The 144179-nt window shown below is 40.4% G+C and overlaps 1 protein-coding gene and 1 long non-coding RNA gene across 9 annotated transcripts; one reads left to right on the forward strand and one right to left on the reverse strand.

Moving 5' to 3' along the window:
* Window positions 1-17753: 17753 nt before the first annotated feature.
* LOC129327475 (core histone macro-H2A.1) lies at window positions 17754-73238 on the reverse strand. Of its 8 annotated transcripts, none has more exons than XM_054976164.1 (9): window positions 73129-73238; window positions 62387-62587; window positions 40265-40371; window positions 39787-39984; window positions 36804-36911; window positions 31483-31582; window positions 24484-24573; window positions 21241-21415; window positions 17754-18431 (listed from the first exon to the last, which is right to left on the reverse strand). In XM_054976164.1, exons 2-9 carry the CDS (start codon window positions 62556-62558, stop codon window positions 18266-18268), a joined length of 1116 nt encoding a protein of 371 aa, XP_054832139.1. In that variant the 5' UTR covers window positions 62559-62587; window positions 73129-73238; the 3' UTR covers window positions 17754-18265. The 8 variants fall into 8 exon arrangements, 5 of the variants coding, with proteins under 5 accessions (XP_054832139.1, XP_054832138.1, XP_054832140.1 ...); XM_054976163.1 differs by lacking the exon at window positions 73129-73238 and adding an exon at window positions 72491-72532; XM_054976165.1 differs by lacking the exons at window positions 31483-31582; window positions 73129-73238 and adding exons at window positions 29251-29341; window positions 72491-72531.
* LOC129327476 (uncharacterized) lies at window positions 73143-96644 on the forward strand. The gene is made up of 3 exons (XR_008596831.1): window positions 73143-73222; window positions 89866-89937; window positions 96213-96644. It is a non-coding gene; the product is annotated as an uncharacterized LOC129327476 (long non-coding RNA).
* Window positions 96645-144179: the final 47535 nt, after the last annotated feature.

Here is a 144179-nt window from a genome sequence, read left to right on the forward strand (position 1 = left end):
AACATTAAAATTTTAGTTGGCTTTATGGTCTTCTTCTAGGACTGCTTTAAGGATATTATTTTAGGCTGCTAAGTACTTGTTATATGCTGCTTCTATGCCTCTGAATAGTTTGTTTTTAATATGGATAGTTTATCTTGCTGTTTTTATGACATTGTTTTTACTTATGAGCCACCTCTAGTAGGTCTCTAAAGAAGAGGCATACAAATTATCTAAATAAATAAATAACCAAAAGGGAAGATGAAGCAGGGAAAAAAGAAAAAGAAAGTGCCCTTTATAAAGGCAGTCTGAAAGCGCTCCCATAATTGCTCCTTGTCCCCAGATCGATCAGATAATTCTAAATTGCCAAAACAAAAGATAGGCTTTTCCAAATGGCAAGTGCCAGATGTGAGGAAGAGCATATTCATGTGAGCATGTTTTTCATTTCCCCTGATTGGTCAAGAGGCTCTCAGCCTTACCAAGCCCTCTGTGTCAGTGTCTTTATTGTTTTAGAAATGGAGGGCAGGCAAAGGCTTTCACCATGAAGGGCAGGAAGTGATCTTCTTCTGATTATTACTTGCAGATTTTATTGATAGTAGTAGTTCACAGTGATGTGTTAATTAGGTTTCTGTTTCACAAACATCAAATATAGTTAGATCTGTTTGAGGATTAAACTATTTCAAATGTGGGCACACATGATGGAATGCCCCTCAGAAAAACCATACTGAACCCTAGATGACAGAGTGAAGTGTCCCACCTTAGAATTTTCCATGAGTCACTAGTTTTCTGCACTCAGTGATTGTTTTTCTTATGAAGGCGATTTCAGTAATGGGGGCCACAAATGGCATCATTTCATCTGCTGGCATAAGAAGTCTCTGGAACATGGCGCTACAAGCAATCTTGTTTTAATGAGACTACCCTTTTAAAGCAACATAACTAACAGACAATGCCTTCACTTACATAGTGGAGTTAATTAAGTGGTCAGAGAGGACAGGTTTCTTGATCTGGGTATTGTGACATGAGCTCCCTCTTCTGTGGGAAGCTGTAAATTTTCCACCCTTGGGATCATAGGTGGTGGCAATTTGACCAGTGCAAAAACACTTGTTTAGGCTGCAATCTTCTGTGTATACTTTAGAACAGTTTTATTAACGTCAATCTGAAGGACAGCCCCAGGGCCAATAATCTGATTCTGAATCTGTTGTAGCCACAGATATTTGTCTTTCTGCATACAAAATACAGGTAGTAAAAAAATGGAAAAGCTTTCCTTTAGAGGAAAATATTTGTGTGAGAAGTATATCAGATCCTGTCTCAACTGCCATGGAAATCATGGAAAAGCTAGTGATGAATTCAATAGTAGTTAGAGCCAGGCAAGCACATACATGCAGAGGTCCCATTTGTGCAATTTCCCCACTCAACAAACAGACAGATGGACGGATGGATGGACGGACGGAGGGAGGGAAGGAGATGAGAAGATTGCTTGAACTAGGGTTGCCAGCTCCAAGGTGGGAAATTCTTGGAGATCTGGGGGGGGGGGGGTGAAACCTGGAGAAAGGGGTTTAGGGAGGAAAGGACCTTGGCATGGCATAATTCCATAGAGTCCACTCCCCAAATTAGCCATTTTCTCCAGATAAACTGATCTCTATGGCCTGGAGACCAGTTGTAATTCCTGGAGAACTCCAGCCACTACCTGGAGGCTGGCAACCCTAGCTTGAACTGGGTTTGCAGGCATATAGGCCTCCACACATGTGCCTGCCTCACATATTAAGTTATGGTGGAGATAGAGGGCTGTGGAAGGAGCCTGCTCCTCTGCTATATGAACACTGTCTGCAGCAGTGACCAACATCAACATAATCAACTGCACAAATCCTTCTATACCAAGCATCTGGATCAATTGTTACCATTAAGTTGTGTTCTAAAATCTGGATCCTCAGCCAATGATTAACAGTGGTTATTGTCACCAGTCATTTGGTTTTCTTCAAAGACATGACATCCACCAATGCTAGTTAAACAATTAATTTTGCTTCCAAATAAGTAGTCTCAGCACTTCGCATGCTGACAATCATATAGAGTAAGGTTAGTGTAAATATATATAGCTGGCAACATTTTCTTCAGCCACTGTGATCACAGAAATTGCTGCAGGTGCATAAAACTCAGTGCTTGCTAATGTTTCTCTGGTGATCACAAGTAAGCTTGGGGATGTGGTGAAAAATGTATAAAAACAACCCTAAGTTTAATTTCTATCAGGGCCAATTAAAGTCCAGCTCTGATCCTGGTTTTCTGTGCCCATGTCCAGCATTGAAACACCAAAGAATAACATGTTATTAAAATAGTAAAGAGTACAGTAGCACCTTTAAGACTAACCAACTTTACTGTAGCATAAGCTTTCGAGAACCACAGTTCTCTTCGTCAGATGCAACTGTGGTTCTCAAAAGCTTATGCTACAGTAAAGTTGGTTAGTCTTAAAGGTGCTACTGGACTCTTTACTATTTTGCTACTACAGACTAACACGGCTAACTCCTCTGGATCTATAAGTGTTATTATCTGTGTAACCGCTGCTGGTCTTATATAGCTAAGCATAAGATAGGACTTCCGGTCAGGTGTGAACCCAGACACAGACAGTGCAATCCTAAACAGAGTTACTCCAGTCTAAGTCCATTGATTTCAATGGGCTTATATTGGAGTAACTCAGCTTAGCATTGTACTGTTAGTGTCATAGAAATGTATTGTTGCCTTAACAATGTCCTTAAATCACCGAGTTTCACCACTAGAACAGAAATAGAATTAATCCAAGGATGCACCAGTCTGCTTTCTATAGTGGCCAACTATTTTTCTATGGCAGGAGGATGAGAGGAGGAAATTGGGAACATCTGAGCTTGCTGAGTGTTTGGAGGTATTTGATCTAAGCCTGGCTGAAAGTGTGAGCTGAAGCTTCAAACGTTATTTGCAGCCATGGTTCACGTGTGAGCTCTGCTGGCAGCATAGCACGGGATAACTTTGTCACTTATCATCTGCTTCAGGGATGTTCTGGGGACCTCTTGGATTGTCAGTCTTTATTTAAATTTCAATTGTGTGTGTATATGTGGAAGCTGCTTTGCTTCCCCAAGGAAGGAGAACAGCTGTGAATGAATGAATGAAGCAAGCATTTTTCTGTTACTACTACTTAGCCACTGCTTTTTTATTGTAGTGCCTCTAAATATGAATGTTCCCATTTAGTCATCTTGGCTAAAAGCCATTGATTGATGTAATAAGTTGCCAGCATGAGGATGGCAACAAACAGGAGACTGATGTATTGTCGAAGGCTTTCACGGCCGGAGAACGATGGTTGTTGTGGGTTTTCCGGGCTGTATTGCCGTGGTCTTGGCATTGTAGTTCCTGACGTTTCGCCAGCAGCTGTGGCTGGCATCTTCAGAGGTGTAGCACCAAAAGACAGAGATCTCTCAGTGTCACAGTGTGGAAAAGATGTAGGTCATTTGTATCTACTCAGGAGGGGTGGGGTTGAGCTGAGTCATCCTGTAAGAGTTTCCCAGGGTGTGGAATGCTAATGGCGGGAGGCTTCACTGTATCCTGAGGAGGTTCTTTTGCATATGGATTGGTACTTGATGTGCTAATCTTCTCTGCAGGGCTATTGTCGGGGACAGAATGTTTTGTTAGCCTGGTGTTTTTCAGAACTGGAAACCATGCTCTGTTCATTCTTAAGGTTTCTTCTTTCCTGTTGAAGTTTTGCTTATGCTTGTGAATTTCAATGGCTTCCCTGTGCAGTCTAACAAAGTAGTTGGAAGTGTTGTCCAGTATTTTGGTGTCCTGGAATAAGATACTGTGCCCTGTTTGAGTTAGGCTATGTTCAGCCACTGCTGATTTTTCAGGTTGTCCAAGTCTGCAGTGTCTTTCATGTTCTTTTATTCTTGTCTGGATGCTACGCTTTGTGGTCCCGATGTAAACTTGTCCACAGCTGCAGGGTATACGGTATACTCCTGCAGAGGTGAGGGGGTCTCTACTGTCTTTTGCTGATCGTAGCATCTGTTGTATTTTTCGGGTGGGTCTGAATACTGCTTGAAGGTTATGCTTTTTCATAAGCTTTCCCATCTGATCAGTAATTCCTTTGATATATGGCAAAAACACTTTTCCTGTAGGTGACTGTTTTTCCTTGGTTGTTTGATTCATCCTGGGTTTGATTGCTCTTCGGATTTCATTTCTGGAGTAGCCATTTGCCTGAAGTGCGTGGTTTAGATGATTCATTTCCTCATTGAGAAAGTGCGGCTCACATATCCGTCTTGCACGATCCACTAATGTTTTCATTATGCCTCTTTTCTGTCTGGGGTGGTGATTGGAGTTTTTGTGTAAGTACCGATCAGTGTGAGTTGGTTTCCTGTAGACCTTGTGACCTAACTGAAAGTTTGCTTTGCGGATGACCAAGATATCCAGGAATGGGAGTTTTCCCTTGATTTCTTTCTCCATTGTGAATTGTATGTTCAGGTGGATGTTGTTGAGATGATTCAAAAACCCCATCAATTCTTCCTCCCCATGGCTCCAAATGGGGAGGAAGAATTGATGGGGTTTTTGAATCATCTCAACAACATCCACCTGAACATACAATTCACAATGGAGAAAGAAATCAAGGGAAAACTCCCATTCCTGGATACCTTGGTCATCCGCAAAGCAAACTTTCAGTTAGGTCACAAGGTCTACAGGAAACCAACTCACACTGATCGGTACTTACACAAAAACTCCAATCACCACCCCCGACAGAAAAGAGGCATAATGAAAACATTAGTGGATCGTGCAAGACGGATATGTGAGCCGCACTTTCTCAATGAGGAAATGAATCATCTAAACCACGCACTTCAGGCAAATGGTTACTCCAGAAATGAAATCCGAAGAGCAACCAAACCCAGGATGAATCAAACAACCAAGGAAAAACAGTCTCCTACAGGAAAAGTGTTTTTGCCATATATCAAAGGAATTACTGATCAGATGGGAAAGCTTATGAAAAAGCATAACCTTCAAGCAGTATTCAGACCCACCCGAAAAATACAACAGATGCTACGATCAGCAAAAGACAGTAGAGACCCCCTCACCTCTGCAGGAGTATACCGTATACCCTGCAGCTGTGGACAAGTTTACATCGGGACCACAAAGCGTAGCATCCAGACAAGAATAAAAGAACATGAAAGACACTGCAGACTTGGACAACCTGAAAAATCAGCAGTGGCTGAACATAGCCTAACTCAAACAGGGCACAGTATCTTATTCCAGGACACCAAAATACTGGACAACACTTCCAACTACTTTGTCAGACTGCACAGGGAAGCCATTGAAATTCACAAGCATAAGCAAAACTTCAACAGGAAAGAAGAAACCTTAAGAATGAACAGAGCATGGTTTCCAGTTCTGAAAAACACCAGGCTAACAAAACATTCTATCCCCGACAATAGCCCTGCAGAGAAGATTAGCACATCAAGTACCAATCCATATGCAAAAGAACCTCCTCAGGATACAGTGAAGCCTCCCGCCATTAGCATTCCACACCCTGGGAAACTCTTACAGGATGACTCAGCTCAACCCCACCCCTCCTGAGTAGATACAAATGACCTACATCTTTTCCACACTGTGACACTGAGAGATCTCTGTCTTTTGGTGCTACACCTCTGAAGATGCCAGCCACAGCTGCTGGCGAAACGTCAGGAACTACAATGCCAAGACCACGGCAATACAGCCCGGAAAACCCACAACAACCAAACAGGAGACTGATCGGGGGTGGGGGGACTGCCAGTGACGTAATGACATTGCTGGGTGGTGGGAGAAAAATGGAGGGATAAGAGCAACCTGATGTGATGACATCACTTCCTGCTCAACCAGAAATGATGTAACTTCGTCACTGGTGATAGTAAAATTATTTTAATAACTGTGCTTATATGCCACTCTTTTAGACAGATTAGTGTCCCACTCAGAGCAGTGAACAGAGTCAGTGTTATTATTATCCCTACAATACAGCTGGAGAACTGGGGTTGAGAGGAGTGGCTTACCAAGGCTTACCAAGGTAAGCCACTTACCAAGATAAGCCACTGCTGAGCTCATTGCAGTGGTGGGCTTTGAACCAGGAGAGTGCCAATTCACAACCCAACCACTTAACTATTATGCTATAGCAGTTCTAGCATTCAGCCAAAGTCAAGACAGAAGTGATGCCATTATATCAGGATGCAGGCAATGAACCTCCCATTCCCCCATTTTTGTCTCACTACCCAGCTGAGCAGCAGAAGGAAAAGCCAGAGGTCTCCTGCCTGAAGTAGGGACCTAGCAAAACCCGATGATGTAACCGTGACTTTGCCTAACCCATCTAATCTAGTGGTCATCTCTAGTGGAAGTGAATTTCATAAACTATGCATTTTATAGCATTACATTCCATGAATGTGTGAAAAACTCCAAAGTTTTTTAATACCAAGAATTCCTTCTGGTCTCTCCACAAAATCCACCTTTTCTATGAAGTCTTTGACACAACCTTTCTCTTCCCCTTTCATGCTGAAACAAAGCCTAAGCATATGTAACCAGAATGAATGCAGCATATTTTCCGTTATTTCCCCCTCCCCCTCTGTCCCATATGTCAAATTATATATTGTAAGCTCCTTGGGGCAGGGGCTTGTCATCTTGTACTTTCTAAAGCACTGTGTATTTTGGGACCTTATAAACAAACTATCATTGTTGTTATAATACATTATTTATTAATTACATGTTGTTAATAATAAGAAACAATTTAATCTCCAGTGGTATACTTAATATATATAGTTATTTTCTGGACATTCCAACACATCAAATATTGTCATTTTTGCTTAGTTTGCAGCACATGGAAAAGGAAAAGAAGGTGCCAAAGAAGTGAGAAAGATTTTCATGCCTGCAGAATGCAGAGGCAGACAATGGCAAACCACTTCTTTTTATCTTTTGCCGTTAAAATCCTATGGGAGGGGGGTGTCTCACCATAAGTTGGCTGTGACTTGACAGCAGTTTACACACAGAGAATGTCTCTAGGGTAGAACCTGGTGGAAGGCCCACCATTTCTCCCCAGTTGTGTGGATATGCTTGTAATGAAGGCCTGGTAGAGCTGTCAATGTCTGTTGACAAATATATTTACAACAGAGCTACATAAAGTGAAAGTTGCTTCACTTTAATCCCTGCTTTGCCCAATACTCTTCTTTTGCATCAGAAGAATGTGCCAGCAGGGATAAGTACAATTTCTGACAACATTCTGAGAACCACCTCAAGGTGGAAATTTGCAAATAGAGCTACTGTGGTAAGTAATGAGAAGCTGCAGGGCTTTCAATTATCCCACATAGTCTGTCTCTTTGCAACTTGACTGACAGCTAATTATGCTGGTGCCATTTTTTGGCAGTAGAATTTAATCTCCCAGATGGAAAGCAAATCAATCTGCCCATCCACTGCAGCTGAGGCATACTTTGGCTCAACTTTAATTTATTCTCCTAAGCCTAAGAAGCCTAGTCATTTCAAGGTACAGAAATATCAAATTTCCTGTGTTAACCGGGCTGGCGCAAAAACATATGTGGCAGAATTGGGATTTCATAGGCTACAGTCAGAAATGTTGCCACTATTTGTTTGCTATTAGAAAGCAGCAAATATCATCTCCCCTTGATTCCTATTTGTGAGATCCAGCCAGGAGAAAAGTCATTTATGAACTGGTTGCTAGTGATAATGGTTAAACATGAGTTGTGGAGGCATTAAGATGGATTCTATGGAGGAATGAACTAAATCTCTGAAGAACAGAACACAGAAAGGAACTGGTGGCAATTTTCAAGTCTTTTAGCCAATGCACAGTAGCCTAGTTCCCTGTGGGTTTCAGACCAGGGATGTAAATGCAATCCTTCTACTTACCTGCACTCTTCAGGCCTACCAATTATGCTGCTGCCTTTGAGTTGCAGCCACAACTTTAGGTATTATGGCTCTCAGTAAAGGACATATAGAGCAAAGTACAATACTAGTTACTGAAGACACCAGGCCTGATAAAGGATGTGCTGGAGTTGTGGTGTCTGAAAAAGGGGTGCCCATTATCCCCCATGAACCAATGATGTTCTGGAATGTATTATGCATAATTTTCTTGTACGGAGCTTGTTTATGAACTACTGTGTAGCTGTATCTGCCTATTCAGCAATGGTGGTTTATCATGCAAATTCCTTACTTGAAAAGGCAGATTTTGGGATTGCTGGAATCACCCACCAGGATATTCTCCCATATCTCCCAGAGCCAGCCCATGAATTCTCATAATCAGAACCCAGAAGTCTTGATCCCTTTGTATAATCATCTTTAATATTTCTATGAACACTTAAATTATACACCTAAATGATATAGATGCAACTAAACAGGTCCTTGTCCACAAGCTTTTCATCTAAAGATACAAAGGAAGAGGAATACATAGCTCCAACATAAATGAGAGTATTTCCTCATCAATACATTAAATGTCCCACCTCCATCTATTTGAAGAGATCCTTAGAAACAGTCACACCATGCAAATGAGTCCAGGAAAGAGGTGGGCATGGACTGGGGAAACACCATGGACCGCTGGCCCAAGGTCTGTCGATTTTCAGGGACCATGGACCATGAACTTTTCACAGACCAGCCCATTCATGGGCCAGTTCATCACTCTGTGGTCCATCACTTCTGGGGGCCCTAGGACCATTCCGTTTGCACTCAGAGATACCAAACTCACAGCAAGGCTTCAGCAGGTTCTCCTCCAGCCACCCTCCATGTTTGGCCAAGATTGCATTTCGGAGGTCTGTAACTAGGAGTCACAAATGCCAATTGACTTGCATTGGCTTTCAGCACCAAAAAATGGAATGAAGCAAAATCAAACAGAAAAGCGTGGGGGGAAAGCCCGCTCAGTCACCACACAGACGCCTTCCTAGCCATTGCATAGGTAATTAATTCTTGCTCCTTGCTAAGATTGGTGTTCCCATGGCTGCAGTACATCCCCCCTCCATTGCCCAGGGAATTAATTCTTCCACCTTGCTCACATAGAGCAGAATGGGAGCTCTCTGGTTGGCAGGCAGAGATGCCTATCAAGGTGCTGAGGGCTAAGATCGGTGTTCCCATGGCTGCAGAGTATCCACCTCTCTGTTGCCTAGGGAATTAATTCTTGCTCCTTGCATGCATACAGCTGAATGGAAGCTCTCTGATTGGCAGGCAGAGCTTCCTATCAAGGATTTGAGGGCTAAGATTGGTGTTCCCATGGCTGTACAACGTCCACCCTTTCCAGAGCCCGGAAAATCCACAACAACCGTCCACCCCTCTGTTGCCTAGGAAATTACTTCTTGCTCCTTGCTTTCATAGAGCAGAATGAGAGCTCTCTGGTTGGCAGGCAGAGACTTAGGGTTATCATTAATATATGAATGTTCATGCTTCGATAACATGATGTTGCAGCCATCAAGCAATTAACATGAATCTGTGAACTAGACTTTTGAAGATGCTTCACAAGTTCTAAGAAGCAACCAAAAAGGGATTTAGGAGCGAGCTGAATCATGTTGCTACTCTTGCATACAAGTGGAAGCATGCCAGTCTGCACACTAGGCTGGTCAGCAGAGAAACGGACAAAGCTTTATTTGCTTGACTAACCCAACTCACAAATATTTGTATATAGGGGTTGGAAGTTCAAACCTGAAGAAGCATCCTTTCATGTCTCCAGAGGGCAGCATGTTTTTAAAAACCTGCTAGTAGAGTTATTCTGTCTGATAAACGTATCGTATTAGATGACATAGGCTGGAAGTAAGTCAATAGAAATAAATCAGATTAAGGTAAAGCTGAATAATACAGAAGAAGATTCTTGGACCAAGTACCTTTACCTACCTTTACATTAGTAAATGCTATTAATGAGTTAACAAGAGCTTTTGTTTGTTTAAACCATTGGTACAGATCTCATTTTTAAGTTAAACCTTCGTTCTGGGAAGCTGCATTTTTCAGTGTCTTTTTAATGGTGGTATATAAGGACTGCAGCAGTAAAAAAAAATGCAAGTGAGCCACTGGTTCCAAAATCAACATTAAGATGGCCAGAAAACACACTACTTGTATTTTCTTTTCCTTCTTTTTAATTAGGATGTAGCCTGATACACTGCTGTTTGTTCCCTCAAGTGTATGCCTATACCATAAACCATACAGAACACCCAGCCTAAATAATTTAACCTTGCTGACAGAGCATTAACATCTGTATTCTTTGCTGACAATGGAAATCAACTTAGAGGATGTCACAAAAAATTAGTCCCACCTACTCCCTCGCTCATGAAATTTCAGATATTTTAGGGCAGGAAAATTCATATGAGTATGGGGGGAAACCAGACTGAAACATGACTGTGAAGACTTCCCAGTGACTATTCATGGGATTGTCAACTCCACTGGAACAGCTGCAATAGTCTCTACACATTCAGAATGCCATGCATTTCACTGCGCTTCTAAAAGACTTGCTTACCATGTTCAATATATGATGATCAAACTGGTTTGCATCAGTCCCCCCCCCCCCTCAAACCTGCACATCTGCAGAAATGCTGCTGGTCCAAAGAAGTCAGCAGCCATTAATGTTGCCAAGGACTATTAAAATAAACATTGAATGTAGTTTGTTTCAAAACACAGCATTTATGACTAATTGATACTATTTGTGACTGATTTAACTGTTTAAATCATTTCCTGCCAAATGGAACAGTGAGGCAGCAAGGTAGTATGTAGAACTCAATAGTGATGGGTGAGATTGTGCTGTACCGCAGTTAGGAAGGAAAACAGTGGAGCAAATTGCTGAACAAATACTCAGTTGAAAAACTGGTTCTCTGTTTGTGACTGATGAACAGGCCATGCGTAGAATTGGCAGGTGTTTGGACATCCCTAGTATTTATTTATTTATTTAAACCCGCCCTCCCCTCAAGTGGGCTCAGGACGAGGTACAACATTGATTAAAATACAACTTAAAATCAATTATAAAAACAGATAAAATACTGTGCCCCTTTTGGGGTAACCAGCGGGAGTGGACTCTCCATACCCCTTGTAGAGGGAGACCGGAGGAAGGTTTGGCAGTAGAATATAAACACAGCTTTCTAGCTTGTACATCTCTAATGAACAGGAAACTTGTCCTGCCTTGAGAGGTGAAACTGGCACTACGTTGCTCACAACTGGGCCTATAGGAATGCTGCTGCAGTATCCAATCACCTTTCAGAATGGGATGGAGGATGGGAGGGAAGCACAGGGACAGGCAGCTCAGTTCTGCCTCAGGGAGACAGAAGATGTAAGGAACTGCCTCAGCAAGAGAGTAGACTATTTGGTGTAAAGAGTATGAGCTTTTAACACACTTGAAAGCTCATACCCTGGAAATTATAATTAAGGTCCTTGATCTTGCTTTTCTATTACAGACTAGGGTTGCCAGGTCCCACAAACCCCTGGGCAGGAGGTTGGAGGCCCAGCACCTACCTTCTGGTGACCCTCTCTTGTGCACGCTTGTACGCTCTCGGCCTGTGTGATGACATCACTTCCAGGACGTGCCCTGGGAGCATCCCCATGTTCTGCAGGTAATCCAAATCCAACCTGAATCGGGACACTGCAGTGTGCGGGAGAAAGCCGCACCGCCCAGGAGCATACCCCGGGAGGGGCGTTTCCCTGCTGGCCAGGTAATCTGGGGCGGGGGGTGGAGGGTGGGAGCAGGGGATTCCCCATCCCCAGCGGGTTAATGGCAACCCTACTACAGACCAACATTCTCAGCTGAAACTATGTGGTGTGTAGCTCTACCTGGAATTGTGGCAGAGCAGTTTAATTCTACCTTTGGGAAATGACAGAGTTGTGAGAGCTGTCTCTGATGGCAAGGAGCAGACCTGGTATCTTCAAGCATCAAAGAGAATTCATCACATATCCTGTAAATAAATAAATCATCTTTATTGTTTTATTAAACTTTCTGGTTCAGGGATCTCTGTGCTCTTCATGCTCAATTCAGAACTGACCCCACAGCAGCAACCCCAAACCTTTACACTTGCTACCCTAAGAACCTCTTGAAAATGAAGAGAAGGTTTGAATCTCAAAACTTAACAGCATTGTGAGGACCCTCACTTCCGAGAAGGGGCCTGCCATAACATCCCTTTTTTAAAATTATAATTAATAAAATTAGCAATTCAGTCTGCAGTATAAAGATTGGAGATGGGCTCAGTGCCATCAGACTGGGAACGTTTGGAAACCTTTCAGCAGAGCGCACTCTGCCCCAAACATGGTAGCCTCAGAAATATTGTATGGGGTTGCCCTGCAACTAAGAATGGTGGTCAAGTTTGTGTGTGTAGCATTGTGAGAGTTCAACAGCCACTGTAGGATAAAAAGCCATGTGTGCACATTTGTAGACACTGTTGGAAAATAAAATGCTGTTCAGACAGCAATTGGGTTGGTATAGCTATATCAAATAGCACTAAGATGTGGTTTTTTAAAGGGATAAGGGGAGCTGAGTTTAGGAGAAGATGTGGGGTCAAAGCTGAGGGATGGAGATTCAAGAATGGAAATTAGGGGCCAGTAAAAGGAATGAAATGGCCAGAGCAAATGGGAGGAAGGAAGCAGGGACAAGAAGATTGCATTGCGGGGGCGGGGGGGGGAGGAGGAAAGTGAGAAATGGGGTTTCCTCTTCCCTGAGAGTCCTTGTGGGTCCCTCACTTTGCACTCTAGATGTGACCACAGCAATGATTCATATAATTCCATAGCGATATCTTTTATTTTAGATGTTTCCTAACCATTCCTTAATTTACCCTCTTTGACACTTGTATCAATGGCCTCATATAGATAATTCATACTATGTGGATATGAAGGTACTTTTCCATTTCCACAAAGTTTCTGATAGTGGTGATAATAAGTTCTTATTGTAGTCGCAACTGAGACCCACTAAAGGCAGGTGCTGAATTTTTGTTTTATGTTAATAACTTTGCTGCACCCCATGATGGAATTCAGGGAATTTATTTTTCAAAATTGGGGATTGGGCGGGGTGGGTGGGTTCTAACGTAAGTCTTACAAAATATTCATCACACAACCTTTCCCCAGTAGGATGTTCCTTCTTGTCTAGGCTAAAACCAATCCGGTAAAAATGTCTGCTATTAGTGCCATCCTATGCAGAGTTCTACGCTGATTTCAGTGGATTTAGAAATAAGTAACTTTGCTTAGAATGACACTGTAATAGACTTGTGCATGGTTCCCCCCACCCGTTTCTTTCATTTTTATTATTAATTCCTAAAAGATCTGTTTCATTAGTGGGTTATTTCATATGGTTTTCTTTAATTATTGTTTCCTTTTCACAATTCTATTTTATTATTTCTCATTAGTTCAATGGAAGTATCCGCAGGCCTCTTTTCTTGGGTCTGTACCTTTATGGTTTTCTATCTTAACTGGACAAAGCTCGGGATTTGCACTAGGGCATCTTCTTTGCCAGATATCATACAGATAGAATAAAGAGGTCCCCCTTTTTGAGGCTATCTGCTCATGTCTAAAATTAAAGTCAATGGGATAATTGATAGCAAACAATAACACATAAAGCAGCTTGAGGCATTGGCACTGCAGCCACTTAGCTTGAAGAACAGCTTGGGTTGCTGGGGGGATTTCAAGTGCCAGGTAGACTGCTACTACTGTTGGCAGCTGCTGCTTCTTTTTCAAAATCAACCCTTCCTCTCCCTCTGCCAGATCTGCCCCCAACCATCTGCACATTCTTCCCACTAGAACCAGAAGATCCTCTGCCAGTCATAATGTTCTGTGTTTGTGCAAGGATGTCTGATAAGAACAAGTTACACAAGACAGACAAATCCCAAATTAATTGTAATTCCCAAAGAATCACAGCAGCTTGGGTGGGGGCACAGTTAAAAAAAGGGGGGTTGGACACTGAGGCAACACAAAATCACAGTAAGTCACACACTGAAACAAAGAACTAATGAAGAAAATACGACTGAGGTGGGATTAAATTAAAATTTGGTCTCCAAACAGCCAGAAGTGATAAGTAGAAGATGGGCACGAATCGAATTATGACCCAAAAAAACACACGAACCAGGCCGGTTCATGGTTCGTGAACCAGTAGTTCGTGGAAGCCCGTTTTCGGTCTCTTCTGCTGCCCTGTGGGCCCGCACGGCTGTGGCCATTTGAAGGGTGAGAAGGCCATTTTTGGCCTCCTCTGCCACCCTGCGGGCCCACACAGCAGCAGAAGAGACCAAAAACGGCCTTTCTGCCTCTTGCAGGAGGAGGGGGAGGACACTGCGGGCCTGCAGGGCAGCTGGGCAAGGTAAGTGTGGGGCTGGCGCTGGGGTTTGGGCCATTTAAAGGACCATGCTGCTTGCAAGGCAGGAAAGGGCCCTTTAAACTGTCAAATGTTCTTTTCCCTGCTGTTGCTAAGCAGCTGGAAAGGGGCATTTAAACCCCATGAACTGGTTCATAAACTTGCCCCAGTTCGTTGTCCCTGGTTTGTGAAAACCCACGAACTACAAATCTCATGGTTTGGGATTTTTTGTGGTTTGTGCCCATCTCTAATGATAAGAGGAAGCCAGAAGACAAACTACTAATCAAATAATAGCAGAGAAGAAGGGGGTGGGGAATAAAATGATTCATAAAGAAGTAGAGAACACATGCACAAAACAAGCTATATTCAAGAAGAAAGCTAAGAAAGTAATAGGAATAATATAGTTTAAAATACTTCAAGGCACTTTGGCACAAGAAAACTTGCAAACTCTCTCTCTCTCTCTCTCTGAGTTGGTTCACTACAAACAGGCAGCTAGCTCCAGTATGTGAAACCAGCCCTTATCTGATTCATCCCATATGCTTCAGGATTGGACTACCTCACACATATGTATAATCTCAGTGGCTACAGTCACAATCAAGAAAACCCAGAGACACTCCCCCCCCCACAGCTTTGTATGCTCTCATTAGTAAAACACAGCAGAGACTAGAAACAGAAACACCCTTCTGCAATAATGAAAACTCCTAAACAAAACAAATCAAGGGTTTCTTTCATTATAGGCTGTTTAGGTAAGATATTTGTTTTGCTTTTATATTAATTACTATAATTATAAAACACTCTATTTCCATATTGTAATAAGTAATGAAAGGAATGCACAAGTCTACACTATAATATGCCATTATTTGAACCTTCTGTTGAAGAGATTTATAGCCATATGCTTCAAAATCACTACAGTCAGAAGTCTTGCAGCTTGATTTTTTTTTTTTTTGCTCACTAAAGGTGGAAAGCTGCCTGTGGATAAAAGGTTCAGACAGGCTACTTAACTGTACTGTGTTTTACTTTTCATAAAGGAGGAAAGCTGCAACAACCTTTAGCATCACTGGTCAAATCAAAGACCCTTAGGACTGTGTCCCTTTTGGGCATATCCTTTGTTTTCCATTCAGCACTTCTTTGTTTTCATCTTGCTTTCGATTCAACCCCAGTTGTACATGACTGTGCCAGCCAGAAGTAGATTTTTTAAAATGAATCCTGGACAGCTTAGCTCAACAGAGTTGTGCAAACAGCTGCAATGAATATTTACAAACAGTTCACATTCCACGTAAATCCTGAAAGCTGCGGTATATGTCAGATTTGAGGTTAAAAGTAGACTAATTAGTGCACACAAGATATGTACACATATAGCTGAGCATATAGTTCTGTCTACTCTGGTAGATGTTGTCCAAAGCATTAGAAAAAGGTTCTTCCAAGTTCTGCTGAGATTATTTTAACTGGAAATACCAGTGCATGAATCTGGTGCCTGCTCATCATGGATTCCATCACTAAGCCACTATGAAGAGAAACATGAATTGGCCCTGGCCTTCTGATGTGTATAGAATGCAGATAGTTTGGGTGTAATAAATGCATGCATTTGTCATACATAACACTGTATCTATATAAACAATTCCTACACAAAAGCTGTGTCTGTGTAAAAAACCATAATGTATGAAGAAGCCTTGAACCAAAAGCCTACTTATATGCTATGCAATATTCTACTTAATGGAACAAGAAAGCAAGCAAGGATGCGTACAGGGAAATAAGCAAAGCTTGGCATGCAGACTTTTTTTAAAAAAATGGTCCACTAGACAGTTTGAAATCATTAGTTTGTTCCCTTCCTCTCCTGTCCTCTGGATCATCATTGTAGAAATAGAAAAGCTTATATTTGTCAAATCAATTTTGGAGTCTGAGGCACAAAACAAACACCATATTGCCTTTTATGCTATGTGAACTGCAACTACAGAATTCTGGGCTGTATTAGAACATTTGTTTTTCATTTAGTGTGTAAAAATTGTGCATTAGAGAAAAACACATTAAATCATTTCACAATTTTGACACCCGATATTATGATGTAGTTTCAAATTCTAACACCCATAGCATTTTCCTTGCAACATAGGCATCTAATTCTCCATTTTTTGCTAGGAAAATCACAGATATAAAGTCTCTGTGAAAAGTGCTGACAAACAGAAACTTGGTCTTTGGCAGGAAAAATTCTAAACCAGTAAGTGCTGTTTCCTAGTTCTCTCAGTCCTTTTACTGACATCTAGTGGTGTTTGTGGAAAATGCACATATGCAATGCAAAAAAAATCCTATACTTTTCCATTTACCTTTTAAAATGCGTATGACATCAATTAGTATTTGGTATCTATTCCATCCCTTGTAAGAATTTTAGTTCATTGATGACAAGGTTTTTATGTCTAAAAGGTTAAACATGGCAATATTCATATTTAACCAAAGTTATAAGCCGTCAAAGAAAGAATTTGCAGTGAAAATTAATACAAGCAGATGAGAGCCCAGGCCCTTTGATAATTACTTTCCCAGAATTGCATTCAATATTGGAATAAGGCAAAGTCAAAGAGACACAGCAAAACATATCCCCAAATAATCCAAACTCCTCACTAAAAAGTGGGAAAAAGAAAATGCATCTCTTCCTTTTCATTTTTTATAATCCTGATTACTGGCTGCTGAGGACAAACAGGTGATGGCTACTTCCATTAACCCTTATTGCTTGTGATTTTATCTTCAATAGTTTGGATCCTACTGAAAACATATGCAGATGGAAAGCCAGCGGTCTGCAGACAGCAATTTTTACCCATCCTATCGCAGCCTGAAATTCCCAAAAATGCTGCTCCTGAGGAAGAGGGAACCCTCAGAAACAGCACAAAGAGGGAAATTAGTGGAGTGCTGCAAGGGTGGTGGTAGGGGGAGGGGTGAAAACTGCTCCCTTAACTCTGCAGAAATCTTCTGTGGCATTTGACCAATTGCTTGATTGAATTGTGCAAAGCAATCTTCTGTTCCTATCAACGCACTTCAACAAACTCATCAATTAAATTATATTTTGTGCTTAAAATATAATCAACAAATAGTGATGGCTATAAATATTAGTTCAAAATTCTGGACCAAATCTTTGATAAGGAAAAAATATAAAATGAATAGGCTACCATTTTTAGGAATAAATATCCATATTTAATAATACCATTAACCTGGTATCAGATAGGTGTGAGACTGCACTGGAATTTATATATGCATCACTGAGACCGGGAATATAGCCCTCAAAAAGGATGAAGTTAGATTTAAGATGAACACAGAATGAACGGAGCAAGTGAAGCATTTGAAGTGCCATATTCTAATGAAAACTACAGCAAAATGCACCTGAAAAGACTCTGTCAATGTATCAATGCTTAATAAATGAGTACTTCATTAATAATGATAATGCAACACATTTTTGGTTTTTCCAGTCAATATCAGAATGATCGTTGGCCCACATGTCAGAGCTTTAAGAACCATTCATTCAAAACACACCAAGAAGAACATTTCAAACATTTTACTAAATCAATTCACACAAATTCCAAATATAATTAAGGACAAGAGGGTTCTTTTCTTCTGAGATTCATCATTAAGACAAGAAGTAAACACAAATTAGGTGTGTAGCATCTTTCTTTGTTTCTTTAAAAAATGAGAAAGGAACGCCACTTGATAAAAGCACCACAACACAGTTACAAAATAGGGTCTGCCGGTTTCTTTCACGAAAAAAAGACTATGTACTGCTAACAACTTTCTGCATCAATCCGTACTTCATTAAAATAAAACTATAAAATCTCCTAGATTACACTAAATTCAGACAATGCCTGGAATACAGTGCATTAACAGCAGTAATGCCAACTATCAGTGCCAACATAAAAACATTTTAGAAAGTCAAAAAAAGTCCCACTTTTATTCCCCTAAATGAGCAAAATAAGGGGAGCTCTGTTTCACAAGGGATTAAGAATGTGATTGGGGGAGGGGCTAGGCAAAGAGGCTGGTATTGTTTGCTTCCTAGTTTTAGTTGGCATCTAGCTTGGCCATTTCTTGCACATAGATCCCTATACTCTCACTGTCAAAGAGCACAAAATACACTGTCTTGATTGAAGAGGACATCGTTGACACAAAATAGTTGGAAATGGCTTTCAGGATCAGCTGGGCAGCAGTCTGTTTTGGGAAACCATTCCTGTAAGAGAATAAAGGGAGAGAAACAAAAAATGAGAAATTTAGGCAATGCTACAGACAAGGAAGGGCCTTGCCACACCTTCAGACGAATTTACAGGAATCTTCTTAAATGTAACATGTGACACAATTATAATCTGAAGACAGCCTTGAGGCAAACTTCACAGGTGTTAAGTCCCAGGTGAAAACTAGGTGCCTAAAAGGCAAGGAAAACAGAAAATATGATTGCCCATGTCTCATGGATACCTGGGAAAAAGGAATGAGAGATGATCTTATCCACTGGACTGGATATCAGAGTCCAACAGGAACCATTCACAAGCCCAGAATGGGGATATAAGAAGAAACTATTGCTGGTAAGCCATGCTTTTAGAGGACACGGCTGAATCAGTAAAACCTGTGAAAGACTGCTGAAGGGAGAACACATCCCTGTCATAACAGGTGAAGAAAACATGAAAAAACCTGCCTGTAGCCTCAGCCTCCTTGACAGAAGGTTCCCTCTCTAAGAGAGGACAGTAGCTTGCAAAAGACAAGACCCAAATTATGTCAAGACTTTTGCTTAATGTGAAAAATACATAGTCTTTTCTTTCTTAGACTATCTTGTATGATGCCATAAAACAGATAAGCAGGACAGAAATCCACTAAAAGAAAATAAAAATGAACTGATTCTTAGTGCTGAAGAAAACCAGTATATAAAAAGGACCCATCATTGTATGTTGTTTACAACTGACTTAATTTTTAATGTAGTTTCAGATATGTCACCATCAGGAAGTGACTGCTATGCTATAAAAAGGATATCAAGGAATTAAAAGTAATCCTGTCTGAGTAGCAGGAATCTCTCTTCAGTTTGTGTGATGTAGGCCATTTTCACACTGTCTATAAATAGCACGAGACTCACGGTAGGCTGCTGGCTTCCTCGAGCGATTTTTAACACCATCCAATCACAAAATGCCATAAATCACTGTTTGTGGCGTTTTGTAAACAGATGGTGTCAAAAATCGCATGAGAAAGCCGGCAGCCTTCCATGAGTCTCCTGCTATTTATAGAGTGTGTGAAAACGGCCGTAGTTTCATATACATAGTACTATGTCCTATGGGAGGGCGTTATGTACATTTGGTAATGTGTGAATAGTTATACCTGTGTTAATGTGTGATGGGGATACAGGGTTCTGTCTCCCACCCCCAACCTCTGGAGCACCTCAAATGGAAGCCAGATCTCCAGTGCTGAAATTCTGTATTAGGTATAACATTTAGAACTGAGCTATCCATAACCATTGCTTTTAGCACCTAGTATAAAGAACTTGTGGTAACCTTTTCAGGGCCATCCTACACAAATTTGGTTTATAAAAGTTGTTTAGAATAGTATCTGGCACACTAAATGCTATTCCCCCTTCCTGTTGAAAAATATATAAAAAATATTTATTGGAATCACCCCCCCCCCATGTAAACCTATTTCTCAGTCATAAAACTGAACAGAGCTGTTTATGCAAGTTTATTGAGTAGTCTGCTTGACAGATGTCTGTCCTAGAACAGCTGTGCACATGGGATGCTTTGGGAGGAAATGCCAGTCTTAAAATCTTTAATTTTTTTAAATTTCCAAAACTTGCAAACAGAACTGATATAAACAAAGCTTACATTTGAAGAGCCATTCTGATTCAATATTGTTAAATTCCTCTTTCCCACTCACTCCTCCATATAACTCTACTTATGCTAATGCTTGTCTTCATTTTCTACTACTTTATTTACAAATGTTGTGACTTTTCCAGTCTTAAAACTCACCATATTTGAGAAAACTTCACGAATTGTCTCAAGAACATGATCTCTCCCCGTGCTCCGCCACAGCAGCTTCACTCATCTGAACAGGGCCTACTGCAGAGTTTGCCTTGTAAATGGGCAAAATCAACAACTGCTCATGCATGTGCATTTCCTGCTGTGGCCCTAACCTTATGGAATAGCCTGCTTGGTGAAGTTTTCAGGCTCCCACTCTCCTGGCTTTCTGCAAACTGCATTGTTTCAGCTCTGTATTTGTGTGTTTTCAGTTTCTGCAAATTTTGCATTTGCATATCCTATTGCATTGTTTAGTGAATGTCCCAGTTGTTGATCATATTGACTTACTGTGTAATCTGTCTTGAGTGTCAGTGAGAAAGGTGGCCTATAAACAGACAAACAACAGCAGCAGCAGCAACATTCTATTTATATACTGCCCTTCAGGACAACATTCATTCAGAACTGTTTACAAAGTGTGTTATTATCCTCACAACAATCATTCTGTGAGGTGGGTGGAGCTGAGAGAGCTCTGAAAGAGCTCTGAAAGAGCAAGGTCACTCAACTGGCTTCAAGCAGAGGAGTGGGGAATCAAACCTGGCTCTCTAGATTAGAATCCTGCCACTCTTAACACCAAACTGGCAAGTAAGGAAAGATGATTATCTGTTTCCATTGCACATTTTCTTAAAATCCAACAAACAAGAACACCAGCAGCCAGAATGAGGAATGGGATTGGATGTACTTATTTTATTAACTTTATTTACAATCTGCCTTTCTTGCTGAGATTTAGGGGACATTATATGAAATAGAACTATGAAGACAGACTGACTTCCCCACAAGAAACAGGATAGATACCCAGCTACTATTTATTTTGGACTGCTAGAAAAGTCAGCCTAGTGAACTGATTTCGCAAACAAGAAGTTATTGAAGTGAAATAAAGAGAGGATGAAAAAAAGAATAAAGCAGTGGGGTGGCAATGAGAGGAGCATGTATGAATGACAGCAAGATAAAATCTGACAGTGTTTTTGCAAAGGTTTGAGAGGCCAATCTTACCTGCCACTTCCAATGGATGGAAATGCAATTGATTTCAGTTTCTTCTCATCTGCCAGAGCTAAGCAGTTTTTCACTGTCTTCTCCAGTAATTCTTCACACTTATCTGCACCCCAGCTGGGGCTATTGCAATGGATCACAAACTTAGCAGGCAATCCATGGCCTGCACTGACAACAGCTGGTTGGAAACAGAAAGCACATTTTGATTACTTTATTCATTTAAAGATTTTTGTTAAAAGTCCAAAGGAGATGAAACAAATCAAGACTGCTTAATGAGTAAACTGCCTAAAGAAATAACATGACTGCACATGTACACAGTTATAATGATCTTTACATTTTTTGTAGAGATTGTATTTAAGATTATACTTGTCTGATTAGTACGTTAGCAAGTGAAATTTGGCTGCTACCAAAAACTGACCTTCAGGTTGACATAACCCTCACTTTTAATTATGCTGTCTCCTGAGATAGTTATATTTGCTGTGCTGCAATTGTTTGTGATGAATTGCTTTATCTCTATTGTGTCCTTTTTTGCTATCATTCTGCTATTATTTGTGTGCTTGCCTATGTCAGTACAGTAAATTTATCTTTGACTAGCATTGTAGGAAGACATGTGCTATTTGAAAAACTGCTCCTGTTTTCTAGAAAACAGAGAACAGATCCGTTCCAATGACAGCATTATGTAAACGAGTCAATTTCAGCATGAAGGAGGACACCAGCAACTATATCAATGGCTCTGTTCTTGAGCTCTCCCATCAGAGCACATCAACTGTGTGAGATACCCACATTCTTCCACATAAAATGAGAATAATTCAAGAGCTTGTTAGTTCTCACTGTATCCTACTAGATTCCAAAATGCTCAGAGATCTTAGGATTTCAAGCACATATTCTGTTGAGGCTGTGATAGGAACTTGAAAATGAAGCTCCTTGAAGCTATCGACAAGGTTGACCCTCAATGACTTCTTCCATCTTTAGGGCGAACCCAGCCTGCAGGTTACCACAGAGATGGGTGACCTGAAGGAAGTCAGGAGATATCTAGAACAACACTAGTGGAAAACTCGTACTGAATCTGACAGAATGGGCTACAGAGCCCACTAGAAGACCTATGAAGCAGCAGTGACATCAACAAAGAAATGTTACTTCTCTGCTACCATTGCATCAGTGGGGAGGGCGGACTAAAAATCTAATATAACAAATAATAAATAAATAGTTCATGACCATCCCAACTCTTTAAAATATCCTGACATCTGCTGACTCCTAAATCTGAGCCTTTATTGTCTCAGGAATAGACAATTAGTTGTGATACTTTGCAAAGTTTGTTGCTGACAAAATACCATGATCTGGATGCTGGTTGTAGCACAGGTCAGACAGAAGAAATGTTTGGTACATTGGTTGTTGTGGATTTTCTGGGCTGTATAGCCATGGTCTTGGCATTGTAGTTCCAAGACCACGGCTATACAGCCCGGAAAATCCACAACAACCATCATTCTCCGGCTGTGAAAGCCTTCGACAATACATAGTCTAGTACATTGTCTTTTCAATTTATGGACCATTTTGACCCAGTAACTGAGAACACTGAAGCCACTACTTGTGCCCTGGATCCTTTCCATCCTGACTGCTAAAATTACATAAGGACCACATCAACAAGACTTTGGTGTCTATCCTTTAGCCACTCAAAGAGGTGGTTATATGACTATTACTTCAAAACCATCCCCACAGAAAAATGATGTGGCCAGTTATGGCCCAATCTCTAATTTGCCTGGGCAAAGTGATTGAGAAAGCCATAAAGGACAAACTCCAGAACTTCTTGAATAACGTATTTACTCTGGACCCTTTTCAGTCTAGCTTCAGGCCAGGCTATGGAACAGAGACAGGTGGCTTTAGTTTCATCTGAAAATAAACCAAGGCCATGCCTCTTTGTTGCTCTTACTGGACTTATCTACAGCCTTTGATTTAGTGGACCATGCCATCTTGTTGGAGGCAGGAGGCGGTATCAGGGGTTACCTGCTTGGGTCTGGCTCAAATCATTCCTCAGGACAGGTCTCAAAGGGTTGCCATTGGAGACAAGTTGTCAGCAGTGTACAGCCTTTCCTATGGGGTTCCACAGGGTGCAGTTCTATCCTCCCATGCTATTCAATCTCTATGTAATGCTCTTAGGACAAATCAATCATAGTCTGGGGCTGGCTGTCATCAATATGGTGATGACACATAGCTCAATAACTCATTCAAATCTCCTGATGATGTAGCAGAGGTTCTGAATCAATGCCTATCTTCTGAGATTACACGTCTAAGAGTGAACAAATTGAAACAAAATCCTGACAAGACAGTGGCGTTGCTGATTGGGAAGGAGATCTTGAAGGACATTGCGTCTCCCACCTTTGATGGAATTCAGCTGACCCTTGCTGACTAGGTTAATAATTTAGGGGTTATACTGGATCCAACATTATTGGTGGAGAAGTTAATGCAGCTGCAAAAAGCACTTTTTGCCAACTTAGTTTAGCCCAGAAGATGGCCTCTATCTTGACCGGGCCAATCTGGCCACCTTGATCCATGCCATGGATTCATTACAGTAGACTACTGTAATGCAATCTACATAGGTCTCCATTTAAAGTCAACTCAGAGACTCCAGTTGGTAGAGAATGTTGCAGCTCAATTATTATCAAGAGCTAGACAGAGCATGCACATTATTTACTTTCTGCCATCACACCACTGACTGTCCATCAGTTAAGAGGTTTAATTTCAGGTATTGGCTATCACATACAAAGCCCTTCATGGTTTTGGACCCTCATATCTGCAGGACTGCCTCTCCTCCTATGGTTCGCCATGGCAGCTTTTCTTATCTGAATAGGGCCATCTGCAGTTGACACCTTGCAAATGGGCAAGATCAATAACTGTCTGTACACACATATTCTCTATTGTGGCTCCCACTTTATTGAATGGCCTGCATAATGAGGTCAGAAAGGCTTCTACTCTCTTGGCATTCTGCAAACTATGCAAAACTGATTTATTCAGAAAGGCATTTTTACAAAAATAAAAGGGATATGTTGTAAGAGAATAGTTCAGGAAGATACTTTAATAAAAGTGACAGTGGACTATACTACTATGTATATCTTAGTGAGAAAGATAGACTATAAGTAATGTAAATAACAATAACACTTAAAAATTTCAGAATGGATTTCAATCACACTATCTAATATCACTGATACACAGACTTTTGATCTCCCCATTTTTCTGAGATTTAAACTGCACCTCCTGCTGTGTCCAATGGCCCGTTCTTTTTGCGAAGCTCAACAACGGCCTCCATGAATTCTTTTCCGCCTTTCTTCTCCAAAGTGCTTCCTGTGCAAGGACAGAGTTGTGACTGTTCCACATCCGAAAAGTCATCCACTACTTCAGATAATTACACAATAGCTTTCTATAACCAAATTTTTGGGGACTGCAAAGTAAGATCTAAACCTTTGGGGACTAGTTCAGAAGTAACCATTCGTTCTCTCTTTTTAAAAGGTCACCCTCCCACATGATTTTATTCTGTCTGAAAATGTTTCCTGATGCAATGCTCAATGTCAACCAGCAGGGCAGTGACATTTCTAGCTGCTTTCTCTCACCAGGCAGTAGATATTGTTCTAATGCACACCCTAATTAAATGGCATTTGTTTGATGCATGAACTCTTTTCTTTTTCTGTTACAGATTGCTTTAAAGACAAATTTGTCATAAGAAGAACTTGAAACTCACCTCATCTTCATCCCTGACCCCAACAGGTGGCCCCCGGGAGTGAAACAGTCTTGTGAGTGCAGCGGACTGCTTTACTTGACAACTGCCCAGCTTGTTGAACCACCTTTAACCAAGAGGAAGAGCCTCAGAAATAAGTAGATTCTCTAAGGAACATATTCCTCCACTGAATTGCTAACTGCAGCTAAAGAAGCTTAACAATGCTGCTCTGGGAGGACGTGAGCTGCACGGTATAAATTACTGCTTTAAGTTGACACAAAGGCAGTCCACCACTAATGGTTTAGATCTTATTTTGCAGCTTTATCTTAATGCAAAAAGTAGCCCAAAAAAGTTTATTCCTATTTAAGCATCCAAATCACATTGCATTTTGTTTGACAACTACACAAGTAGCAAGGCAAGGGAACAGTGATATTGATTCTGGACAGATTCTGGATTTTAAAAAATGTACTTTACAAGTTGATTCCTGCAGCCAAATCATAAAAACATTTACTTAGAAAGTAAGTCACGCCTATTTCAATATAATTTACCTTCAAAGTAAGTGTGTCCCTATGGCTGCAGTTCTATGCACACAGACCTGGGAATAAGCTTTAGCAAACTCTGTGAGACTTAATTCCAAGTAAACCTGCCGTAGGTATTTAAAATCAGAACATGACCGTATTTTATGCAATGAATTCCTTTTAACAATAAGGAGGGACTGCAGTTTATGATAGAAGTGCACATATTATATGCTCAATTAAATTTCTATTTGATACTTTGTATTTAAATTAAGTATTTAAGAATGACTTCACAGATTAACTTTGGCACAATTCTAATAATATATCCTTCTATGTAAGGGATATGAAATAAATCCTAAGTGGTTTATTACATTCTCTTTAGAGATAATTGGCTGGAAGTGTACATTTTATCTCTGTTCAGAAAATGGGTTGTCATTTGTAGATAAAAGTACTCAAATTGGTACCTCAAACAGCCCAGAGACTGGTCCAAGGGCACACGATAATTATACTGTTAAACATAAACTGCCTGGTCAGTTGCCTGGCAGCCATGAAAGTTTATTGAAGAAAGATCAGTCTAAGTAATACTTTTAAATGTGTCCACATTGTCAAAATATGTAATTATCTCCACAGCAACTGAAGATAATCTCTACAGAGACAGTGCAATTAAGGAATCTGACTAATTCATTTCATTAATCTGACTCCAAGACAGCCAGAAAAGGGGCAACTACATCACCTCAGCAAGGATGTCTCAGTACATTCTGGTAAAATGAATACTGAATTGACCAAGAAAAAGTTTCACAGGAACTAATGCTATGGAACCATTCCAAAATCGTAAAATGATTTAAAGGGATATATTTCTCTTCACTGTGAAGTATATTAAAATTTGGTGTGGTCTTTTAATCTATTTTTCAAGATTTCCTTAATTTTTTTTTGTCCAGCTGGGCTTTGACTCTCAAATTCTGCATTTTTAAATCTCTGATATGCACTTGGCAAAAAAAAAATGGTTAGTCTTTGAGGTGCTACAAGGCTCTTTGTCCTTTTTCATCCCTTAAGTAACACTCCCAGGCATATTTCTATTGTATGTTAGAGATGCCCAAGATGTTTTAGTGCCCTAGGCAGAAAATTCAAAAGGTGTTTCCAAAGTTGGTATATATGTAATAATAAACTAAATAACTGACATTTGCTGCCTCTTCCATTGTACACCAATACTGACTGGCCCTGATTGACGTTTAAATATTGGCATGACTTAAATTCTGCTTGTTTCAAATTGAGAAGTATGGCTTTATAGTGATATATCATAGCTGTGTACAATAGTACTGCTAGCTGCATATAAGAAATGGAACTCAGTTGTTCTACACACTTTATATCACATTAGCAGGAATTTTCATTAATATTCTGCTTCATAACTTCCAGGTTAGTGTCTCCTTGTTCACAGGCATACAAATATATGTTATTCCCACAGAATAAAGTCATTATTTCATGCTGTTAAGCAAGCATTGATATAATGGTGAAACAGCCTAGGTCTGAGCAGTTTTCAAAATATTTCCCCAATATATAGTGCTGTTAGAAAGGCCTTTATATGGAAAAAAAGTTAATCATTTGAAGCTAAGCATGTATGCACTTCTACTCTTTCTTCCAGCAGTCGCAGGCAATCAGAAGGTCAGACTCTACAGAATGGAATAATCCAGGTTTAGTTTCTTTCCCACAATTTAGAGACTTGCTTTAAAAGCATTTCCTCATATGTTAACATAACTTTGCAGATTTTACAAACATTATTTTAAGGGATAGAATATAGTTTGTTCCATGTACAATCCTGCATAAATCAGTTGCAACCACTTTCAATGTAAGTCAGGTTTTTAAAAAACACTTGGGGAACAGTAATGTAGGAAGAGGCTGTAGCAGGCTAATAAAAATGCATGTTTTCTAAAGTTATCATCACTACACTGGCTTTAGGGAAGGCTGCAGTTGAGCAGTAGCAAGGAGTCAGGCCTGGGTGAGTCATGCAAGTCATGTGGTATCCAGTGGTTGTTTCTGGGCCGGGTCCCAATGAGTCCTCTCTTAAAGCCCGAAACAGACATGGAAAGAACCCTGTCCCCTCCCTCTGTCTTTTCCTTACAGAAACCAATCAGGAATACTGACCTGTTCCTTGGTTGCCTAGTAGCAGCCACTGAAAGCATCTAGTTAAAGCTACAGGAGCTCCTTTAATCATTTTGGGTTTTTTAAAACCCCCCAATGTTTTTTTTTTTTTTTTTTAGATTTCAGATTTTTCTACAAATCTGTGGCATTTTTTTTCAGGTGTGTAGGAAGATCTGTCTTGTCTGTTCATGGCTCCAGTTTCTGGATGTAAGTATCCTCAGATCAGGACCATTTTGCTATTAGTAAATAAAATGTGTCTTGTAGTATGTGTTGGTTCATTTTCTTGTGATTTCTGATCTGCTTGTATTTAAGTTTTCCAGCATGGAATCGCTAATGGTTAGGACTAGTTTCTACCTCAGGGATCCTATCTATAAAAATAAGTAAGAGAATGTCTTCTGTGTAGTTTCTGAATAATATGCCGCACATATGTGTTATATATCCTGCCAAGTAATCTGCAGCTGAGCTCACCTGCTTGTTATTTGCTTAGCATGCCTGTTTAATTCTTGTGTTTGTGACACCATCATTGTATGAAATGTGTTCAGTTGGTATTTCATAGATAGCTATTATCTGTGGATGGTTTTACTTGAGAGTTGTGGACTTGGAGGAACATGCAGTAACTGATCAGCGAAGTGTTTTTTATGGTTCTGTCCCTTGGACCACTTAAATGACTGGTACCACCCGCAAGCTGCTAGTTTGTAACTGACTAGCAAAACAATCCTCAACAGATCAAATTATATTGCAATCCACCTACTTCTTCTTTACATGATACAAAGAGCTACGTGAAACTAGACGTAATATATCCAAAGGAAATTGTCTTTGTTTTTCTTTTGGCTTCAAGGCACCATATTTATTATAAAATTTGATCAATTTCATTTGTTACTTTGCCTTACGTTGTATAATCTCTGAGACTCAACACCCATGAAATGATCATGTATAGTTGTCGCTATAGGTATAAATGTGGAGTTCAGACAAGGAGCCTGGAAACTCCAGCTATGCAGTCCGTGAGCATAAATTTTTAAACAGGCAAATTCACAACAAAACTGGCCAGTCCTTATTGCCATTGAATTAACTAAATAAGCCATCAAGGAAGCAGTGTTTTCTTTTAGTGGCAAGCAGCCTAAGCATGACAAAAAATTAGAATATGAGTTTGTTGCAGAATTTCTAGGGCTTAAAAATAAGGACTTTGTACGCCTCCACAGACGATGAGGGGTGTCATGTCACATAGTTGTGTATTACACCAATGTAACTGTCTTGTGTTCCCCAAAGAATTCTGGGAATTATAGTTTAGAATGGGTATTGAACATTCTGTTAAGAGATTTGCCCCCAGGCCCACAACTCTGGTTCCCACAGTGTTCCCTGGAAACAGGGAACTCTGTGGCATAGCTTAGGGAACCAACAGTTCTTTGATTTCTTCTAATCAAGACATGCATTCCCTCTGTCCCCCTGGCCCAGTAAATTGAATTGCTTGTTCAGTAAAGATCCTGATTACAGACACATTTTACATTTATTCAATTTGGCACTTTAGTATGTTTAACATTGGACAGGACTGCTGGAAGTGAGAAAAGAATGCAAAATCTGCAGAGCAGGGACAAGCTTGTTGTTGCTGATTGGTCATGCATACACATACAAACTCTGCAGCACTGAACTCTCCATTACCTACTTCACCACCGGTGTAGAAGTCAGAGTTTGTCGGGTGAACGACAGCATCACTGTCGATTGTGGCAATGTCAGCCTGAACAACTTGCAACTACAACAGGTAAACAAATGTGTATCAACCATGTTGGTTAGAGACCCAGAACAGGATCTACATTTTTGTATGTACCAACATTCTTGTTATCCTACCTTTTGGCTCCAAACTGTGTGCCGTAAACAATAACAACATCAACAAAAATTCATAAGCTGTGTAAAGGTGTGTGTTGGGAAGGGGATACAGGGGTGGAGAAGCAGGAAGTATGTTAATTCTAGTTTTTGACCAACAGATCAAAGAAGTCATGTGGCAAACTTTTTGAAAAGCATTATTAGCAGCTAGCACTTTCTCGACTTTGAAGTAACCTGTAAAAGTGTAATCTCACAGAGAAGGATGACAACATCCACTGTCCTTTACAAAGGCATTCCAAGTCCAACAAAATAAGCAGTTTCTCTATTTTGATAATTCATTGACAGCCCTTATGTGACTTTTGTCTTGACTATATTCTTTTAAGAAGTATTTACCAATATTGGGAATTAAAGCAAATGTTAGCTTACTGCACTTTTAATGTCCTACTGAAAGCAGTGTGTTGCTTAAATCTTCCCTTCAAACAAACAGGATTTAAAAGTACTTAATGTTGGCTTTGCTATTAGTAGCTTTGTCTATAAGTATGTATTGATTTTAATAACAACAACAATGTTTGATTTATGATTCAGGACAACTTAACACCCACTCACAGTGGTTTACAAAGTGTGTTATTATTATCCTCACAACAATTACCCTGTGAGGTGGGTGGGGCTAAGAAGCTGTGACTGACCCAAAGTCACCCAGCTGGCATCAAGTGGAGGAGTGGGGAATCAAAGCCAGTTCTCCAAATTAGAGCCCTGCCGCTCTTAACCACTACACCAAACTGGATCTCCACATTTGTACTTTAAGCCATGCTATTCTATATTTTTTTTCTTGGTGGTTTATCACTTTAACTGAAAGATTAGGATAAAGAAAATAAAGATTATTTAATCTTTTAAGATATCTCATCAATGCTAAAAATTTCAGATGGGTGACTGTGTTGATCTGCAGTAGAACAGCAAGATTCAAGTCCAGTGACACCATAAGGACCAACAAGATTTTCAGAGTATGAGCTTTTGAGAGTCAAAGCTCCCTTCTTCAGTTACTCAGATCTTGCTGGTCATCTATGGAAAGATTTATTATGACTACCTCTCTCTGATGTAAATGAACCCATTAAATTCACTGTTCCCTTAAGAAAATATGAAAAAATTTAAATGTGAAATAACAAGCTACTGCATGCAATTATCTACAAATAGGTAAGATTGAGATCTGTTCATTCACATGCATTCTCCTATAATGGCCCCCACACTTCTATCATTTTGTAGAATGTACAAAACAGAAATGATCAGGAGGGCATTAGAAATGTAATATAATGTGGCCACTCAGGAGATCATATTTATGAGGGAAAAGGTTTGTAATCTGTTGCAATGCTTATTTTACAGATTTATCTTCTATATTTATAATCCCCTTTCAGTGTTATGGTATATTATGCTTTAGATGAGGTTTCCTTTTTGCTTGTTTATCTGCATTGTTTTCCAAGTCTGTAATCCCTGTCCTACTACATCGTTTCCATAATGCCTTATGCAGTCTGTTTGAACAGTTTTTGTTTTCTATTTTGTAATCTGACTTGAGTCTGAGTGAAAAAGGTGGGCTATAAATAAAATAAAATAAAATAGATTAATATTGTTACATATGCGTGTTAAGCAAAATATGACTAAAATATAGATACTTTCTATTGCAGCTTTTAACACTTTTTATCTCTATGACTACCTTAATGTTAATGAAAACAGAATTATGTTCCAGAATAGAGAAACTGCTTATTTTGAAAATAATTTGATGATTTATCTATATACATATAGATATATATGTATGTTTTCTAAGACTCCACAAGAAACAACCCCCCCACAAAGAACTAACAATCACATTTGATTATTATGGAAAAATATTTCAGAGACTCTGAAATTTGTGATAGCCAATCTGCAACTATAATGTATGGAAATTTGCATATATATAATACAACTGTCTCATAATATGATTTTATGAATTCAAAAATTTCATGAAAATCCCATAATTTCCCACAATTTCCCCATAATTTTCATGTGACTGTTAGTTGTGACAGCCCAATCCCCATTTACCTAGATCATCTTTAAGGTCAATGTCAGCATTGGTGGGATTGATAATGGCCTCCACTTCGAAGCCGGCTAAATTACTGATTTCACTGTGAATAAGGTTCAGCTGAAAAGAAAAGCATGAGGTGGGAAATAACAACAGGACAGTTGGGAAAATCACATAGAGAAGCTGCAGAAAAGTAAGATTTGCAACACAGATGGGGATAGCATCACTGCAAACAAATGTGCAAAATAAAAGGCGGGTCATAAAGGAAGTTATTGGTAAAAGGACACACCGAACAGAATTATGTTGCAAACGCAAGACTCAAACATGATTTTGGATTCTGAGTACTGGAAGGAAACACCTGTTAAACTGAAGCTTTAGCTTACTAAGCTTAAATACCTGATAAGGCTGAATGGGCTATTTAGTCTCTAGCACACATACTATGGCTTCCTGTCATGGCTGGTCAGAGATGGCCATTTTATCACATATGTACATCTTATCTCTTTATACTGAATTATTTTGTTTGTGGTTGGTGAAGGAAGAAGCTAATTTGTTTTTCTGTTTAAACACATTTAGGTATATGTATATACACTCTGTTGGGAAATCTGTTCTGCCTCTTGTTTGTACGAAAAAGTTCACAAGAAATTAATATATTTCTGAATTGCTTCTTTCAGTGACAGTAGCTGAAATTGGTATTTTCATGTCGTTTGTGTAACAAAGCTCAAGTTCTAGCACTACATGAAACCTCTTTCGTTGAGATACAAAAAAACCCTCAAAGTATTTCCCCCTTTGATTACCAGGGACTGCAATGTACTTAGCATTACCATCTCAATTACTTTTGCAAAAACATGGTCTCAAGTCTAGAGAAAACCAGTTGAAGGCATTGGATCTAAGGTTAATCACAAAATACTAACCTAAGTCTTTTTGATTTTAATGGTATTAAGTGTCATTAGGTTTCTCTGGAGTGGTGTAATTTTTGCTTTATTGGTTATTTTGACGGTAAGTTGGATCCAACACAAAGACAACAGGCCTTCCTGGCATTCTTCTCCACTCAAACAGTCCTTTCCAATTTATTCCCAGGGTTTCAGGATCCACATGGAATAAAAGCCACACAGGTCAGGAGGCCACAGTCGTGAGGTGGAAAATTGCTCCCTTCTTCTGTCAGTGGAGCTCCACTGACAGAACAAAGGATCTTCCCCTCCCAGTATCCTAATCCACATAACTATTAGATCATGTGGGTCCTGTGAACCCATGAATAAACTGGGATCAGAAATGGGGGAAGGGAACGTGGAAAAAATCTGCAACCATCAGTGGCTTTACCTGATGCATTGTGGGATCAAACCTGTTATTTAATTAAATAACATTAAAAGGAAAAACTGGACATATAGCAGTTTTTGTAAATTAAAACAAAAGTGCCAAGAAAGCAGCTCAGTCCTCAAAGTAGAAGCACAGTTCTCACTGAAATGAAGGGAGCTGTGTAGGAATGAGAGGGCTGGTCCGAAAACCAAAAATATGCAAAAAAAAAAAAAAAAAGCTTCCTTTAGTGCTTCCACAGCAAGTACCACAATAAAAAAACATGGGCATGTCTATTGTTCTGAATGAACTACACAAAGACCTGCAGTTAAACATCCCCTGGAACATGGCAATTATTTCATGCACCTCAAGTGCTCTTTATGCATTTTTACAACAAAACAGTTTGAGCCTTGTGTTTGGCTACAAGGAACTAATGTTTCCCAAAACAAACAAACAAACAAATAAATAATCAGGTCCAACTAACATCGAAGAAAAAACATGCATGGAGGGACTCATGACTTACTATAAATTTGAGAAAATGTAAATGTCAAATGTTAACCATCCTTTTTGTTTTCTGTGTCCCACGATTGTCAATATTCTATAGGATCATGTAGCAAGTGCAGACCATTGTGGTTATTTAGTGTTGCAAATTCAAATTATCCATCAGGGGATTACTCCTGCAAGAGTCTCCATGTCTGGACACAAATTTATGTGTAAGAGTTTCCTAGGCTACAAATGTAGCTTACTTTCCAGTTTGCTGTGGGGTGGTGGTAGGTTTTTTTGCTATATGTTAATAGAAGTGAGGAGCCTTTATTTAAAAGATGCAGCTTCATGTAATATTGATTCTGTCTGCAATACATGGACTTATTCAGATCTCATAATAGTGATAAAATATAAAGAGTGGGACACAGAACTGCATGCTTCCTCCTCATTGCCTTCCTTGGGCATCTTAATTGTCTTTTAGGGGTTAACTCTATGTTACAGACAAATGTCTGTAACTGTTTATTCTTTAAAATGAGAAGCCAGCCCTGGATGACCCTAGAGTGCAGACGGTTCAGGGAAGCGAGAGAAAAATATTTTCCCTGCATATCATTTTTGTACTTGAAATACCTTCCCCCCATGTAGCGGGGTCACAGGTACACAGTAACTCTTACAGACAAATGGCTGGAATTCTGTGGGGAGAAAATCCATTTGGGGGAAAATATTTGGAGCAGAGAAATAAGAACAAAAGGGCAGGTATGCTCAATCAGAGCAATGGTTCATCTAGTCCAGTATCCCGTTTCACACACTGGCCAATCCAATGTCCCCAGAAGGCCTATAACCAGGACATGGAGGACAGTCATGGAGGCCAAAGGCTTCCTTCCACAGTTACCCCCCTTCCATATTCAGAGGGTTACTGCTGGAAGAGCTGGTAGAAAAGGGGCTGAGTACTCTTCCCCAATGATTCTATCCTTCTCCTACAATGCTTCTCTTTTATAAAAAAATAGCATCACGGGTGTTGTGCATAATATATAATTAGCAATTAAGGTTCCTGCTTAAACAGGATATAAGGAACCTGAGTACATCAGCACCTTTGGTTCTGAAATAACCATTAGTCATTGTTAGGGCAAGTGGGGGGCATTAATCTAAATTGGAAAGGGCATGGGGATGCTGTTGTGTGATCATTACTCCAATGGGCCACTTATGATTCAGTTCAATGATGATCCAAATTATATCTGAACCAGTCCATAGCTGCATCTATTTAAGCTCCTGATTTCAATGGAAATGTAAGCATGACTAAGTAGACACACAACTGAAACATATGAGTACAGTTTTCTCCTTGTGGGTCCATGCAAAAAAGGAAGGAAGCCTGTGCTCCTATGGGTCTGTATGCACACATGGTGATTATACACTGTTCACTCAACAAGTGAACAGTGCTGCTAACACATGCAAGTGTTTATTTCTTCTCTGTGATTTCACAGGTAACCTTCATTGCAAAATGGAGCATGTCCCTGTTCACAGAAGGGGACAAAGAAACCCTGCCTGCCTGATTGTGGCCATGGCAATCTGCTAGAAGGCAAAATAGTTGGTTTTAAACATAGAAATTTTTTTTAAAACCCACTATTGTGGAGATACTTAGAGTAAGTCTGTACAGACAAGCTGATGGTTCTCCACAGGCACTTGAAAGCAGCTCTGTGCTGTCAGCAGCTGGAGGGAGCAATTAGAAGTGGGACACCAATGTGTGGGTGACAAAAAGGACAATAAGGTAGTTAAGAGGCTGCTTCAAATTCAGCATGGAGTATTTCAGTTCCATGTAGGAAAATCACATTTATACCAATAGATATATTAAGTACATCTGTGATTATTTTGCCACATGTCAATCTACTAGTAAGCTGCAGCAGGTTCACAATATATTATCTCTTGTCTTCACTGCTGAACAGATTCTAATTTAATTTCACCCAACATTAAATAAGGTTAAAGAGCCAGATAAAAATACTCAAATGCATCTTATAATGCTGAAAATACCTAAGAAGCAACTCATTATCAGTCAATTCAGAAATCCATTCAATCAAATATGTATAAGTCAAGATCCAAAGCTACATATCAATAGACCTTCATTCCACATTGCAATCTGTTTTGAAAGCCCCCTCAGTTTCAAAAGAGATGTGTTAGTGGCTTGGGAAGGTATGTGCAAGAAACACAAGCCCATGTTGAAGTACATTTTTTCTATATCTTTATTCATCCATTGGCATGTTACTTCCTAACAAGAACTAGAATCAAATGTAGCTTTTAATATTTAATGGATGTATGTTGACACCATGTCTGCATCATTTTCACATCACCAGATTAAGACAGATGTCATATTAACATATATTTTAAAAGGCCACTAATTAAAATAAATATTTTCTAGTGCACATATTCAAGCCTTCTGTATCCCCAAGAGAAAGTAAGACTCTTGAATATAAAATGTATGTATAACAACAACTTTTTCAAGCAATTTTGGGTCACAACATGAATTCAATATGAAGTAATTAACCAAAGAAAACAAACATATCAAGACAGCAAAGAGACCGATTATTTGTGATTTATATAATGCAATGTTGTATGTACATTCCAAATTTAAACATTTTTCTCTCTGTAATACTGACATGATTGTTTGTGACAATAGGTGACTAATATAATCTTTTGGGGCATGCTGTGAGAGCTGAACCACGTTTCCAAATACACTTTCAGCTTATAACATGCATACAAGGACAGGGATATGAAACTGGCGAGCAGGAAAGGGACATTTAAACCTCCCTTCACTCCCAATTCTCCCTTGCAAATCCTCCTGCCAGGTTTAGCGTTCCCACCCAACCCAAGAGACTTATTTCCAATCTCATAGTTGTCTTGAAGTGGTGGAGTGTGTATGAAGGAATTTCCAGGGGGGACAGATAATGGCTATAGTGACCTTTCTGGAGATTTTCTCTTGCAAGTGCCTCCTAACCCTATATTACCTTCTGGACTTTATTTCCTGTTATTCCCCTTCCCATGACACATTCATCCATCTACCACCACCGGTTGCCTGAAGACCTCTTATTCTCCATCACAATTCTGTCCACCCCACCCCTTGCTGCCTCATATCCATGGCTCCCTGAAGTTGTACATTATACCCATTCTCCCTTCTCCTTTGCATTTATCTCCAAAATCCACCTTTTCCTTTCATTTTCATCTTCAACTGTAAGCAGATTTTATGTATAAGTAAACTGTCTCTGCCTAGATTCATCACCCACCCACTTGTTTTTCTCTTCCCCTTGCTTTCCTGTTGTTTATTTTAGATTGTAAGGTTCTTGGAGATAGAGGCTTCTCTGCTTCAGCCTATGGAACTCTGTAAGAAGCCATTTATGCTGATGGCACTGTATCGATAATAATTACTTATCTAGAGAGAAAATGTGCTTAATGGCCAAGGAGATGTACTCAGTATGGCATATGGAGAAGAATTTCATAGATAGGTGAACTTCAATTAAGTATAGAGGCAGGAACATACCTCCAAAGTAAAATAAGAATATTTAAATCATATGCACAAACCTACCTTCTGCCCAAGAAATAGACTTTTAGTGGATAGGACAGTGAAGCCATCTGTTGGTGTGCCTTCTGTTGTGCTGTCAGCACTTGCTGATTTGCTGACTTCTCCCTGTTTCTTCTCATACAAACAAACAAACAAACAAACAAACAAACAAACAAACAAACAAACAAACAAACAAAACTTTAAATTGATAGATACAACCATCCTAGGTATATGTGGAGGGACAGCTTGTATACTGCAGATACCCCATGGGTCAGAGAAACTGCCAAGGGCCGCTTATAGGGCTTTTGTCTCTGTAGAACAGACCATCAGCTCACTATGGGCAGGTGTGACCTTCAGGTGTGACCCTTCTAAAGCATTATAATACCCTTTCCTGCTGCAGAAATAGAGCATATTCCTCCACGAAGCCAGCTGGATGACCTTGGGCACAGCTTCTAGGAGCTCTCTCAGCCCCACCCACCTCACAGGGTGTTTTGTTGTGGGGATAATAATAACATACTTTCTGAACCGCTCTGAGTGGGCATTAAGTTGTCCTGAAGGGCGGTATATAAATCGAATGTTGTTGTTGTTGTTATTATTAAATGTTTATGCAATAGCCCAAAACTGTAGTGAAGTTGCTATGCTCCTTTTATAGTTGGTGATGATCAGTTAGACAAAATGAAGGCAATCTTGAAAAAACTGCTGAGAATTATGAGAATTTGAATCAAGAGGAAGATTTAAGAGAACAATCCTAAGTAGGTCTATTCAGTCCCAAGAAAGTATTTGTAAGGCTGCACTGTAAGCCTCCATGTATAGTCTGTACATTTTGCATTTGTATAATGTTATTTTTCATGGTGTAACTTTCCACTGCTGCTTGGAAGCATTCCCATACCTGAAACAGCTTAGGGAGCTAATAAAATTGTGTCCTGCCTCCCAACCCACCAGCACAGTGATTGATGCCCTTCTACCCAGCTACTGTGGCCCGGTACTGGTGCAGGACCCAGACTGAGTGCACCAGGCTATTGCATTGGCATAGAGGGGTTATGCTGGTGTAACTCCTAGTTGGCTCCCAGGGCACTTTCAGCGCCCCCCCCCCCCAACCTGAATTTCAATGTAAAATTGCTACCTCCTCCAGAGACACAAGATTGCAATCTACGAAATGGAAATCTTTCTGCCACAGACATAATAGTTCTTGAAACTAACTCTAACACCATAACCCAAGTTCTACATTTTGACCAGCTGGAGAATTGGTTTTTTTCAGTACAGAGAACAGGCTAAAAGGGACATCTGAGGAGGGAGAACACTAAAAATAAATAAATAAAATCTATGGGTAACTACCATACTAATGAATGACCAACACAAACTGAATAAGGTAGTACTTCTGCCAGTTGAACCTGAAACAAAGGAAACCATCTTAAAGAGAAAAAAATATCTTGCTATCTCCACAGCAGCAGAATATATATATATATCTGAAATGCGCTGGCCAAGCAGGGAACATAGCTTCTATCAAAGCTTCCCTTGCATTCAGAGCTGTGTGCACATACTCCCAAATATGGGACTGTCCAAGCAGAATATTTAGTTCATGTTGTACAAGTTGACTGAGCCTCTTGTGAAGCTGCCTCAACAGGTGAAGTAGCTGTAAATAAGTGGAAAACATTTCCATGGATCCCCCACCCCCTCCACAGAGATGGTTTCACAAACAGGACTTTGACTATATAGGGATTTTCCTATTTAATAAGAAACCAGAGAGAAGGGCTGAATAGGCATTGACATCTGAGTACAAGAACCTTGAAGGCTGATCTTGATTGCAATGGAAAAACATGGAGGTGAGCAGTATATGATCCACTGCCCTTCCTAGAAGGTAGTTTATATAGATAAGCTTTCTTCTAACAGAACAGGATTAAGACATTTATATAATCATATATATAATTCTCAACATGGCCCCAACTGTGGATACTTAAATTCAGACATAAGAGCCATGAACAGTCAAGACAGATCTTTCAACAGACCTGAAAAAGCCTAAGGTTGAAGAAAAATCTGGAAAAAAATACACTGGGTGTGCGTTAAACCTCCTCAATGACAGAAGCATCACATGTAGCTTTAAGAAACTGATGCCCTCTAAGATTGCAGTGGCTACTGTGGAGATTCCTAAGCAACCACAACAATATTGCTAGCCTTCAATCCTTGGAGATAAGATCAAGACGGGTAGCCATGTTAGTCTGTCTGTAGCAGTAGAAAAGAGCAAGAGTCCAGTAGCTCCTATAAGACTAATAAAATTCATGGTAGGGTACAAGCTTTCGTGAGTCAAAGCTCCATACCCTACCACAAACTCATGAAAGCTAATACCCTACCACAAATATTGTTAGTTTTATAAGTGCTAATGGACTCTTGCTCTTTTCTACTTCAATCCTTGGTTTCTGTTAGTAAAAATCAGAGGGAGGGGGCTGTTTTGGCCATGCCTGCCCTCCTCTTCCTGCCCTAGAGGGAGGACTCATCAGGGCCAGACCAAGTAGCAATGAATAGGTGACTCACTACTACATGACTTGCATGAATCACCCAGGCCCAGTGGGGACCACTGTTTAGCAGCCACACAAAAGCCAATGTGATGTAGTGGCAGGAGTATCAGATTAGGATCTGGCGGACCCACGTTTGAATTCCCACTCTGTCATGAATGGGTGTACTTGGGCCAGTTACTCACTCTTGGTGTAATCTACCTCACAAGGTTGTTGTGAGGATAAAATGGAGGACAGGGGCATAATCTAAGGTGCTTTGGGTCCCCACCGGAGAGAAAGGCAAAATATAAATAAATAATAAAGCTGAATACTATGGAACTGGGGAGGTTGATGAGTAAGGAGAGAAGGAAGCAGGGAAAAAGAAGAGAATATGTGGGCTGCCAAGACAAGAGAAAAAGGAAGTCGTGTAGGGAGGAGATACAGGGGAAATGAAGTGACTCTTGCGCATCCTTGCAAGGTTCCCTTTCATATGCTCTAAATATTAAACATCAGAATACCTTTGATTTCCTTGCTCCTTTCTTGCCACCTGTTTTCTTTGCTGTGGTTTTCTTCTGTGATGGAGATTTTGCCTTTTTAGCAGGGGGCGGAGTGATAATAGCTTCCAGTTTTCCTTTTGAACCTCGCTTCTTTGCCAGCAGCTCTGGGTGAATGTTTGGTAATACACCACCACTAGCTATGGTGACACCTTTCAACAACTTAAATAAAATAAGAAAAAAGTACTTTTAAAACTGGAAGGCCCCTTGCAACTGAAGACACAGAAAAGCATTGCTTTAATTTTTCAGTTCCTCGCAAAGCAACATGGTTACATCGTGGTTTTTTCAGTCATAACAGTTGCAGATAGTTTCCCATTCCTGTAATTACGCTGGGCCAACTACAAACTTCTTCAGAGATCGTTATTTACAAATCTGGATTTATGAAAGAATTTTTTAAAAGGACTAAAGGAAATCCTAGCCATTTAATAGAATCGTTTCTTACCTGATTTAACTCTTCATCGTTTGCTACAGCCAACAGGATATGTCTAGGAGTGACACGTCCCTTTTTGTTGTCCCGTGCTGCATTTCCAGCCAATTCAAGAATTTCCGCTGCCAGGGAAGATTTAAAAAAAAAAATCTTAATTAAAACATAACTATATTTGGATGAATAAACCTCCAAAAGCACTGAACAATGTCCCTTGCAACTCATAGGTAAAAATTAAGGCATTATTTGAAAACTGATTGTAATCTCAGACACAGGAAACATTGCTTAAACTTTCAGATCTATAAAAATGACTTAAGAATTTATAACCAGATAAAACATGTCTCATACAACTGCACCATTACCCAGTTTATTCCCATTTAACTTTAGTTTAATAATGATAATTAAGAGGCATGATGTCACTGCCAGGGAAAACCGTAATTCCTAGAGATATCTGAGGAAGAAAGAAGATGCTCTTTGTGGCATTTTGCCATTTATGAGACATGTGTATTGCTGCCTCACTGCTTTTCTTAGCGTTCCCAAGAGATTTTCACTGCCACCAAAGGCAGTTCTATCAGTTTAACTTGTAGTATAGGACATCTTTGTTATATTTGGTAGACTGACAGGATGGTGAGTGTGTGGAGGTGGCTGTGAGGTAAAAGGGGATCTTCCACTCAAGATAAAACAGACTTTTTGTTTCTACAGAAATAAAAATTATTTATAAGTACATATGCATAATGATATCAGAGTAGTTCATAAGTGTAATGGTTTCAAGATTGGTACAGATCTTCAAACATTTCTAAATGGACTCAGTCATAAAGACTTATTTCCTTAGTTGCCACTTTTCCACAAAGAAAAGAACAAACAGACTTCCCTCAGATTATAACACTTCACTCCTCCTCCCTCTTTTCCCAGAACAGCCCTGATCAACATTAGAACACCACACTGAACCCTTTCCCTTACAACAACTCTTACTAAACTGCAGTTTACTCCACCCCCAGGCTACCATGTAATCATAACATACTTCACTCACCCATCCAGCCCCCCTTTCTTCTCTTAGAAGCCTGCATTTTAAACTATAGTAAACATACATTCAACCCCTTACAGTACCTAGCTGAAATAAAACAAACATAAATATTTACATGGCAAATCATGAAAAGGACTGACACAGTGATGTCACAGTGACATTACACCATTGCCAATGGTACCTCCCAGGCTCCTATTCTAAGAATAAAATGGAGTAGGGAGAACTACGTAAGCCACCCCGAGCTCTTTGAAGAAAACTTATTTATCAGTATGCTACTGTATCTTTCAGAAGGTCCATCTTCCAATTCTAGTATATCTTGCAAAATATTCCAGCTTATCAGACTAGTCTTAAACCCCTTCTGCGCCAGGGGACATAAATCCTCATTTTCCCTTAAATCAAGCCAAAAGGTATGGAATTGGCTTGTTTGTGCCCACTTTGACATTCAGTATTAAAATTTTTATCTTTGGTACCCAGATATTTAGCACCCTATACAATATTCCCACCTGTGCCAAAACTCCCACTATACTTTCAAACCAGTGACTCATTGATCCTGCCTGGATGTAAAAAAAAAAAAAAATTAAAAAGAGGAAAGAGGGGAGCTGGGAAGAATTGAAAGGAGGGGAAGGGGAGTGGCTGGCTAGATGAGAATAGCCAATCACAATGCCGTGGGCTGGCAGGGGGCAGGAGAGGGGGGAGAGTATGGAACGGACTAAAGACTATACACGGGAAATAGCCTATTGCAAAGTAGATTTTTAAAAAATGTTGCGGTATAAGCGCTCCCAGGAAAGCCGAGGAAAATTCGCATGGTGGCCAGAGTGACTACTCATGGCAGCAAATCTGGTGCAGAAAGTCATGAAAAAAAAGGCTGCAGTATGGGAACTGAACCAGTGAAACTGATCTGTGTAAACTTTGACTTTGGATGGCTTCCACATGGGCTGCCTGCTCCAAGCCCAATGCTTTTGAAAAGCAAGGTTCTTCTTCTTGCTTCCTCACAACATTGTGGCATATTCATGCACCTTCACAGGTTTCCTCAGTTTTTCTCTGATCTTTCTCAAACCTGCTTTGCTCTACAGTTTTTGGAAATATCGCAGCAATGCCTATATAGCTTGCTTTGTGGGAAAATTTGGATTTTCTGGGGAAATTAGGACTTTCCAACCCAAATGGCAGCCATTTCCTCCCCTTGCCAATGGAGGTGCTTTTAATTGTTTCATTTGTCACTAGAATATTATTTTTAATCAATGTAGTGTTGTAACCATAGGCTTGATATGTTCTCTGAATTCTCAGGTCTCTTTTTTTTAAAAAAAATGTCTCTTTCCCCCTCCTTTACAGGGATATAAGGGGAAAGGGATATCTTTGCAACTGAAGTGGCTAGAGACATTTTTTTAAAAATAGAAAGCTGGGAATTCAGAGAACCTACTACAGTGAAAGTTACAATCGTATATTAATATAACAGTGTTCTAGTTCTATTAAAAGAAATTCAAAAGCCCTGGTGGCCCAGGGGAGATGGGCGGCTGCTGGTGGGGGACTGAGGCAGGGAAACTGTGGAAAAACTTGCTATGTAGAAGCAACAGGGAAAACACAAAACCTCATCCCCATGTGGAAGGCACCCTAGTATACCAAGAACATATGAACAGATTGCAGATATGGCTGAGATTTAATAAATATTATGTGTACCTTGAATGGTCTGTTTTGTATCATTCTCCCACATGCTAATATATATATAAAATATCAAGTGTCATAAATGTTATTTAATAAATTTACCTTTAGAATATAAAATTGCAGGAAGAACACTGTAACTACATTAACTTCATGTATATGTAGGGAGATCAACGATATCAAACAAAACAAAGAAAACAAGCAAACTACAGCTCATATCACATCAAGGATTAGCTTCATGACTAAGCTGACCTTTATATTTCTCTGGCTACTATAATCATGACTACTATGATAAGACTGTGACACTTACTGGAAAACCCTTGACTTTCTAGACGAGCTACAGATTGCATTTTACCAGTAATATTAAATATTTTTTCAATATCCTTGTATTCCTTAAAAATCATACTGAAGAGTATTTTATGGCTTCAGACTGGTGATTTAACATGATTTTATATGACTTAGGATAAAACTTTCTGATAGACAAACTTTTAATTAAAAAACTTAGCAAGTTAATGAAAAGGGTGAATGCAATTTCCATGCACCCCATCACATGCTTACAGAATCCCCATGAGCTGAGTATTCAGGGCCATTTCATTTATTATAATTCCAGCAAGCCAGAGAAATGATTTTGCTATTATCACTTTGTCTGGAATTGTAACATACAAATCAGCCTAAGGCCATGGCATTTTAGAAGCTAACACCTGCTGTGCTCCAGATGCTGTTAATGCTCTATGGAGTCATGTCTTTTCTTGGTTCACCTGAGACTAGTTATCCTTTGCTACTGTAAAACAAATAGTCCTCTAAGTTCTTAGAAAGGAAATACAACTTTGACCTGGAGATGGCTTGAGGGCCAGGCCTGATCTTTCAGAAAGGCACCTTGGATACCCAAATAGGATAGTATTCCAAAAGAGGTCATACAGACTGGTTTACAGGGGATGGCTGATGCTCACAGCTCACTGACTGTAGCCTCAAATGATGACTTGCTCAAGCGAATGAGGCATCAGAAATTAACAGCTACAAATTTACCTTTCATGTCAACTCAAATATTTTCTTTTTTAGTGGAGCCAATGTTCCTTATTCATAATAAAGTGATGAGAGAATATGCAACATACATGTAGAACCAACCTGAAGAGAGATTAACTAAGTAACATTGGTCAGCAAGGGGAGATATACATGAATGTTTGCAAAAGGATTCTATCCATCGCCCCACAAGAAATAATCACATTCAGACATAAGCACAGCATTTTCTCTTCCTGTTTTCTACACTAAACTTAGTTGTAAATCCAATTAAGAATCTATCTATTTAAAAATACCATGGAAGATAATGCAAAAGGGTTCTTGCTACCAAATTGTTCAAGTATTAATTGTGGTTTGACATTTTCTGATGCAGCCCAGGAAGGCACAACAGAAAGATAACTGAGTGAAATAATAATAATAAAGTGAAACATTAAGAATCGCTATAGCCTCTTTAGCCATTAGCTCTTATAAGCTTATCATGTCAAATGAAAATATCTGCCAGGCTAATGAAACATTTGTTCGAATGGGTACAGAAACTTTACAGAATAGAAACAGCCATTTTTAAAGAATATTAATCTTAACTAAAATACTCTAGCCACAATGTCAGTAATAGTGATATGATTTCCAAGGCAAGTTTATAACAGCTGGAACTATCTCACATAATTTTTGGTGGTTTTCTAGCAAAAATGCTGTTAAGGTATTTGGAGGGAACTCTTCCCTCAGAGTAAAATGCTTTGCCTTATCCCATCCCTCCCTATTGGTTTCAATGCGCAATGCCTCAGAACAGAAAACTTCTCAGCAGGAAGTCTTTTCTGCTCTCCCAAGGGAGAGGAGAGGAAAAAATACTCGAACCCTGGACTCCTGCACTTGGAAGGAAAAGGTAAGAGAGAGAGAGATTAGAAATGGATGGAGCACTCAGGAGAGAGAGGTAGGATTTACTGGGTCTAACAATATCACATTTCTTCAGTAGAAACTGAGTCCTTCTGACTACATCTATCATGAACAGCGAGCTTACTGAAGGGGGTAAGAACTTGACCCTGAGGACCCATTCCTATTCTTCCCCTGTGAAGCAAGGTTGAAGCTTAACCTGAGATTCATCTTAATTTTCTGACAAGAGGATGGAGAAGTAAAAATTGCTAGGTATGCAACTTAGAATTTAGTAGTAGTTAACTTGGCATTTACCTGCAAGCCAAATCCTTAGTCAAGTTCACAGCCTTCCCAAAGTGTTTGTGTGGACCTGGCCTAGCATACAGAGCTGGGTATCAGGTAATGTCTGATCTGTAAGCCAGCAGGTTTGCCAGTTCCAGTTTTAGCCATAAGCTTGCTAGGTGGCTTCAGGCAAGCCACTCTCTCTTAGCACACCATCTCCCCATCTCCAGTATGAGGATAAAAAATATTGGTCTACTTTTTGGGGCTGATGTAAGAATCTCTATCAAAACAATTTACATATTCAAACTGCTCCTATCCAGTCCTGTTTATTAGGTAACCTGGACCTAAGGCAGCTCCTATTCTGCAGAAATCAATTTGTTTTCTGAGAAAATGGCAATGCTAGGGCAAGGGGACAACATCAATGTCTGCCCAAGATTGACAAGGCAGAAATGACAGGATGACTCAACCAAATCCTGCCTTGTGCCTGAAACAGGCTGTAACACATACTACAACATACTTTTTTGTCTTCCTCTCTAGCAACACATTCCCTATCACTATCTTGCATTTTCCAGGCATTATGAACAGATTTTCTCTGTTACTCTTGGCATCTGAATTAACTATACTATGCTGTGACCTAAGAGTTCATAAGTGTTGTTCTTTGAAAGCTCAGAGGAACAATTTATTGTCCCTCACCTGCTTCTTGAAGTGGAGAAAGTGCTAAGCTTTCGTCCTTGGAAAGGAAGTGATTTTGAAAGCACAGTTTTTCAAGGATCCTTTAGGGAAGTTTATGCATACTGCTTCCTTTTCAGACACAGAAAAGAAAGTGGTTTAAGGAGGGTAAAAGCTTGTGATACATCAGAAAGAACTCAAATTAAGTTGACTTAAGGAGAAGCTTCACTCTCTCTCACGCACACAGGCATGCAATACTTTAACAGACTTGCAGTGCCATCCTAAACAGAGTTACACCCTTCACAGTCAATGGGCTTAGAAGAATGTAACTGCTGAGGATTGCTGTGCCTGACTAGCACAGCACAACAACTTAGTGCTAGCTTGAGACATTTGTTTTAAAGCTCTGATTTCTAATTAGAAACAAAAATTAAAAAATGGCCAATAGCTGTGTTTAAAAAACAAATGCCCAACCCAGGGATCAAGAACTCCAGTAGTAACTAATCATTAATCTAAGGGAAAGCCCTTTATAATTGCTCCCTGCTTCAGACATCTTCAAAATCTACAACTGTAATTACTTGATTGGATCCCACCAAATAGATTCTCCTTCACAAAGCTTCTGTGCAGATGGAAAGCTATGAAATATGAATTAGAACCAGCAGCACCCCAATTAACTATTTTCCAGTTTATCTACTTTTTAAAAGGCTTGGTTTGTGTGGTATCATAGAAACACAACCCATTTTAAGTGCTTATTTCATAGCAAGTCTTTACAACCAGCTGCTGTATGTTATAGACACCCCAGTATATTAGTATGAATGGTATTTTATCTGTTATGGATTCATTAATTTTAAATACATGTAAAATATAAGATAAAGTGCAAGTAGCTAATGTGCAGGTTCAACATTGTGAAATCACAATGTGAGGCAAATTTCAGATATATTTCTTGCACAAAAATAATGGCTGGCTTGAATGAGAAAATATTAGTCAAATTCCAAATTTGCATGATAGCTTCTTTTTCACCCTTACTCTAACCAAAAATCCTTGTGGTTGATAGGTGCACTGGAATCTCATTATCTGAATGTTAATATACCTGACAGCTCTGACTTCATCAAAAGTCTGATTAGATTTATTTATGACTTTGGAGGTGGAGATTTCACATCTTGAGCAAAACCATCTCTCTCATTTTAAAACACTTTGTCTTTTTTTACTTCACCAAGATGAAGTCATAACTTTGAGAATTCAGTTACTAACAGCTAACAGATGACACATTGAACAACAGCCAGTTTTTTCAACACAAAAACTTTCAACAAAAGAAAAGTAAAGAGTTGCTGGAAAAGTGTAAAAGTCAACCCCTGATCCAAAAGAAATCTAAAAATCATCTCTAGAAACTAAAGAAGCAAGTATGCTGGTATAATCCCAATGAGAAATCCCAGTGCTATGGCTATGAAATTATGGCTAATTTAAGATGAAAGATTTTCTTTTCGTTTAAAAAGGCTTGTTCTACTTATGTTTTACTGAATTATAAAAATGTTACATTATTCTGGAAGGTTTAAATCCAGTATCTATTATTACTGTGAAATTCTAAGCAGAGTATGCCCATTGATTTCAATGGTCTTAGGCTGGAGTAACTGTGTTTAGGATTTCACAGTTAGTTTTATACATTCCTTTCCTTGGACATTCCTTGCAATCCTCATTGGAATTTCTACTCATTAACACTATAGAGAGAGAGAGTTACTTGACATCTCTTTCCCTACGTATACTCCCTTACATTTAGACTTAGACTTTCCTTTCTGGAAATTTGATTCAGTTCAGTCTGAGGATAGTTATTACATTAGTAAATCCTCTTTTTCCTCTGGTTATCTGCCAAAGAACTGTAACCATGCCAGATTGTTGAAAGTTTTACATTTGTGCAATTAAAGATGACCGACTGATGCTTACCCAGAACATATACTGTGGTTAAACAAGCCATTTCCAATTAGGACTTTTTGAAACTACTCAAACTTTAGCTTTGTATTTTCTACCTTTTCACACTTAATCATACAATCCATCATTTTTGTAGGACTCTCCGGTTGTGTGTCTCTCAGATGCTTTGAAGCGCCAAGTTACATCTTGAACCTTACAAAATGATTAATCTAAAGAACGCAGCCTCAAGAATGATCAGAAATTGAAGTCGAATGTAAAGGCAGTCTGTTTTCAGAACAGGAAGTCAAAGCCATCTTGCAATTTTCTTACTTAGCTTTGTCTGTTGTGTGTGTGTGTGTGTAAAATGGTGTTTCCTTTGCCTACCAGTTTACACTTTGCTGTTACTCTTAACAGTTTACACATGCCCTTTTCTTTTAAATACATTTAAACATGATTAGTCTAACTACTGCCAGATGTTGCTTGAGTGAATGCAGCATATATGTTTTGGCTTGTCTGGTTTACAACACTGGACAGACCTAATGCCTTACAATGTTGTCTTGGCTTATTCTCTGACATGTGAAAGCATTCGTTATAAACCTGCATTTACACAAATTAAAATAGAATGAAGCTGTATACTAACCATGTAACACATACACACCTTGTGTGCAATGGGAGCTAGAGAATACCAACAACAATATAAAAGGATGAGATAACCTGTTCTTAATTTGGAGTGCAATGCTGATGATGGCTTTTCATATTTTGTGCTGAAGCAGAGTAATAAGCAAGTGGTACAGAGATATCCAGCACAATCCTAAACATAGTTAGACCAGTCTAATCCCATTGAAATCAATGGGGTTAGATTGGAGTAACTCAATTAAGGATTGCACTGTTAAGCTACATTAGAGACTGACACATGAAAGCGATGTTGCAAATGGCTATGAAATTAGTCCATGAGCTTGAGGAGCTGCACCTGGTAAACCCAGTAATGCAAGTCCTGTGTGCACTGGAGGCGCTTTTGTAGATCAAAGTTGCAAACGAGAGCTTCATGCACATCGTGGATTCTCAGGGCTGACTGGCAGACAAAACAGCCCAAACTCATGGGTCTCTTTTCTTTGCAATTCACACCTCTGAAAGAGTCCTGCTGTGGTGTGTCATGAGCCTCAATATTTCATAGGCCATGCCTTGGATGATTTTACCAATTTTTCAGAAAGGTTATTATGGCTTTATTGCTTCACTGAGCTTTAGTATCATAGAGGATGCCACTACAGATCCTTTTAACACTTTTTGGAACTACCATTATATTTTAAGAAGTGAATAAATATTGGGGTGGAGCCAACCAACCTCTGCATAGCCTTCCTTCACCTTAAGGGGCTCTTCATCCAACAGAAGAACCACATAAGTTAGAGGAAAACTTCAAACTTGAGCCAAAATGTAAGGTGAGTTATAAATATTTTAATAAATTAATGAATAAACAAACTCAGTGGGGTAGAGTAGGATCCACCCCACCAATAACATTTTTATAATACTCCATTAGATACAGACATGCAAGAAATTTACAGCAGTTTGTAAATATACATAATCTCCACTCCAACCAATAAAGTAAGTTTGGTTTTATCAGTACGGTCTGCACTTGTGAGGGAAAAAAGGACAATAAAAGAAAACTTATAATTAATATTCTTATAATATACCATCCCCCAAAGAATTAGGCTTGTGTTATTTCCACTTCTTCAAAAGAAGAGACAAAAAAGAGAGGGTCAAAATTCTTTTCTTTTAATGCTTATGAACTACTAAACATAAAGAAGTTCTGTTTTTCCAAACAGGATATAAAGAAGAGGGTGAATCACAAGCTGTAAGTATGAACACAAAGAACAAATGAGGTAAATAAAATAGTTAACTAATAAGAAAGAAGGATGCCGCATTAAAAAGACAACAGTTGAAGTCTCACCCAATAATCAATACTAATGTACTGCTAAAAGACCCAAGAGTCAAATATTACATTTAGAAACAGTCTTGCTGGGTATCTATCAAGGGAAAAATAAATCAAACCAAAATCAATGGTATAATTTATGTTTTTAACTCTGTTCTTACAAGTCATCCATTAAAAAAAAAGAGAGACATTATACTCTACGGAGACTCCTGAACCTACTGTGAACAGTTCCAGATACCACACAAAAATGTTAACTATTGACCTAGAGGGAAGAGAGTAATACCCCAATCACAAAACATTTACATGTTTACCTATCAACAGTGCTGCAGTTATTGCTATCATCATAATATGATTTCTAAAGATTGAAGAGGTCCTTATTTTCAGGGAAAACAACCCAGCTATTGCTTGTAGCATGCTAACTTCTAGGGAAAAAATGAAGTTACATCAGTTTGTCCAGTATAAAATATGTGACCTGCATCTGAAAGATGGCAAAAGATGGTTCTCCTCTCTCATTCAGCTAAAAAAGAAACACAGAAAACAGCTACACTGGTTACCGAGCATTGGAGGAAAATAAACATCCGTATGATTTTACAAATAATGTTTAAAATATAACCAATAATATCAGCAAATATATTCAAAGAGTTAAGGATAAAAACAAAATAATTCGGACAGAAACCAAAAAAATGATCAACACTTAGAAGATTCAGGACAGTCATAATTGAAATGAACTGAAAACTCTATTCAGTGAATTTACAAGACTGGAACTGAAAACTGACAGACTTTCTAGCGTTGCCAGCCTCCAAGTGTAGGAAAATATAGCAGAGATTGTGCAAAGATTGCGCATTGGAAATAATGAGAATATAATTTTTTAATAATGGCAGTATGAAGGGAAAGCATTATTTGTAGTGTAGTGCTGTTATATGTTGTTGTTGTTTTTTCTTTCCTTCCCCTGCCCCCTTCTTTCCCTTTGTACTGTTAGTTAATGTAAGTAACAAAAAAATAAAAAAAATTCAAAAAAAAAAGGAGGAAATAATGAGAATAGATTCACACACACACACTCCAGTGTAGCTCTGTAAGAATACTTTACTAACGGATAAAAATTAGGGTTACATTTGGAGAAAATAATAAATTGCTAAGCTGACTATATCTTGCTAGTAAAGTGACTTAGAGACAAGAAGTGAAGTGAAGAAGTGAACAAAGAGCAATAAAACTTCAGTACATAGCATCAATTAATTGCCCCCAATAAACAAACTGCCCAATAGAAAATCCTAAGCCTACTTCATTATGCTTAGTGACTCTCCTTTCTATGGCGGGAATCTTATTAGAAGCTCTAATGGTTACATTCAAAGTATGTTTACTAATTAAGTAGGTAACACAAACAGTTTAACTCTTTTATGACTGAAATGAAAACACTTGCTAAATTCCCACACCAAGTGGAGCCTGGTGATCCTCCAGAATTACATCTGATTTCCAGAGTACAGAAATCAGTTCCCATGGAGAAAAAGGCTACTGAACTCCATGACATTATGCCCATTCCCAAACCCTGCCTTCCCCAGGCTCTACCCCCAAATCTCCAGGAATTTCCCATCTCAGAGCTGGCAATACTAACACTTTCACGGGTTTCAACTATGAAGTTTAACAGAGCAAGATTCTTTAAGTAAATGGGTAGCACCCAATCAGTATTTTAAAAGTTTAATTACAAAAATGGAAATTTTATTCATTCGAATTATATTTGCTGGGGTCATCCATGCAACTGGCAATGAGCAGTCCTGAACCCTGTCTCAACAGTCCTGCTTTTCTTGCTGTGTCACTTCTTTTGTAATTCTCTTTTGTAATTTCCTTCCTAACATCTCTGCTTGGTCCATCTCTCTTGATGCCATTGGCTGACCTGCTGTCATAACAGACAATCATTCCTCCAGCAAGAGAGTCCCAAAAGGCTGCCTGGCACTAGACCTACAATCCACTTTGTAACATTAGACGATCTCAAGCAGACCAGAGATGTCATGGCTCCTGTAGCTGGCTCAGCTGTTCCGTGATGTCATAAAGAGACTTGCAAGCCTAGGGCCTACCAACTGCATTTTTAGGAGCAACAGCAAACCCTTAGAAGTAGAATTTCAGGATCCATGATTAACCTTTTCTAAAATCAGTATATATACTATACGAGCTTGATACTCGTGCTTCGCTACGGTATTTAACTACTTTAAATCCAGTTATAATACTTATGGGAATGTAACATTTTTTGTTTGTGTTTTTTTTAGTTGGTTTTGTAGTATAATAGCATAGTACTTAAGCTTTGCAAAGATGTTTGAATAAAGCAAAGCGTGTTGAGGGGATAAGGTGCGGAATGTTGTGAGACCCAATCAGCCCACATATGCAAATGACCTTGAAAGGCTGGCCCAATCAGGGAAGAGTGGCCGAGCTAACAGTGGGCGGGGGTGCAAGCAGGCAGCAGCCTCCTAGCCACACAGGGGAGCTGTATCCCTTTGGGAAAACATATGTTGCCCCCTTTTACCCTCTTAGGGGGCAAATTTCTTTAAATCCCTTCTTAGTGGGTGTTTACATCATGAAAGGACCGTTCTCACCAAATTTCATGTTTCTAGGTCCCGGGGTTTGGGCTGGGCATTGATGAGTCAGTCAGGACACTTGTCTTTATATATATAGATTAATAACACTGACTTTTGAATGATACTATACTGATGAAAACAGGTTGAGTTGTTTTGGAGCTTTTTACTGGAAACCAACAATTTTTGCTGCTTAGATATGAGCCAACCTATGTATGGCCACTTTGGGCCAAAATTGCTGAAAGATAAGCAATCAGGAAGGACATAATATACAATTAAAAAATTACTGCTAGAATAGGCTAGGTACCACAAAGCTTGGCCATGCTCAGGGGGCTTTCTGAACAGCAGGTAACCATAACATGGGACAAAGTGGTATCAAAGGGAGAGGGGTTGATAGACCACAAGCCCAAAGATCCTTTGAACACGCTGAACTAATTGATGGGCCTTTTTTAAAAAAATAATAAATCCCAACCCCAGTCACTAATATGGCCTATTAAATTCCACTTTACTCTGAAGAAATATAGTTCAAGTGAATGTAAAGACTAATGTTTGACTTTTGATCCACATATTTAGTTACAATAAAAATGTCAGAAAAGGTGAAAGAAAATCATTTAAAACGTAAGTGGCTTTATAGTGTAATCCTAGGAAGTGCAATCCTAAATCTTTTTATGATTCTGCCATTAATTACAAGTATTGGACATACACTTCATCAAGCAGAATTGTCTTAAGTGACCTGTGATCTTATTGTTTCAGCTGGATTTTGATTTCTAGGGCTCAGCTGGAAAATAAAAAATTTAGTTTTTATACTCCAGATTTATGGGGCTACAGATGCCTATTTTTGTTTTGCATTGTTACTCACCCTAAACCTTCTATACAGCTCAGGCTACACATTCACATGCATGTGTCGTATAATAGCAAGTACATCAAATATGCCAGAGGTCACTGTAATGAATTTTTCATTGCTTCACACACACACACCCTCTCCCTCCTTACATGCAATCTACAAATAACATTCAAAATCTTGGAACTACATTCTACTTTAAATCTAATTATGTTTTATTGTAAAATGCAATGTCTGCAGCTACTACCTCTTAAAAAGAAAAGTCTGTACTAAAATATGTGTTTTAAGAAACAGGGTCAGTGTGTATAAATTATTACATTTTTTCCTGAGTAGAATAAAAAGAGAACAGAATGGAACAGCAGTTATGTGCTACAAATTCTGGCACCCAACACTTGGGCTGAATGGTTAACCATACCAACTGGAGAGGCTTTTATTATTCAGGCACTCAATGAGTTGGGACAGGCTTCCACATTGAAAACAAATCATGACTAAATGGCAAGAAAATGTTTTGTTGGAGGATCTGAAATTCCGCTGGTGATGTCATAAAGCATGAGAACAAAGCTTAAAAGTCACCAGAACCCAGAGAAGGAGCTGAGGCTCTGGAATTCTAAAAAGTGTTTGTTTTAAATTTTACAAAATGAGTGGACTAGCAATAAAATACAGTTGTAGAAAAATGTTAATGGAAAGAGCAGACATTTTAAAGTTTCTGCCTACCTGGGTTTTGTGAAAGTGTAAAACAATGTAAATCAAAGTAACTTTTTGCAGAAAGAGGGGATACAGTAGATCACCTGCTGTTTTATAAACTTCTCTTTTTCCTCATTTGCCATAGCTATGTTTTCTATGTGAAGCAGCCTACTGATAAAAATTCCCACAAGCTACCTTTGAACTATGCTTATAAATATGCTTATAAATATTCTCTCCAGCATGCATGTTGAAAAGAAGCTTGCAGACCCTTTTGTTTAGTACACAGAGCTACCCCCTGCACACACGCACGCACGCACGCACACACACACGGCCAGACTGAGATGAGCCCTTGAAGCAGTGGCAGAACCACTGGGGCTCAGTTTGCTCCCTATGCACCTGCCTGGTCAAGTACAGCTCTTGTTTCCCCCCACCTCTTTTATTTCCTAGCAGATAAACATCTTTACAGGCAGATAGTGTACTTAGACTACCTCTGGCTTTTCCATTTTTCATATTTTGAACTTAAAGAACCCTTTTTTTAAAATAGAGAAATGACAACCTGCTATATCATTTGGCATCTGAATGATACAGTTCAGACATAACAACAAACCATGGATTATTATTATGTGAATAAGCCTGAGAGACTCAGATATTTTTATTAGTTACCATGCACTGCATCTTTGGATAGAGGCTGTAAAGCTAAGAACACTTTCCTGGATGTCAGCATCACTGAATAAAAGAGGACATACTTCTAAGTAGACCTGCTTAGGATTGCTCTCAAACTTATGAAAGATCTTCGTCAAAATGGTTATCTGTTCAAGCGAAAAAGGACAAGAGAACTACTTTATGAACTGACTGAAAACTGAGAGATTTTCTTAGGTACTGTGTGCTTTACTAGATTTGTACTGAGATGTCAATTGAACAGTGGGAGACTGGATCTGAAACGTCTGCTAGATTATAGGACACTTCTTTATCTGTTTTAATACAGAACCACCACCAATAAGAAAAACTGCAGAAGTGCGCATGACAAATCCACAGGATCATACTGGTACAAAAGTACCAACAGAGTTCAGCCACATATGGAAAACAGAGTTCTACCAGTATACGGTCTGAATTACATTTTGGGCATTTGTGTTGTTAACCTGGGTTAGTAGGTTTCGTTTTTCAGACAGCATCTTCTACCTCTAATAATAGTTGGCATATATGATGTTATTCTTTTTTGCTTTGTGATACCAGCACACTGGATTAGGGCCCCGCAACGGCAATAGGGTGTTTCCATTTGGGTCATTAGCTGGCCCAGTTCTGTTTTCATTTACTAAAAATTAAGTTTTTAACAGTGCAATCCAAAGCAGGAATACAACTAAATCCACTGAAGTCAATTGGCTTAGAAGGGTGCAATTCTACTTAGAACTACACTGTTAAGTCTTATAAGACAGGATTTTCCTGCCCTCCTTTCTAGGACAGAAGGTTTTTGCTATTATGTTATCAAATCCAGTGATTAAATTAAAAGTGTGTGAACCCCTCCTCTCATTACAGAGGTTTCAGAAGATTCCAAGAGGGTCCCCCAATATTCCAAAGCCTGCATCTCTGCATTGCATCTTTCTGTGGTAAGGTGCTGAATTGTGGAAGGAGATCTGGCCTCCAGCGCGGTTTATTTATTTATTTAGAAAAATTTCATGCTTCCTCTCCACAAGTTTGCTTAAGCTGGCTTACAAGTAAAAGTACCATAAAATCATCATAAATTATCATTATAAAAATCAAAACAAGCCATTAAAAACAAGCCAGGAACATAAAACAACATAAAATTCATAATTCAAACCTCAGACCTGATGCAGACCATGAATCAGCTAAAAGATGAAACCCCTCAGATAAAAGCCTGGGTTAAAAAAAATGTTTTGGCCTGGCACCTGATATATATTATGGTAGGCAACAGGCGAGCCAAGGTACATTTGAGCATGTAATCAGACAGAGATGCTTACACCAGAACAAAACTTCAGTCCAGTAGAAATAAGAAAATATCAGAGATGTTCTTTAGGTTAACAGAAATAATCAAGCCAATCAAGGTAACTGGAGGAGTTTGTCCTTGCAAAAATATCAAGTTTACAGTTACTATATTCGTTTTTAGTCTCCATATTGTTTCTCTGTTAAGGAACAGAAACATAACTCATCATAAGAACATTTACTTAGAACTTTGTGAACAGTGAGGTGTGTGTTTATTTATTTATATCAAACATTCATTAGCCGTCTTTCCACCATGCAGGAACTCAAGGCAGCTTACAATATAAATCAAGTAACAAATAATAAAATGAATTAAAAAAAATTAAAAATATAGTTCAGGACTGCCAATGAACACAGACAGATCTTCAGCTTCCTCCAGAAGATCAGCAGCAAGGCGGCTAGATGCACCCCTGTGGGGATGTTGTTCCATACTCATGGGACTGCCACTGTACCAACCAGGTGAGCTTCTTTAGCTGATGGGACACTCCCTGTGATCGTAATTCCTGGCCAGGAACATATGGGAGAAGACAGTCCTTCAAATACTATGGTCCCAAGCCATTAAGGCTTTAAAGTCCCAAACCAATACACTGAATGGTGCCCAAGAGCGGATTGGTAGCCGATGTAATTGCTGTAATATCAGGATCACATATTCCCAATAGCTGGCACCAACCAGCAGTCTAGCAGCAGCATTCTCTTCCAGTTGCAGCTTCTGAATGTTCTTCAAGGATAGCCCCAAGCAGAGTTCATGGCAGCAGTCCAATCTAGATATAACTAAGGCATGGATTACTGTGGCTAAATCTGACTGAGCCAGGAACAGATGAAGCTGACACACCAACTGAAGCGGGGCAAAATCGTTATGAATCACTGCAGCCACCTGGTTTTCTAAGGTGACTGCTAAGTCGAGCAACACTCCCAAGCTGTGAACATGGCTTTTCAAGAGAAGTATAACCCTGTCCAAGGCAGAAGAGATCTCAAGTTCCTGGTCTGCCTTTCTATTAACTTGTAGATGATCCTGAAACATGCTTGAATTGTGGGATTGTTGTGTGCAAGAAATTCATGTCAAGAATTAAGAGCATCTGTTTTAACCACTCTTGACAATTTAAAACTTCTGTCACTGCTGCCTAGACAGACAATATGTTATGGACAAATGTTTCCCAGGCAGTTGCAGTCTACTTTGGTACAGAAGAGGCCTGCACAGAAAACCTTTGTAATCTGTTTATATTATTTTGCCCTACATTAAGGGATCCATTACTTCCCTCTCTAACTACTTTACAGTGGTAAATTATTTAACCAGCTAGGAAACTGTGAGCATTGATTTCTAGAGTTTGCATATTTATTGTGCACTGCAACAATGGCTTTTTATAAATGCTGTGCACATATTAAGAAAAGTAATTCACTATCCAGAATGAAACACAGGACGTATTGTGCAGGCTCCTCTACAGGGTGAGGAGGACACTCTGCTAGGCTTTGGCTATAAGATGGAAGCTACTGCCACTGCGGAAACAGCATTTGGGCAGAGTTCTGCAACAAATAGTCTAGGAACCTTCACAGTATATCCAACGTCCAAATTTCTTAAAAGTTAGAGGACATTCTGTGTCTGGCTTCAGACACACTAGTCTCCCCTCCCTGCAGCCACCTACACTGGCTTCCAAGCTGGTCCTAGAGGCACCACCCACCAATGGAGCACTCCTAACATCTTGGCTACTCCTCCCTGCCCCAGTAGCCAATGGAAAGAGAAGACTCCTCAGGCTGACCCAGTCAATGGAGAGAGTATGAAAGAGGCCCTTGAATGGGCAGAAGGCAGGCAACAGTAACCTGCTGGATGCAGTCAGGATGGGGAGCCAGGGTATATCCTGCTGGCAACACAGAGCCCTAGGAGAGCATTCTACAAGGCCCTGAGGGGATGGGGATGCACTGGGATGAGGAGGACGAGCCCCAGGAATGGGAGGGGCTGGCTGAAACCCTCGGGAAATCCCACTGGCCAGTGGGGCTCTGGGACCACCCATGGAGGAGGCACAGGGGGAGGGGGAAGGGATAAAGGACGCTGAAACCTAGGCCAGGGAGAAAGAAGATCAGATCTCTTATCACCTTCCACCATCCAAGTGTCAGTGCCTGGAAGAGGTTTGCCCTCCAGAGTGCCCTTTCTGCCAGGAACGTTTGGCAGAACGTTTGGCAGGCAGATCTTAGAACAAGGGAGGAAGGGGTTTATGGCATCCTCACAGGAGCAGCCTAGCTTCCTCTCACTCACGCTCACCTAGGCTCCCTTCAGCTTCCTTCATGGTTTGCCCTGCTCACCCCCCTTTTGCAGGGCCACCCTGAGTGGTGGGCCTGCAAGCCTATCCCCCTGCCTCTGGGCCTTCCCCCAGCTGCTCCAGGATTTCCTGCAGGGTGGGACTGGCTTGCCCCTTCCATGCAAGTTGGCCTGGACACGGCACCTGTGCGGTTGCTGGCAGCCACCTCCTGATTCCTTGCTGAATCGGTGTCACTTGGGCCTTCCTGTGGCCTGCCGGGGCTGGCTGTCCCCACTGGGTGGAGTAGCAGGTTTGCTTGTGGCTGTTGCAGATGCTCCACCTGTGGGGATGAGTCACCTGGCACCTAATTTATCCCCACAATCCAGTAGCTGTTGTCATGGGGCGGGTCCCCTTGCTCCTGAGCCATTTGTTGCATCCTCGGCCAGCCCATCTGCTGGATTGCCTCTCAGCCCTGGGCTGACTGGAACTGGGCTGTCTGAAGGAGCTGGTAAGGCCAGGGATGGGGATCTCTCTGACCCTGGGCATCTCTCTTGGTTACTGAGAGGTGCTGAAGGCACCAGGTGAAGCAACCCCCTTTCCTCCTAGTTTGAGGCCTGTGGACCCCCTTGCTGGAGAAACATGGAGGATGCTGAACATGGCCAGGAAGGGCTTAACACTCTGCTGTGCTTCAGTTCCACTCCCCATGCTCCCTGATGGCAGGAAATGGGTTGTTCTTTTTGTATTTAGGGGGAGAAGGAGCCTCCCCCTTCTGTAGCTGTCCAACAGTCCACTACATGTGCCAAAGAAACAGATGCAACATAATCATATGAAACAAACTCACTCAGGGGCATGATCTATCTGCATTGCAGACCAAGTGGCCACACATGACGGATATGTTTATGGTTCAACAGCACCCCATTTACTGCTCCCACATGGTCCCTTCAGCCTGATACTTGTTATGCTTGAACCCCATGTACATCTCCCATATTTTCTGCCATTCTTTGGGCATGCTGGGACATTCAGCAGCTGAGCACCTGCTCAGTGCAGGAACTCCAATTCCCTCCACATGGCAAGACCCCCAAGCAATGGTGCAATGCTTCTTCCCAGTAGGCCACTGCTGATGGACTCTTCCTACTTGCTCTGCCCCCTCAGGACTCATTGCCACAATCAGGTGGCCTTCAGATATAGTCATGAAGGAGTGCCACATAGCTGCACTTGAATGGGCAGAGCCAACTACTGATAATGATTCAATGGGAAGACAACAGAGCTCCTTGTGGTTGTTGTGGGTTTTCCAGGCTGTATTGCCGTGGTCTTGGCATTGTAGTTCCTGATGTTTCGCCAGCAGCTGTGGCTGGCATCTTCAGAGGTGTAGCACCAAAAGACAGAGATCTCTCAGTGTCATCCACCCAGAGCTCCTTGTATTTGCCCCAGGGCTCTTATTGTACACATCAGTCTACCCTACAATGAGGGGGCAGTTGAGTTCCCTATGTGCCTTCCCTGCTGTGTCCTGAATGTCGACAGTACCAGGTTCTTGCCAAGGAAGTGTGCCAGTATCAGCACATGCTGGTTGTCTGTTTCCATAAATGGCTAATATGGGGTATTATCAGCATACTAGTCCATGATTAGTGAGTTGTGGAGGGGTTGCAATTGCTCTACTCTTTGAATCTTGGAACTGGGGCTTTTTGCACATATATCCCATCCGCTGAGTGAGCACAAGATATCAGCCAGCGGTGCCTTGTCAGTGATGCACCAGCTCCTGGGGCTTGGGTTTGAGTTACCAGATTTCTGCAGCTCTTCAGAACATTTCATCAACAGAAATGTTAAGAGTGGACCCAAGTAACTGCTGTATTTTAAGAATCATATGTGCCTACAGGAAAACAAGCAGTTGAACAGATACTATATGGAGACCCTTGAGTGTGAATTCACGTAAAAGAAATTACATATGGGATTAAGCTTCCTTTTTGTCCTTCTATCAGAAGTGTGAACGTGTCACATGTGTGATTTGCCACACCTGCCACAAACACTTCTATAGGCTGGGCTTGGTTGAAACAGTTGAGTTGTCAAGACTCATGACAAAAAATGAGAGCTGAATACCACACATTGCATACAATCAGCTTGAACAGTGCTAGTTTTACTTTCCTATTCAGGACATTTACTATGGGCAATTTTTATCATTTAGGTTCTCATATTATTTAAATTGCCTAACCTGATTTACATATGCAGGAGGGCAAAATGAGAGAAGGTAGTGGAATGGAGAGCCAGTTTGGTGTAGTGGTAAAGAGCGTGGGACTCTGTCTGGAGAACCGGGTTTGATTCCCCACTCCTCCACTTGAAGCCAGCTGGGTGACTTTGGGTCAGTCACAGCTTCTAGGAACATTTCAGCCCTACCCACCTCACAGGGTGAGTATTCTTGTGGGGATAATAATAGCATACTTTGTAAACCACTCTGGGTGGGCGTTAAGTTGTCCTGAAGGGCAGTATATAAAGCGAATGTTATTATTATTATTTTAATTGCTAATGGACAATCACATTCTAGTATACGCTCTTCTATATTAAAAGTTCTTGCAAAGAGAGCCCTAGCGTAGTTCGGAATGAAAAGGGTCAGAAGCGTTCTCCCTGCTTTTTGCATGGAGGAGTTTCTGTGAAGGAGAATTCAAAGCTGTGATCCATTCAAGTGGTGCATTTCATTCTACCATGTCAGTGTTCTACCACATAATTCTTTGGCATGTGTACGCCATGCTTTAATTACCAAGACGATAGACAAGCTACACTTACATCTTAGTGACTCCTCCTCTCCCCCTCCCTGAGAGTTTAGATTTGTGTCTGTATGCTTTAATTTACTCAGCGTCACTTCAGTAACTTTCACCTTTTCTCTACTATGCTTGTTAATATGGATACCACCTGCACGTAGCAGTGATTATTTAACACTGTTTGTCTTCTTTATAAAGATCATGACTGCAGGCCAATGTTAACATTATAGCTCCACTTCTGCATGGAGGCACTTCACACAGTAGCCTTCACACTTTAGTTGGCTCTGTATAGTGCTAGAAAAGAGTGCCAGTGCTAGAGAAGGATTTTTTTTTGGCAGCTTCCACTCAGTGGCTATAAAGATTAAATAGGCTCCCAGACCTCATTTTGTCGAATGCAAGTATACTCCACTTATAATAACTATAGTAAAAAGCATGCAGCTGAATTAAATGCAGAAAATGTAGAAATCAAAACCAAACTTCACAGTTAGACAATTCTTTTAAAATAGAGAGGGAAATCAAAATGTCCCAATTGTACAATATCAGAATTTTCAAAAAGCTGTTCTCTTGGGTTTTTTGATTGATTAATATACTGCCAATTATGCAAAAGTAGCTTCATTGGAGATAATTTTACCCTAATTTAAGGGCTAATTAATGATAGTAGCAATAACCAGATAGTGTATTTTTAATGCACAATGTACTTTAGAACCGCTATTTTGGTTGCCCTTGTAGTGATTTGTTATTTTTTTTTCAAATGCAGATTGCCACATATAGTTCTATCAGAACAGACACAAAAGCATTAAACAACACTTAGGCAGTGACTCTTACTGTCAATACTGCACATGTGTACAACTTATGCATCACAAAAGGCTCAACTGAAAGCCTAATTATCTTAGTGAGAATCCACTGCAAATGGAACTTCGACTAGAGAGTTTAGAACAGTTCAAGCCTATGGTGGTACACTAGTTCCAAGATAAAGAAAATCAAATCTTGATATCAATTATGGATTTTTATACATTATAAATTTAGTTTCACTCAAGGCAGAACTTTTTATATTTTCAGTTATTCTTCTTTTGAATTTTTGTTTAATTATTTTTTACAATGCAACCATTAAGGTAGCAGCTTTAAGTGTGAGACTTGCACAGGCAGAAAGGGGCTGCTGAACCCAATCCTCTTGTGCCCTTTTCCAATGAAAGTCATGAAATGTTTTCTCCCCAACCCCAGCTGTTTTGTATTGTCGAAGGCTTTCACGGCCGGAGAACGATGGTTGTTGGGGGTTTTCCGGGCTGTATTGCCGTGGTCTTGGCATTGTAGTTCCTGATGTTTCGCCAGCAGCTGTGGCTGGCATCTTCAGAGGTGTAGCACCAAAAGACAGAGATCTCTCAGTGAGATCTGAGAGACTGAGAGATCTCTGTCTTTTGGTGCTACACCTCTGAAGATGCCAGCCACAGCTGCTGGCGAAACGTCAGGAACTACAATGCCAAGACCACGGCAATACAGCCCGGAAAACCCCCAACACCCAGCTGTTTTCTTCTACTTCTACTTCCAATTGCAGCTTCAGCAGCTGCCTTGTAGAGAAATAATTCAGAGTTTTAAAAAAATCCAAAAGAGCAATCACTAAACTATATGTAACATGGAGTTCTATTCTCAGATTAAGCATTTTTTTTAATTATTGAGCCACTCTTTTTTGCATATTCTGTAAATCTTCTTTGTTTATATTCTTGGCTCTTGCAAACTTACCAGTAAGGTATTCCAGTACAGCTGCCATATACACTGGAGCACCAACTCCAATTCTGTATTTCGGATGACCTTTCTTAATATAACGTAACATTCGTCCTACAGGGAATATGACCCCAGCTTTTGCTGAGCGAGAGGTCTTGGTTGACTTCTTCTTTCCACCCCTACTGGACATTTTCTTTGTAATAGGTCTGGCTCAGCACACTAGAAACAAAGGAAAAGATTACAAATTAGGTCTATTGTAAGTTACTTTTCAAATAGCTAATGACATTTTCACAGTCTTTTAAAGCATCACTGACAAAATGAGACAAGCAGATATGTGAAGGCACTGTAAGTTCCTCTGTAATGATGCAGTTTTATCTACAGTAGTGGAGCTCTTCATGCTTTGTCAGCAAATAAAATACTAAAACAAAATACTGAAAGGTACCTATGGACAAGGCTGTGTGCATTCCACAGGCTACCAGCTGGCTTTCTCGCTCATTCTTAGCCACTTCCTTTTCTTATTACATTTTTCATCCACATGGTTTTTGTCCATAAAGATCACATGATCCTCAGCAGAGATCAAAGGGGACCCCCCTCCCTTTTTGACCAGCAGAAAAACTGGTTGTATCCAATCTATTGCTCACACTATCATGATTTAAGTGTGAATGGGACAGAATTTAGCACCCTGAAAAAGTCAATACTAATTTTTAGAAAGCAAGTTTCTAGTCCTCATGACAGAAAGAATACCTGGAGAACTTACCAGAGAGCTATAGGAGTCATTGTAATTGGGGAATGAGGCTTCAGCTGTTTGCAGCTGTTTGCCCTTCACCGTAACTAGCAGAAACAAAGTAAATTATGCAAAGCAAATATGAGTAATGTTAATGTGCATATTAAAAACAGGCCTCAGCATTGAATGAATGAATGAATGAATGAATGAATGAATGAATGAATGAATGAATGAATGAATGAATGAATGGTTCAGTGGAGAGCAAAAGGCACTTTGCAGATGGTCAAAGGCTCTCTGGTCATCATTACGGTTCACACATTGCAGAACTAAGTTTGAGCCCTGAAAACAGACTCCATGGCTATACACCAATGAGGCCTGACAACAAGTTAACACTTCATTTATCTCTTTAGGAAAGGGTAAAGAGGTGCAATTAAGCAGCCTACTGGGGTCTGAAACAGTGGAATCTATCTCCCCATCAATCATGCTGTTCAACTTCATTCTTCTACAAGAGTTCCATAAACTTCAGTATGACAACTTCCTTCCTACAAATATAATTGGACTCGACACCCATGACTGATGTCCAACAATCGCATGTTAATTTACTACCCTACCCAGATTTGTTGCTGATAGTTCTGCCAAATGTCTGTCATGTTTTTTGTGTTTTTGCAAGAATATAGGTATTAAATTAAAATGTTCAAAAAGTCCTTGGAGAGTGTGGTTTACAAGCTCACAAACCATAGCTCTTCTGGGGGCTAGCGGTTTAGAAAACTAGTTCAAATTCCTAAACCTTTGATTTCCTGTAAAACAAGCCTGTAGTGGCTTTTCCCTTCACCCTATGGAGAGAGACAGCTTTATAAACAAAGTTTATAAAGGAAAACTCAGTGGTATGTATTAGCCACAGGAAAATCTCCTTCTGACCCCAACCTGGCCTGGTACAAAGGGGAGTCTTCACAGAGCTCCCCCCACCCCATCTTCTCTCAAAGCATTTCCCCCTGCAGCTGTTATTAAATCATCATGTCTGTGTTTTGAATTTTGTGTGCATTTTCTCTGTGTTGGCTATTTGTCCCTTTATTGTCTCGTTCCTCTTGCTTCTATGGTCTCTCTGTGCACAAGAACCTATCAATATTTGTGTCATGCACCTCAGCTGTCACAAAGCAAAGTAAAAGCAAGTTCGCCTAACCCAAACTGACAGTTTGCAATGTGATTTCTGATCTGTGCTGACATGTTAGAGAAGCTTTAAAAACAAATGTTTAACTACTATATACACTCCAGATCAGCAGTCTTTGACTTTTTAAGGCCCAGGAGTCAGACCCACTGAGCTGCAAGCCAATGATAGGAACTGAAGTCAGATGTGTGACAGGAGAATGAGCCATAGATTTATAACCTCACTGAGGTCAAGGGGAGGCAGGGGAGTGCCCGTGGCTCAGTGGTAAGCATCAAGTAGTAGGTGATGTGGAAGACCTTTGACTGAGACTCTGGAGAGCTGCTGCTCATACTGTCCAAGTAGACAATACTGGCCTTGATGGACTAATGGTTTGATTCAATGTAAGATGCCTTTATGTATTCAAGATCAGAATCACAAGCAGCACACCCAGTGAGTCAAAGACAGGAAACACAAACCGAGTACCAGGAGGTAACCTGTAGTGAGCAGCAAGTCAAAGCATGGAGGGATCCTTAAACTACTGATCATACCTATCTATCCTGCTGCTCCTCTGGGCAGGAGGAATGGCACCCATGCTCTCTATGCATGTGTACAAACCACATTTGATCTTACAAAAAATGGGGGGGGGCAGCTCTATAAGGACGCACAACCCACTCCATGTGTTAAGACCACTTGTCTAGGTTGGCAATATTTAATACTGGAATCTTAATTTTTGACCCTTGCATAAAAGAGGAGCTGAAACTCAGAGCATGGAACAGCTCGTATCATGTAAACAAAAGACACATGATCAGTTTTTATACAGATTGCAGAGGCCCAAAGAATCTCATACTGCCAAAAGGAAAAAAGAACATGAAATGATATTTTGAAAAGTTAATCAAATTTTCAGAGCCATTTTATATTTCTTTATTTATAAATATTACATATTTAGACATAATAGGTTTTAAATGTACAATATAAAATTTTAAAAATAAATGTGTCGAATACTTGCACAACCAAGGTGCTCTCCTCAGGGAGCATGGACTGGCTGCAGTTCCCATCTGAGTATAAGCACATGATGGCAAGCGCATGGTTGCCTCTGAGTGAAATGCTCCTCAGTCTATCTTAATGGTGTCATTTTATATATCAGCAGCACTACACCTTTAGTAAGAAATCCAAGCAAAGGTGGCCTTGGTGATGCTGCAGGTAGGAGAATCAAGGTCTAATACAAACTCACCTGTCCTTAAGGCACCCAAGTCACTATCTGAGCTACAGTGCTGGGAGCTCAGGGTCTGGAGGTCGCAGTAATTTTTAAAGCTCAGTTCTCAGGTACCCCATGGTAAGGAAGAGTTTTTTTTAGAAAATCACTGGGAGCTTCAGACCAGAATTCCTGCTACATATCTGGTGCGGTCCTCTCTATTTCACAGTAATGAAATTAGACTGTTATAGTGGGATCCTGTTACATTTCTTATTAAATGCCATGTCCCCTTGATAGCATTGGTTTATATTATGAAATCCACCTTGAGTCTCAGTGAGAAAGGCAGGCTATAAATATAAATAAAGTTGTTTCATTCTTCCTTTTCCAGAATGTGCTAGAACTATAACTTGCACAGTATTAAAAATCTGACAATCTATCTAGCTTTGGTTCTTCTTAAAAGCAAGAAAAGCAATGGAAGGGCTGAAATGATTAAATTAAAAATATAAATAAACCTGCCTACTCAAGATTTACCTGCAATTCTTAGAATTGCTTATCTCAGTGAAGTGTTACACACAATTCACAACTTTTCAGCAACTTTTGAGGAATCATGGTAAAGAAAAACGCACAAAGAGTAAGATGCGAGTCCATCCTCCCTTCGATTTTCTCACAAAGCAAAATACAAAAATCCAACCCAGTAAAACACAACTTTATCCATATAAGTAACAGGTCTCTATTAACCATCCAGCTAATTATGGCTTGAAAGATGGCTGTTACAATAAGTAAGACCACAAAAACCTTCGGGAACAGAGCATTCTAATATACTTCATGTCCAGCTAATGCAAGTCTAGCCCTTTAACTGACATTTTTACATTTGACTTTCAAACCATATCTTTCAATTCCATTACATTAAAAAAGCCCTTTATAAATGAAAAATTATAAGCATCTGTCAGTCACAAAGAATGAGCTGATTTATTAACAAGGGTTATGAACTGGGATGTCCCTTGGGCCAGTCACACTCTCTCAGTCTAACCTACCTCACTGGGGTGTTGTGAGGAAAAAATGTAGAAGAGGAAGGTAGTGTAAACCACCTTGAGTGCCAGTGAGAGAAAAGTGGAGTATAAATGAAGTAAATAAAAAGATAAAGGATTGCCATTACTTAAAATTATAAAAACGGTGGAAAGGGTAAGTTTTGTAATATTTTCTTGTTAATAATCATATGGCAAATCATTCACGAAGCTATCAGCTCTACCATTTTTCTCATAGTACCATAGGGTTGACCTACAGGAAGCAGAAAATTGCTGCAGCAAATCTCCTTGTTCACTGTTCTGAATTTTTCCTTCACGTTCAGAATGGAGATTGTATCAAATATATTTGTTGGTAGCCACTTCTACTTTCTGTAAGCCAACATTTGCTGCTAGCAAAAGCAATAATGTTGAAAAGTTACGCATACATCCTGGAAAAATGTCAGCCCGTGTGTCTCACTCAACCTGTGGGTGAATATATACATGCATGCATACACCCACTATGGTTGCAACGGTATGGCTATTCACATCAATTGGACCTTACAGTTGATGTACTGCTTAAATTCTGATTATTAGTCATGGATGCCTCTGCAGCAGTATCAGTAAAACAGCATCATAACTGACATGCATAACTGACAGTGCACAGTTTATTAGTATTTGCTTTGTAAACTCTCTCATGTAGTGTTCATTAATGAACACTATATTCTGCACACAAAGAGTTTCTTTGTATTCAGACCCTTTCACCAGGCACATGTTATAAGCATGTAATTCAATCGTTTCTGTGCAGATAGTTTCATGTAGGTAGCTATGGTGGTCTGCAGCAAGATTTGAATCCAGTAGCAATTAGTCTTTAAGGTGCTATTGCGGTTTCTGTGCAGCAAACTATGGATTCTGTAACTTTTCAGATGGTGCCATAAGAAGGTGCTGCTGCATCAGAAATCCTGTACAAGGCCTCTATCCACAGAACAATCCTCTCCAGCACTCCTCATACGTTTCTTCTCCACACAGTCTCCAACTCTTCTTTTTCTCATTACTATGCCTTCCTTTCCAACTTACACTACCCATGATGAGAAACACCAATATAATACAACAGATTTAGATATTCTGGATGCCCAGAAAACTGGGATTCAGGATCTAAAAATCCAGGCATACGTACTTGCCAATAGATCAGAAACAGTGAACAAAGTTTAGGGAGATGAGAATGTAATTAAATTCACACAATGTTATGTCTGTAAACTTTTAAAATACTAGCATCTGCTACAGCAGCATCTCAGATCAGATCATATTTCTCCAAAATGGACAGAAGAGTTTAGGCAATTAATGCTGACCTTCTACTTCCTAAGGAGCTGGTGTAGAGATGCCACTGGAAAAAACATGGGCAGTTGAAGACTTTGTGACAGTTTCACAGGGTAAATGTACTATTCTACCATAGCAAAAACAGAAGCTCAGAGCTGACTTCTTCAGATGCTTTGCATCTGACAAAGTGAACTCAGACTCATGATAGTTCATGCTGGAATAAATGTTAATTCTTTAAGATGCCACTGAACTTCTGTTTCATTTTTAACAGTTTCTCAGGGGCATTAATTAGAGATTTCATACCTCAACTGAGCAAGACATCTCCACAATAACTTTCATCCTTGTAGCAATCTCTGACGGGGAGCTCTTGTCTGCTACTTTATTCAAAGCAACCCTGTGACAAGTCCTATGTATCCTAAGATTTTCCTGATTTGGCCTGTATTTACCACTATTCCATTACCACAGTCCTCTTCCTAGTTCAGACACTGAGGCAGTAGGGTAACCTAAACGTTAGTTATTAACTTTTGGAACCTAGCTTGAAGCAAAATGATTGAATATACACATTTCAACATCTTTGAGCAGCACTAAATTGGTCATTAGTGTAGAACCAATCATAATATGTTTTCATCTCAGCTTCTAAGGTTGTGTTTCCAAATGACTTCACCCACGTTCCATTTAATTGCGCAAAGGTTTCTCTTGAAAATGAAACGATATACACAATATATAGTTTCTGCACAGCTTAACACATTTTCTGCAAATTGGAAGGGGTTTTTTTTTCGTTCTGCAGAGCTACAAATAACTCTAATTAGTGTTAAACAGTAACTAGGCACCTACACCAAGAACAAGAAAAATACCTTATGTACAGAGTGTGGTATTCAGACAACTTCCTTCAATAGATTAGCCAGCAAATGCAAAATTATTTAGCATGAGAGAGATGCTAGCACATCTTTGATACAGTTACTTTTCAACAGCCACTTTTGTCACTTTTCAACAGCCAAATTAAGAGCTCAGCCCTACAGATTGGTAGCACTGCACAGTATTATGCCCAGGACTTCCAGCACTGCAGCAAAGGATCTTCTTCCTCTTCATCTCGGCCCCTTCTATTGGGCATTCCAGGGGCGCTGATTCCAAGCAGCATTGATTGGAACTGGTGTTTGGAAAATGGCAAGGAAAGAGTGGAGAGAAGAATGGGTTTTCAGTAGTCCCTGGCACAGAATGCTAAAAGATATGGGTTGCAGCCCCTGGAATGGAGGGCACTAGAGAGGAGCTAAAAGGTAGGCAAAAGCAGGCTGGACTGCTTTGGTTAAGATGCAATCCAGCCTTGGCTTATCCTGCACCATCTACAGACAGGGATAGGGATAGGATCAGGCTGCTCGGGAGTTAGTTTAAAGAGCCCTCAAAAATTCTCATCTTCAATCCACTTCCTAGATGTCTAACTGCTCCATCTCAGGAGCTCAGGAAGGGTACCAGTCCCTATCCCTGACCACCAAAACCACTGCCAGAAAGTTGTATGTGGAGGAGTTCATTGTACTTGTGTCAGTGGATGGGCTGGTTCACACATTTCACAGTGGCCAGGCTAGTTTCAGAATAACATTTGGTAAGAGTAAAGCTAATGCTTGGTAAGAGGGCCAAAGCCAGTAACAGGCTATTAATAGACAATCAGATGTTGACTTTGTTTCAGCAGAGCAATCAGCATTCACACTAATCAGGTATGAGCTAATGGTTTGTTTCTTACAAGATGACTGTACATATGCATGATAACACAGGGACTCCAGCTATATATTCAAATCCCTGTTCTGCCATGGAAGTTTGCTGGGTGATCTTAGGCCAGCCACACTTTCTCAGCCTACCCTACCTTGCAGGGTTATTGTGAGCATAAAATGGAGGAGACGAAAATGATGTAAGCTGCTTTGGATCCCCACTGGAGAGAAAAGCAGGGTACAAACGAAATAAATAAATATAACATTGTATCAATGGGATATTGTCTCTAGATAATGATCTCCTGGGACTTGATAAATGCTGACAAAAACTAGAGCTATTTCTTATTTTTTCATCACCTTCTCCTCCGTACCATTGGACCTGGGGGTTAAGATAGAATAGTCAAGATACCTTTCAAATAAAAGTGTATTTTATTAATTTATTTTAAAAGAACTCAGAGTGGCACACATGGGATTATTTCACTTTGACTTGGGTGAGGGAGTGTCACCAGCCCAAAGTCACTCAATAAGGCTCATGGCTGAGTGGGGATCCAAACCCAGTGTGATGCTGAAGGAGAGGAAATGTGTCTCCCCCAGACTGTTTATCTACTTGAAATTGCCTTTCTAACACATTGGGTTCCTGTCTTTTTTCCCTTCCAGGGCTGAAAGCTGAATGACTGGGGACTATTTTTGATCACGGAATGCTGTGTGTGTGGGGGGGGGGGAGATAAAGCCCCATTCCAATGACATGCAGCCCGTTCATGCCAGGCAACCATATGGCTGGTTTTTTTAGAGCCCAAAACACACATCTGGAGAGCCAATCATGACACTCCAGTGTCACGTGGAGAATTTACAGCAGAGGGCTATGTTCTGGAAGTCACACATCAAACTGTTCTTCTAGCATTTTTATTATGGCATCAGAAAGGGAGAAATCACTCCTTCAAAATATAGCCCCATTTAGCACAAAGCTGCCTTCTTGAAGTTGTTTGTAAACATAGAAAAGAGCTAGTGACCAATGCCCATTCTTTCCTGTCTTCTTGGAGTAGAGAGTAGAGGAATGAACAGAGGAAGCCTAGGGTGGCAGAACAGCACAATGGATTGAGCACAGCAAGGAAACAGGCAGAGGGGGATGGAGCACAGAGAAAAGGACACAAGAGGGCTTAGGTGAGTGGAGGTGGTGCAACACTACCCCTTCTTAGAACAAAGGGGTTGGAGACCAAAAAGTTTATGCTTAAAAATTAAAAGCAAATAAAAATATATGCAGTGTCATCAACCAATGAAAGGAAGCCTTGGGAGGGACTCCAGTAATTGTGAGGGAGGAACTATGGCTCAGTGGCATGGTAAATCTTCCCAGTGGTAATCTGCTTTGCATGCAGAAGGTCCCAGGTTCAATCCACACCATCTCCACTTAAAAGAACAAGGTAGTAGGTGATGAGAAAGGTCTCGGCCTGATATCCTGGAGAGATGCTGCCAGTCACGAGTAGATAATGATTACTCTGACAGACTAAGATTTTAATTCCGTAGAAGGCAGGTCCATGCATTCATGGACAGGACTACTGCACCTAATTATACTATATCTGTCACTTTCTTTTACTGTGGTTTCTCTCAGAAACTCACAGACTGTTAAAAAATGTAATCAGAATTAATTATGCAAACTGAATACATTTCCCCTGATTTCTCCCTACTAATTGTAAGTACCGGTTATAGGTTAGAAGGCATTTTATACTGCAGAACTTTACTTCCTCTGATAAAAAATGCCAATGTAAGATGCCTCTGTAATTTATTACTGGAAATAATACTGTTTCATCTCAAGTAATTTCCCTTTATTCAATACAATTTATTTTATGGCACTGGAAGCATTCCAAAAGTGCACATTATATTCCTATGACTCTATAAAAGTTTGATATATTTTCTAATCAATAGTGTATGCATTACTTTGTGCTAAAGTTAGGAACCCTTGAGCTGTACTTTCCAATGTATAATGTCACTGGTTCAAATTCTGTTCTCAATTACACTAGCATAAATCCAGGGCAGAATTAGGACATGTGTATCAAGCTAAAACGTTTTTAAAGTACATGGAAACAGTGAGCAACTTAAATTCCTTTCTCCCCCCCCCACCTTACATTAAAACAAAACATCCAATCAATGTTTGGACACTAAGTCAAAATACAGTTGTTTTGTTTATGCTTAAATGTAACATCTCATTTATATGTGACCTCAGTTGTTAATTCACTAATTACAGGCTTATTTGTTTTTTGATTGGTTCTTCTCAAACCCTTATGAATTTAGCAATCCCTGTGCACCTGTTGCTAAGTGGCAGCCTCATAATAATCACAGGCAGAAAAAGCAACACTTTGGGCAGACGGACTAATCAAGATAAACTAGTATAACTTGAATACTCTGTGAAACCCCAAGCTCTACAAGTGCTTAAATGGATATATTTCTGATTTGTGCTACAGTCACAATTTGTCCCGGATAGTTACAGATACAAAAGAGAAACATGTTTCCTCCAGCAAAGAAACACTTCATTGCATGGGCCTGTCAGAAACACAGATGCAAAACTGTACACTAGCATGCATTCAAGACAAGACTCAGGCAGCAGTGCAGCAACAGCATTCATGTACTCAACAGCAGTCTGACTAAAATCAACGGGCCACTTGAGAGTAAATGAACTCGTTTCACTGAAGTGAACAAGACTGGGCCTATGGAAGCGGCCTGTATCTTGCAAGACCAGCGATCGGGCGCTGGATGCATTTGCTTTATTCTATTATGCATTACCCACCTACTGCTTTTCAGGACTTCTTCCTTAATTCCCTGCAGCCGTCTACAAGAGACACCCACTGCAGGAGGCGGGCTAAACCAAGAGGCGCAACACCACAAGACCCCGTGTGGTGCCCAAGCTCAGTGTAGCGTTTCATTCCTACAGCGCGCAGTAAAGCAGCAGTCGCCTCTTTGAGTTATGGCTTGAAGGCGCCCTTGAGGTTAAAGCCCTTCCCCATGTGCAAACAAGCAACTTTGGGCCGCGGTCATGTGGAAGTGAAACGTACCAAATATGTCCTCCGCCGCTTCCCAGCTATTCTTTTGGCAGTCTCGGAATATTATCTTCTCGTGCCCAATGACCCGAAGCGGAAAGGGGGTGGAGGGAGGGAAGCGAGGGCTAGAGCAAAAGCAACCCCGGCTTGTGATCTCCTGATGCAACGAGCAGGCATTCTTAGAATCCACTGGCCTCTTTCCAAAGCCAGGACTAGACCTCCTGGTCGAGGCTAACAAAATCAAGGCAAACTGACACCGCGGCTTGAAGGGGGCGGCGGCTTGATCTCCCGCTTTCCTTAAGAGAAGCACTCAGCTTTCCTCCAACCCTCTCGATTCAGCCCCGAGCGCGCGCTCTCCTCTTTTTTGCCCCCACCTCCGTCCCCCGCCCGGCAAGCCCCACAGAGTCGAGCTGAAGCCCTTTCTTTCAGGAGCTGAACTTGACCGCTAGACAGACGTCAGGTGCTACCGCTGCAGCCCGAGGGCCACTTCAAGTCTTGCAGGGGGGAGGAGAGAGGCAATCCAGCCGTTCCCCCACCCCGCCTTCGAAACATGACAAGGCAAAGGCGGCATTGTGCAATGCATAACCGCGGCGCCCGGCCACGCTTCGCGCAGCACGGAGTCCCTGGGGAAGACCAGGATGCCAGTCACTTACACGGTCACTTCCAGCGGCGGCGGCGGCGGCAGCAATATGTCTCCCTACGTCTCTCAGTCCCTGCTTAGCTCAGCCGCTCTGTGAACGGGAACAAGTAAGCAGTGCGTGTGTGTGTGTGTGTGTGTGTGTGATGTCCCACAATGCACAGCGAAGCGCTCGTCACATCCCCTCCTTCTCGGTGCACGGGCCTGCGGCTTGTCACACACCCACCGCTCGGGCGGCGCGAAGCCTGCAGCGTCTTGGCCCCCGCTGTCGCCGAAGACATTTCCCTGGCCCGGCCAAATGGCTCCCCCCGCCGTTCTCTTCATGTGTTCGCGTCTCTTCCGCCTCCTGCTGCCCACAAGCAAAGCACAGCCTTCCCTCACTGCCGGGGGAGTCTTAACTCAAACACTGCCGGGGGAGTCTTAACTCAAACACTGCCGGGGGAGTCTTAACTCAAACAATGCGGCTGCGTTTAGCCACAGCTAGCTCTTGCTGTCTTGTGTCGGACGGGGTTGCGATGAGGGGAGGGAAACAGTACCTTTGCGAATCGGTCCAAAGGCCCGTCTCCCCTGCACGATCTACTTCGGCATTCCGCTTTCGATAATGGCCAGCCAGTTACCTTCAGGTCGTGAACATAGACCTGTGTGTGCTGTACCCCCAGCGAAATAAAACAGAAGTCCAGAGGCATCTTAAAGGCTAACTTTTCTAGCATGAGCTTTCCTGAGTTAGAGTCAGCAGATGCTCTAAACGCAAGGCAGCGCTTCACTCAACCAGAGCCTTTCTAAACAGAGCTACACCCAATCAGGGTTGCCAGCTTCCAGGTGGGGCCTGAAATTTCAGATGACAGAGATCAGTTTCCCTGGATTAAACTGTTGCTTTCAGAGTTGGAGTCTATGACATCATACCCTGCTGGGGTTCCTCCCCTCCTCAACCCTACCCTCAGGCTGTATCCCTAAAATCGCCAGGAATTTTCCACCCCAAAGTTGGCAACCGTGAAGTCAGTGGGTTTAAGATCATACTTTTTGCCACCTAGGCTATCTAGGTATAAGAAGGGCAACTCCGTGTGGTAATTAGGAATGTATAAACGAAAACCCACAGCAGAATGGTGTACAGACCAACAATTCTTAGTGAATTACTCAATACACAATGTTACTCTTGTGACTACAAAGTGCTAAGTGCTTTACATTTTAGCAATTCATAAACAACAAGAATGCACAAACCCAACAACATAAACTCCCCCAAGAGTTTGCAGTCCAAAGAAAGTCTCTCAAGTAGTTTAAAGAGAAATCTCTCTTCTTCTTGTTCTGCAGTGGTCCCTGACGAATAGCGTTCCGGAGACCAACTCCCGGGCAGGAGAATCTGCAGTAGGGATGTTGAGCTTGCAGCCCAACGTCCCGAGAGTTGGTCTCCGGAATGCACTTCGTCAGGGACCACTGCAGAACAAGAAGAAGAGAGATTTCTCTTTAAACTACTTGAGAGACTTTCATACAAAACCTTCCATATGTTCCCACCACCACAGCTCTTATTTGTTTAATCCATATTTTCTTGCCAATGCAAGAGTTACAAAATCAATTTCTTAGTACCGATCAATACAAATCATTGCCTAACCCTGCATTGGCCTTTTGTGAACTCATTGCAGGGATGCACCTGCAAATGTCTGGCACGTGTCTATGTGATAAGAGGAGTATTTAGAAGTTCAGTGTGTTGAGGTCACGGTAAAATTTGCCTCCTTGTGTGGGTGGACGCTGAAGTTGACCAGAACCCCACATATTTTCATCACTCCTTACAGCCCCCATGTGGTAAATGCATTGAATATGTATCATTTAATGTGGCCAATAATTGGTCAGTCTCTAATCTGCCATTTCTCAGCAAAGTGATTGAGAGAGCAGTAGCAGATCAACTCTTGGATAACAGGGAATGTATCTTGGACTGGTTTAAACCATTCCTCATGGAATGGACTCAAAGGGTTGCTGTTGGAGACCAACTATCTTCAAATGTGGGATTGCCTTTCAGGGTTCCACAGGGAACAATCTTATTTCCCATTTTATTCAACCTTTATGTAAAAGCTATGGAATTAGAAATCATCAATATGCAGATGACACCTAGTTCTATATTTTGCTATCCAAATCCCCTGGTGATGCAATAGAGATCTTGAGTCACTGCCTGACAGCTGTGGTCAAACAGTTAAAAGCAAACATACTGAAACTGAACCCAGCCAAGATGGGAGTGATGCTGGTCAGGAAAGCAGAGATCTTGAAGGACAGTGTCCTCCTCACTTTCAATAGGGTTCTGTTGACCCTTGCAGACTTGGTTTAGAGCTTAGGGGATATACTGGATCCAGCATTGCTGTTAGGGAAGCAAGTTAAAGCAGATGCCAAAAAGGTCTTCTTCCAGCAGAGTCAAGCTTGGAAAATGGCCCTATACCTTGACACAGCCAATATGGCCACCTGGATCCATGCCACAGTAGCATTGAGGCTAGACTACTAGAATGCACTCTACATAGGTCTCTCCTCAAAGTCAACCTGGAGACTCCAGTTGGTTCAGAACATTGCTGCTTGATTATTATTGGGATTGAGGCAAAGCATACATATTACTCCCATTCTGTAGTCACTCCATTGGCTTCCCAATTGAGTTACTGGACTCAATTCAAGGTATTGGCTATCACATACAAGGCCCTTCATGACCCTTCATCCCTCATATCTGCAGAACAGCCTCTCTCCCTATGTTCCACCATTGCAGTTTCACTCATCTGGACAAGGCCTTGTAAATGGGCAAAATCAACTTTCTGTACATGCACATTTGCTGTTGTGGCCCTACCTTATGGAATGGCCTGCCTGATGAGATTAGGACAGCTCCCATTCTCCTGGCTTTCCGCAAACTGCAAAACTGAATTATTCAGGTGGGCTTATTTATACAGATAGCAGGGCTATACTGTGAGGAAATGGTTCAAAGAGATGCATTGGTAAAGGGTAACGGACTATAGACTATACTACAGTGTACTGTCTGTTGCTGTAAGTATGTTCCTGCTGAGCAGTTTCTGCACTTTTAATGTTAGGTTTAACTGCTTATTCTCTGTTTCAGCATTGTTTTAGCTCTGTACTGGATTTCTCCTTGTTTTCAGATTGGTGCAAATTTGCATTTGCATAGCCTATTGCATTATTTATTGAATGCCCCAGCTCGTATTGACTTTTATTGTGTAATCCACCTTGAGTCTCAGTGAGAAAGGCAATCAATCAATCAATTGATTGATTGATCAAGGGGAAAGTTTGGAGCCCTTTAAGGACTAATGGATTGAGCATGAACCAGATCAATCAATCGATCGATCATTCAAGGGGAAAGTTACAGAAGATATTCAGAATAAGGACTTGGAAGAAGTCATGTTGAACTGGCTCAAGGAGCAAGGAATACGGATTAAGCAAGATGAAATAGAGAGAGCACACCGGTTAGTTACACCAAGGAGAGGGGCTGGAGCGCCCAGAGACACTATAGTGGCATTTGCAAGAGAGAAGATAAGAGATCAGATTTATAAATCTTTGCGGAAGAAGACAGACCTTCAGTTTAAAGAACGAAAGGTTATAGTGCGACAGGATCTCTCCCAGGAGACGTTACAAGCCAGAAGAAGTATGCAGCAATTTGTGCAAGCTTTGTTTAATGACACAATTCTCTTCTCCTGGGTATACCCAGCAACTCTGTTGGTGTTCAGAGACGGTAGGAAACATTCGGCTCGGGACCCAGAAGAAGCAAGGAAAATGTTGGCAGACTTGGGCGTTGGAGCGCAAGAACAGAGTGAGCAAGAGCTCTCAAGTGTGGAAGAGGACGTACAAAATGAGCAGGGAGAATCTTCAGTGCAAGAGAAGGAGGGAAAAAAAGAAAGGAACTGGGGGGGGTAGTAATAAGTGAGAAGCAAAAGCATACACGGTGATATATAAAACAGGCTTTTTGGTTAAGATAAGGTGTGGTATTTTCAAGGGTTCCAAGAGGAAAGGGGGAGGAATGTGGGCCTCCAAGGTTACCATGAGACAGAGATTGCCGAGATCTCCACCCGAGTCTCAGGTGGGAAGGGGGAGGGGGAAAGTAAGTGTTACAAATCAGTTGAAAACATATGTGCATGGAGGAATTCAAGGAATGAACTTAGAATGGGATGATGGATAGTACTTTAAAAGTTTTGTCTCTCAATGTGAACGGGTTGACTTCAGACACTAAGCATTATAGGGTTTTGGAGCTGGCAAGGAAAATGAAAGTTGATTTATTATGTCTTCAGGAGACGCATAGAGCTAAAGTAAATAATAAACCTTTGCTGACCTCCCAACACTGGGGATTAAAAATAGAGTTGAAAGCAACGAATAAGGCCAGAGGCGTGGCTATATTATGTAATAAAAATCTTAATTTGGAGGTTTTGAAGCAGAAGAAAGATAATGATGGTAGATATGTGTTTCTAAAAATTAAAACAATGCAGAAGATCTTTACAGTGGCTAGCATTTATGGACCAAATAAAGGGCAAAAAAAAATTATAAGGAAGACTTTGGATAAATTACAGGCCTTTGTTGAGGGGGAAAATATAATTGTTACTGGAGATTTTAATTGGAGTCTAAAGACAGATCATTCTCTTTAGTTGAATAAATGGGGATTAAAAGATGCTTTTGAGATGGGTAACACTGGTACTAAACCCGCTTTCTTTTCTAATAGACATAAGACTTATACATATATAGACTATTTGTTAATTACAAACAGGAAGGAAGTTCAGATTAAGAGAGCCCAGACTTTAGGAATATGGATTTCAGATCATGTGCCATTGTTTGTGGAGCTAGGATGTGAAGGGGGAGAACAAAGTAGAAGATGGAGATACAATAACTTAATAATGGGTAAAGATAGGGATAGGGAATATATCAGAAAACAAAGTAGCTGGTACTTTAAAGAGAACAGTGGTACGGGAGAGATCCCGATAGTGTGGGATGCATTTAAAGTGGTTATAAGAGGGCATTGTATAATGACAGAGAAACTTATTAAGAAGGAATGGTATCTGGGAAGGCAGAAGAAAATTAAAGAAATTGAAACACTCCAACAACAGCAGCAAAGCAAATATTTAAGAAGTAGACAGGGGCAGTTAAGAAAATTAAAACAAGAATTGGATGAGTTAGACTGGTTTACAATTTGGAAGAGAGATAATATGATTAAGAATGATTTTCAGAGAACGTCAATAAGATCTACTAAGAGATTAGCAAATTAGTTAAAGAAAAGAAGGGATAAACAGAGAGTAAAAGCTATTAGGACTAAAAGGAAAATACTTACAGAAAGCTCTAAAGAAATAAGGAAGGAATTTGCAGAATTTTACCAAACATTATATAAAGAGGAAAATAAAAGCATTAATAAAGTAAGTTTGGAAACCAAGGTTGAGGAAGATGATAGACTAGTGTTAAATGAAGAAATTTCTTTGGAGGAAATTGAAGAGGCAGTAAGAACATTTAAGAGAAAGAAGTCCCCGGAATTAGATGGGTTTACTATGGATTTTTATAAAGAAACAATTGATATTATTGGCCCAGAAATGAAAAAAAGTATTTAATAATATTTTAGAAGGGCTCCAGAGACGTGGAAATTAGCGGAGATAGTAGTGATAGGAAAACCACAGACGGACCCTACAGAGGTGGGTTCATATAGACCAATCAGCTTACTGAATTCAGACTATAAAATATTTACAAAGATTTTGGCAAAACGCTTGGAAAAGGTTCTGCTGAAAATAATCAAAGAAGACCAATATGGATTCATAAGCGGAAGATATATAGGGCACCCTATACGAAATGTGTTAAACGTATTAACAAAAGGGAAATTGGCTTTACTGAAATTAGATGTATATAAGGCCTTCGATACTATAAGGCATAAGTTTTTATGGAATATTATGACGAAGACAGGAATAGGAGAAAACTTTGTGAGGGCGGTTCAAGAATTATATAGAGGGGAAGGCAGTGGTAAGGGTGAATGATGGAGTCTCTGAACAATTCAATATACAAAGAGGCGTTAAACAAGGTTGCCCACTCTCACCACCACTTTTTGTGATGGGAATGGAGTACCTGGTGGATAGGATAAGAAATTCAGTAAGGATACAAGGATATAAAAAGGGTAAGGAGGAAATTAAAATAAATATGGATGCAGATGATATTTTACTAATACTGGTAAACCCACTGGAGGGAGTAAGAGAACTTTTTATTATCTTGAAGGATTTCAAAGAGGAGTCTGGATTGGGAGTTAATATGGACAAGTCTGAAATTTTATTTTGGGATGTAATCAGAGAGGAAAGGAAGGAAATAGTAAAAAATGACAAGGATGGACTCTAGGAGAAAAAAATTAAATACTTGGGAGTGAATATTATTAAAAATGTTGCCAGGATTCCAGATGTGAATTATAAAGAAGTATGGAGGAAGGTTAAGAAAGATATGAGAGCTTGGAAAAATAAGAACTTGTCTATCTTAAGTAAGGTTAGGGCAGTTAAGATGTTTCTGGTGCCCAAACTATTATATTTATTTCAAGTAATTGCGCTTCCGATAAGGACAAATTGGTTTAAAACCTGGAATAAGGTGCTTAAGAACTGGGTTTTTGGAGGCAAAAGGGCTAGAACTCCAGATATAGTAAATTATGCATCACAGGAGGAGATGGGATGGGGGATACCAAATTTGAAGTTGTATTATGAGGCGTTTCAATTGAAATATTTAATAGAGATTGGGTATAAGGATAGAGTTAAATGGGTTAGGATGGAGAATGAGATAAATAATAGAATAGGAAGAGAGGGGATCTTTAATAGGGATGTTCAGATGGCTTATAAGAAGGCGATTGGCCCAAGGAAAACGACATTAAGTATTTGGAAAAGATGGTATAGGAAATGCATGCCGGGTCTTTCAAAGTGGACTCCATTAAGATATATAAATAAGGATTATACAGACACCGGCGGGTGGAAGAAATTAGAAGAATTTGGATTTAATAGATTAAAAGATATGTTTGAAGGTGGGACTTTAGTGGCAAAAAATAACGTGCTGGAGAAAATAGGAAAACAATACTGGTTGGAGGTGCATGGATTATACGAGTTAATTAAATCTGAAAAAGTGGAGGAGATAATTGGGGTAAAAACAGAAATGGATGATATACTAAGTAAAAGACAAATAAAAGAGAAAGGGCTAGCAGGGGCGTTATATAAATTAATGATAAGAGAAAAGGAAAGGATGATAAGAATAATACAGAATAAATGGTAGCAAGAAGGTTTATCTCATCAGGAAACGATTCAAGAAATAATGGAAGGTATAAATAAAATTAAAAGGGATAAAGATAAAGAATTGGCCAGGAAATGTATATGGAAATGGTATAGAACACTGGCTCAGATGTCGTATATAGTTAAAGGAATGAGCCCTAAATGCTGGCACTGTGGCCAAGAAGTAGGCATATATGCTCATATGTGGTAGGAGTGTAATGTTGTCAAGGAATACTGGCAAAAGATTATAAGGGTAATTTCTGATTTATTTCAAGTGAATATAGAGGTTAATAGGGATTTGCTTGTCTCTGGAATATTGGGAAATAAAAGAGTAGATAGAAATACGCAAGATTTATGTAAAATCATGATTTTAGCCGGAATGGCTGTAATAGCATTGGGATGGAAGGATAAGAACAAATGGACAATGGAAAAATGGAACGATTATGTCTTTGAAGGTGTACAAGCGGATATATTTGTACAGATAACTGCTGATGAGACATGGGAGGATAAACGTCAAAAGATTATAAGTAAATGGACCTGTTATAGGCACTGGGTGGAAAGGGGGGAAGCCAACCCAAGCATTCAAACCCGAATGAAGAATTTGTGCACATGGTTAAAGATATGAAGACATAATGGGGGGTGGGGGGGAAGGGGTAAAAATAGCTGTATACGGTTCAGTGTATGACTATGTATATATGTTACAACAATAAAAGAAAAAATAATAATAAAAAAAGATCAAGGGGAAAGTTTGGAGCCCTTTAAGGACTAATGGATTGAGCATGAACCAGAGCCTGCTTGGTCAGATGCATGTGAGTAGAATGGCAGTGGGTCATCTGAACAGGTGTCTAGACTCCCCAATGGGTTTGTGCTTATTTCTGTCAAATAACATACTTTAGGCAAGATGACAGTAAAATTCCACATAGATATTGGGGTTTTTTTTCATGCATGATCCTGCAGAGCAGAAAGGGTAATGATTTTGCGACACTAACTTTTTATCTTTAATTGTTGCAGATTCAGTATGTTTCTCACATTCATCCATAACTTTCCACTGTGGAAAAAGATGCCTCAGTTGAGGATTTATTTTATAATTGATAAGGGAAGGAATTTTGTGATATGCTGCAAGGAGTCTTGTTTTCACAAAATCAGTGAAACTCGAAGAAATGTAGAGAGAGACCTGCCCTCCTTTTTAGCCTGTTAGCAAATAAAGAGTGGGAAGGAACGTAAAGCAAACACAGTTATAAACCATGCTACTAAACTAAGAGGTCAAATGCACACTTTCTTTTTCGTTTGCTCATTTTAGTTTTATTCTTTTTTGTTTTTCTCCTTTATGATCATAATTATACATGCTCTTTTTCTTTATTCCATTTTTATCCATTTCTATTGGTTTCAAATTCTCAGGGATTGTACTCCTTACTCAAGAAATTCTACTTGACAGATTTTGGGTAAGTGGGTCAGTCCTAAACAAAGTTAGATTCTTCTAAGCCCATTGAAGTCAATGGGTTTAGAAGGGTATAACTTGGTTTATATCATCATTTTATTTGATTTTTAATTGACAGAAGAAGGGCTTTGGCAGCTCAAGGAAGCCAGTGGGCACAAATGATATATGATAAGCGGATCTTCAGTGATGAGTCCATGGATGCATGATACTAAACCATTCCCTATGCTCTATGTATTTGTATGTGTAAAGTGCCATCAAGTCACAACTGATTTGTGATGATCCTAAGAAGTGGCTTTCAAGGCAAGTGAGAAGCAGAGGTGGTTTCCAAGTAACTTCCTCGGCAGAGTCTTCCTTGGTGGTCTCCCATTTGTAAGGATGCTAAGCAGCTCTTGAATACGGACTTCACTTTGAGTGGTAAAAGTTCTCTATTGATAAGCTGCTAGTATCATACACTTACGCCGTCTTTGCCAGGAATAATGGTTATATGAAAATCAAGCAATTATAGGTTCAAAAGCACAGTCTAATGTCATCTAGCAGGCATTGGGAACGCAGTTAGGCAGGAAAGGAATAGGATGGATGAATGAGGGTTTCTAAGGTCATGCCAGTGTCTTTCCCAGGCTAAGGCAAGAGGTTCAAATGAGTAGACAGATAACACCGAGAGTAAACACTCCCCTTGCATACTTTCCCATCACGGGTCCTAGAAGTAAGGTTAACAGCTTTTGACAGGTCAAGCAACTGAGTCATAACATGAAGTACAGAAATCATTAAACCACAATCACAGGCACAGGCAAGACAGAGTATGAGCATGTGATGCCAGGCACCTGACATCCTGCACCCCTGAAACTCAACTCCCCCCAGTTTCTCAGGATATTTTTTATGGAAGGCCAGATACAATTTGCCAGCCCGAGCATCAGTAGATTTAACCCACTCAGCTTGGCTTTTTGAAAAATGTTTCCATTGAATCAGGTAGTATAAACCCCCCTATTCCACTTAGAGTCCAGGATCAATTTGACCTCCTGATGGGGTTGCCCTTCAACCAAAATCAGACGGGGGGTTGCCAGCTCTGGGTGCCACTTGTCTGGTCCAGGATATCTCTTGAGGAGGCTAAAGTGGAACACAGGGTGCACCTTTTTTAGATTTTTAGGCAAATCAAGTTCCACAGTTACATCATTAATCAGACGTGTTACTTTAAAAGGCCTGAGGCATTTCCAACCCGGCTTTTTACTTGACTGCTCTCCCTTCAGGTTTTTTGTGGAGACAGACAGCATCTCCTGGTTTCAGATTCCACAGGGGGGGGGGACACCATTTCTTGTCTGCCTGACTCTTATAATCCAGTTTGGCTTTCTCTAGAATTTGCCTCACCAGTTCTAGAGAATTTGCCTCACCCGTTCCCATTGAGTTACAATTTTAGGTCACCAGTCCTTCAACTCCCCCCCCCTCCACTTTAGACCCAGAATCCACCAATGGCATCGGTTTTCCCCCAAAGTTTGGGATGGGGAGGCTCCAATGGAGCTGTGCACACTGTTGTTGTAGCAATACTCTGCGTATGGCAGGAAATCGACCCAGTCATCTTGTTGATAGTTAATATAGCACCTCAGGAATTGCTCTAATATCTGATTTGTACATTCTGTTTGTCCATCAGTTTCTGGATGATACCCAGAGCTAAGCCCCTGCTCAATCCCTGTCACTTTCATAAGCTCCCTCCAGAAGTTGGCAACGAACTGGCTGCCCCTGCCTAAAATTATTTTATTTGGAAAAAAGTGTAAATGAACCACATTTTGCATGAAGAGATTAGCCAGTTTCTTTGCTGTGGGGAGTTTAGAGCTGTGGGGAGTTTAGAGCTGCTTATAAAATAAATTCACAACCACAAGGATCATAGTTTTGCCCTTGCATAGACCAAGGACGAGGGGGGTGAGTTTCCAATGGCTGTATCAACTCAGGGGTTTCCCCCCACTCTTCTTTTCCATTAAGCAGACTTGGCAAGTGGTCACATATTGGGAAATGTCTTTTCTCTTATCCGGCCACCAAAACTGCCTCTAGGCTAAATGTAAAGTCTTTACAAATCCGAAGTGACCTGCCAATTTGTTATCATGGCATTTCTCCAAGACCTCCACATGAAGGGCTTCTGGAACATACAGTTTACCATTTCTGTACCAACACCTATCCTCCCCCTTCACAACGGATTCATGCAAAGTTCCTTCCCCCTACTTTTCCAGTTCCACTTTAACCTTATCCAGCCAGGGGTTGGATGAGGCAGAGTGGAGCTTGTGTGCTGGCTGTCATGTCATTACTGCCCCTCCCAATAGGGCTGGTGTGAATATAGTGTCAATAACATCTTCCCTCTGACTTTCATGTTGTGGGAGGCAGGACAGAGCGTCAGCAAGAAAGTCTGATTTCCCTGAGAGGTGCTTGAGTGTGAACTGAAACTTTGCGAAGAACGCCACCTACTGCAGCTGCTTCACTCTCAGCTTTAAGGCAACCAAAGAGCCTCTAGTTTTTTATGATCAGTCCACACTTCAGAAGGTACCTTAGCTCCCTCCAACCAGTGATGCCAAGTGGAAAGTGCCAGTTTGATGGCTGCCACTTCCTTGTCCCATACTGACCAGTGTCTCTCAGTCTTTGAAAACTTTCGGGAGACATAAGTGCAGGGGTGCAGTTTCCTTTCTGAGTCCTCTTGTAGGATCACTCCTCCCATCATCACGTGACTGGCATCTACTTTCACAGTGAATTTTTATTCTCATTGGGGTGTCTCAGAATGGGTTCAGAAGTAAATAGAGCTTTTAATCTCTCGAAAGCCTGTTGGCACTCATCAGTCCAGGTATTTTTAGTACTTTGTTTCACCCTTTCAGGTTCTTTTCCTTTAGTTTTCAACAGATCAGTTAATGGCAGTTCAGTCTGGGCAAAATTCTTAATGAACGATCTGTAGAAGTTTGCAAAGCCCAAGAATGATTGTAACTGACACCTCATTTTGGGGGCTTCCCACCCTAATACATCTCAGACTTTAGCGGGTCCATTCCAAGACCCTTCCTGGAGACTCTATAACCCAGAAAGTCCAACTCTTCTTTGTGAAACTCACACTTAGATAATTTAGCATGCAGCCTGTTCTTATAAAGGGTGCTCAAACCTTCCCAGACCAGCTTCACATGTGAGTCATAAATCAACACGTCACCAAGATAAATAACCACCTCTTTGTATAGGTATTTATGCAAAACCTCGTTAATCAGATTCATGAAGACTCCAGGTGCCCCTTGGAGGCCAAATGGCATGACTAGGTATTCAAACTGTCACAAAAGGGTGTTAAAAGTGGTCTTCCACTCATCCCCCTTCCTAATACGCACCCAGAAATAAGCACCTGTAAGATCCAGCTTGGTAAAGATTTTCCCCTTAGCCACCACTCCAAGTAGGTCTCAAATGATGGGGAGGGGGGTAAGCATTCGACATGGAAACTGCATTGATCCTCTGTAGTCCATGCAGAGAGGCAAGCTCTCATCTTTCTTTTTGCGAAACAGGACTGGGGTAGTGTGAGGGGAGCAAACCTCTACCCTTTCATTGAATACAGCTTTCCCTTGGGAAGGGCTTGCCTGGGGATCAGCTCAATCACACAGTCTGTGGCCTGGTGAGGGGGGAGTTCATCAGCCTCCTCTTCCTCAAACACATACTCAAATCTTGATACTCGGGGGATTTCTTCAATTTCCTCCCTTGTGAGACACACAGTTTCAGGCATTGGGTGGGGGGGACTTCAAGTCTCACACGTGTTTCTGACACTCTTCTGCTGGGAAACACAGTTAGCCCATCTTCCACTGTATGTATGGGTCATGATCCATACATACAGTGGAACATACAGCCAACGGACCCCCAGCACCACTGGGAACTTCACAGTAGGGCTTACTACAAAAGCTCTCCTCCCAGTGACTCTCCATCCCCACTGGTGTTAACTCAGTCTCATAATTGAGGGATGCCCCTTTCATGAGGGATCCGTCCATTTGCTCATGCAAATGGCTCTGGAAGCTTCATCAGGTCAAGTCCCAACCCAGTTACTAAAGCAGGGGCTATTAAATCTTGGCTGCACCTAGAGTCAATCAAGGCTCTAACTCTGATATGGGTCCCTTTTTGCAGGTTTACTAGGGTTAACCATTATTCCTGGCAATCTGTTAGGATGCTGAGCAACTCTCGAAGAAGGACTTCACTTTGAGTAGTATTTTATTGATAAGCTGCTAGTATCATACACTTATGCCCTATTTGCCAGGAATAATGGTTATATGAAAATATCAAGCAATTATAGGTTCAAAAGCATGGTTAACTTCCAAGGCCCTTCCCCCTAGACAGATAACACCAAGAGTAAACACTCCCCTTTCGTACTTTCCCATCGCGGGTCCTAGAAGTAAGGTTAACAGCTTTTGACAGGTCAAGCAATTGAGTCATAACATGAAGTACAGGAATTATTAAACCACAATCACAGTCATAGGCAGGACTGAGTCTGAGCATGACAGGTGATGCTAGGCACCTGACACCATCCAAATATTGACCTTAGTTAGCTTCTGAGATATGACAGGATCGGGCTATACCATGCCACCTTCCCTCCTGCCCTATCCCCCAGTGTTTGAAGCCTTTTTCTTCCAGCTTGGTTTAAAAACTGGAGATTGATCCGACAGACTGTTTAAAGACAGATTTCCCCACCTCCATTTTCTGTACACATGAAAGGGAAGTTGCTTGTCTTTTGTTTCTGTGAAAGCTAATAACAGCAGAGAAAGACACTTTCACTTATAGAACTGCTACAACTGTTTAAAAATGACTTTAAAGATGTAGAGAGATCTGAGAATCATCCTTATTTCATCTTGTTTGGCCCTGGTCTATGCATCTCTAACTCTGTTACTACTAACTCTGTTACTTAAGATGGCATGGCAGAGGTTGTGAATGAATAGAGGGAACCGGGGCAGCGGGGTGTGGGGGTGTTGTCCTCCCAGTCTACAGCACTGCTTGCCTATATTAAGTATGTGAACCAACATTTGAGTTCTCTGAATGTACTATTTCACATGAAATGTAAAATTACAACAATGTTTAACAATGATTTTGACCAACTGCATCTGTGATAAGACAGGACATAGTCTTGCTGCTTTGTAGCCAAAGTTTAAGAAAGGAGGAATTATTTTACTGTGGAATTTTTAGTTTGTTATTAGACAAGTTTCATTATATATTTTGTAACTGAATTTAAGACCTCTTTAGTATAAGGAGGATTCTAATTTAACTCTGTCAACCAATAAATATCAACTGGATTCCCAACAGGTTCATGAACAATGATGAGCAAAGTTGCAATAATGCTTCAATAATAAGAAGCAAATTGGATTAAGCATTAGTTTATCCCTCTAAGCTTTATTCATTGTTCAGCCTAGGCTGGATGACAGACAGCCACAGAGGAAGGCTGCGGCTCAGGGCAAAACTAGACTTGATGGTGACAGTTCCTTGTGTTTGAACTCAGAAGAACTACCTAATCTCTTAGGGAAAGGGAGTTTTTTCTTCATATGAGATCACAGACTTCTAGGTCTATGGAAAATCTATTGTTGCAGTGTTGGAGTAAGACTGGATTTCCATTTCAAAAATGTTCTTCTGGATTCAGGGTTAGGTTCTGTGCTATGCACTGATCTGGTCACCATACTTGTTAACATGAAGGAATTTTCTTTAGATGACCTGAGGTTCTATTGACCTGAATGGGGGTGGTGGTGGTCATGTTTTTGTCTTTTAATGCATAGCCCAAGTAGATGTATTTTATTTTTCTAATGGTAGGCAGTCTGTTAGACCTGCAGGAGAAAGAAGCTTCTGTTCGCTGGTGGGCAGGCACAGCGGAATGACTGGTGAGAGGCAGAGGCTATTTTTTTATTTATATATTTAAAAATTTATACCCCAGCTTTCTGCCCTCACAAGGGCCACTAAGGTGGCTAACAAATTAAAACATATACAATACTGATTATTAGAGGTTATAGAGATGTTGTTCACTTTAAGTTTTAAATATTTGAGATACAGGAGAGATAAAAATGTTATATAACACAGTAGATATAATATAACTAATAGAATATGTTATTACAGTCAGTATCAAAGTTCTGTTAGGATATATACTTTAAATATATACACACATATAAAGGCTGAGATATAAGTTTAAAAACAAACATTGGTGTAATAGTATTTTTAAATATACATTTGTATAATTGTATTTTTAAATATATATATATTACTAATTATAGGTTGATTTAATAATCTAGGATGAGGAGAGGAAGTACGTTTGTGTTGTTTATTTGAAAAATTATTGTATTTTGATAGTCCTTATAATGCACAGTGTGTAATCTTTTTCTCTCTCTTAAATCTTTGTCCCCCTTCTCCTTTTCTGTATCCCCTTATCTATTTTAAAAATTTAATTAATTAATTAAAAAACATCTGCAATACAATAACATCTTCAAAACCACCCAAAATAATATCATTAAAACAACTAAAACCAGAGCTAAAATACATACAGAAACATAAAAACAACAATTAAAATATTGGACAGGAAGGAGGGATCATGGAGGAAATGATCCTCCTTCATCTGTTGATCCCTCCTTTATCTGTTGATGGACAGCTGCATCTGATAATCTGTACAGGGTTCTGGAGGCTATGACTGGGTGGTTAAAACAGAGTTGACTGAACCCTGTGAAGACAGAGGTCCTGCATCTGGTCACAAGATATCATGTTTGGGGATCCAGCTCCCAGCCCTCGATGGGGCACCACTTAAACCAGCACTGACGTAATCTTGGATACCTCCTCGTCAATGGAGGACCAGTTATGGCAGTTGCCAGGTCTGTATTCTTTTATCTTTGCAAGGCTAGGCAACTCGCCCCCTACCTCTCAACCTGTGACCTAGCAGAAGTAATCAATGGTAATCAATGGTAAGTAATCTAGCCTGGTCACTTCCAGGCTAGATTACTGTAACTCACTCAGCTGGGCTGCCTTGTGCCTGATCTGAAAGTTACAATTGGTACAAAATATAGTGGCGTGTGTTTTGACTGGAACTCTGTTCCGGTTACATATTATACATGTCCTGTACCAGCTGCACTGGATTCCAGTATTGGTTTTGACCTTCAAGGCCCTTAGCAGACTAGGTCTGACATATCTGTGGGACCATCTCTCACCCTATATTTCCCAGAGGCTGCTTCAATCAGGAGACAAACAGCTACTGGTGATCCCTTGCCCCAGGGAGGTTTGCTTTGTCTCAACCAGGGCCAGGGCTTTTTTTGGTCCTGGCACCTACTTGGTGGTACTGTCTGTCTGTGGAGGCCTGTTCTCAGCAAGTCCTGTAAGATGGAGATTTCTGCCAGGCTTGATAGTCCTTATAATGCACAGTATGTAATCTCTTTTTCTCTCTTAAATCTTTTTCTATCTCTTAAATTGAGGCAGACAGACTGCCCAACTGGCCCCTCCTAACGAGGGGGAAGGAGATACTCCCTGACTTATATCTAGTAAATCCTAGCCACCCTGCCCTATGTACCTTGAAGATGTTTTGAGATATGAGGTATGATGCGACCACCTTAGATGTTTTAGCACAGTATTTTAGTGCAGTTTTATGTGATTATTACTAGTGTTTTATCATATGTTTTTATTATATGCATTTATATGTTGTGAATCCACTCTGAGCCTGCTTGAAGGGAGAGCAGGCTATAAATTAAACAAATAAACAAATAAATAAATGCTAAATGAAACAAAAAAGGTCTTTACCCACTAGCAGAAAATGGCAACAGAAAGGGACAGATACATTTCCATGGGGACAGAGTTACAGAGTTTTGATGCTGCTACCAAGAAGACCCTCTCCCAGGTTGCCACCTGCCTAATCTCAGAAGATGGGAGCATCCAAAACAGGACCTCCTAGAATGATTGTACTGGTCAGGTATATTCATAAGAGAGTTGGAGGCCTTCCCCCCTTCAAAATGTAGCTCATCTTTGCAGTCTGGAAGATTGTGGCGGAGTCCAGACACCAATAGCAACACTACCCTCAGTGATAGGGAGTGCAGTGTACCTGAAAGGGAAGGAGGCAAAGATAATGCTTTCTTTCTCCTTGCAGGTAAACCAGTCATGCTGCAGGTGAAGAGAAGAAGGACGAGGCACAAGCAAATAAGTAAAGTCCAAATATCAGGTGATATTTTGATGAAGAAAGAACAAGATTTTTCTCTTTCATTATGAGAGGTCAATCTGATGATGTTCAAACATCTCTTTAATTGCACATGGGCTGCCCAATCTTAAGGGGTGGTGGTGGTGGAAAGGGCACAGGGAGAGGACTAAGGCATATGTTGGTGTAAACTGCACTTATGCAGGCGTAACCCCCTCTCCACTGGCGGCCACTGGAGACATGCTTCCACTGCCAAGCCGCCACCAGCAGCCATGTCAGGTGGCCAAATGGAGTTGTAACAATGATGCAATCCTCAGCGCCAGCACTGGAGGGGGTGGGCCGAGGGAGTGGGGCATGAGTTAGTTGGTTCCCAAAGGCACTGCAGGCCCAGGCACACCCTCTGAAGTGGCAGAAAGTTACACCATGAAAAAAGGAAGCATACCCCATAGGTGCCAATTGAACAGCAGAATTTGGCTCCCTCACCCTGTGCCCAGCCCTGCCCATGCAGGGCTGATCATAGGATGGCAACTACTATGGGGTCCAATCAGTGTGCAACCCCGTGGTGGCCAAGCATCCTCTCGTGTGGCCATTCGGCTCCCCAGGCACTCTACAAAACCTCTGGGCATGCCTTACATGAACCCAGGTAAGTAGGCAGGCAGACTTAGAGCATGAGGCAGGAGAGTGGGTGCTCACGGTGGAGGGCCATGAGTACACTGGGGCCGAGGGAGCACTGTCAAATATGAAGCTGGGGTGGCGGCTACCCTGGCTCACTGATTGGTGCCAGTTGCCCCCCTCACCTTAACCCTCCCAAACACCAGCCTCTGCATGTGACGTTCGCTGGTGTGGGGAGGGGGTGGTGGCAGTGCCTTCTTTTTTTTTTTAATTTTTATTGGAATTAGAAATATTTTGTCATTTATAACAATCAAATTACTTTAATATTCCAGTTCTAACCCCCTCCCTTCCCCCCCCGTTTATTGACTTCCAACAGTTTTCCAACCCTTTGTCTATTCTTCCCCTACTCATTTCAACTTATTTTGTCAATTAAACATATACTTTCACACTCTTCTAAGCTAGTCTATTATAACACAGTGCTAAGTCAATTTCCCTTCACTTATCAACTAACTAATACATTCCTGGCATGTTATTCAATAGTAATAATACTGGTAATATTCTCAATATCCTGTACTCTAACTTATTCATTCTAATGTCATCAATATGGGACAAACAATTTATCCCTCCCTATACATAACTTGAGTACTCATAAGTGATGAATACATTTATAAGTCAACCAATTTAACTTATACTGTATATGTTACTCTTTACTTCCTCTTATATCTCTTATCTTTATAACATAAAGTCAATCAATTTGACCCATATTCTGCACATTTCTAAATCGCTATAACCAAAAATACCTTCAGCATAAGTCAATTTAACCTATATTCTATATGCTACTTCTCATTCCCCCCCTTCTTGTATTCATAAATTTTAATTCTGTTAATTCTCAATTACACCCCTATCTGCCAGCAACATAATTAATTAATTAATTTCTATTCTTATATATCACATAATAACTATTACTTAATACTGTATAGAATAATCAAATAGAATAATTGCTTAGTAATTCTTCTTTAACTCTCCTCCCCCCGGTATAGTCACTTCTCTCTTCTTTTGTTTTTCTTCAATAATTTTCAAACTGCCACAGTTCTCCTCCCACCTCCCATTTTTTCACCAAATATTGTTTCAGCTTCTCCCAATCTGTGTTAAACCGTCCTGGATCAAGGTCTCTTAGTTTTCTTGTCAGTTTATCCATCTCCGCCATGTACAGCAATTTGTGAATCCAGTCCTCGATAGTTGGCACTTCTTGTACTTTCCACTTTTGCGCGTACAAAAGTCTAGCCGCTGCTGTCATGTAAAAAAGCAATGTCCTATGTTGTGCTGGAATATCTTCCATTCCCAAGTTCAGTAGCAGAAGTTCTGGGTTCTTATTAACTTGAAACTGTAAAATCTCACTTATTACTCTTATTATTTCCCCCCAGTACTGCCTGACTACCTCACAAGTCCACCACATATGGTACAAAGATCCTTCATGCTTTTTACATTTCCAGCATTTATTAGACATGTTCACATTCCCTAGCGCAATTTTCTTTGGTGTCAGGTACCAACGATAGATCATTTTATAGACATTCTCTTTAATGTTAGTGCATGTCGTAATTTTCAAAGTATTTTTCCACAAGTATTCCCACGCCTCCATTGTTATTTCTTTATTAAAATTTATAGCCCACTTCACCATTTGCACCTTAACTACCTCTTCTTCAGTATACCATTTTAACAATACTTTATAGACCTTTGAAATTTCCTTTTTGTCTTCTTGTAAAATTACTTCCTCCAAGTCCGAATTCTCCATTCTTACTCCTCCCTTGGCACAATCCGATTTATAAAGGTATCTAAGCTGTCTATATTGAAACCAGTCATAGTTTGGAGACAACTCTTCTTGCGTCTTTATTCTTAATTTAGAAAATTCTATTCGTGTTATCTCCTTATACGTTAGACACTGTTGTTCATTATCAACAGTTCTCGGATCTATCACTTCATAAGGAACCACCCAGGAGGGAATTCCTTCTTGTAGGTAATCTCTGTACTTTTTCCATATTGTGAAGAGGCTTCTCCGAATGTAATGGTGTACAAACATAGAGTCCGCTTTTACTTTATCATACCATAAGTATGCATGCCATCCAAATATTTTTTTGTATCCCTCTAAGGCCAGCAATTTGCGATTTTTAAGCATCATCCAGTCCTTCAGCCAAACCAAGCAGATTGCCTCATAGTAAAGTCTTAGGTTGGGCAGTTGCATTCCGCCTCTCTCTTTCGCGTCCTGTAACACTTTCATTTTCACTCGAGGCTTTTTGCCTGCCCAAACAAAGTCCGATATCTTTCTCTGCCATTTCTCAAACTGCTTGGAGTCCCGAATAACTGGTATTGTCTGTAACAAAAACATCACTCTTGGCAGCACATTCATCTTGACTGCTGCAATTCTTCCCAACCATGACAAATTCAATCTATTCCATTTAATCAAGTCTCGCTCTATTTGAGTCCACAATTTCTCATAATTGTTCTTGAATAGATCTATATTCTTTGCAGCCAGCTCAATTCCCAAATATTTCACCTTATTTGTTACTTCACAGTCTATTTCCATAAGTTGCTGTTGTTTTTGTTTAGTCATATTTTTACACAGTATCTTTGACTTCTTTTTGTTTACAAAAAAACCTGCCAAATCTCCAAATTCTGTGATTTTTTCTATTACCCTTGGCATGTTTTCAATTGGATCTTCCACAATTAACATTATATCGTCTGCAAATGCTCTAACCTTATAGGAAAAGTCTTTTATCTTTATTCCACGGATTGCATTATCTTCTCGGATCTGTATCATCAAAATTTCCAAAACCATTATAAACAACAGTGGAGACAACGGGCAACCTTGTCTTGTACTTTTGCCTATAGTCAATTTCTTAGTCACCTCGTCATTCACCACAATTGCTGCACTCTGGACTCTGTAGATTTCTTTTACTGCTCTGATAAATCTTTCTCCCAACTGTAGCTGTTCCATAGTGGTGAACATAAAATCCCAGTTCAAATTGTCAAATGCTTTTTCAGCGTCCACAAAGAAGAACCCAACCTCCTTATCACAACGCCTATCATAATATTCAATAGCATTTATAACTGTCCTTAAATTGTCTCTGATTTGTCTATTCGGTAAAAAACCAGCTAGTTCTTCCCCAATAACTTCGGATAGCCATCCTTTTACTCTTTCCGCTAAGATCTTCGCAAAGATCTTATAGTCATTGTTAAGTAAGGAAATAGGTCTATAATTTTTGACGTTAGTCAAGTCCTGTCCTTCTTTAGGGATCAATGATATATTAGCTTCACTCCAAGTATCTGGAATTCTTTGGTCTCTCATAACACCATCGATCACTTCTTTTAGGAATGACACCAGTTCATTGACCATTACCTTATAAAATTTAGCTGTGAGTCCATCAGGCCCTGGCGCCTTACCCAGATTTGTTGACTGTATTGCCTTCCTTATCTCTTCCTCTGTCACTTCACTATTCAATTTATTTCTCCAATCTTCCGAGAACACTGGGAGCCTCATTTTCCCCAGATATGTCGCTATTGAATCTTTATTCACCTCTTTTTTATTATACAATTTAGCGTAAAATTTGTAGAAGGCTCTACTAATAGCAGTCTGTTCCAGATATACTTTATTATCCTCACATATTTTATTTATTGTCTTCTTCTCCTTTCTCTTCTTCAATTGCCATGCCAAATATTTCCCAGGTTTATTTGCTCCTTCAAACGACTTTTGATTCATTCTCTTCAGATTCCATTCCAGTTCTTTATTATTCATTGCTGTCAACTGTTCTTGTAAAATTTTAATGTCTTGGTAAACTTTCTTCTTCCCTGGTCTTTTCTTTAGTAGTATTTCTTTGGCTTTTATTTTCTCTGTAATCTCCTGTCTCTTCTCCTCTTGTTTTTTCCTGGCTCTTCCGTTTAAGTCCATTAGTATGCCTCTAATTACTGCCTTATAGGTATCCCATACCTTGTTGGTTGGTACTTCTCGATTCATGTTGTATTGTATGAAGAACTTAGTTTCCCTTCTCAACATCTCCAAGTTTTCTCTCTCTTGCAACAAGTCCTCATTTATTCTCCATCCTTTCCTCTTAGTTCTTTTCCCAAACTTCCACATAATTGGATTGTGATCTGAGCCTACCATAGGCATTATTTCCACCTCTTTAGTCCATAACACTAAGTCCTTTGAGGCCCAGATCATGTCGATTCGTGATAAAGTAGAGTGTCTTGCGGAGAAAAATGTGAATTGTCTGCCCTTGGGATTCTGTATTCTCCATACATCTTCCAAAGTTTCCTGCTGCATTAATGCAAAAAAAGTTTTTGGTAGTAGTCCTCTTTTCTTTTGTGCAGTTGCTGATTTCTTGTCCTGCTCCAAATTTGTAACTACATTGAAGTCTCCTGCAAGAATTATCTGGTCGTGAGAAAGTTCATCTAATTGCTTCCTCAAATCCTCAAAGAAGCTTTCTTTTGCTCCATTAGGTGCATAGATTCCAATCACCAGCACTTTCTTTAAATTCCATGTACATTCCACCGCTAAAAATCTAGCTTCTGGGTCCTTAAACACTAACTTTGGCTGCAGCTCCTCTCTAATATACAAGACCACTCCCCTTTTTTTCTTTTTTGTGGCCGCTGCAAAATGAGTGCCCAATTTGCTCAGTTTTAGATATTTTACATCCTGTTTTCTAATATGAGTCTCTTGTAAACAAACAATATCACATTTCTGTTTTAATAGCCAATGAAAAGTACTTTTTCTCTTATTGGGTGAATTAAGTCCATTTACATTCCAAGATATAACCTTACATTCCATATTCATAGCCTTGTTGCTGGTAAGTCCTTTTCATTGTCCCTCATAAACTTTTCCATTTCAAATTCAGATCTGATGCGCTTTTTCACTCCTCCAAACTCAAATGCCAGCCCTTCCGGTAATTCCCATCTGTACCTTATTTTCATGTCCTTCAAAATTTGGACTAAGGCTTTATATTTTTTCCGATCAAGCAACACCGATCTAGGTAACTCCTTCATAATAATCACCGTCTTGCCATCAACCTCCAATGGGTCTTGAAATTGCTTGCTCACAATCATTTCTTTCATATTTCTGGTTGTAAATTGCACAATCACGTCTCTTGGTAACTTCCTCTGGGCCGCAAATCTTGAGTTTATACGATACACCACATCTAGGATAGCCACGATTTCTTCTTCTTCCTTCCCCAGGTATCCAGCTAACACTTCAGCAATTTGCTCTTGAGCTGTCTTTCCCTCCATCTCCGGCAAACCGCGAAACCTTAGCTGCTTTTCCATATACTTGCTCTCTGCAATAGCCATTCTGCCCCTCATCGTCCTCATATCTGTCTGTTGCGTGTCTGAGAGATTCTCCATCACCTTCTCCACCACGTTAACTTTTTGCTGTGTTGCTTCCATTCCCTTTTTCATTTCTGCCAATTCACTTTTAACTGGTGGTGGCAGTGCCTTCCTGCTGCAAAGAGAGTTGCCCAGGAAACTGCTCCTGATGCAGCCATGGGTGTGTGTGTGCCAGCTACCCATTTGAGGGTTCTGTTCAGACTCCCTCAGCCAGGGCTCTCCTAGCAGAGGAGGAAGTGTGGCCACAGGTCAGGTTGATTGGGTGTTCTTAACTCCCTGTTGATGGAGGGTGCTCAGCTCCTTGACTTTCTCCCTCACAGGATAAGACCACCCTGATGCAGAGCACTTTCTCACCAGAGGGTCATGCATCATCTGGTTGCAGGCTGCACCTGAGACACTGGAACTGCTGCCGCCGTCACTGCTGCCAACCATGGACACCCTCCTAGAACGCTGCAGATGGGGCTTGGCCTTGGAACAGGTTGGGTCCCTTGCCATACATGTGTCTGTTTCCCTTGCAGGCAGGTTGCAACTCGTCAGGGATACCAAAGAGCATGGCTATTCCAACCCCCAGTGATCCTCCTCGGTTTCCATTCAGGTCCAATCCAGGGAGCAGTTCCCCAAGGCAGCCTGTATCTCAACCTCACCCCTGCGAGGGCAGGATGAGGAATGGATTTTGTGTCTCTGACTTCTGCGCAAACTGCCTCTGTTCCCTTTCCATCCGAGGGACATTGGCAATATACATGTCCAGACAACCTCTTCACCTTTTCCAGTTTAATAAAATATGTGTTGAAAAACAACAAACTGCCTATCTGTTTGCTTGCCTGTAGATGACAGTAATACTCGCCAACTCCCCATAGGGATCTTTTCACACATCCTGGCAAATGATTCCTGGCTTAGGGCTGGGATGGATGGGGTTGGCTCTGCTGCCAAAAGGAGCAGGTGCCCAGTAGTGCTTTGGGGTCCTGTCTAGACATGGGCACGAACAGCATTACGAACGGGAAAAACCTACGAACAGCCTGTTCATCTATTCGCGAACAAGCCGCTCGTGAGGCTCCATTCTAAACGAACAAGTGGTCATTGAAAGACTCGTTTGTTGCCTTCGTCAGCTGTTCATCAAGCTAGACAGTCTGGGGCCTTTCAATCAATTCCCCTGGCAACGGCAGGGACTGAACTCTGTCTGAACTCCTTCTTGGCTTTCCTTCTGGCTTTAACCCTTCAAAGTACTTCCAGCAGAGAGTCCCGTTTTTGCCACTGTGAAGAGAAAATGACCCATGGATCATGCCTTTCCTAGGGTGCAATATCTCTGAACCTTGGGGGGTCTTTGGAGGACAGTGAGGACTATGTCCCCTGCAAATTTGGTGCGTATTGGACATTGGGAAGGTCAGTTTGTAACCCCTCAAAGTAGCCGCCTCCCAACAGGCAGTTCCACTTTTGCCACTGTGAAGACAAAATGACAGCAAAGAGGGGGACACATGGATCATGCCTTTCCTGGGGTGCAATCTCTCTGAAACTTGGGGGGGGGCGGTCTTCGGAGGACAGTGAAGACTATGTCCCCTGCAAATTTGGTGGGTATTGGACATTGGGAAGTTCAGTTTGTAACCCCTCAAAGTAGCTTCCATCAGAGAGTCCCGTTTTTACCACTGTGAAGAGAAAATGACAACAAAGGGAAGGACTCATGGCTCATGCCTTTTCTGGGGTGCAATCTCTCTGAATCTTGGAGGGTCTTCAGAGGACAGTGAGGACTATGTCCCCTGCAAATTTGGTGGGTATTGGACATTGGGAAGGTCAGTTTGTGGGGTATTTAAAGAGCCCTGCCCCTTACTGTTCATTGTTTGTTGTTCAGGGATAGCAGCAACAAAACACAATTTCCCGTGCAATAACAATGTCTCCCTATTTTATTTACATTAGTTGCATAATTTAACAGAAGACTATACCACATGTAACCAGTCCTGGAAAAATTATTTTACAGGCGTCATATATGCTCCAAAGTCAATACATAAAGTGTCCAGTGCTTCAAGTGCTCTATTAATATTGCAACAGGTATTAAAGTGCAAATGCTTCCTAGCACCATGTACACACTAATTCTTTCATTCAAACTCAAGCTCGCCTTGTATTCCAACTGGAATTGGGTATAGTCCAAGATTTAGTTCCAATAAACTGTGTAGTTCACAGATTACAAGTAGACCCTTGCGTGTATTCTTTAGGTGTGTCATAATGCTTTGCCTACTTGTACTTTGAAAGGGAGAAAATATTTTTTAAAAAACTGTATTTTGTGTTGTTTGTGTTTTATTCTTTGTTGTGCAGTTGGTTCCCATCATAGGGAACAATGGGGAGGCTGGCCAGCCATCTCTGTAGGTGGTGGGGGTGTTAGGGGGTGGTTGTCTGTGTGTCAGGTCAGGTGCTCTTTCCCAGGGACAAGTTGGCACTCAGAAGTTTGCACACCATTGTGGCACCCCTGGGCTGTGCAGAATTGCCCTGGGAAAGAGAGTTTAGAAGTTCCCAACATAGGGAACAAAGGGGGAGGGCTGGCCAGCCTGTTCCTGGGGTTATGGGCGTAGGGCTGCTGGTGGTGGATTTAGGTCTGTGAGGGGCTAATGTGGGGATTTGGGTCTGTGTGTGGCAGCTGGGGGGGGAATTGGGTTTGTGTGGGGCTGTAGGGGGTGGACTTTGGGGGCTGAGAGCACCTACCTGGGGAGGCCATGAAATGCCCCCCCAAGTGGGAGCTGGCTGAGCCTTGGTGGGGGTGGGAGGAAAGGTGGGAGAAGGGCCCCTGAGGGTTGAGGGTTCCTTTGCCACCCCTGGCAAAGGAAGCCTGCCTCTTCATTTCCCCCCCATAGGAAATAATGGAGATCAGCAGCAGCAAGCACAAAATAGGAGATTAGCAGCAGCAATCTAAAGCTATGCCCTTTTTTTAGGCGAGGATAGGGGGGACCTGGTTTGGGGGGCCATAACATGGCTCCCCAAAGTCCAATCTGTCTGAAACTTGGGGGTTGTTAGAGGGGAGTTAGAGGAAGGCTCCCACAAATTTTGGCTTGATTCGGTGGGAAAATGCCTCCCCCAGGCTTCAAAGAAGCCTGGGGAGGCTTTTTCCCATTGAAAAAGCTTTCCTGAATCGCCCCGAATCGATTCGGGCAATGCCGATTCAGGATTCCCCCAATCGATTCGGGATTCCCCGAATCACCCCGAATCAGGGTGATTCGGGATTTTTTCAGGATTCGGATTCCCGAACTGCACACCCCTGTAACATACCTATAATATATAGTAGTAATAATATACATATATAGTAATAATGTATCTATTTAACCGTTCTCATTATCCCATATATTCTATGTAAAGTTCCCCTAAATATTATGCTGTCTTAGATTGTAATTACATTCCCCCTAAATGGTAAGATCCCTTCTCTCTCCCCTTTCCAACATTATTCTTTAAAAATTCTCAAACTGCCACAGTTCTCCTTTTATATCCTATTTTTTTCCCAAAAATTGTTTCAATTTCCCCCAATCAACAATATATTGCCCTAGGTCAAGATCTTTGAGTTTCCTTGTCATTTTGTCCATTTCCGCCATGTACAGCAATTTATAAATCCAGTCTTCTACAGTTGGTATTTCTTGTGTCTTCCATTTCTGCGCATACAAAAGTCTTGCCGCTGCAGTCATGTAAAATAACAATGTTCTATACTGCATTGGAACAGTCTCCATTCCCAAGTTCAGTAGCAACAATTCTGGGTTCTTATTTATTTGTATTTGTAAAATCTCATTAATTACTTCGATTATTTCTCCCCAGTACTGCTTAGCTACTTCACATGTCCACCACATATGATATAGTGATCCTTCATGTTTTTTGCATTTCCAGCATTTGTCTGACATATTAGTATTTCCTAGTGCAATTTTCTTTGGTGTTAAATACCATCTGTAAATCATTTTGTACACATTCTCTTTAATGTTCGTACAAGTTGAAATCTTCACTGTGTTTTTCATAGGTACTCCCATGCCTCCATTGTTATTTCCTTATGAAAGTTTATTGCCCACTTCACCATCTGGACTTTTACTGTTTCATCCGCCGTAAACCATTTTAGAAGTAATTTGTAGATCTTAGATATTTCCTTCTTGCCTTCTTGTAGTATCACTTCCTCTAGTTCCGAATTTTCCAGTCTTATACCTCCTCTCAGGCAGTTCGCATTATAAAGATCTCTGATCTGTCTATACTGAAACCATCCATAACAAGGAGACAATTCTTCTTCTGTCTTTATTCTCAGCTTTGAATGTTGTATTTGTGTCATCTCCTTGTATGTTAAGCATTGCTGTTCATTATCCACAGTTCTCGGATCTATTACTTCGTACAGAACCACCCATGAAGGAATTCCATCTTCCATATACACCTTGTATTTCTTCCAGACCGTGAAGAGGCTTCTCCGAATATAGTGATGCAAAAACATAGAGTCCGCTTTTACTTTATCATACCACATGTATGCATGCCATCCAAATATTTTTTTGTGTCCCTCCAGGGCCAGAAACTTGCGGTTTTTTAACGTTTTCCAATCTTTCAGCCTTACAAGACATACTGCCTCATGATACAGTCTTATGTTGGGCAATTGCAGGCCGCCTTTTTCCTTCGCATCTTGCAAAACCTTCATTTTCACTCGTGGTTTCTTGCCTGCCCACACAAAGTCTGAGATTTTCCTTTGCCATTTATCAAATTGTTTGGAGTCACGGATAATTGGAATAGTTTGCAACAAGAACATCACACGTGGTAAGACATTCATTTTTACTGCTGCTATTCTTCCCAGCCATGATAAGTTCAGTTTGTTCCATTTTATTAAGTCTCTCTCTATTTGTATCCACAGTTTCTCATAGTTATTTTTGAACAAGTCTATATTTTTCGCAGTCAGTTCGATACCAAGGTATTTTACTTTATTAGTTACCTCACAGTCTGTTATCTCCATTAGCTCTTGCTGCTTCTGTTTAGTCATATTCTTACATAAAATCTTTGACTTCTTTTTATTCACATAAAATCCAGCCAAATCTCCGAACAGTTTTATTTTCTCTATTACTTTTGGCATATTTTCAATTGGATCTTCTTCTATTAACATTATATCATCCGCAAAAGCTCTGACCTTGTAGGAAAACTCTTTTATTTTCATACCTCGAATTGTATCATCCTCACATATTTGAATCATTAGTATTTCCAAAACCAAAATAAACAACAATGGAGACAAAGGGCAACCCTGCCTAGTTCCTTTGCTGATTTTCAGTTTTTTAGTCAAGTCCTCATGCACTATAATTGCTGCACTTTGGTCTCTATAAATTTCCTTAACCGCTTGTATGAATTTTTCTCCCATTTGCAACTTTTCCATGGTAGCAAACATAAAGTCCCAGTTCAGATTTTCAAATGCTTTTTCCGCGTCTACGAAGAAAAGACCAACCTCTCTATCACAGTGCTTGTCATAATATTCAATAGCATTTATAACTGTCCTCAAATTGTCTTTAATTTGTCTGTTAGGTAAGAATCCCACCTGCTCTTCAGCAATGAATTCCGACATCCATCCTTTCATCCTCTCTGCCAACACCTTTGCAAATATTTTATAGTCATTATTCAGCAGCGAGATTGGTCTATAATTTTTAACATTAGTCAAATCTTGACCTTCCTTCGGAATCAGCAATATGTTGGCTTCATTCCATGAATCAGGAATCCTTTGATCTTGCATCACTCCATTCATTGCTTCTTTCAGGAAGGGCGCCAGTTCATTAGCCATCACTTTGTAAAACTTTGCCGTTAGTCCAGCTGGTCCTGGCGCCTTTCCTATTTTTGTTGATTGTATAGCTTCCTTTATTTCTTCTTCCGTCACTTCCTTATTTAATTTCTCTTTCCATTTTTCAGAAATTGTCGGGATTTTCACCTTCTCTAAATATTCCACTATTGACTCTTTACTCACTTCTTTTTTTTTGATACAATTTTGCATAAAACTTGAAGAAGGCTCTACTAATGGCCGCTTGGTCCATAAACACCTTGTCATCTTCTAAAATTTTACTTATAGTTTTTTTCTCCTTCCTTTTTTTTAATTGCCACGCCAAATATTTCCCGGGCTTATTTGCGCCTTCAAACGACCTCTGATTCATCCTCTTTAAATTCCACTCTAGTTCTTTATTGTCCATTGCCGTCAATTGCTCCTGCAGAATTTTAATATCCTGGTATATTTTCTTTTCCCCCGGTCTTTTCTTAAGTTGTACCTCTTTGGCTTTTATTTTATCCAAAATTTCAGATCTCTTTTCCTCCTTTTTCTTCCTACTTCTTGCATTCAAGTCCATTAGTATGCCTCTTATGACCGCCTTATATGTATCCCATACTTTATTAGTCGGCACTTCTTTGTTCAAATTATATTGTATAAAAATTTTGGTCTCCCTTCGCAGCAACGCGATATTTTCTTCTATTTGTAACAAGTCCTCATTTATTCTCCATCCTTTTCTTTTATTGTTTTTCCCAAACCTCCACATAATTGGATTGTGATCTGAGCCTACCTTTGGCAGTATCTCCACATCTCTAGTCCATAGTGCCAGTTCTTTAGAGGCCCAGATCATGTCTATTCTTGATAGTGTGAAATGCCTTGCAGAGTAAAATGTATATTGTCTGTTTTTAGGATATTGTCTCCTTCACACATCTTCTAAGCTTTCTTGTTCCTTAAGCGTAAAAAACGCCTTTGGCAGTAGTCCTCTTTTTTGTGAGCAACTTTAGACTGCTTGTCTTCCTCCAAGTTTGTAACTCCATTGGAGTCACCCGCCAAAATTACGTCTTCATAGGACAGTTCATCTAGTTGTTTCTCTAAGTCCTTAAAAAAATTTTCTTTTGCACCATTGGGTGCATAAATCCCAATCATCAATATATTCTTAGAATTCCAAATAATTTCCACTGCTAGATATCTGGCTTCTGCATCTTTTAAAACTAATCTGGGCTGCAATTCATCTTTTATATACAGTACAACTCCCCTCTTTTTCTTTTTAGAGGCAGCAACAAATTCTTTTCCCAATTTAACAAATTTCAAATATTTTTCATCTTGCTTTCTAATATGTGTCTCTTGCAGACAGACTATATTGCATTTTTGTTTTGATAGCCAGTGGAAAATAGCCTTATGTTTACAAGGTGAATTTAGTCCATTAACATTCCAAGATATAACTTTACACTCCATGATCACTTTCTTATACTTTTTGATAAGTTCTTTTCATTTTCCCTAATAAAAGTCTCCATCTCGTGACCAGATCTGATGCTCTTTCTTACCCCACCAAACTCAAATGCCAGTCCTTTTGGTATTTCCCATCTATATCTAATTTTCAGTTCCTTTAGCATCTGTACCAGTTCTCTGCATTTCTTCCGCTCAAATAGCACCGATCTGGGCAGCTCTTTCATAATTCTCATCGCTTTTCCATCGACTTCTAATGGATCCTGAAACTGTTTGCTCACAATTTATTCTCTTGTGTTTCTAGTCGTAAATTGCATAATCATGTCCCTTGGGAGTTTCCTCTGGGCTGCAAATCTGGAATTGATTCTGTACGCCACGTCCAAAAAAGCTGCAATTTCTTCCTCTTCTTTCCCCAGGTAGTCTGCCAAGATTTCTGTAATCTGGTCTTGGGCTGATTTTCCCTCTACTTCTGGGATCGCACGAAATCTTAGTTGCTTTTCCATCTGTTTACATTCTGCAACGGCCATTCTGTCTCTCATTCCTCTCATTTCAGTCTTTTGCACATCTGCTGAAGTTTCTACCGTTTCCTCTACTACGTTAACTCTCTGCTGTGTAACTTGTAAGTCATTTTGTATTTTATCCATACCTTTTGTCAGTTCTGCCATTTCCGATTTAAGTGTCTCTTTAAAATCTTTTAGTTCTTTCGCCATCTCTTGCATCATGTCCTTAAGCTCTTTATTCCCCTCTGAAACTTTTTTGTCCAGGTTCTCCATTGTAGTTTGCCACTCTCTCTTCGACATCGTGGGGCTGGCTCTGCTTCACTCCCACGAGTCTGCCCTTTTCCTTAGATCCGTGGTGCTTTTTTAATGCTCTCTATTATTTTTAAAAGTCCAATTCCAGTTTGTTTTTGTCAAAGACTATTTTAAAGTGTCCAAAATGTTGGGCGTTTTTTCTCTTTGGTTTTATACTGAAGCACTCACCCTTACCTTCTTCAAAGATGGCCTACTTCCTTTTTCATTGAAGTCACTGCTTGCCCTGTTCCAAAATGGTGTCACCCTACTTCCGGCGTTTGAGGAAAGGGCCCTTCTCTCCACTCTCTTTATAGTTCTGACGTACTTCCTGTTCCCCTACGTTGCACAGCAGTTTTCACGATTTTTAAACTTTCTCACAGTCCATTATCTCTTCTCCACCACAGGTATGTAAACTATAATCCAATTTCCCCGCTAGCTTCTCTTTACAAAGTTACTTTTTCAAATTTTTTCTTGCCGGAATCTTCCACCTTATGTAACTAGTCTGTTGCAGTTCTTAAATCCACTTTAGCCACTTATTTAGCCACTTAGCCACTTGTAATCTGTCCCGTACTGATCGCTATCTTTACCTTCTTAAACGTTTTTCTTGGGTTGTAATCGCTGCTTCTGTAATCCGATCAAATCCAATCCCTTTGCTGTTTTACTGAGGCTTGGGCATGTAGGTCGTATGCCAGAATTTGACTCCAGAGCCACTGCAGAGATCTTAGCAACCTTTCTTCAGGTGGGACCTCAAGGGTGGGTCCCCCCCTCACCCAAGATCAACGTGCCCTCAGGTCCTCGAGCGTTCTCGCCTGTTCTCCACCTAAGAACAGGTGGCTGCGGGCAACTTGCGCCCCTCCAGCCTTCCAAACAGTGGCACGGACAGCTCAGCACTTAGAGCTGCATTAGACCTCCATGGATCCCAAACCGGAAATCACAATTAGCTGGAGTTTTGAGCTTTTCTTCTAGACCATTCTCCGGCTATTGTTCTAATGGCTTATTCAGCACATGTGTGTTTGCAGTAGCCACATATGACTACTTTTGAATTTCCCGTTGATGGGTAAGTAACATAAATAAGTCATTTTAAAAAACTGATTTTCTTTCTATCAGTTTTCGTCATTTTCCAGCTTTCACATCCATGCATGTTAATAGGAATGCCATAGTATGAATTACCAAACCATATAATTATCCATTCCATTTGAAGTTACATACAGTGTTGCAATTTATGAGCTTATGCTATATATTAGAAACTAGCAACATAGCCCATTGTGGGGAAAAAAATACAACAGGCACTAGAAACGGGAGGACGAACAGGCAGGCATTTGCTTCTCCTCCATCACTGATTCCAGCTGGTGAAGGATGGGGGTGGGCATTGTCATCTTCTCCACACCTGATCTCTGCCATGTGAAGGGGTGGTGAGCTTTGCTACCTGCTCCATGCCTGATACATGCCGGGAAAAGGGGGGCATTGCCTCCTGTTCTGCGCCTGACTACTGCTGGGTGAAGGGGGCAGGCATTGCTGCCTGCTCCGAACATGATCCCAACTGGGTGAAGGGGGGTGGGCATTGCCACCTGCTCCATGCCTGATCCTGACAGGTGAAGGTGGGTGGTGGGCTTTACTACCTGCTCTGCTCTTGATCCCAGCTGGGTGAAGGTGGTGCAGATATTGCCACCTGCTCTGCTCCTGATTCTGGCATGTTGAAGGTGGGGCAGGCATTGCTGCATGCTTGGCTTCTGACTCCGGCAGGGTGAAGACAGGGTGGGCATTGCTACCTGCTCAGTGGCTTATTCCAGTAGGTTGAGTCTTTTGAATGTATGATTAAATGGGCAAAAAATCGTGGACACGATATATTAATGGAGCAATGGGAAAATATGTGGACAAGAGGGCTGAAATTTACATTAAGCTCCAGTATTAAAGAAAATTTTACCAAATGATGTATCGTTGGTATATGATTTCTGAAAAATTGGCTAGAATGTATAAGGGGGCGTCAAATGTATGTTTGAAATGTGCCAAACAAGAAGGGACATTTTTCCATATGTGGTGGACATGTAAGAAAGCAAAGAGTTTTTTGTTGCAGATACAATAATTGATTCAGAAGATTTTGAAGATTAATCTTCAGCTGAAACTAGAGACTTTTCTGTTGGGAATAACAGCCAGTTGAAAAAAAACCCTTTAGAACACTGTTTTTATACTTTATTACAGTGCCAAGAGTACTTTATGCACAAAAGTGGAAAACTACAACATTGCCTACAGTGGAGGAATGGTTGACAAAAGTTTTGGAGTTTGTGTCAATAGCAAAACTTACTGCATTGATTAGAGAAAGGACATTAGTTAACTTCTTGACTGAATGGAAACCGTTAATAGACTTTTTGCATGAAATGGATAACAAGGATTTGATGACATCTGCATTTATAGATCAAGAAACATAAACAATAGAAAAGAGAGGGGGTTTGTGACTAACTTAGAATAAGTGTGACTCTAGAAATGATATATACTTGTCGCGGAGAAAATCGGAACTCAATCTGTAGTGTAATCTGGGGGGGAGGGTTGTTTTCTTTTCCCTTTCCCTTTTAATTATATGGATATATGTATTGTTAGTGTGTCATGTTTAGAATTGTGTGTTTTTTCTTATTCTCTATGTTTATTGTTTATTATGTTATGGTGTGTAGTTTATAGTTTAAATAAAGAAAATTTTTAAAGGAAAACATTTTCAAGCCAGGAAAAAGTTATTGGTGGAGAGAGTTTAATTCAATTACTGCTAAATTACTGTAATAAAATGTATTTGTAAAGAGCTGCAATAGATACACATATAGTATCAGCCAAAAGAACAGGGTTGCCAGGTCCCCTTACCCCCCTGAGGGGTGGGGACCTGGCATTTACTGGGTGTCTCTTAATTGTGCAAAGCATGCACATGCCACCAGAAACAATGATGTCATTTCTGAAAGTGATGTTATTGTGCCCGGCAGCAGGCATGCTCCTGCACCTCACAGAGGCCATTATGGGTTCCTGTGAAGTGCAGAAGCATGTCCACTGCCGGATGTGATGGCATCACTTAAGGAAGCGATGTCATCATGTCCAGCAAGAGTGCACCTACCTACTGCATGCTGGCCTGAGAAGTGTTTTGCCTCCTGGGCCTGTTCCCTGGGCCCTTTCCCCCCTCTGGCCAGAAGAGTGGTGGCAGGGGGCAGAGGCTGGGAGCAGGGGATACCCTACCCCAACCCGAGAGTCCTTCGAAGCCCTTCTACAGAACCTTAATAGCTGCTATATTTTGATGGATATTTGGAGTTTTTTTATGGTATTTCATAATTTTTATTTATTCTATAATTTCTCATGGAACCCTAACGATGTCCTACAAAACCTATGGAACCCGGTTTGGAAACATTGGTATATGGATTACCTTCCTAGAAAGGGCCTGCAAGTAAAGGAGACTATTTGTCTTCTTTATTTATTATCTAGACATTACTTAATTCTGACTAAAATATTATAAAGGTACATAGTGATTTTAGGAAATTGATTTTGAGATAGGTAATTGAGAAGAAAAAAGTAACCCATTTTTAGCTTACAGCAATTATTTTCTAGCAATCAGGCTTTTCAGAGTAATCATGGAAAAAGTGCTGCAATCAGTTTCAAGTTAATTATTTTTATAATCTTGGTTTGGATTTGCCAGCTTTGCTCTTAGATACCCAGGTGGTAGCTGTATCAGAACCACTTTTTATCAATTGCACCTGAGGCCTACTTCTAACTAAAATGGTTAACCTCAGTCTGAGCTGTACTGCTTTAGACTCCAAGTGAGATTTCACAACTGAATGCTCCCACATTTGAAAAAAGATCTGATCATACAGAAAACCAGTGAAAGAGATTCTAACCTCTTTTTCTTCCTGCCATGTTAGTTTTCTGTACAAAAGTGGAGACTTAGCTTCTGGTAATTATCTAAGTCATGGTGATCTCTACAGTAGGTTACATTAATATACTTATTCATATTCTTAACGTGCAGTTACCTTTGAAGACAATACAGAAATGTATTGTTTTACAGTTTTATTATTTGTTGTAAACTGCCTAGGATACTGTTTTAGAAAGATAGTGTACACATTTTCAAAGTAAAAAAATAAATAGCAGAAATGTGTTTTGCAAATACTAAATCGTTGAAACATCAGAATTATTGCTTATGATTATAACTGTTTGTGAAAAAAGTGTAGTTAGCAGTTTCAACCAGGAGATGGCACTTACTTGTTCATATGTTCATTAAACAATTTAATTTTCCTAAATTCTATTTATGCTCAGTATTTTTAAATTAAAATTTAAATTAAAAATTAAGAAGAAAACGTTTCCCTACTTAATTAAAAAGCTAACTGCAGATTGTTTTGCATTGAAATGGTGATCTGACTTATTATCATAGTCTGGAGTATTTATTGAAAATACATGCATACTTTTATTATATAAATTAGATTACTTAAAATATAAGTACAAAACATTGTATTCCAATTTTGTTTCTCAACCTTAGACTGTATTCTAAAACTTCTGGACCACAATGGGATATTTTGGTATATCAGCTTGTTAAAAAAAAACAGTAGGATGGAAGAAGGAAAGGTGTGTTGTGATTGTGGGGGCATGGGTAATTTTTTTTCAGGTTCCACAAATAAGTGGAATCAAGCATAACTGGTTTGAGAAACTAAGTAATTCTAAGGGCTTGGAGCTTCTTGTTCATACTCTGTTTAAAAAAGAGGAAACAAGTCATCCTGCAGCAAAAAGTACCTTATTTCACCTTCTGCTAGAATAAATCTTCAGATGGTACTGTTCCTGTGCTTATATAGGGCAAATCCACACACCCGCGGAGTGTCCCGGCGTTGCACTAAATGTTTGCTAAACACCCAGAAGTATAGCGTCTTTCTAGCGCGATTTCAGAAATCGCGCTAGAAAGACACTATACTTCCGGGTGTTTCGTGAACATATAGTGCAACGCTGGGATGCTCCGAGGGTGTGTGGATTTGCCCATAGTTGCCTTACTTAGAATGCTGTTAAAAAAACTCACATCATTGAAATAAGTGTTCAGTGGGATTTTTTTCCCAGAAAGAAAATATTTTTTTATGATTCAGAGGATAATTTTTATAACGATGCTATTGATAATAATTTACGCTGTTAACAGGTCTGATGCTGAGTAGTCTGAAGAAAGTGTGATGCTTCCTGATAGAATGTATGTATACTGTGGTTTTGAGTTCAGTTAATCTGTGAGCATCCAAACTGATGGCAAAGATGGTATTAGATGCATCATAGTTTTGAAAGTGATAAAATGTCTTGACTTCCTACGCCACCTGGTGGAGATAGGAATCAGTGGTTTCTTCATAAAGATTTTGAGCGACTTTAGGTGGACCCTACCTGAACATTTCTAAACTGTAGTAATTATTAGCAACAAATGTTAAGATGTTATGAAAATGATGCATGATTTCATTCGACTAACCAGCTGTCAAAGGAACTGAGGCAGTCAATAATACCTATTGAAACTAGTTTCAGGTGGGTAGCTGTGTTCATCTAGTAGAAGAGTAAGATCCAGGTCCAATAGCACTAAGACCAACTAGATTTCTAGGGTATGAGCTTTTGAGAGTCAAAGCTCCATGATTTGATCCAAAAAAAGGAAATATTTTTGTGCTTATACCATCGTGCACACACATGTCTCTCTCTGGAGTGTGGCCACTATGGGCCAAGACAGATGACACAAAGGGGAGTTCTATGCTTGCAGCCTCCAGGACATTTTTTTTTAAAAAAAAATCACTTATCAGGCATGCAAAGACTCAGTCCAGAGCAGGACCTTGATGCAGTGGTGGTGGTGGTGTTTAAGCTCTGCACCATTTTCCTGACTTAAACAGTTCCCATGGGAGCTGATATTTGCTTGTTGAGGAAGCATATGGATTCTATAGAACCAGTTTGGGGTAGTGGTTAAGAAGAGCAGGACTTTAGAGCTGGGTTTGATTCTCCACTCCTCTGCTTGAAGACAGCTGGGTGACCTTGGATCCGTCACAGCTTCTCGGATCTCTCTCAGCCCCACCTACCTCACAGGGTGATTGTTAGGGAGATAATAATAGCATATTTTATATAAATTGAATGTTATTATTATTATATTTGAAACATACATGCATGAATTAAGCATTTAAATATGCAACCTAAAATGACAAGAGTCCCAACAGAGACAGATAAATAAATAAATAAATAAATAAATAAACTTAGATATACTATGAAACACTGCAGATGCAATCCCAAGGAAAGTGAATATTCTTGTGTTCAACTAATATCAGTGGACTTTAGAAATGACTAATTTTGTGCAGATCATACTCAGTGCTTGCATCTTAAAGTAATTTATAGCATACATTTACAAGGAATATAAATTTGATAATGGCAAATAACATATGATTAATGGAATATGAGGAGAACTGGCTGTCTCCCATTTCCATATGTTAATTAATTGACTGAAGTCGGAGTAACTTTATAACTTGACGCGAATTTTAAAACTAATCAGGAAGCATAAAGATATTTCATGTATAACTTCTATTAACTGGAATTATATTTGCATGAAAGACCTATCTATTGTGATTTCTGACTGCTTTACTGACTACTAAGGCAGGCTTTTGTAATATAACACATACACACACACACTCAGAATTCATCCAAAGCTAAGAAAATCCATACACCAAATCATATTGAGTAAAAATGTGGGGCCTAAAATATTTCTGCTTTCATAACTTGACAGTATGCAGCATCAAATATTGGCTGTTGTATTCAGCACCACACAGCCCACAAAAAAGAAAGCTATGACATGAGCCTGCAGGTGGAAGCAAAAGCAATTACTATAGTTTTCATGTCAGGAATTTCCTTGAAGATAATTAACCAAATGATTAGTGAGGAGAGTGACGCTAAGCAATTGCGATCTGCATTTTCTACCATTTTCTTCGCTAAAGTTAAGGAACAGAAAGCTTCCTTTTGTTGCCTGGCAACTCACAAGTGCTTGTAGATTTGTTTAAAAGAGTGTGAGCTAAATTCTTCTCACAAAGTACCAATTTGGCAGACAAGTTAATGTGCTCCAAACAGGCAGTTGATAAAAACCCACCTGGATAATGCCTTTTCTTTGTTTAAAAAAAGAAGCTCTCTCTATGCTAATTAAAATAAATAGGCTTAAAAGAAAGTTTGGATAAAGGAAAGCTCTCCTGACCTTTAAAATTGTGCCAATCATTTCCAGGCCTTGTTATCTGACATTCCTATTAGATATATCTTGCTTTAGCCAGTTCATATCCTTTCTTAAAAATTCCTCAATTTACTATATTTATATCATATGTAAGGACATTTATTAGGAAAAATGCTAAACGTAGTAGTAGTTTTCTAAAGCAAACAATTAGCAATAATACCAATCTTTCCCAAAGTGTATGTTGCAGGTATTATAACTAGGGGTGTGCAAAACCAAACAAATACACTGGAAATACACCTGGAAATTTCCCTAAAGCAGTTTCCGGAAAGCTGAACCAAATCTGGGAAACTACATTGTAACAATCTCTCCCACCCAAAATGTGTGTTTCATTTCATTTTGGTTCTTGCCTCATAGACCCTTTTCGCACTTACGGTTTAAACCGCCCTTTATGAGCATTCGCCCCGATCGCAGTGGCTTCGGCATTGCACCTGTTCATTTCACACTGTCCACTGCAATTTCGATTTGGTGTCTGTGCTTCATTTCAAAACCTCGGTGCAATTCTGGGCTTTTGGGGCCTTGCAATTCACGTCACAGTTTTTTAAAAAAAATTGAGCATGCGTAGTGACGTTGCAATGTTGGAACCCTTCCCCCCTTTTTGCTGATTGGGCTGTCCCCTGCCCACCGGAGAGGCAATTGGTGGCAGAGTTCTGGGGGAAAACATGTACCACTCTCATTTTTTTAAATCAAGCCAGGAAAGGGTTAAAATGCTGCCGATTAATCTCCTCCCAGGAAGCAGAGGCTTGTTTCCAAAGGGCTGTGCAAAATGCTTGGGTTTTTTCCTCCTCTTTGGCAAAGTCTGAAACATGCCTGGGAGGGAGGGAAAAGCAGCCATTTAATCCTTTTCTGGCTTTTAAAGCCAGGAAGAAAGTGCAGGAACATTGCAACGTTGCAACCCATTCTTGTCTTTAAAAAAAAAAAGAATGTGTGTGCATGCCCTAAGGGAGGAAGGAGAAAGCAGCTATTTAACACTTTCTTTGATTTTAAAGCTAGCAGGGAATTAGCAGCAAGCTTAGAAATCATTCCTGGCTTTTGAAAAAAAAAAAACAGCATGCATACCGGGAGGAAGGAAACCAACGAAGAAGCAGCCTTATGACCCTCAGCTCGCTTTACTAAAAAAAATGGTGGACAAGGAGTTCAGAGAGCTGAGGAGGGTGGGAGTGGTTAATTCTGCACAAACCAATCAGCTCCCAGGGAAAGGGAGAGGGGGGGGAGAGAAGCAAAAAGGAGGCAAAAGTGTTCACATTAGCAAAATGCGGGCCAGCTGCCAGTCGGCAGCGAACTTAAAAAAACATCGGGGTATGTCCGCAGGGGGAAAAATCGGGGATACAGCGGACAAAAAGCGGGACTGCATCCCATGACTGCTTTTAAGTGTGAAAACCTTGCAAACATGGGATGTGGAACAGGTACAAACGCGCTCTAAAAACCGAGTGCGAAATGTACCATAGTGGCAGCGGCGGCAGCAAGGAGGCACTGGGCCTGCACAGCAGCATCTTGCTTTCCTTAATGGCATCCACTAGCTGGATTCCAAAAGGATCCTGATGGGAGCCCTGATGTTATTAATTAACTGTGTTGGCGAGAAGGGAAAGTGTGCTCAATGTGCAACTGCATCCCCTTGCTCACCCGTTGCCATTAGTTTCTCTGCCAATCAGGTCCTTGCAAAAGGAGACCTCCTCCCCACCTATTGGCTTCAGAAACATTTGGAAGGGATCCAGAGGAGTTAGCCGTGTTAGTCTGTAGTAGCAAAATCAAAAAGAGTCCAGTAGCACCTTTAAGACTAACCAATTTTATTTTATTGTAGCATAAGCTTTCGAGAATCAAGTTCTCTTCATCAGATGCCTGATCCGAACTGGTCAAATACAGAAGAGGTTGTGTTCTGTATTTGACCAGTTCGGATCAGGCATCTGATGAAGAGAACTTGATTCTCGAAAGCTTATGCTACAATAAAATAAAATTGGTTAGTCTTAAAGGTGCTACTGGACTCTTTTTGAATTTGGAAGGGAGAATGTGCAGATTTCAACCATAGGTGGCAATTTTAAAGACACTTCCCTGGGTGTAAGTACTATTGAATAACATGGGAGTTACATCTGAGTAGACCTGTTTAGGGGGTTGTGCATCTTCTTTTGTTTTGTGGTGCTACTTGGACAGTGGTCCGTCTCCCCCACCTTTATTAGGGGATGAACTATTGTTGTGAGGAAAAGTGTTGCTATTGGAGGGGGGTGCAAGTAGTCTGTTCAATCAGTCAAACTTAATAAAAGCCCCAGAAGACTTAAATCACAGACTGCAATTCTAAAGACACTTCCCTGGGAGTAAGCACTGTTGAATAACATGGAACTTACATCTGAGTAGATCTGTTTAGGATTCCTCCCTCCCCCATCCTACAAGCCATTCACCCCTTTCCTGCCTGCCCACAACAAAAGGAAAAGTTATGGGGAAAACCTCAGGTCCGTTTAGGTGGGGGAGGGTTCAGACAATTGTGTCACCTGCCTGCACTTGGGTGATGCAGATTGACAGTGATTAGTGAGAGAACTCCCCCTCATTGGAGGAACAAAACTGCAAAGCACAAGAACCACGGTACCAACAGGCAACAGAAGGATGCAAAATTCATAATTTATTGGCATTATAGGAAAAGGAAAAAAGTGAACATAAAGCAAGATTGTTTTTAATGTCGCTGCCCTGCAAATCCTTTGCCAGCCAGTTTCCCACCATAATGCACACCTGCCAATACTTGCCTTTTCCAGAGTCCATTGTTGTTGTGAATGTGTAGTGTAACTCACACTCGGTAGAAAAACTCAGTGGTTTGATGGTTTAAAAGGAGAACTGTATTCTGTTTGATTTTGTTGCCATTGAGTACAAAAACACCTGTTCTAAAGAGCCTGGAAGCCCTCATTGCAAAGAACTGGGCCAAAACTCATGATAACAGAGAAAACCAAACAGGTTATGTCCGAGCCAGCAATTCTCCATCTGGAAAAAAACAATAATGGTACATAGTTTCTACAGAAACCCAAAATCTGAAACTGAAATCAAAATTTTTTTAGTGCACACCCCTAATTATAATTGTATTTGTTTTACTGTTATCGTTACTTACAGGAATGCTTGATTATCTGTTTGTCTGGATTACAACAGAATTGCCAGATTGAAGAGTTCTTAAATGTTTGTTTTTCAAACATTCAAAATTTTTGAACACACATTTTCTAATTGCTTTCCTTATCTTTTATTGCTCATATTTTTTCTATATTAAAAAATAGGAAAATTAAAACAGGGTGGGGGGAGCTGGCTCAGTATTTGTTCATGGGAATGTTTAGGCCCAGTCACAAATACGTTGCAGGTACAAGTCCCTTGCTATGGCTCTCTGCCTCCCCCTCCTCCATCTGCCTGCCCAACACACCCAACACAACCATGAACAAAACCATTAACCTATAGAAGTGATGCTTTACTGAGTTGTCTAGATGCTGCTGGGGTGCAGGCAAGCGGCATGGCTGGTCTCTAAGAGCCAAGCCACAAGAGACGAATTACATGAGGAGAAGCACGTGAAGAGAGTCACAATGTTAGCTGGGAAGCTGAGTTTTAAAAGAGATCGGAAGGCTTTGTCAATTTCCCCTCTCTACAGAGCCAGGGAATTTCCTCTTTGCCTCCTGAAGGCTCTGGCAGCTTCACCTCCCCTTCTAGGAGGCGAAGAGGAAATTAACAAACCCTTTGAAGAGGGATCTTCCCTGCTTCTATAGAGAGGGGAAAGTGACAAAGCCTTCTGATCTCTCTTAAAACTCAGCTTCCTGGCTAACACTGCGACTCTCTTCAAGTGCATGTCCTTGTGTAATTCATCTCTTATAGCTTTGTTCTAAGTTTCATTTTACATCTCTGCCTGTCAACTACAGTTTGATCCTGCAAGTCTAATTCAGTCTGAGTCTGATAAAAGCTGCCAACTGATTACTGCTGTTAACTTCATAGGCACTAAAGTAGTACATAACACTGCAATGTAGCTGATGCATGACTTGCTTAACAATGACCTAGTGGCATACAAAATCCAAGCAGAAGAGCGAATTGTATGCATTCATCATCAGCGGCTACTTAACTACCCACGGTGTTGTCACTGTGCAGACATAAAACTACAAAGCTAAGTATGTTGTTAATTTTGCTGCAAATGCTATACACATTGAACAGTGAGCGAATCATCAGGACAAATGTAAGAGGTTCTCAGCTCAACAGAATTGTGACCAAAGCACATTCAGTCTTCAAACACCTATTTTATGGACATTAACTCAAGTAAATGCCTGTCATTCTCTCAGGCACTACGTATATGTATGTTTGTAAGAAGAGGCCAAGCATATTTTGGGAACCCTGCAAGGGTGCAGCCCATTGCACTACTGATGGTAGGTTCTTTCTTATCCTTACTACAAAAATATCCCCAAATGCACAATTCTGCTTTTCTGTATAGGAGAACACGGCAGCTATTCTCTTATAGAGCAGAAGCAAAGGAATGAATTAATGAGGGATATAATGATTCAAGGATGATAATGATAATTCATGTAATAGCTCTACGTAAGTACACACACACACAAGATGCGAGGCTACTAGTATCATCTGAAAACCCTCCTAAAGCCTCTGCATTTCAAACCATTGATTGACAGACATAACAAATTATGTTTGATCTTGCCCATTGTGTCGAATGCCCAAGTTCAAATGCTGGCAAAATCCAGTTTACTGTGGCTGGAGTGGCAGCAAGCAAGGGCAGAATGGGCAAAAGACTGTCTGGAGACACACTTAATATTATCTCTTGGCAACAAGTTTACACACTAAGGGAGAGCAGCAGATTTTGGATGTGTATGATAGGCATTAGTTCAAGAGTGGCTCTCAATGATCAACTGACTTCCAGGAGCACTGCTCCCAAAGCAACTTTTCTTTCTTTCTTTCTTTCTTTCTTTCTTTCTTTCTTTCTTTCTTTCTTTCTTTCTTTCTTTCTTTCTTTCTTTCTTTCTTTCTTTCTTTCTTTTTCTTTCTTTAAAAAGGGTGGGAGGCAGAGATAAATAGTGATTTGACCATGGTCTTCCAGCAAACTTTCATGGCAGAGTGGGACTCAAAACTGACTGTGTCGCATTTGACTCCGCTATCTTGAAGTATGTCATATTTACACTTTCCAGTCCTTGTGCCTTTAGTGATTCTCCCACCTTATTCAACACACTGTCAAGGGTAGGGTTCTCTTTCTTGCATCCCATTCTTCAAGGAATGTTGATGATTAGAACAGTATGGCCAGCAACCTTGCTGCCAAATCAATCTGGGTAGCCTTATAACCGGCTGAAATATAGAGAGCCTTTGGTTCTTGTTTAATTTCTGATCACAAGTTCAGAAATGGTGGCCTGGGAACCTCAGAATGGTGTTAATAATTATGGGACTCCAACAAATTGTCTGAAACACAAAGGTGGGTCAGATGACTGGTTTGAATAAAAGTAACTTATACTGAACCATCAGGTGGGAATTAAAATTTAATTTAGAAGGTACTATCACTGCTGTGGTGCTGTGGCGATTTATTTGATTGATTGCTGCTTTCTTTCACCTTTGTGAGCCTTAGGTTTTTACTATCTGAGGAAATTAAGGCTGAATTGCAGCAGGAAATTCCTTGTACCCAGGTGTTTCTGATTATCCAACAAATAATTCCTCTAGAGGGGATGCAAGGATTTTTGGAATCTAAATGATTGCTTATTGCTTAGTACCATATATACTGCCCTTCTGACAGCTTTTCTAGTTGTTCCTCGTCAGAGATGGGAAACTTCTGCTGGGCTAAGCAACAGGTTAGGCAAACTGATAATTTCATTGTTCTGTTGTGAGAGTCTGATGAAAAGTTGAAAAGCTAGTTTTATGGCATTGTCTTGTTCAATGGGCTCAGTGGAGAAACCACTCATCAGTTTCTCTTGGAGTTGTTTTGAGTTTCTCTTCTTCTATGTTTTGATTCAGCATTTGCTCCTTTCCATCGATCACAGTGTATTCTTAGAAAATTTTTTTTTTTTCCACTTGGTCAGAGTTGGGACCTATGAAAGTGAGTCTTAAGAAACTAAGAGTCTTCCAATGGACTCGATGCTCCTTGTTTGTACCAGTTGTGTACTTCAGTGTTAATTCAGTGGTAAGAAAAGTGTGGAATGAACATTTGTAGCAACTTGGGGTGGGGCAGAAATCTGTATTTTCAAGAAAGACAGTAATTAAGCATGCAAATCCCAGCAGAGAAAGCTGTAATAAACTTATTAGTCTTAAAAGCACTGCAGAAACAACCAGGAAGTGGTTTCTTCTAATATGTAAATGCATTTAACAGCTCCTGTGCCTACACATGTGCTTCTCAATCCAAGAGCTCTGGTCATTGCTCCTTCTGCCCTATCTGGTCATTCCCCTCTCTGCCATGGAAGTTTGCTGGATGACCTTCACTTCTCTCTCTCTCTCTCTTAGACTAACTTAACTTACAGAGTTGTTTTTAAGATAAAATGGAGGAGGGGAGAATGTTGTCAGCTGCTTTGGATCCCCATCAAAATGAAAAGTACTGTAAAAAGTATTGTTTGTCAATCCTTTGGGATTCACCAACTTGAGCAGGCTATAAAATGATTTCCAGGGGGCACTATTACCTGCTACGCTGTATGACCCCTACACTAGAGTATTTGCCTGCTAGTTTACATAAGAATGACTACACATCAAGGATTCAACATCAAACCCTAAAAATGCTACACAAAGGCCACCACTAGAGATGGGCACGAACAGCAATACCAAAAAAAAAAAAAAAGCCATGAACAGCCCAATCTGCTGTTTGCAAACAAGCTGTTCATGAGGCCCCATTCTAAACGAACAGGTGGTTGTTGCAAGCCTGTTCGTTGCTGTTCATCAAGCCAGACAGTCTGGCACCTGCAATCAATCCCCTTGGCAATTTAGGCAGGGATTGTCTGAACTCTGTCTGAACTCCTGCTGTTGCCCTGGAAACCCCAATCTAAGACCAATTTAGCTTGATAGGCAGGTCTTCCTTTCAAGTGTGGAGCTCCAAATTTGTTACAAGGGAGCAAAGAGCAGGGGGGAGGGGGGCTCCCAGCTCTGGTTTTGCAGACAGTAGAGAGGGAGAGACAGTTGCTGTTGGCATTTTGATAGAAAGAGTGCATTCGAGCTTGAATTTTCTTTGTGTGTGGTGGGATTGGGATCTACCCTTTCAAGTTCCAGGGCTGCTGCCAGGCTCTGGGCCAAGTTATTATTTATTATTGGTACCTTTCCTGCTGCCTGCTCAGGTAAGGTTTCTGTGAGTGGTGTGGTAGGGATCTACCCCTTCAAGTTCCAGGGCTGCTTAGAGGCTCTGGGGCCAAGCTATTATTTATTATTGGTAGCTTTCCTGGTGCCTGCTCAGGTCAGGCTTCTAGGAGAGGTGCAGTAGAGATCTTGACTTGGATGATGGCTGGAGGAGAGCCTGCTGGCCCTCAAGAACAGCCAACCATGAACATGTTCATGAACAGGGCCATGTTCGTGGTTGTTCATGAGTCCCTGTTCATGGATGGCAACGAACAATGAACATCATGTTAATTTTTTTTCTGTTCGTGCCCATCTCTGGCCACCACAGTAAACCAATTAATGCTCTAATTTTATAGGAATCGTGATTATTTTCGATATCTAAACTATAGAAATCTATGTCTGCAATTTTCCTAGAGAGGCTACAGCATGATTAAAGAGTGGGAGAGAATCAGACTACTTACCATAGTTCTTGCAAGGGAGGCAATTTCCTAGAGAACAGGACATGAAGAGAATATTAGCTTTGTCTTGAAAATAACGTTGAGGTCAGGGGACACTAAGCAAAGGGGATTTCCCTGCAGCTCTTCCTAGCTCAGCAGTTTTCAGGGGGCTACTACAAGATCATAATCTATCTTTTACTCACACTTGATTTAACAAAAAAACAAACAAACCAGGGGAGCAAACACAACCTCCCGCCTGCAATCTAAAGTAGCAGACAGTCTAGGGACAGCTTTACCATGTTATTCTGTGAAATATAGAAACAGATCCTTACTGAAATCTAACATTCAAAGAGAAAGTGGGTCTGCATATTATATTCATCTCCAGCTCTATTATTTTTATTATGAATTTCTTTAGGACTTAACAGTGAAGAAAAGTAGAAGCATAAGCAATTCTCCTTGACAACCACACTTGGTTGAAGGACTTCAGATGATTATTCCTGGCTTCAGGTACTCCTATGGTTGCTCCCATTACAAAGTCTCTAGCTTATGGGCTTCGATAAAAACCATTCTAGCTTTGTTTTTAACAAGGATTACCATCTTGAAATGAAAAATAACTGCCCACAAAATAAATAAGTGAACTTACTATTTGCACCATGTGGGAATACAATATGCAGTCATGTAGCAATAGAAAAGCCATTTTATTGCATATAAACAAATTCTGCCAGCCACATGGAAATACTTTAACCTTACCAACAAAGGTGATGGCTGTTACAGATTATGGGGGGATAGGAATGGGTAATTTGGACTTTAACCTCGAATACCAACCATGGAAAAATATTAGGGGATTTCAGTTGAATGGATGGTAGAATGGGGACATATTATTTGATATTTTGATTGGCACCTTACTTGACCACAAGAAAAGATAGCTATGCTGTTCTGTATCTGATAATAACAAATAATGCTGCATGTACTTCTGACTGTCATTAAGAAGAAAACCAAAATGAGTCTTATAAGTTGCCCCTATAAATATGATAGTATGTCAACCGCCAGTCTATCTTGTCAGAAGAAAGCAAGAGAGTGCTTGTGTAATTGTTTGTTATTGCTGAATTCTACAAAGAATTTGTTAAATCAGACTCTAGACTTGTAAATCTAAACAGCTTCAAAAAAGATCCCAGGTTGGGTTGATCGCCTTTCTTCTCTATTAAATAGCTACAATCTCTCTCTTTTTCACCTCATTCATTTTATGACTAGCTAGACCTATTCCCTCTTAAATACGTACAGTTAAAATTACCCCCAAACATACTAATTTACCTATTTATCTGAAAGAATTGTTCCCCCAAAAAGGGTTTCCCCTTCTTGATGAGGGCATGATCTTTAATAAAAGACCTTTAAAAAAAATTATCTTCATCTGTTTGATGTTTAACTCAAAACAAATGGTAAGCATAGAGAATGTAAGTAAAAAAAACCCCTCTTCAGTTAAGTTATAAAATGTATTAAAGCTATATTAAGCTACAAATGATAAATAATGTAGTGGAGGTGGAATCATACCTTTCTAAGGGTTGCTATTATGTTTTCAAGATTCCTTGTTATTCAGATCAAGTCTTCCATACTATTTGTTGCCAAATGAATTATACTTTATGAAGTAAGAATTGAATTTGTCAACAGTAAGTGAGCATATTTAAAGTATTTTTCTCTCAAATAATTTTAACAGGACAGCCAAATCTATTAAATTTCAAAACACAGTATGGACATTTCAGAATTTAACTGATCCCCCCCACCCTTCACAGAACTGGCATATATAGTTTAATTTGTTTTGGTAAGTTTACCCAAGTGGCATATGAACATGTGAAACACTTTCAGGCCGTAGGTCCATCTATTCTAGTGCTGTCCAATCTTACTGGCAACTGTTTCCCAAGGCTTCAGGTAGAGGTTTCCTCCCAGCCATACTACCTGAGAGATCCTTCAACTTGAAATGCCAGAACATTCACACTTTTCCACTGAGTTGTTTGATTTTACAGTGCAATCCTAAGCAGAAGTACACCTTTCTAAATCCACTGAAATCAATGGTCTTAGAAGGGTATATCTTTGGTTAGGATTACAGTGTTGGACTGTTTTTGCTGTCCTGTCATTAAAATTCAACAGAATATCAATGGGATGATTATGGTTAAACAATTGCTTAAATCACTGTCATAGAAATTGATGGGACTTTCAAATCTTAAACCTGTCTAAAGTGAACCTATAAAAAGTCCACATCTTTTTTGGGTAGAAACATGCTGCAAATCTATCATTGTTGAACGAGTCCAGACTTCTTCCCTGCCAGCCTTGTATCCACCAGCACATCACATTTTGGAGCTGTCTAGCTCTTGAGTTCCAAATTTTGTTTCACAAAATCATACGCTTGCCTGCCTCAAAGCCCTCTGTTTTATGAAACAGATGCTAATGCTTCTCTGCTAGTATGCTTTTGTATACTACTGAGTTATTTATTCCAGTCTTCAGAGGCTAGAAAATATAATGACCAGAGCCACAGCCCATGATACATAAGTTATTAATGTGAACCAGGTAAGATTTTTTTCAAAGAAAATATCCACCAGTGACTATTTCCAATGTTCCAAAAAACTTGTTTCTCTTAATGATTGCTTTGCAGGGGAAAATTATTAAGAGGCATGTCAATTGAGGCACCTGATAAATTATACAAAAGTACAAAAAGATTCTGCTACAGTTTTGGAGAGGAGCCATGGCTTGGTAGTATAGCATTTGCTTTGCATGCAAAAGGCAGTTAAGCAGATCAGGTAGTAGGTGATACGAAAGACTTCTATTTAAGAACTCAGAGAGCCACTACAAGTCAGCAAAGACAATATTGACCTTGAGGGACCAAGGGTCTGAATCAGTAGCCCTTTTCGTATGTTACAGTGAACACATGTATATCCTGCATGTATGAGCATACATTGCTTTGTAAGAAAAAAAACAACCCGCATTCACTACAAATGAAACCAGGGACCAGTATTTAGATAAACGTGGGATTTGAATCGCATGTTGAGCTGTACATGGAATATAAAATGAACATTACTACTCATGTATAGACATGGGCACGAACGGGAAAAAAACCTGAACAAGCTGTTTGTTGTTTGTTGCCATCCACGGGGAATTCATTGAAAGGGCCCAGACTGTCTGGCTTGACGAACGGCTGACAAAGGCAACGAAGGAGGCTTGCAATGACCACTTGTTCATTTAGAACGGAGCCTCACGAACGGCTTGTTCGTGAACAGATGAACAGGCTGTTCAAGGTTTTTTTCCATTCGTAATGTTGTTCGTGCCCATGTCTACTCATGTATAAAGTAAAATCAACTGTAAACAGTATGCAGCCTGTATGAACATTTACTGTAACTTATAAATAAACCTGCATGTGTTCAATCTTTACATGCAGTCAGACATTAACTCTATCTCTCTTTCTAATATATGAACAGGGGAAAATATTCAAAATGCAAGATTTGGGATGATTCAGGGTTACATCTCATGATGTAAAAATGTACCCAGTCCAAGACTTGAATCTGGACTGGATGTTCCAGTTTGATATAGGACATCCTGGTAGCACAGTTACTTCATGCTGTAACATTGCCTAATAACTGGTAATCTATGAACCGGAGCACTGCTACCATCTTGTACACAAATTATTCTTCACCCTGACATGCCTTGCACCTTTAATAGCATTTTCACTAACTATAACTTTCTCTAGCCAGTTTGCGAATCTGCTTCTAACTACAGTTGCAAGCTATGGTTGTAGCAAACTGTGGTTACAGAAAAACAGACTATCTGCTGCAGATGTAATAGGTATCAGGTGCTCAGGATCACCTATCATATTCAATACCCTCTGGAGCTGGAGCCAGGTCAAGACATAAGTTGTAAGTTCTTCAAATTTTCCCTGTTACTTAGATCTCTCAGCTGAGTTTGACTACTTCTCATTAAGTCTTTTGCTTGGCTACAGAATTTATTTTACTAGATGTGTTCATTCTGGTCTTGTACATCTTGTTGATGACATACTGCCTATGAGTCAGGATGCATTGCTTGCTTCAGACACAGCTTGATCATGTTTCTTATCTTCTGTTCTTCCACTATATAAAAATAATGACTACCAATCATTATACAGTTTTTAATGCTGACAATGGATAAATTTTAATTTGTTAAAGATTTTCTATTCCTTGGCACAATCATCAACCAAAGGGAGACTGCAACCAAGAGATCAGAAGGAAACTGAGACTTAGAAGGGCAGCCATGAAGAATCTAGAAAGGATAAGGATGTGTCACTGGGGACCAAAATCAAGGAAAAAAGCTGCTGTAGGTTAAATGGTTGGGTTGCAAATCAGCACTCTGCTGGTTTGAATCCCACTACTGCCATGAGCTTAGTAAGTGCCCTTGGGTAAGTTGCTTCTCTCAGCACCAGCTTGCCACCTGTATTGTGAAGATAATAACAACACTGACTTTGTTCACTGCTCTAAGTGGGGCCCTAATTTGTTATACCCCGTTACTACCTATGGATGAGAAAGCTGAATGATGAGGAAAGCTGACAGAAAAAGATTGAGTCATTTGAAATGTGGTGCTGGAAAAAGGTTTTACAGATACCATGGACTGCTGAAAAGACAAATGAGTAGGTTCTAGATCAAATCGAGCCCAAATTCTCACTAGAAGTTAAAATGATGACATTGGTTACCTCATGAGAAGACAAGACTCACTGGAAAAAAACTGTAAATCAAAGGCAATAAAAAAGGGGAAGACCCAACATGATATGTATGGACTCAATAAAGGAAGCCACAGTTTTCAGTTTGCCAGACCTGAGCAAAGCTGTCAATGATAAGACATTCATAGAGTTGCTATAAGTCAGAAGTGACTTGATCGCACATCACACACACATACATACACCACAATTAATTTTCTCACTGTGGGTGTAATTATGGATGCAAATATCATGGGTGATGTGATAGGGAATTTAAGTTGCAGCCACCAACCTCAGCCTGTCTGTGGTCAAAATGAAACTTAATTTGGCTAATGTTGGCCATTTCCACATGACCTTAATGAGACGTCCTGCATACTCATTTTGTGCGGTTTTTCTCACTCCTTACACATGTCATCGTATGCCAATCGCAAGCATGTCACAATGATGTCGCTTAAAAAGCGTTTCTTGTGAGACCGGGTTTTTCCAGGTTTTTTTTTTCTTTACGGGTTGTTCGCGCAATTTTCAATCCGTTTCAATGCATGCGGAGGCTTTTTTGCGCTCCTGATGCGCCCTCCCCTAAGCCCTCCTCTCATCTAACATTACCCCTCCCCCTGACCTCGCACATGCGTGGAGTTGTCATGTACATTCATAATCATTTAATTTTTTTTTTTAAAGTTCATAAATAGCGCTATGACAGTAATCAGCTGTATCGGACAGGCGTTTGGTGTGAAGAACGTGGGGAAAAAAATTTTGAGGAAATTTTTTTAAGGGAATAAAGTATGACGGTGAAAAGGGTTACTGTCCAAAGCATGCATATGTCCAGATGGTGATTTATTCAGTAGGAGTTCCATTTTGAGCGGGAAACTGAGTGAAAACAACTGATTTACACGCATGCGCAGACCACACAGCCAGTGAAAATTCTTTGCTCACTCCCAGTTTCCCTCATTAATAAAATATTTTTACAGCAGTCAGTACCTCAAAGAATCGGCATTTATAGTAACTGTGAGTAAAGGTAAATCATGGAGAGACCAAAGAGAGCTGGAGTCAGAGGTGTCTCTTGGAGGGAAAAGGAGGTTTTAGATCTTCTTGCTTTATGGGGGGAAGAAAAAGTGCAGGAGGCACTATGTTCATCTCACAGGAATATTGATTGTTTCCAAAAAGTAGCTGAACAGATGGCTTTAAGAGGTCACCGCAGATCAGCTTTGGAATGTAGAAATAAAACAAAGACAATGAGACTAGAGTATAAGCATGTGGTGGCGCACAATGCAAAATCTGGCAGTGCGCCACTCACCTGCCCATTCTTTAAAGAACTGAACAGTATTCTTCGAGGAAATGCCTGTATGAAGCCCAAAAGGCTGTCGCGAAGCCTCCACATGGAGATTGTCCCAAACACTAGGGTGAATTCGGTGATGCCTGAGGAAGAATCTGCAGAACTTTTTACACATGATTTGGTTACCATTGATTCCTCGCAAATTTGCTCCTCACCAAGCACCACAGGTATGTGGGGGTTTTTTTGGAGGGTGGGTTGAGCATCCCTACAGTTGGTCCTTAAAGAACTAGTTTTTGAAATTTCCTAACAATTACTTTTCAGCTTATAATATTTTTGTTGTGACTGTACAATATGCTACATATGTACATGGCTTAAACCAAACCTGTTTTAAAAGCAATCCATTTATGTTATTTAAATTACAGGAGAATCTGGAATACAGTGTGTGGTGAGCATTAGGGAGGAAGATGTGGACTCTGATGAAACAAATGTAGATCCTCAAGGGGAAGCTGGTAGGCATCCTTTTAAAAAGTATTATTAAATATATATGATGATCCATTGAAATTAGTACTTGCTAGGGGGGAAGAACATAACCTGATGCAGGATGACTAATTCATATTATGTTATATAAATATATTATGTCATGTTATATTATACAATTATATTATATAATTATATATTCTATAGTTCAGTAAGAACACACAATAAGAACAGACACCACAAATCAAAGTACAGCAGCAGTCATTAACCGATGGAAGCAAAGCATAGTCAGGATGCTGTTTCCTGAAAGGCCATGGAAGAAAAATGAACTTTTATTGAGTGATGTACTGAACTTCAATATCTTTTCCCGTAAAGATAAACCTCTTCTTGTTCCTTTTTTTTTCTACCTAGAACAATCTGACAGTGGTTTAACTCAGAATGAATCAGCAGACAAAGTGGACCAGCCCACTTCCCCCCGTCGTGTTCAGCATGGTGATTGATGCCTATTTCTTTCAGTAGATTACAGAGAAAAGATAAAATGCTAAAAATTTGAGATAATATTTTGGAGTTCTATAGTATTCGTCATTAGAAAGTTGTAATTTGTATTTAAAAATGCAGTGATGTAATGTCAGAGAAGTTGCTCAAGTAGAATGTTATATTAGGTTCACATTTCTGCTCTCCATAATTTATTTTCATTATCATTTTTTTCTGTGCTGCATTCAAAATGTCTAACATTCCAGTCACAAGGTTTGGTGCATCTGATTGAGTTATTTTATGTCTCTTACTGCGATTATTAGGCACCCCTGAAAAATCTGCAGCAGAACAATCTCCTGGAACACATCTCAGCAATGCTAGAATAAGGAAAAGACGGGTTGCAGGACTGTACAACGTTGCAGAAAAGATGATAACCCAGTCATCTGCAGAGCACAGTGCTGAAAAAGAATTGAAAATTAAGCAGCTGGAGGAGTTCAGAGAATTGCATCGTGAAATGCTTCATGAAGAGAACCGCAGGCATTCAGAGAATCTGCAGGAGACCAAAACTGAGAGACTATTCCTCCAAGAAGCCTGGCAGCAGAATTTGGAGGTGATGCGTGATGCTGTCGGCACACTCAAAAACCTGGGTGATATATTGGTGAAACAGCAGCAAGCCACTGTTTCTCAGCAGGGCACCAATACTGAGGAAGCAACCACTATCAATAGAAACAGTACAGTGCATTTAGAAAGAAATTGCCCTCCCAAACGGTCCTGTGCAGGTCGGCCCAGAGCTCGTTTAACTTTGTAGTTATGAATATCTCATACCTCAAGCCTTTGGTACTTAGTTTAAAAGCATATTTCTATTGGACCATTATATTACATGTTTATGAGTTACACAATGTGTATTTTTAAATTGCTGTTGTTTTATTTAACATTAACAGTGCAACACACAACAATAAACATGTTTTGAACTTATATACAGGTTTTTTTTTAAAGATAGACATAAATACTAACATAATTTCTAAATGTTACATAATTACAACTATTTCTAAGTGTTATCAATAACAGGTCCAGATTTTGCTTCCCTGTGCATTTCCTTCTCCTCCAGGGCAGTCACTCGACGGTAGACAGAGGATACTTTATGCTCCACCCTTGACATTCTGGACTGGATCCTTGTTACTGTGGAGAAATAGGGCTTTCAGTATACTCTGTAAACACTGAATGAGTGGGGCACAATAGATGTTATACCTACTTGAGGTCAATATGCTGTGCTCTATCCGCACCATGTTGTTGTACAAGTCTTCAACGGTGTGGGGAGTTGGAGTGTCCTCAGAAAGGCTGGTGGAAGGAATGGGTTCCCTCTCTCGGCCAAGCGGCCTTTCCATCGCCTCTGACATCTCAGGCCTGCTTCCTCCAATCACTTCATCTTGGACGACTGAGAAGGAAAAGGGTAGATGTTCCCCTTACTGAAGTGAAAGTCACATGTTTCTATGCTGTGTGGAAAAATGAGATATAAAACTATTATGCACTCACCTGTTGACTCTTCTCTGTGTGTGACTGTCTCCTCCTGAGGCAGATCTATCTCCCCTTCAGTTGCATCTGTGGATTCCTCTCCAGAAGTAGCACCTCTCTGCTCCTCTGTATGGACTGTCTCTTCTCTTCCCCGTAGGACAGCTACAGACAATAAATAACATGATGTTAGGATCTAAAGTTTTAATATTCATACCAAAGACTTAACGAAGGAAACCATAATCATATAAGAAGGAGCACACATTCAAAAATCAAAACCAGTTGCAAAGGAAGGTAACAGTTATAAAGATGAGAGACAGAGCTCTAATGGAAATAAATCTTATGTGTATTAGGTGTGTGCCAGGTAACCATTTTCTAAACCTTTCAGACATCCACAGGGTTGTATGTGCAGATTTTTACTAGTGCTATCTTTACTTGTTAGATCAAGATGGATGGCCGTGTTAGTCTGTCTGTTGCAGTAGGAAAGAGAAAGAGTCCTGTTGTACCTGTAAGAGTAACAGTTTATTTGGAGTAAGGTATGTGCTGTGACTCCTGAAAGCACCTACTATTCCACAAACTCTGTTAGCCTTATTGGTACTAAGGGACTCCTGCTCATTTCTAAAAGATGTAAGAGTTTGTTCCTAGAACTGTGGGTCCAGGTCTAGCATCTGTGAACTGTGTGTCTTTCTAGTGTCTAGCCTAGGATCAGATGCAACTGGAAGTATACACATGTAGTCCTGTACAGATCCAGATTCAAAAAAGGGTACTGAAGCTTTCTTAAGAGGGAGCAGACATTTTTATTATTTAATTATTTAACATATACTGCCTTTCCATCATTTTTGGTGTTTGAGACCGTTTGCAGCATATATTAAAATAATATAAATACATACTTTAAAATACATAATACAATATTAAAATAGGAATACAAATATTAAAAACCAGTAAGACAATACATTAAAATCCATACATCTATAAAAGAACAGTGCTATCACCAAATCCTACTGAGGTCTATTATCTATAATAGACCATGCATGAGGAAAGCATCACATTAAAGTTCCTTGTAGAGCCACGCATCACTCAGGTCACAAGAGGGCTGTGGTTAGCCGGTGGTCATCATTTCTTGGATAGTGATCACTCCCAGAAATTAGTTTTATAGGCTACAGTATGGGTCAGTGTATTTGGAGTGGGATCAGATGCAACGCTGAAAACAGAACTAAAATGAAAGCACTTGTTGAATAGGAACTTCAAGTCAAAAAATGAACATTTTGGGGGTGCGGGGTTTACTTACAGGCATGTCTGCGGTCATGCCAGCTTGGCCGGCCAGCTTGCTCCCATAAGCGCATTGTGGCCTTGAAGTACGGCGGTTTCCCGCTCTGCCTGGGAATTCCCTGCCATGCTTCTAGCGAGTCGAAAAATGCACCTTTTATGCGCTTAAATTTAGATCTAATTTGCGCTGGGGTTCTTCGATAACCCACGTTTTCTAGCCTTCGTGCTGCTGCAGAAAAAACAGCTTTTGTAGATAGATGAGTGCTAGTCATTAATCTACCAGCCTTCCCTGTCTCCAGCAATATTTTAAGCATAAGCTCCACTTCTTCGTCTTTCCAAAAGATTCCTCGACGACTGGATGCCATTTTTCTCACAATCGCCCTAACGAAAAGTTACAGAAACGCTACTGAGCATGCGTCAGGAAACCGGAGCTTGGTAGAGTCCCACACAGCAGTAACACGTTTTGCAAACTTTGTAGTGAGAAATGACAGCATTGTAAACAGCAATGCAATAAGTTTAGTGCAACTTTTCCAAAAGTATTTAACAACCGTTCCTTTGCTCCTTTACAATGCAACCTTTAAAAAGTTATTCCAGTCTAGGTGCATCAAAATCAATGGTTTTAGACTGGGATGACTCTGTTTAGGATTGCACTTTTAGCGTGCTACTTTAAACACATATTTGTCTGGGTCAGTTAATTTAGATACAACCAATTTTTTTCTGACTTGTGCAGCGGTCAAATGGTTGACGGGTAACAGATGAGAGCATTTATTACATTGTACAAGTAAAAAGGTCTATCCCAGAGACTGGAGAATAGGTGATGTCTGCAGACCTTTGGAGAGAAGGCCATTGATAAACATTGCAGTTATCATAACTGCCAACTGTCACCCATTTTTCATTCACTGCCTCCTTTCTTTATATATAACATGCTTCGTGGTCACGTTATAGGGTACATCCTGACACACGATGCATATACAAAGGGGGCTACCGGAGCAAGCAGGGCAGAAATGTAGATGTAGCCTTGCACTTCATTTATTCTTAAAGAGTACAACCTTACTTTTACTTCTAAGTTCACTGCATTACAGTTCTAAGTCCATATTGCATTACACTTCTAAGTTAACTTCTAAAGTGTATCATGTGTTTGTTGAAAAATACTCAGGAACTGAGGTCATGTAAAAGCCCCCCAAATTGGAGCAATGATAACTTTCATTATCACCTTTTGCAAAGTTTGTAGTAAGAAAAGACAGCACTGTAAACAGCAATGCAATCAAACACCAGTATATTTTTATTATTCTCCTGAATCCGCCCATACTGTCAGTAATACAACACAACAATCAAACCATTATAAGAACAATAACATGAACTTGATCACAAACAAAAACAAGCCAAAAGATAACTGGTTTCTTGTATGGAACTAATATTTTAATACCTATTAACCTGTAACACTTTTTAAAAAGTCTGTCAACTTAAAAGGTTTAATGTCTGTTCCTGTACATGAAGGTTGCCACTGCCTCCCTTACTTTCTTCCCGTCTTCAAGATTCCTGCGATTAATGGCACGGTAGTTATCCTGATCACCTTCCACTGAAATCATTGCAGATTCTTCTAAGTCACCTAAAATGCTGTGGCCGCGTTCCTCACATATGTTGTGTAAAATGACACATGCTGTTACAATCGATGTTACATTCTCTTCACGAACATTTAGACGTGTGGCCAAGCAACGCCAGCGGGATTTCAGACGGCCGAAACATCTCTCCACTACACATCTAGCCCTACAAAGGGCACAGTCAAAATAATGATGTTTGGCAGAGATGGCATGTCTTCCGTATGGTTTCATTAACCATTTCCTCATAGGATAGGCTCCATCAGCTAAAATCAGAGCGGGTACAGTGACTCCATCAAGATTCAAAGTGGGGTTACCGGGGACAAATGAGCCGGCATCCATGGCCGCACAGATTGCAGAATTCACAACACAAAGGCATCGTGGTTTCTGCCACTCCATCCTACCTCAATATCTATAAAACGGCCAGTATGGTCAACGGTGCCCTGCAAAAGGATGGATGAAAACTGCTTTCTATTCCTGTATGGTTCAGGACATCCACCTGGGGCACAGATTGGAATATGGGTCCCATCAATCGCCCCTATGCAGTGTGGAAAACCAATGGCACCAAATCCATCCATGATCTTTAAAAAAAAATAGAGGAGAGGGTTAGTTTTACATGAATAGCACCACAATAAGATTCTTTGGCATGCACTAATGTAAAGGTAATAACGATTATGCGCCATTATGAAGGGATTTTTTTTAGGAAATTTTTAAAATTTCTGTGGGGGAGAAGTACCTTTCCAACCTCGTTCCCAAGGCACACTGTCTTCCAAAGAAGGTCAATCTCCATTGCAAAGCACACCTCTAGGACAACCTCTCCCACTGTTGACAGCCCAGTGCCAAACTGCTCTCGCACATTCCTATAACAGTTTGCATTGGCTAGGTACCATATTGCCACTGCAACTCTTTTTTCCACAGATAATGGGGCTCTCATAGAGGTTGTGTGATGCTGCAATCTTGGTCTTAGAACCTCCACTATCTCCATAAATGTAGACCTCGTCATGCGGAAGCTCTCAATCCATCGTTGGTCGTCCCAGATTTGCATGACAAATCTCTCCCACCAGTCACGACTTCTGGGGTAAACCCAATATAAACGGGGGACATGATCCAGTGCCATGGCTTCCCATCTTGCCCTAAATCTGGAACGTCTTGAACTGCGGAAGGATTCATTGTCTAAAAAAGTAATGTGAGAATGACTTCTAGAAACCATAAGCGCCCTCCTTCTCCTCAAGATATGTGTCAGCATCAACCTCCACATTTCTAGTGAGCACTGGATAATGACAACCATCAGCTGTGCCATCATAATCAATACAGCACTCTGTGGAGACATAATGGTGATACAACAGTGCCTCACACAACAGTTTTCTTCCTCACAAATATGCAACTTTCTGTGTAGGCTGTGTTGGCTGTGTAGGCTGGCAGCCGGCAAAGGGGGAAAACAAAGGGGGAAAAGGCGGGAACATACATCATATAGGAATGTCTATTACACATGGCCATATGCAAAATCGATATAGCGATATAGCGCAATTCACATGCAGCTCAAAAAAAAAAAAAACCAACACGTCATTTGATATGAGCTGCTGAAAAAAACGAGTTTCTGCCGTCCGTTCTATTAAGGGCATGTGGAATCCAGCAGTGTGCGCTTTTTCTACACAGAAGAAACACATTTCTCCTGTGTGTGTGGAACGTGGTTACCCAAAGCGGATAGAGCAGAAACGGCTTCATTACACTGAAAGACCGAACAAAAAGGAGCATGTGGAAACGGCCGTTATGAGTATTCTTCTTTTGGTTATTATTAGGAAAATATCTCGTTCACTCTATAACCACACTGGAATCATGAGGTAAACATAGAACATGAATTTTTTTTATTTATTTCCCCAGAAAGTTATCAGCACATTTTAAAAATATTTACAAATGCAGCTATCATCTCTGTGTATTCTGAGGCCAGTGAGCAAATATCAGCCAATCTGGGTTTTGAGAGAAAATTCTGAATGACTAGACTCAGGGTTACTAAATCCCCGATTAGAACCACCAGAGTGTTTTTAAATACCACCACAACCTGACACTTAAGCTCCCTCTGTCTTGGATGATTAAAGAGGGTTAATTATACCATACTTTACCAGCCTGCTTCCCCTGCTGTCTCCTGAGATAAAGCATTCCCTAACCTGCCTACCAGCAGCTAAAACCTGTCTGAAGGAAAACAGCAGCTTAACTGCATTTTTGCTCCAGCTCTCCCTTCCCATATCCAGTTCTTTTCAGATGATACATTCTACGAACCCAGGGCACCTGTCAGCCTCTGGCCTGCACCTAGATGGACTTCTGACTCTTTGGCCAAAGGTTGATAGTAATTTCCCAAGGATGCTCAATCAAACAATTAGAAAAGTGTTCATTTCCCTCCAGAAATTTGAAAATGGCTTGAAAATACTCTATGCATGTGTTATCCCAAACTACTTCTATCAACATACCTCATCCCCTAAGGTTGCTTTGAAAATATCAGTGCAACACAATGGAGGTGTTTAGACCCTGCTAAGGAGCGGAGTCGTTTATCCCTCTCTTTTAGCCTTGTCCATTTTGCTTGGCTGATCCAATGTTCATTGGGTTCAGATCACAAATACTTTACCATGGTGGCTGTCCCTTCTTCCTCCATTCACCTAACGCACGAAAATATCCACCTACAAAACAGAGCTTTCCTTGCTATACTCAATCTGAGTATGGACTAGGGGTGGGATGGAGGAGTAGCTGACAGGCTTGTTTCTCTAGAGCTTCAGCCTTGCTTTTGTCTCCCTGTCTGATTTCAAGGCCAAGCATGTCCGTTTATTCATTTGTTATTTATGCAGAAATCCAATACAGAGTTGAAGAAATGCTGGAACAGAACATAAGCAATTCTAAGACTAGTACATTAAACAAGATAGAACTATCCAGTAGGCTCACACCCAAAGCAACAGATAGCTTGTAGTAGCACATAGTAGCAAAGTCTGTGGTACCTATCCCTTTACTGATGCATTCCTCTACAATCCCTTCCTTACAGTACAACCCTCTTACACTGGCTTCTGGGAACCATAGTTTGTTCCGAGCATTCACCAACACATAATGAATTTGATTGACCCGTGATTGTCACCAACTGTGCAGGTGCCAATGTGGCACATACATAGTAAGGCAGCATGTGTCAGCAGCTGCCACACTGAATGCTGCCACTGCACAAATGAAAACGTATTCAAAATGATGATCAATTTAAATTGCAAGCAAATTGTTAGGTAATCATTTGAGATCTTCTCTTCAACACAACATGCATGGGTGTTGTCCACTAGATCACTTTGAGTATTGTTGAAGGCTTTCACGGCTGGAGAATGATGGTTGTTGTGGATTTTCAGGGCTGTATAGCTGTGGTCTTGGTAGTTCCTAACGTTTCGCCAGCAGCTGTGACTGGCATCTTCAGAGGTGTAGCACCAAAAGACAGAGATCTCTTAGTGACACTGATATCTTCAGAGTGACACTGAGAGATCTCTGTCTTTTGGTGTTACACCTCTGAAGATGCCAGTCACAGCTGCTGGCGAAACGTCAGGAACTACAATGCCAAGACCATGGCTATAGAGCCTGGAAAATCCACAACAACCACTTTGAGTATTAGTTGCCTTTTTGTGACAATTGCAATATCTCCATTTCTTTCTGGGTGGTAGCATAATCACCTACATTCCACCTACATAGCTAGTACCAAGGGGTGTGATCCCTAATGTGCCATCCTTCCCTGCTGCTCTCTTGAATGCCAAGGGTTGAGGAGTTGGAGTGATGCCACAATATTGGGCAAAAAACAAGGCTCTATTTTTTTCTTGTGGATGGAGGACCATTCCTGTCTAGTACATTTATGAACAGTCTCTGTTCCCATTGTTCTTTTGGCTGCCATGGGAGGATAGACAGCCAGAACCTAAGCATAGGATCCAGAGGGTGTATCCATCCATTACCAGCTCTGCTTCCTTTCCCAACAGCCACAAGCACTTACATACCCCCATCCCAGCTGCTGTTTTGTGAGTTTAAGTTGATCCTTGGGCCCATATTAAAAACTGTCCTAAATAAAACCGTTTTCAGATGCCTCTTGAAGTTTGGCCTTGAACCAGTCTAATAAAGATCTGAAGTTCTGGATTATTGAGAAAATACAGGTGCAAAATTCACAACAATTTTGACGTCTGAAGAAAAGAGAGATGTTCTAAATCTACACACTGGAAACCTTGGCACCTAAAGGTTTTAATGAAATAATTGACTGGCTGTGTGTGTAAATGATGCTACTGTGTGGTCTTTTGCTGTTCAAGGTATTTGCCTGTAAGGTAAATTTCCTATATTTCATTTTGTGATTTGGACCATTTCTTTTTCAAAAATTGGGATTTAATTGGCTATATCTCTTTTTTGTAGATATATGAGTAAAGGAAGCACAACTTCTGTTACGTATTGGTGCCCTACTTCTTTTCATATTGCTCTGGGGGAGAATTCTAAGAAATTCACCTCATGTTGTTTTAATTTCAACTCAGTGTGAGTCATTTGTATTAAAACGTATTTTTGATATTGGTTTTACACTCACTGTCCTGATACTTCAATCTACCAGGACATTCCATCAAAGACTTAAAGGTCGCTGTAGTTCAACAGAAACCTTTCAAAAACAAAATCCATCGGGAGGCTGCTGAATTGGAATTCATATGCAAATTTGACTCTGTCAAGCTGGGACTGAATAGGGACTATGAATGGTTATCACATTATCACAGGTAACAGATTTCCTTTACAGAGGCGGGGTCTGGGGGAGCCCAGTGGTGCCTGGCGTGGGCTTTTGGGGACCACAGTTCTCTTTGTCAGATACATCTGACGGGGAGAGCTGTGGTTATCGAAGGCTTATACTACATAGGAATTGGATGGTCTAGCTATTTTACTGCTGCAAACTAACAGGGCAAACTCCCTTGAAGCCTCACTCAAGCCAACTGACCCCAAAAGGACACCAAAAGGAGATGTTTACATTTACTAGCAAAGGAATGTTTTGATTGCACCCTCCCTCTCTCCCCCTCCTAACTGCACCTTCTCTCTTCTCTCTCCTCCCCTCCTCTTCTATATTTGACCAGTTTATGTACCATGCATCTGACGAAGATAGCTTGATTCTAGAAAGCTTATGCTACAATAAAATTGGTTAGTCTTAAAGGTGCTACTGGACTCTTTTTGATTTTGCTACTACAGACTAACACGGCTAACTCCTCTGTATCATATTAACCATAACACATTTTTTTTAATTAAAAATTTTATTGAATGGGTTAACATACTACATAATACACAATACATACTCATTTACCCTTATAATTACAGTATATGCCCCCCATCCCTTCCCCCTTCCCCTTTTCCCTTTTTGACTTCCAACAGCACTAAACCCCCTTAATTTCTTATCGTTATCTCTAATTACTCTATAGTCCCTATAATCAAAGGTAAAGTCCGTGTTCATTCTTATCACATAGTAACTATCTAAAGTCCACTGTTGTCCTCTCACATCCCATTTATTTTCCACATAGTCCTTAAACTTCTTCCAGTCAGTTAAAAATTCATTTGGATTCTGCTCTCTTAATTTCCTTGTCAATTTGTCCATTTCCACCATATGCAACATTTTTAGGATCCATTCCTCAACTTCTGGTGTGTCTTCTTGTTTCCAGCATTGTGCATACAAAATTCTTGCTGCAACAGTCATATAATATAACAAAGCTCTGTCCCTCATGTTAGCTTCTTGCATGTTCAATCCTAGCAACAACGTTTCCGGGCTCTTCAACAAATTACATTTCATAATTAACAACATTTCTCCATAAATCTTAGACCAAAACATTTTGGCCTTTTCACAGGTCCACCACATATGGTAAAAAGAGCCCTCATGTTTTTTACATTTCCAACATTTATTTGACATTCCACTGTTTGCATTTGCTAGTTTTTTTGGTGTTAACTACCATCTATAAATCATCTTATATCCATTCTCTTTCAAATTGTTACATGTGGATATCTTCAAAGTATTCCTCCATAGAAATTCCCAACTTTCCATTGTCACTTCTTTGTTAAAGTTTATTGCCCATTTCACCATGTGTGTTTTAACAACCTCATCCTGTGTATACCATGTCAGCAAAATTTTATACATTTTAGAAAACATTTTCACTTCTTCACCAAACAGAATCGCTTCTAGTTCTGTATTTTTTATTCTAAAACCTACATTTCTTTTGTCAGTTTCAAATATATCCTTGATTTGCCTATATTGTAACCAACCATACTCAAATGGTAACTCATCTTTGCCTTTTATCTTGAGGGTGTCTTTCTCTCCACTCAATAATTCCTTATAAGTTAACCAGTCTTCCCCTCTATAATACATATTTGGATTCACCACTTCCGCTGGTACAATCCACATAGGTCTTTTTTCACCCAAAAACTTCTTATATTTTTGCCAAATCATGAAGATATTCCTTCTCACAAAGTGATGCTGAAACATACCATCCATTTTATATTTCTCATACCATAAATACGCATGCCAGCCAAACAAATTATTGAACCCTTCCAAAGCTAATAATTTTAAATTAGATAACTTCATCCACTCTTTCAGCCAAGCCAAACAAATTGCTTCATAATACAATCTCAAATTTGGTAGTTGCAAGCCTCCCCTTTCTTTTGCGTCACACAGTACCTTCATCTTAATTCTCGGTTTTCTCCCAGCCCAAATGAAATCTAAAATTCTTCTTTGCCATTTGTCAAAATGCTTCATTTCTTTAACAATTGGAATCGTTTGCAACAGAAACATCATTCTCGGTAGTACATTCATTTTAACAACTGAGATACGTCCTAACAATGACAGATTCAATTTGTTCCATTTCAACAGATCTCTCTCTATCTGCGACCACAGTTTTTCATAATTATTTTTGAATAGATCTATATTCTTAGTTGATACTTCTACCCCCAGATATTTTGTTTTCTGAACCACTTCACACTTTGAAGCATTCATTAATTGTTCTTGTTTCTTTTTTGTCATATTTTTACAGAGCAATTTTGATTTTGATCTATTAATGATAAATCCTGCCAGATCTCCAAACTCTTTAATTTTATCTAACAATATTGGTAATGTCTGGATTGGATCTTCTACTATAAACATTACATCGTCTGCAAATGCTCTGAACTTGTAAGAAACCCCTTTTAATTTTATACCTTTAATATTGTCATCATCTCTTATTTGTCTCAGAAGTATTTCCAACACCATAACAAATAATAACGGTGAAAGTGGACATCCTTGTCTTGTACCTTTTCTTACCTCAAATTTTTCTGTCAAATCACCATTTACCACTAGTGACGCATTTTGTTCAGAATATATAGCTTTCACTGCATTAATGAAATCTTGCCCCATATCCATCTTTTCCATTGTCAAAAACATAAAATGCCAATTCAAATTGTCAAAGGCTTTCTCAGCATCAGCAAAAAACAGGCCTACTTCTTTTTCTGGATATTCAATGGCGTCCAACACCACTCTCAGATTATCCCTAATTTGTCTGTTCGGTAAAAATCCGGCCTGCTCTTCCCCTACAAATTCTATTAAAAATTTCTTGAGCCTTTCCGCTATAATTCTTGCAAAAATTTTATAATCATTGTTTAATAAAGATATTGGTCTATAACTTTTGACATTTAATAAATCTTGTGACTCTTTTGGGATCAGTGAGATATTTGCTTCATTCCAAGTCTTCGGGAGATTTTTCTTTTTAATAATTTCATTCATCAACTTTTGTAGAGGCTGCAACAAGTCTTTTTTCATTACTTTATAAAATTTTGCTGAAATTCCATCCGGACCTGGTGCTTTCCCTATTTTAGTTGATTCTATAGCATCTAAAATTTCTCCTTCTGTTACTGAAACATTCAAGATCTCTCTCATTGTCATTGAAATCTTTGGTAATTTTGCTCTTTCCAAATATGTTTCTATTTTGTCTAAATCTATCATTTTCTTTTGGAATAGTTTTGCATAATATTTGTAAAAAGCTCTTTTTATCCCTTGATGGTCCATTATTTCTCTTCCTTCTTCTATTATCTTGCCTATAACCCTTTTTTCCCTTTTCTTTTTCAATTGCCAGGCTAAATATTTCCCTGGCTTGTTGGCCCCCTCAAAGGATTTTTGCTGCAGAGATTTTAAATGCCACTCTAACTCTTTATTTGCAGAAGCCCTTAGTTGTTCTTGTAGTATCTTTATTTCCTGGATTATTGATTTCTTCCCCGGTCTTTTCTGTAAATCTTTCTCTTTTTTGGAAATTTTCTCTTGTATCTCCTGAAGTAGCTTTTCTTTTCTTTTCTTTTCCCTGCTGTTCAATGTGATCAGGATCCCTCTGATCATGGCTTTATAGGCATCCCATACCGTACGTGTTGGGACTTTCTGACCAGCATTCAGTTGAAAAAAGTCCTTTGTCTCTTTTTGAATTATTTCAACATTCTCTTGGCTCTGTAGAAGATCTTCATTTAATCTCCATCTAAACTTCCTGACTCCTGTCGCAATTGTCCACATCATTGGATTATGATCCGAGCTCACCCTTGGCATAATTTCTATTTTCTTTGTAATCAAATTTAAATCCTTTGTCGCCCAGATCATATCAATTCTCGAAAACGACTGGTGTCTTGTCAAATAAAATGTAAAGTCTTTTATTTTAGGATTCCAGCTTCTCCAAATATCTTCCAAATTTTCCTGTCCAACCAATTCAAAAAATGATTTTGGCAACTTCCCAGCCTTTTTGTACTGTAATTTGGATTTCTTGTCTAATTGCAAATTAGCCACCCCATTAAAATCCCCAGTCATTATAATTTGCTCATATGAATTCTGATCCATTTTCTGAATTAGTTCCTTATAAAAATCATCTTTAGCTCCATTTGGTACATATATACCTAAAACCAGGGTCTTCTTGAATTCACAATAGTGTCTACTGCCAAATATCTTCCCTCTTTGTCTTTAAAAATTAATTTAGGGTCCAATTCTTGTTTTATATAAATCACAATCCCTCTTTTCTTCTGTTTAGCAGATGCCCCAAAACATGTTTTGATTGCACCCTCCCTCTCCCCCCTAACTGCATCTTCTCACTCCTCCCCTCCTCTTCTATATTTGACCAGTTTCTGTACTATGCATCTAACGAAGAGAACTTGATTCTTGAAAGCTTATGCTACAATAAAATTGGTTAGTCTTAAAGGTGCTACTGAACTCTTTTTGATTTTGCTACTACAGACTAATACGGCTAACTCCACTGGCTCTTTAATGTGGGTTTCTTGTAAACATATTATATTACAATTTTGCCTCTTGACCCAATGAAAAACCATTTTATGTTTTTGGGGTGAATTCAAACCATTAACATTCCAAAATATTAGTTTGTACTCCATATTTCTACTTTTTAAGCGCTCCTGGAAAGTCTTTTTCGTTGTCCACCAAAAACACAGTCATCTCATGGTTTGACTTAATGGTCACTCTTGCAGAATAAAACGTAAAGCTCAAGCCTTCAGTTATTTCCCACCTATACCTGATCGATTTTTCTCTCAATTTCCCAGTTAATTCTCGGTATTTTTTGCGCTCTTGCAAAATTTTCTTTGGCTACTCCTTCATAATTCTGACTCTACTTCCTTCCAGTACCAGAGGGTTTTGAAAATGTCTACTTAAAATTTCTTCCTTCATTCTTCTGGTTGTGAGTTGTAAGATTATGTCCCTAGATAAATTCTTCTGCTGTGCATAGCTGGAATTTATTCTATAGGCCAAATCCATATTATCTTGAATCTCTTCTGGCTGTTTTTCCAAGTAATCTGATAATATTTCAGTCATTTGCTCCTGTGTATTCTGAGTCAAGGACTCCGGAACTCCTCAAAATCTTAATTGATTTCCCATAATTCTGCATTCCATCACCACCATCCGCTCCTTGATTTTCTGTTTTTAAATCAGAGGTCATCTGCTCCACTTCCTTCACTGTTTGGTTCGTTGTTTGAAGTTCCATTTTAACATCTTCTATACTCTTCGCCAATTCAGAGACCTCTGCTTTTATTAAGTCTTTAAAGTTTTTTTTAACAAGCTCTCCTCCATTTGTTTTATTGATTGAGACTACGCCTTGTTACCATCAATCACTTTTTTCTCCAGTGCCTCCATCGCCACTTGCAATTCTTTCTCCCCTTTCTTTGTCATACCTGGGCTAGCTTTTGCGCCACCCCAAGTGTCTGCTCTCTTTCTAAGCTCTGTTTTTAATGTTCACGTCTGCTTCCTTTAATTTCCAGGTCTTTCATTTAAAAATTAACTTTTTTTCTCAAATTAATATTTTAGACCTTACCAAAATCTCGGGCGCAATTTCTCTATGGTATTTTGTCCAATTTGTTCCTCCTTGCCTTCTTAAAATGGCCGACTTCTGCTTCTTGCCGACCTTCTAGTCTCAACTCCTCTCAATGGTTCCTTTGTTTTGCTTCCGCAGTCCTTTTCGGCTCTTCTCCTCCACTTCCTTTTCCACTTATTTCCACTCTAGGCAGGAAGGTCGTCTATTCTCAATGTCCCTTTTGTTCTCACACTATTCTCGTGATGTTCCAACTGGTTCTTCCTCCTTCCCACCGTCGTTATCTCTTGTAAAACCACAGGTATGTATAAACAAAATTTATTTTTTCTCTTTTAATGCTATTTTCTTCTTTCAAATTTGCCAAATTTCCCAAAATTGCCTTAGTTCTTTACTCAGCTAGCAGCCTTGTCTTTTTATTTTGCTCCTCTTATCCTTTTTCTTTCACTTTTAAGTCCGGAAAATGAGATAGTAATCTTTACCTTTTCTTGTTAAATTTGGGCTGTTCATGCTGTTTCTTCCATTTAAAGATGTTCAATTTTGGTGCAGATGCTTGGGTTCAGGCGATCTTATGTCGGCATTCGACTCCCAAAGAGCTCTGGAGAGATTTTAGCTCGTCCTTCTCAGAGGGGACCTCAAGGCGGTGGGGAAAATCCTTTATTCAGAACTCCCCCCTCTGCTGAGATCACACACTCTCAGGATCACATAGCGTTCTAGACCCCCCCCCCACCTGGGGAGGGATGGCAGCAGGCAATTAAAGCACCTGGCCTGCCAAAACAGATGCTCTTGTCTGCCCAGCTCCCCAGGCAGCATCAGGTCGCCATCAATCCCAAACAGGAAGCTTCAACCATAACACATTTTTGTGTGCTCCCACATCTTTTCCCCTGTTCCCAGTTCAGTATGTGCTATGTCATGTATGTTTTATTTATGGATTTTATTGAGGGAGTGCTGTTTTGATACTTATGTACCACTCAGGAAGGTCTTTGGGCTGAAATGCATATGGTTTTATTGGTTTTGTATATATGGCTATAAGTTGTACTATTATACTTGTATACTAATGATTTTATTTTATGTATATATAAGGTTTTAGTACATGTATGTACAACCGTACAAGTATGGTCTTCATGCAAGCTCCGATGGAAGGCCGTCGGAGCCTGGAGGTGATTGCAGAGCATTCCAGTAGTCAACCCTGGTATTACTGGAATCAAGAGGCTGACCAGTTGGAGTGGGATCGCAGGGCCTCGGAGAGCACCCACACCTGGGAAACATCATGCCGCGATGTGATGAGTTGGGACTATGTGGAGGTCATTCCGTGGACGGGACACCAAGATCCAAATGAACACTCGTGGATACAATTACAAAGTCAAACCATAGCTGTAGATGCTGGAATTTCTGCGGTCACAGGATTAGCGAAAGGAATCCTGGCAGGGAGATTGCAAGATGAGCAAGGTACGGGGACCCAAGGCATGGGAGAAATAAGACCTTGGCCTGGAGCAACCTGTGCGGAATCCTATACTGAATACGGAGAGGCCCCACAGGGACCCAGTGAACCCCCCTATCAGGGTGCGGGGACTGAAGCCACCGCAGCGGACTCGAGTCGAGTTCAGGTTTTAGAAGAGAGACTAGCATGGAAGAAAGTTTGGCCCATGCAGTTCATCTACTCTCTGTGCTAGTGGTTGGGGGAACAGAAGGGAATCGAACAGCCCCTGCAGGTTTGCAGACTATCAGTCAAAGCCTGGCACATCTACAGAAAATCGTTCCTCAGAAAGAGACGGCGGGCCCGAGCCAACCCCTCCCGATTTCTGACGACCCAGTCGAGCAACCGTCTAACCCGGTTCTGCAACAAGACAATGAGGAGTTGTCCGATTCCGAGGAGGAAGATTCCGAGGAGGATAGAGGAGGGGGACAACCAACGGAGCCTCCAGCCACCCCGACCACTCAATCGGGGGGCACTCCTCAGCTTCCACCAGGGGGGACCCCGACAGTCATACTGACCACGAGTCAACCTCAGGGGCCACCTCTTGTCACGCTGACAACAGTTCCGCTACAAATAGTGCCGATAACCATAACTCAAACGGGAGGTCAACCGTTTTTGCCGAGGCTCGTGGCACCGATACCAAGAGGCACCATGCCCAGACAGACTCCATTGCCAGGACTCGTGCCTCGGGGAACTACACCACGACCACATCTAATGCCGGGGCCCCCTCCACCGCTACAGCCAGTGCCGAGAGGTACCCCCCCAGTGCTACCCATACCAAGAGAACCCCCTCCACCTCTCCAGCCTATTCCGAGAGGACCGCCAGCACAACCAATTCCGGAGGGCCCTCCTCCGTGGCTTCCACAACCGAGACCCCAACAACCTCGGTTTCAACCACCGCCACAACCAATACCACTCGATTACTATCCGGTGCCACCGCCAGGTGCTAGACCGCAGGAGTTACCAATGGGTTGGGTAAAACTGGAAGCTACGTTTGATGGAGATCCTTCCAAGTTAGGATTTTTCCTCGTGCAAGCCTTACAATTCTTTAATCGATGGGGACATTTGTTTGGAGATGAAGCCAGCCAAATTGAACACTTAGGATCCCGTCTTCAAGGAAAAGCTGCAGATTGGTATGTAGCCCTTTATGATGTAGGGGCCCCCGAGTTAAATACTCTGCAAGGGCTAGTAGATGCACTACGAGCCCAATACGAAGATCCTTTAGAGGAAACGAGAACTAGGACTGAATTGCAGTCCATTAGGCAAGGCAACATGTCGGCTAGAGACTATGTTACAAAATTCCGACAGCTGGCCGCCAAATGCCCAAGGTGTGAGGAGTCCACCAAAATAATTCTGTTCAAACAAGGCATGAATCCCAAATTGTTGGACTGAGCCCTCATGCAAGATAATCCCCCCACCCTCTTGGGGTGGATTCAGTTAACTTGTGAAGTAGAAAATCGCATGCACGAAGTGTGCTTAGTCGAGCAACAGCAAAACACTGGACAAAGGCGCTCTTCAGTACTGGTGAGAGGAAGTAGAGGTGCTGGATATGCTACCAGAGGAGCGAGAGATGCTAGATGGCAACAAGGATTGTGCCTGCAGTGTGGCCAAAGCGGTCACTTTGAGGCGCAATGTCTGTACCGGCCTGTGCAAAGAACTCCGCTCCAACTAAGGCGTCCAGCCCCCGCCGCTCTACCTGAGCCAACTCGCCCGACACCAGCTCCAAGAGCAACAAGGGGCAGAGGGACATCTCGTAGAAATCCTCCCGAGAGAGGGTTAGAGTTAGAAGAAATTATGGACTATGATTCAACAGCTCTAATCGGGGAGGAAAACCCAGAGAGTCCTGCCTCGGGAAACGAAATGGATCTGTCGTAAAAGGACCCAAACGGCAGATCAAAGATCAGTCAGTTCCTACTCTGAACAGACCTCATGGGTCCATACTCTTCATACCAGTAACCTTGGTTAATCCAGAAAGAAAAACACATGTCCGCGTTCAAGCTCTCATAGACTCGGGCTGCTCTAGAGACATTATTGCACCGGCCCTAGTAAATGGATTAGTACTTCCCATTAAAGAGCTGGAAACTCCAGTCATTTTTGAACAAATGGATGGCACTAACATGAATCCTGTCACTACTGAAACCGTGCCAGTCATCACAGGCATGGGACAGCATTGGGAGACAAGATCGTTCGTAATTAGTGCCACCGCCAAATATCCGTTGATTCTGGGAAGCAGATGGTTGTGGGATCACAACCCCTACATAGACTGGGCAGTTGGGAGTATCACTTTTTCCCATGATACTTGTAAAAATCACCGTTGGAA

Source organism: Eublepharis macularius, chromosome 4 (assembly GCF_028583425.1).
Source record: "Eublepharis macularius isolate TG4126 chromosome 4, MPM_Emac_v1.0, whole genome shotgun sequence".
Taxonomy (NCBI): Eukaryota; Metazoa; Chordata; class Lepidosauria; order Squamata; family Eublepharidae; genus Eublepharis; species Eublepharis macularius.

Coding starts and splice junctions, on each gene's coding strand:
- LOC129327475 (XM_054976164.1), bottom strand. CDS start 62,558: ATGTCCAGTAGGGGTGGAAAGAAGAAGTCAACCAAGACCTCTCGCTCA. Junction 40,372..62,386: donor TGTACTGGAATACCTTACTG/GTAAGTTTGCAA, acceptor CTTCCCTGGCAG/CGGAAATTCTTGAATTGGCT. Junction 31,583..36,803: donor GTCTATTTCTTGGGCAGAAG/GTAGGTTTGTGC, acceptor TTTTCTTTTCAG/CTGAACCTTATTCACAGTGA.